This window comes from Notamacropus eugenii, chromosome 1 (genome assembly GCF_028372415.1).
Source record: "Notamacropus eugenii isolate mMacEug1 chromosome 1, mMacEug1.pri_v2, whole genome shotgun sequence".
Taxonomy (NCBI): Eukaryota; Metazoa; Chordata; class Mammalia; order Diprotodontia; family Macropodidae; genus Notamacropus; species Notamacropus eugenii.
This window is the reverse complement of record NC_092872.1, coordinates 712,404,215-712,548,393: the sequence shown is the minus strand read 5'-3', so window position 1 is coordinate 712,548,393 and position 144,179 is coordinate 712,404,215. Positions and strand designations below refer to the sequence as shown.

General features: G+C 40.4%; 5 protein-coding genes and 1 pseudogene across 6 annotated transcripts; 5 read left to right on the top strand and 1 right to left on the bottom strand.

Annotated features, from left to right (window-relative positions):
• The first annotated feature begins 14,370 nt into the window (after positions 1 to 14,370).
• LOC140521470 (carbohydrate sulfotransferase 4-like) lies at positions 14,371 to 18,389 on the top strand. Its single transcript, XM_072636518.1, has 2 exons — positions 14,371 to 14,443; positions 17,177 to 18,389. The coding sequence occupies exons 1-2, from the start codon at positions 14,440 to 14,442 to the stop codon at positions 18,343 to 18,345; spliced, it is 1,173 nt and encodes a 390-aa protein (XP_072492619.1). The 5' UTR covers positions 14,371 to 14,439; the 3' UTR covers positions 18,346 to 18,389.
• A 22,149-nt stretch (positions 18,390 to 40,538) lies between these two features.
• On the top strand, positions 40,539 to 41,700 carry LOC140528468 (carbohydrate sulfotransferase 4-like). The gene has a single exon (XM_072646330.1). It carries the CDS (start codon positions 40,555 to 40,557, stop codon positions 41,698 to 41,700), a length of 1,146 nt encoding a protein of 381 aa, XP_072502431.1. The 5' UTR covers positions 40,539 to 40,554.
• A 26,913-nt stretch (positions 41,701 to 68,613) lies between these two features.
• On the bottom strand, positions 68,614 to 89,873 carry LOC140521468 (lysine--tRNA ligase-like). Its single transcript, XM_072636514.1, has 15 exons — positions 89,458 to 89,873; positions 87,919 to 88,068; positions 84,578 to 84,701; positions 81,994 to 82,159; positions 81,021 to 81,114; positions 80,470 to 80,656; positions 80,183 to 80,308; positions 79,577 to 79,696; positions 74,500 to 74,662; positions 74,209 to 74,382; positions 73,945 to 74,030; positions 73,609 to 73,694; positions 70,892 to 71,018; positions 69,581 to 69,724; positions 68,614 to 68,981 (listed from the first exon to the last, which is right to left on the bottom strand). The coding sequence occupies exons 2-15, from the start codon at positions 88,047 to 88,049 to the stop codon at positions 68,883 to 68,885; spliced, it is 1,827 nt and encodes a 608-aa protein (XP_072492615.1). The 5' UTR covers positions 88,050 to 88,068; positions 89,458 to 89,873; the 3' UTR covers positions 68,614 to 68,882.
• On the top strand, positions 76,056 to 78,410 carry LOC140529959 (pre-mRNA-processing factor 17 pseudogene; annotated as a pseudogene).
• Positions 89,874 to 89,882: 9 nt separating the features above from the next.
• On the top strand, positions 89,883 to 96,581 carry TERF2IP (TERF2 interacting protein). Of its 2 annotated transcripts, XM_072636517.1 has the most exons (4): positions 89,883 to 90,957; positions 92,833 to 92,957; positions 94,185 to 94,364; positions 96,244 to 96,581. In XM_072636517.1, the coding sequence occupies exons 1-4, from the start codon at positions 90,348 to 90,350 to the stop codon at positions 96,349 to 96,351; spliced, it is 1,023 nt and encodes a 340-aa protein (XP_072492618.1). In that variant the 5' UTR covers positions 89,883 to 90,347; the 3' UTR covers positions 96,352 to 96,581. The 2 variants fall into 2 exon arrangements, with proteins under 2 accessions (XP_072492618.1, XP_072492617.1); XM_072636516.1 differs by lacking the exon at positions 96,244 to 96,581 and having other exon boundaries at positions 94,185 to 95,480.
• A 24,853-nt stretch (positions 96,582 to 121,434) lies between these two features.
• Positions 121,435 to 134,440, top strand: LOC140521467 (carbohydrate sulfotransferase 4-like). Its single transcript, XM_072636513.1, has 2 exons — positions 121,435 to 121,539; positions 129,980 to 134,440. Exon 2 carries the CDS (start codon positions 130,003 to 130,005, stop codon positions 131,149 to 131,151), a length of 1,149 nt encoding a protein of 382 aa, XP_072492614.1. The 5' UTR covers positions 121,435 to 121,539; positions 129,980 to 130,002; the 3' UTR covers positions 131,152 to 134,440.
• Positions 134,441 to 144,179: the final 9,739 nt, after the last annotated feature.

The window sequence follows — 144,179 nt, the reverse complement described above, 5'->3', positions numbered from 1 at the left end:
TATATATGGGTTTCCCAGTCAGTTCCTACTTGAGTTTAACACCATTGTTATATATGATACACATTCAACAGAAACAAATTTAAGACTATATTTAATAACAGTTGGTAATTATTGTTACAGTTAGTTGGGAGGCTGATACTTAAACATTATCAGAACATAGAGGAGTTTTCATCCTGGCATCCCAAGGCAGTCCCCTTTCATAGGAACAGATAGAGACTCAAAAGAAGAAGGTAAATCAATGAATTGTCCATTTAGAAGTTTCATCTCATACAGCAGTCTGGGGAGGAACATCATCTGATGCAGTTTTCTCATCTGGATGCTCATTTAAGCCGTCTTCAGCACAGTATCTCAACATCTTCTTCCCTTTGTCTTCCCGTAGAAATTCGCTTTCTTCATATCCATTCTCCAACAAAAATGACCTTGGTACAATTTTAGATTATGATTCCTAAACCTTATACCCTTATCCTTACAAAATCAAAGTCAGAACCTTGGCCAATTGTCATGTTTAAGAAGACAAGAATAATATTAAGTAAGTATGCTAACTTCACAAGCTCTTGACCTAATTGTTTACATATTATTACTAAGGATTAAAGGACCCTGTCCTATAAAGGAATATATATATATATATATGAAATAGTTGGGCTAAAATCCCGAGCCTCATAGCTTAATATTAGTTTTACATCTTAACCTCAGATGTTCCCTTACCAACCTATTATTTAATAGATCTGGTATTAAGCTTTTGATTATAGGAATTTGCCATTAAGAGTAGGGACATAGCAAGGAAACAGCATTTCAAAACTTCCTGTCAATTCCAGGCAGCAGTTGTGTAGATTGTCAGGGGGCACTTAGCCAGGCTTAAGTATTCCAGGTTGTCAGTGGGGGAATTGAGTTCAGGAGAATCCTACCTCAGAAGGAAAATTTGTTCTCCCAACTTTCACCCTCTTGCAGTTCATGTTTGCACAGAGTATTTGCACATCACAGCTCAGACAGCCTTTCTTGGTATCCACACCTCAAGTTAAACCCAGAAGAGCAGTCAGTCAACAGTCCCATAAAATCTCAAAATAGCAAGCTCCAATAATCAGTTTCAGATAGGACTGTAATTTCACTTTGGCTGAGGAACACCTTTAAAGGGAGCCGTAAGGAGCCTGCATATGCCTTTCTATACTTGTTTTAGTTCCTGATTAAATAACACCATAAAATCAAATTGACCATCATAAGTTATTGCCCTAAGAGACTTGCATCTGTTCACCAAGCTTCTCTACCCTTTTATAACCATGCTCAGACTAAAAGAATGTGATACACATATGGTAAGTTCAGACATTAACTTCAACTTATGTTTAGGTCATGGAATGAATTAAAATCAAAACAGAAACATTTAACTTTTTCATCAATGCAAAAGTATTACCATAGGTTACCTGCCTCTAAGAAACTTACACTGAAATGCTTTTCCTCAAACTGAAGATGTCTCTGATTTAGTCTCAGTAATTAATTCAGTCAACTGTGCTAATACCCAGTTGCTCTTACATCATCTTGAAACATGGAAGGATCTTATTCCATACAGATACGTCTTTATTACAGTTAACTTTAAATCCCAACCTTAGTCTATGGGACATTGATTCAACATTGCATTTGTACTTTTGTTTCATAAACTTCTTTTCCTTTGTCTAATTATTCCCATCATTGAGAAAGAATGTTCTGTTCCAGGGATTTTACCTTTCAAAAGATTATACAAGAATACCAATTTACCCAGTTATTTGATTGAAAACAGCAAGATTCCACATGCTTGCATTGTGCTCACATCTTAAACTACCTTCTTTGATTACAGAAACATGCCATACAGATGAAAAGCAAGGACCTAATTGGGTAACATCTCCACCTTATAGCCAGATTCAGGAATAGTCAGGTAGGAAAACCTTTCTTTTTCAGAGAAACCCAATGGGGAAACTGAGCCAGAAGGCTCCCATCCCAGGCAGAGGCCAGGACTGTCCCCTGAGGCAAACTTCTACCTGTAACAGTCACATTTTCTCTGAGTAGCAGAACACAATTTATTATGGTACCAGAAGCTTTTACTCTAGTGGCAAATTTCACTAATCAAAACTTTTACCAGGGCTTACATCTTAAAATTTAAATTTCTCCTAAAAGCCAATCACTCAAAATCAATTTTGTTAGCTCCAAAAGCCAGGTTTGGAGGCCAACTGATTTCTGACCCAGCTGCTGCCTCAGTAAGAATTCCTAAATTTCCTATCACTGGAGCCCAGGGTGGGGACTGTGGGGCTGTCGCCCTTCGTTTCCATACACAATTAACAATTTCAGGTTTTAGCATTAAAACAGTATCCTCAAATTACTTAATTAATTATCTTACAACTTGACACACATGGGCTATATTAAAATGAGATTTTGGACAGTAACCTAGGTCACTTGATCCTGACCAAAGAGACATCAATTTCCCTATCACTCAACAATGAGAAAGAGTCAACATTTTCCCAGACCTGCCTAGGCAGCTCTATGAGTTAAGATCAGATCTTAAGAAGTCCTTCTGTAATAATGACTGGACTTTGAAAGGAAAGGTATGATGGTGAATGAGGAGACCACTGTTTATCTTAAAATGCCATCAGAGCCTCCTGGAGCCATAAAATTCCTTGTCTCCCTTTGACCTTATCCTTATCCTTTGACCCCCATAAAATGTCTATATCAGCATAATTCACTTCAGTATCAAGTTATTCTAACAAATTAGCTTACAATTTTGTAGACCTTCTAAAATCATACAAAAGATTTTGCAAAACATTTCTTCATACAAAAAATATATCCCTCTTAAAAACAATTTACAATTTCCTTGAACCTAATTGACAAAAATTACAAGAAAAGATGTAAAACCAAGATCTTTGCATAATTACCCAATTTCCTTTCACAAACATAACTAAAACTTCCTTCTTAATAGTAGAAATAAACTTTTTTAACATATTTAATCTATCCTTAGATGAAACAGGCTTAAAAATCACATCCATCTATTACACACACACACACACACACACACACACACACACACACTTTTTTTCTTAGTAGGAATTCTACAAAACAGAAGCACAGAATTCATAATGGCTTCTTTACCATTCATCATTAATTTAACAATGTAGTTCCTAATATCACAATATTAGATAAGAGAAATTGCTTTTTCAACGGTATAGCTTATTATATATTTAAAACTTGAAGCAACCCATTATCATTTTAGGTGAATGCGTTTCATTTATCTCATCACCAAAATGTGGAAACTATCACTCTAAACCACTGTCTACATTTTCATAATAGCCAATATTTCAAATGGAAAACCTACCATTATATAGCAAACATCAGCATTATCAGTGCTTATTTATAACCAAATATAAATTTCAAATTATTAAATTTCTATCACATCCCTTTTTAAAGTTCAATTCGAATGACCTTTCTTCTGTTTCTTTAAAAAGTTTAAAAGTTTTAAATTGTTAGCTTAAAATGTGCTAAGTTAATATTCTAACTGTAGCCTTTGGCCAGGACAAAAAAGATCGAAAGAATTGGAACCAAAGCACCTCTGGAACTTAATAATTAATTGAATACTAATAATTATAAATCTCAGTAATCAATATCTTTACCACAATCAGTACCCATTTTTAAATTTTATAAAACTTTCTATAACTTTGTCTGTTGGTTTTCCAATCAGACTATAAGTTTTCGCTTTTTATCCTCTGATCTTGCAGTCTTTCCCCAAATCTCTTGAAGATGGGGGAAGCGAGTGGCTAAGAGCACGTGGTCCTGAGGGCACATGGGCTCACTGCTCTCCCACCCAAATTTTTCTTCCAAATCTTCCATCTCTTTCCCAACCTCCATTCAAACCACCTCCATTCTTAAATGCCTAACAATTTACATATCAAGAGAGCCGCATTTTTGTAAGTCGAATACTACGGATACTTAAAAGGAAACATTATCCGTAATTTCACACATTCCCTGGAAGAAATTTAGTGACCATTCCCAGCTCTGAAGAACCTTTTCCTCTATTTCCTTAAAGTGTTGAAATCCTGTCTCCTTTTTGAGGCATATCAGATAAAGAGCTTTCCTAAGTATTCCAGCTTCCCATTCCATCCTCTTGGGAATTTCAGGCTGTATATACCAGGGAATGCATATAAAGTTTTACAAAGAGTTTGAAATCACACCTGTTCTCCTCAGGTTAGCTTAAAATATGCCAATATTCTAAGACTAGGTGGTACTGCTAACCTATGCTGACTGGCAGGAGCCTCCATAGTTTTCAAAGACGATGATTAAATAATTGATTGCCTCCTTTTTTGTCCTCCTTGTCTAGTCTTTTAGAATCTGGAGAGAGTTAATGCTTAATAATTTACAAATCAATGTTATATGATTTCTCCCATTTATTTTAGTTCGTCTATGCAGCATGACTATAGTGAAAATGTATTCAATAGGAATGTATGTGTAGATCCCATATATGTATGCCGTCTTGGGGAGAGAGCGGGGTGATGGGGAGTAGGTAGGGGGGAAAAAAACCCTAAGTTTTATGGTAGTAATTGTAGAACATTAAAAATTAAAAAGAAAAAAAAGAAAAAATGTAAAAATAGACAACAAATCAATGAAAAAAATGTACAAATCAAGAGTTGTATTTCTCTCACACCCTTCACAAACAGCTTTTGTAATGTTAATATGCTAAATAATGTTAACGTGTAAACAAATCACAGAAATTCTAAAGTGAATCACATTTAAGGCTATAATAAATAGAAAAGCCCTGAGTGAAGTGTCTTAAAAGACTGAAAAACCCTTATTATCATTTTTTTTTGAAATTCTAAACACATTGTCTGGTATCGGATATATTGACTTAATTTGAACAAATTTTCAAAAGTACAAATTTTAGCTTTGAGATCTCATCAAACCTGAATTCAAAACTCAGCTTTTCACTCTAGGCTGCCTGCCTGAGATTTTTCTTTTACTTGCTAATTCCCATTACAGAAAAACCTGTCCTTTAGGTGAGGCAGAAAATAGTCAAATACAGATTGGCCTGCCCCTCCCCTATCTGATGAAAAAGATTTTCCCTCCTTTATCTTTCTTTTCACATTCAAAAACTTGGCCAGAGTTTGGAGTGCAGAGATTTTTTTTTTTAAAACAACTTTTAAAAAGTTTTCAAACTGTCTATTACCTTCTCCCCTTCCCTCCCCTTTCCTCTCCTCTCCTTCCACAAAATCTTAAACCTACTGAACTCAGAAGCTCATACATTGGACAGCACTAGGCCCCTGTCTGAGGGCTCCCTTTAGGACCCTCTGGACTTAAGAGTGATTATCAATAGCAACTGTAGCGGTTTCCCTCCCAGCCAGAAGTCCTAATTTTTCTTTGCTTCATTAAAGGGGCCATCCCCTAGCTACTTCTTAAACAGGCCTATTCACTGAATGGGCATTACCTTACCCTAAGTGAGTACCTGAATAGGTACTTGACCCCTTTAGGCCAAGGTCTCCCAGTGCATCCTGGGTCATCTCCAGTCATCCTGATGAAATCTGGTCACTGGATTCAGATGGCTCTGGAGAAGTGAGGCTGGTGACCTGCACAGCCCTCCCTCACTCAAAGCAAAGTCAAGTGCAAGCCATGTCATCATTTCTCTGATGGCATGCGTGGTCTTCTTCAGCAAGGAAGGATAAACACAACAAGGGATCAATGCTAGGCAACATTTTAAAGGAACATAAGCTTCTCTTTGACGACGTTCTACCTCTCTTTCTGGTCTTCTAACTCCTGGGGCTCCCCTTTTCTTCCTTCCCAGTATCTGGTGCCTGAAATGTAATGTTCCACCCAAGTGTGTTCTTTGGGCAATATTCCAAGTTTACTTCCCATCTCTCTCCACATAGCAGATTTCTGTTAGCTCTTAGGAAGGCAGTTTAATTAAATTTATTCACATTAAACGGAGCTGTTTGCAACAGATGTTGTGGAGCGTTGAATCCTGCAGTATTTGCATTTTAAAAGAGAATGTTTGCTGGCTCACATTCTAAATAGAAGAACTCTTAGCAGTAGTTGGAAAGTATGATGAGGGTGGGGAAAACTTTCTTGGTAACCTTGAAGTCATACCCTTCTGAAGTACTATGTCACAGGACCATAGATTTAAAGCTAGAAGGGATCTTGGAGTTCTTCTGATCCAAACTCATCATCTTAAATATTGGGAAACTGAGGCAGAGAGATTCAATTAAGATCAAAGTCATAAGTGGCAGAGCTAGGATATAAACCCAGTTCTTCTGATTCTAAATCCAGTGTCATTTGGGAATAAGCATTTCTATAGCACCTACTGGGGACAGCTAGGTGATGCGGTGCCTAGAGTCAGGAAGACTCATCTTCCCTAGTTGAAACCTGACAGTTATGTACTAGCTGTGTAGTCCTGGTCAAGTCACTTAACTCTGTTTGCCTCAGTTTCCTCTTCTGTAAAATGAACTGGAGAAGGAAATGGCAAACCCATCCAGGATCTCTGCCAAGAAAACCCCAAATATGGTCCCAAAGAGGTGGACAGGACTGGAACCAGAGAACAATAATACCCACTCCATGCTACATACGCTGTGCTAAGCAGTTTTCAAATATTATCTCATTTGATCCTCACAAGAACCCTGCATGGTAAGTGCTAGGGTTATCCCTCTTTTACAGTTGAGGAAACTGAGGCGAAAAGAACTTAAATGACTTGTCCAGGACTAGATTGAACTTAGATCTTCCTTAGTCAAGGGGCAGCACTCTTATCTACCGCTTATCTACTGCATACCACCTAGCTGCCTTAGCAGGAGAATTGGAATATAAAGAATTTCAAGGGGAAAAAAGGTATTTCCCAATGGATGTCCCAAAGGTATATCAAATTCAACATGTCCAAAACAGGACTCATTATCTTTCCCCAAAAGCCTACCTATTTTCCTAACATCTCTAGTTCTACAGAGGACACCACTATCCCTCCAGTACTTAGATTGGAAACCTTACAGTCCTTACAATCCTCCTCTGCTCCACTCCAGTGAGTTTTATTGTTTTCCTCTTAAGATGTCTGTCACAAGGGTCTCCTTTCCATTCATAGAAGTACCACTCTGCTAGGTCCTCGTTCTCTCTCACCTGGACCAAGGAAAAGAGTCTCCTTGATCTCCCTGCTTATAGTTCCTCCATTGGTCTAATGTCTTTTCCTTCTCTAATCCATCTTCTCTATAGCTGCCCTGGTGATATTCTTAAAGCACAAGTCTGAGCAAACTCTCTGTGTTCCAGTGGGTCCCTGTTCTCTTAAGGATAAACTACAAACTCCTCTATTTGGAATTCAAAGCCTTAGTTGGCCTGTCTTTCCATGCTAACTGTTCCTCTTCATGCATTGGATGGTCTAGCCAAACAACCCTAGTCTTGGTCACTCATGCCTGCAATAACTCTATCTGCCTTCTAGAATATCTTTCTGTTGTTATTCAGTCTGATTCTTCTTGACCATTTGGGGTTTTCTTGGCAGAGATCCTGGAGTGGTTTGCTATTTCCTGCTCCAGCTCACTGGATAGATGAGGAAATGAGACAAGCTCCCTTCAGAGCTTCCATGCCTTCTACATGAAGGCTCCTCTGATACTCTTCCCCAATATACTATTTTCCTTTCTTCCTGTATTACTTTTACACACCCACAACTCACATATTATATTTAATATGTGTGAGTTGTCTTCCCCAACAGAATGCCAACTCTTTGAGGTCTTTTTTTGTCTTTGTGTCTTCAATGCCCAGCACATAGTAGGTATTCAATGAATTTTGATTGCTTCTAGCTACTGCTTCTAAATCTGTCCTCTTCAGTCAAACACAGCGAGTCTGATTGTGCCAAATGAACACTCCATCCCCGCTGGGTCTTCTCCTCTCTAAATATCTGAAATTCTTTCAAGCAATCATCATATGGCATAGACTCAAGTTTCTCACCATCCTGGTTACCTTCCCCTGTATGTTCCTCAACTTACTGATATCCTTCCTAAAACGTGAGTGTGCGCTGGCTAGGTGATACTGCCCTCAGCTGAAGTTCTGGATTCTAGCTATCTTAGCCCTGCTTCTATTCTGGGGCAGCCCCAGGAGATCAGCAGAACACTCTCCTGGGCCTGAAGAGCTTGGACAGGTCACAGAGAATCATAGCTTTGGAACAAGAAAGGGGCTTAGAGGGCACCTTGTTGAAGTCCCTCATTTGACAGGTGAGGAAACTGAGGACCAGAGTAGACAAGGGATTATCTGATGCTAATAAAAGCTTTGCTCATATGTGTGTAGTCTGCAGTCTTATTTCTTAGCATGTCTGCTGACAACTGGAAAAAGAGTTTAGAGACCATTCACTGTGAGCAAGAAAACACACCCTCTCCTCATTTCATTTCCTAGCCTCATATTCCCCCCTCATGTGCTTCTCTTGTTAGTCTGCAGTAACTCACCGTATACTTTTTTTCTCTCCCTCTGCAAGCCAGATCTTAGATCAGGCCAGCTCAGGCTGCCTCCCATTACAGAGAGAGGAAGATATAGCCAGGGAAGGAGGAACTCATCCCCACAAGTATCAAAAGTAGTACAATAGTGCTATGTACACGATTATTGATGAATAATACGTAAACTACATTCCGGGAAAGGCTGTATTTCAGGTAATAGGTGAGTGATACTAATAATGTCCAAGGAAGGCAATTGCACATCCCTGAAAGAAGCAAGGTATGTGTTTGCATTCCAGGCAGCACACAGGAGTGAATGTCAAGGGAAACTGTGGTCTACCCTTTGGGGAAATCTTAAGAGTAGCTCCTGAAAGTCTATTTCAGGACTTCCACTCAGGCACCTAGGCTCAGGAGAAGAAACACAAAGCAGAATAGGTGACTCGAGGTCTCAGGACCCAACTGTAACTCCACCAGAAGACCATCTGCTCTTTAAATCCCAGAGAGAACTCCACCTTGCTCTCCCAAAGGGGAGAACACTAGATCTAACCATTTCTTTTCCTTAAAAAATGAATAATATATTGTAAGAACATATTGAAAAGTGCTATAAATAAGGTGATGTGGGCTAAGATAAACTCTTAATCTTTCTATCTTTTAGTTTTGTATCCCCTTTGTCTAGACTAATACCTTGAACATATTAAACATTTCTATAAATTGTATAAGGTATTATACACCTTACACATAGTAGGTGCTTACTAGACAAATAAAGGGAGGAATATTTTAGTGCAGGTGAATCTGAGAGATATCAAAGACCTAGCTTAGAGGATACCTATAGGTTAGTATATGTTCACTATCTTTTCCTCCATTGATAATAATGTTCTCTCCACCCATCCCCTGCCTCCAACTGACTGGGCGTCAGGCAGAGCCCCTGCACATGCTCAGATGACTAGACCTCCATTGGCCATCACTTTCCCTCCCTTCAAATTACAAAACTTATTAAGCACCTACTATGTTCCAGGAACTATGCTAAGCATGGGGAATACAAAAAGAGGGTAAAAGAGAGTGTCTAACCTCAAGGAGGTCACTGTCTAATGGGAGACAACATGCAAAAAATATATATACAAAGCAAGCAACGTGGAGGGTAAATAGGAAATAATTGAAAAATGGACAGATGTAAACAATATGAAAAGATATGGCAAAGTGTATGGCATGATTATATAGTGAGGTCAGAATAAGAACAGTATATATATTTATTCAAATACTTTAGAACAATAACAAAAAATAAGTTATACAAAAAGATTTGGAAGAGGATACCATAAATAGATCATTAATGTTCTTGTGTCATAATTTGGATTATTACTATTATTTTCTTAATTAAAATGTAAATAGTTTGAATTCATAGGTTTTGCATTTTTGTACCACATTCAATTTATTTGTTGAGGGGAGGAGGGAGAGAAGGAACGCATTTATATAGTGCTATGTGCCTGGCACTGTTCTAAGCACTTTACAAATATTATCTAATTTGCTCTTCACAACAACCCTGGGAGATGGTTGCATTTATTTCCGTTTCATAAATAAGGAAACAGAAGCAGATATAGGTCACACAGCTGGGCAGTACCTGAGACTGGACTGGAACTCAAGTCTTCCTGACTCTAGGTCTGGTGCTCTATCCCTTGCACAACTGAGATTATTTAGTTTTTATTCATTTTTTAAGGAAAAGAAATGGTTAGAGCTAGTGTTCTCCCCTTTGGGAGAGCAAGGTGGAGCTCTCTCTGGGATTTAGAGAGCAGGTGGTCTTCTGGTGGAGTTACAGTTGGGTCCCGAGACCTCGAGTCATCTATTCTGCTTTGTGTTTCTTCTCCTGAGCCTAGGTGCCTGAGTGGAAGTCCTGAAATAGACGTTTAGGATGCTTCTTTCAGAGGTCCTGGGTCTCCTTAATCTGTGCCAGCTTCACACAGGAGGTACATCTCATGTAATAGAGGCCTGGCTAGGTGTTTCCATGGTTTCATGTTATAGGGATCAGATTTCTGGGAGAGTATAACAGTAGTTATAAGACAGGGCTTTACGTTTAAGTCTTTGTCAGCGCTCGCTTGTCTTTTGTATTTTAAGCAACTTTTCCCCCGTGGAGAATAAATAGCTCTCCTATATGTGGCAGGCTGAGTACTTGGGGAAACTGTAGAGTTGAGACAAAACTAAGCTTTAAATGATTTTCTCCTGGGCCCCTGAACTTAGTACAGTACTTGACACATAGTAGGTACTCAATTAATGTTTATTGACCGACTAGACTGGGTTCTGAATGTTGAGAGAGAAGAGACCTGGCTGTATGTGTTCCTTTATTCCATAGGAGATAGCTAGTGAAGAGATAGTATCTAAAGCTCTGGGAAGCTATTATCTATGGGAATTCTTTTTAATCTTAGCGCCTTTCCTCTTAGATGGTCTCAAATTTATTTATCTTTATTCTGAATTTAAGAAATAAAACAAGCAGTTCCATAACAAAATAGAATAGAAAAAAGATTACACATGAAAGTGCAAATCTATTATGCACAGCTTGCTTTTTCTTTTAAATATATAATAAGGTTATCATGTACATTTCTTTTTTTCTCTCCCTCCCCTCTCCCCATAGATGGCTACCATTAGACACAACTATGTATATGTATGTAAAACCATCCAATACATACTTCTATTCATTAGTTCTTTCTCTGGATGTAGATAGCATATACTTGGTTAGCCATTCCCCAATTAACGGGCATCCCCTCAGTTTTCAGTGTGTTGCCACCACAGAGAGCTGCTATAAATATTTTAGGACACAGACTCTTTTCCTTTTCCCCTAATCATCTTGGGAAACAAACCTCATAGTGGTATTGCTGGATTCCAATGAGTTAGTGTTCTAATCTGTCAACGTTCCCTCCATCATTTGTCTTTCCCCTTCAGTCATTTTAGCCGATCTGATGGATGTAAAATCATATCTCAAGGAAGTTTTAATTTGCATTTCTCTAATCAATAATCACTTAGAGCATCTTTTTACATGACTATAAATTGTTTTGATTTCTTCATTCAAAAACTTCCTGTTCATATCCTTTGGCCATTCATATTCTTATAGATTTGACAAAGTTCTTTATATAGTGGAGATATGAGACCTTTATCTGAGAAACTAAATTTTCCCTGTGATTTTCTGCTTTCCTTCTGATCTTGGCTGTATTAGTTTTATTTGTACAGAAACTTTTTAATTTAATGGAATCAAAACTGTCCACTTTATGTCCTACCGTGTTCTCTCTCTTGTTTTTTGATAAACTTCACCAATTCATAAGCCTGATAAATAATATGTTCCACGTTCTTCAAATTTTCTTGCAATATCTCCCTTTATAGCTAAGTCAAAAAAAATTTTTTTTTTTTTACCAAATAATGAATTTTTATTGCAAAAACTAAAATCTTTACACTTGTCAAACACAATGTTACTGTAGTTCATTTGCTGGTGTAAATTGTATGTCTACTGTGTTCCACCAAAATACCTTTCTATTTCTTAGCCAATACTAGATAGTTTTGATAATTACAATAGTTTGATAAAAACATAACAAAGTTTAAGATCTGGTCTTGCTAAGCCTCCTTACTTTACTTTTTTTTCACTATTTCCTTTGATACTCTTGACCTTTTGTTTTTCCAAATGAATTGTCATTTCTAAAATTCAGTAAAATAATTTTTGGTAGTTTATTTGGGATGGTATTGAATATATAGATTAATTTAGGTAAAACTGTTATTTTGTTATATTTGTCCTACTTACTCATGAAAAACTAATATTTCTCCATTTATTTAAATCTGATTTTATTTGGATAGAAAGTTTTTTTAAAAAAAATAATTTTGCTCGTATACTGCCTGGGTTTATTTTGGCAGGTGTACTCCCAGATATTTTATACTGTCTAAGTGATTTTAAATGGGGCATCTGTTACCATCTCTTCTTGCAGAATGTTGTTGGTGATACATATGGGAGTGCTAATGATTTATGTGCCTTGACTTCATATATCCTGCTACTTTGCTAAAATTATTAACTGTTTCCACTAACTTTTTAGTTGAATCTCTAGAATTTTTCAAGTATATCGTCATAAAGATAGCTTTAGTAACTCATTACCTATTCTGATCCTCTCTGTTTTTTTTTTTTCTTGTCTTACTGGTATTGCTAGGGTTTCCAGTACACTACTGAATAACACTGGTGACAGGGGGCATCTTCGTTTCACTGCTGATCTTACTTCTAGCTTGTCCCCGTCAAATCACAAATATTGCTTGCTGATGGTTTTAGATAAATGCTTTTTATCAACTTAAGGAAAAATCCATTTATACATATACTTCCAAGTGTATTTTTTAATAGAAATGAGTGTTGTACTTTTTCAAAAGCTTTTTCTGCATTATATGATTTTGTTACTATTACTGATACAAGCAGTTATAGTAATAGTTTTCCTTTTGTTAAACCACCCTGCATTCTTGGTATAAAACCCACTTGGTCACTTTAACATATTGCCATAATCTCCTATTTAGAATTTTATTAGGATTTTTGCTTCCATATTCATTAATGAAATTGGTCGATAGTTTTCTTTTTCAGTTTTTTACTCTTCCTGGCTTAGGTATCAGCATATGTTTATTTCATAAAAGGAACTTGGTAGGATCCCTTTTTTGCCTATTTTTCCAAATAAATTATTTAATATTGGAATGAGTCGTGCTTTAAAGGTTTCATAGAAGTCACTTGTAAATCCATCTGGTCCAGGGACTTTTTTCTTAAGAGACTCATTTATGGCCTGTTCAATTTATTTTTTTAAAATAGGTATATTTAGATATTCTATTTCCTCTTCTGCTAGTCTAGGCAGTTTATATTGTTGTAAATATTCTTACATTATGCTTAAATTGTTAAATTTCTTGGCATACAATTGGGCAAAATAATTTCTAGTAATTGCTTTGATTTCTTCTGTGTAAGTAGTTATGTTAATCCTTTTCATTTTTAGTGCTAGTGATTTGGTTTTCTTTTCTCTTTTTTGATCATATTAACCAATGGTTTATGGGTTTTTTTAAATTAAAAATCAACCTCTAGTTTTATTAATTCAATGGTTTTCTTATGTTCAGTTTTATTAATCTCATCTTTAATTTTTAGGATTTCCAATTTGTTTAACTGGGGATTTTTAATATTCTTTTTATAGTTTTTTAAGTTGCATACTTAGCTCACTGGTTTCTTTTTCTAATTTATTGATGTAAGCGTTTAGAGATATAAATTTCCCCTAATTACTGCTTTTGCTGCATCCCATAGGTTTTGATATGTTTTTAAATTATTATCATTGTCTTTAATGCAGTTATTTAGGGTTATTGTTTCTATGATTGGTTCTTTAGCTGACTCATTCTTTAGGATTAAGTTGTTTAGTCTCCAATTAGTTTTTATTCTGTGTTCTAGGGTTTCTTATTAAATATAATTTTTGTTGCATTGGGATCTGAAAAGGATACATTTAATAATTCCATTTTTCCACTCTAAAATGTTTATGCCCTAATATATGGTCAATCTTTGTGAAGTTGTGTTCTTTCTATTCCTATTTTGTTCTCTCCAGATATCTATCATATGTAGCAGATCTATTCACTTCTTTGACTTCTTCCTTATTTATTTTTTGGTTAGATTTATCTGGTTCTAAGAGGGAGAGAACTGAAGTCTCTCACTATCATAGTACTGCTGTCTGTTTCCACCTGTAATTCATTTAACTTTTCTTTAAAAAATTTAGATGCTATGGTATTTGGTGCATATAGGCTTAGTATTAATATTATTTCATTGCTGATGGTATTTTTTTTATCATAACATACTTTTCCTGTTTATCTTTTTAAATTAAATCTGGTTTAGCTTAACTTTGTCTGAGAATGTGACTGCTACTCCTGCTTTTTCTACATCAGCTGAAGCATAAGAAATTCTACTCCTGCCCTTTATTTTAACTCTTTGTGTATCTCTCATTTTTAGATGTGTTGTTTCTAAACAACATACTGTGGAATTCTGATTTTTAATCGATTCTGCCGTCCATTCTGTTTTATGGGTGAGTCCATCCCATTCACATTCAAAGTTATCATTATTAGTTATGCATTTCCCTATATTCTATTTCTTCACTATTGTCCTTCTCAGCCTCTCTTTTTACCGTATCCCTCCTCACATGTCTAGTTTACTTCTAACACTACCTCTCTAATCCATACCTTTTAAAAGAATCCCTCCCTTATCTTCTCCCCTCACCCTCTTCTTTCTTGATAAATTTAGAAGATTTTTATTCACATACATACATATATATGTATATATATATATATATATATATATATATATATATATATATATATATATATACATATATATATATTTTTCCTCCCCTCATTAAGCCAGGTCTGATGAGAGCGTCCTCCCCCAGCCTGTGTCTTTGTATCACTTCTTGCTTTCATGCCTCATCTGTATGAGATAATTGCTCCTTTTTACTTTTTCCTACCCAGTTTTATTTTTTAGAATCACCTCATCATACTCATCGCAGCCCCAACCTTTCTTTCAAACACTCAGATAATGATGACTACCTTAAGAATACGGATAACATTTTTATATGTAAGAAGTAAACATGTTGTTTCACCTTACAGAGTCCCTTATCACCGGTCTTTAATGTTTACCTTATATTTATCTTGGACTTTATATGTCAAATTTTCCTTTGAGTTCTGGTCTTTTTGTCACAAATGCCTGAAAGTCTTTGAGTTTGTTAAATGTCCATTTTTTTTCCAGTCAAGATTATACTCAGCTTTGCTGAGTAAGCTATTTTTGGTTGTGATGCCAGTTCTCTTGCCCTTCAAAATATAATGTTTATTATTGTTAGTGTAGAAGCAGCTAGGTTTTCTGTAATCTTGACTATAGCTTCTCAGTATTTAAATTTTTTCTTGTTGCTTGTCATATTTTCTCCTTAACCTGGAAGCTTTGAAACTTAACTATGATACATATTCCTGTTAAGTTTTCAGTCTGGGCTCACTTTCAGGTGGGGAGCAGTGGATTTCTTTTCTATTTCTATTTTACCTTCTTGTTTGAGAACTTCAGAGCAAGTTTTCTAAATAATTTCTTATAAAATTGTATGAAAGTTCTTTTTTTAGTCATAATTTACAGACAGTTCATTAATTCTTATATTGTCTCTCTTTGATCTGTTCCCCAGATCAGATCCCAGATCAGTTTTTCTCATGAGATGTTTCACATTCTCTTCTATTTTTTCATTCTTTTGATTTTGTTTTGGTATTTTGTGGTATCTTGTAACATCATTTGCTTCCCCTTGCCCCATTCTAGGTTTTCAAGGAGTTATTTTCTTCCTTAGGGTCTCTCTTTTTCCAATTGGTTGATTCCCTTTTCTCAATCGTCTTGATTTTCTTGAGTTGTTCTCTTCCCCTCCGCTCCCAATTTTCCCTCAATCTCTCTTATTTGACTTTTTAAGTGCTTTTAAAGTTCTTCCAGGGAGTCTTTTTGGGCTTGTGACTGTTTGATGCTTCTCTCTGGGGTAGGAATGGTTTTGTTTTTTTTTTATTTCACTATTTTACTCTGAATATGAACTCAGATCTTTTCTATCCCCATAGTAGATGTCTACATTTGGGTTCTTTCTCCTCTGCTTATTCATTGTAATCAGGTTCTAGTCGTGAGGTGAAGGTAATGGTCCCCCAGAACTCAGGTTCTTCTTACTGTTATTTTCTGAACTCTGTCTCAGGCAGTTCTCTCTACTCCTGAGGGATGGCTGGGGTCCCCAACCATGCTGTCTCACAAATGCTTTTGCTCCCTCTGGCCCCTTCAAACTTTAGCTCTTCTCTGTGCCCTGAAATGGAAACCAAGGAATCCACTTTCTTGTAGGTGCCCACAGCCAGCAGGATAACCCCTACCCATGCTACCACCATACTGACTGGGAGTATGCTAGCTCCTTCTCATCCATAGACACAGTCTGGGACTCTGTCTGGTCTGCACAGCTCATGCCTGGCATCCTGAGCCAGTGGAACATCCTTCCCCTACTCAGCTATTCGGTCTCCACACTGTGAGGTGAAAGTTCCTGTGGCTGAGCTTCAGTGGAGTTGTTTGTACTTCACTCAGACCAAACCTCCACCCTGGAGGTCGAGTCTTTCCTGAGGGCCTCTCAAGCTGTCTTAGGAGGACATGTGTCTTACCCTGACTTTGTTTATCTTTGGCACTCTACATTCACTTTGACATGTTGTTCTGTCTTGTTTATGGAGGAAATGTGGTGAGCCTGGAACTTTTCTGACCTACTCCACCATCTTCCCAGAATCCTCTCCCTATTCCCAGTTGATCCTGTGCTATCTTGTTTGTACATATTGGGTAGCATGTCATCTGCCCCATGAGACTCTGTACTCCTTGAGAGCTGAGATTTTTTGTTTTCTTCATTTCTTTGTATCTCTAGCATTTTGCACAGTGCCTGGCACATAGTAGCTACTTTTAAAACACTAGTGTATTGACTTATAGCTATGATTAAGACTGTGAGTGGAAAATGGGGTTAGGATTCACTTCTCTGTATGAGTTTAAGTGATGAGGTCAAAGGGACTGAGCCCTGGGACTTCTTCACATCTCCTAGGAGGTAGGAGGTGACTGGGGAAGGGAAGTGGTAGTGAGGTGGAATTGTGTTTAACCATTGTTGGGCCAAGTGAATCATGGCAAAGTAGCAGTTGGTAGCAGGTGGTTTAGGGATGGTTGGCTAGAAGGGAGATGTGGCAGCACATGGATGGCCAGCAGTCTCATGCTGTCTATTTTTTGTCCCCAACAGGCTACCAACTTGCTTCCTTCACAATGTTTTGGGTTAACAAAGCAAGACTGTCAGTCCTCCTAGTGCTGCCATCTCTAGCTTTCCTGTTTTGGCAGCAGTTTTACATCCCTCATCAATGCCCTAGTCAACCAGAAAAGTCAAGCCCTGTGCATGTGTTGATCCTGTCCTCTTGGCGCTCAGGATCTTCCTTTGTGGGCCAGCTCTTCAGCCAGCATCCAGACGTCTTTTACCTGATGGAGCCAGCCTGGCACGTGTGGACAACTCTCTCCTCTGGTAGTGCTGGGCAGTTGCAGATGGCTGTGAGAGACCTGATTCGTTCAGTTTTCCTCTGTGACATGACTGTCTTTGATGCCTACATGGCCCAGGGCCCAAGGAAACAGTCCAGCCTCTTCATGTGGGACACTAGCAGGGCACTGTGTTCTCCACCTGCATGTCATCTCTTTAACAGGAAGGCCATCATCCGTTCAGCTGACTGTAAGATCCTATGTGGCAAGCAGCCCTTCAACATGATAGAAGAAGCCTGTAAGTCCTACAGTCATGTGGTACTCAAGGAGGTGCGCTTCTTCAACCTGAAGACCCTCCAGCCACTTCTGACTGACCCCTCCCTCAACCTACACATCATCCACCTTGTCCGAGACCCCCGGGCTGTGTTCCGATCTCGGCAAAACACAAAAGGGAACCTGAAGTATGACAACCATATTGTCATGGGGAGCCAAAGGAATAAAATGAAGGATGTGGACCAGCCTTACTACTTGATGAAAGCTATCTGCCAAAGCCAACAGGAGATCTACAATGCAGCACAGTTGTTACCAGTCTCCCTAAGAGACCGCTACCTCCTAATACGTTATGAGGACTTGGTGCAGGACCCACTGACCCAAACCTCCAAATTGTATGAATTTGTAGGGTTACACTTCCTGCCTCAGCTCCAAATCTGGGTGCATAACATCACACGGGGCAAGGGCATGGGAGGGCATGCCTTTGATACAAACTCTAGGAATGCCCAACGTGTTGCCCAGGCCTGGCGTTGGTCCTTACCACATGACCAGGTAGTCCAATTACAGAAAATTTGTAAAGATGCCATGAAAGTGATGGGCTACCTTCCTGTATTTTCTGAGAAAGACCAGAGAAGTTTATCAATGAAACTTCTATCCACTCTTGAGATCCCCTAAAGTTGGCAACCAGATGAATTGAGTGATGGTCTGGTTTTGTACAATGGCCATGGTCAGCTGAATGCTTTTGGGTCTAATTATGTTTCTCTGTGGGTATACATGTGAACATGCTGTTGGATGTGACTGCAAAGATCACTGTCCTTCCTGGCTCTGTGATTTGACACTGGCTATCCCCCCCCCCACCTTGTGTGGAATACTCCCCTCTTCACCTCTGCCTCTGAGCATCCCTGAGGCTCTTCACAATATGTCAAGCATCACTTTCTGAGGGAGGTCCCTCCTGATACTGCAAGCAATTAGTACCTTCCCCTCTAAGGACACCTTGTATCTGCTTTGCAGGTATATAGAGTATATAGGTGTGTGTGTGTGTGTGTGTGTGTGTGTGTGTGTGTGTGTGTGTGTGTGTGTGTGTGTGTGTGTGTGTATGTATCCCAGCTTTCTCACAGATGAGTTTCAGTATCTACAGCAAGAGTATATTCCCTGCTCAGAGTCTTAGGGGGGCCTCCTGAAAAATTGGGGTGATTCCCTAATGCCATCAACTCAATAACTCCCATAGTACATTTTTTCCCATCCATTATATGCACCAAGATTATGAGATGAAAATCGTTTTAGTCAGCCAGCTTCAAGAAGTTTTCACTATTGCTGTTTAGTCATATCCAATCTATAAGGCCCCATTTGGAGTTTTCTTAGCAATGATATTTACAAAGGTGAAACAGTAGGAATAATTGGTCAAGTCTGTGAGCTACTGTTGCCTCCCCTTAACCCCCCCATATATTTAGAGGGCAGGGGAAAGTGGGCTCAGGCTTAGAAAGCATATGTGACCAAGGGGTGACAAGGCTCCTGATTGCTGGAGGTCCTTTGCCCACATTTGTGCAGTGTTCAAGAAGTTCCCCTTAGGCATAGTGAAGTCCTTTGCTGGGCTCCTTGTGGGGCCATAAATCTCTCTCCATTCTGTCCTTGGCTTCCAGGGCAGACATTCCTATCCACTGATTCAGGGATTGAGCTGGGCCCCAGTGGGTGGCCAAACTGCTCCCAGTCCTTCTAGCTTGCCTACAAAGGCCCCCCTGCAGTCAAAGTATTGTGGTGCAGAGGAGATCTAGGCCAAGGCTAAAGCCTGAGCCTCTTTTTTCCTTTTCCTGCCTCCACCTTGGTTCTTCCTCAGAGACTCTGCTGAAATGCCAGGCTTGCTACCATTTCTCCAATAACTCTGCTTCTCAACTAGTGTGATAATTTACAGAGAATCACCAGGGCATGGCCAACTTTGCCCACACTGTCTGAATGGGATTCTGATGCAAGGTCACTGCAGTTCCCAGAGCTTTTAGTCCTTAGTCTGAAACCTATGACTGAAAATGATTGATTGGACATTTTGTTGGATGACTAGAACCTAAGCAGAGGTTGGGCTCTCTGCCTCACTGCATCAGTGTCCATTCTGATTTATTCTCTGGCTTCTCTGTGTCTCAGGGACATTTTAGATTCCTAGAAACATCTGGCAACAAAATATGAAGATTACATTATACTCTCTATGGCTAGACAGGCATTGGGAGGGGAAGCCTGGAAAGAGCTATCTTTTTCTTGGATTTTCCTTCATCCTGGTTCTTCTGCTCAGAGATGCCTGAAAAAACCAAAGACTCTTCAGTCTCTCCCTTCTGTGGCTCAACTCAAAGGTGCACAGAAATGCCATGCTTGCTCTAACCTCCCAAACCTAGACTCTCACATACTCTCTCACTTCTGAGATGTCTTCCTCCCTTTATAATAGTAAATAAATTTAAAAAAAAAAGCTACTATTTATGTAGTGTCTAGTATTGTGCCAGGCAGTGTGCCAAGGGCTTTGCAATTTCTGTCTAGTTTGACACAACCACTGTAGGAGTTAGATGCTATTATTATCCTCACCTTGCAGATAAGGAAACTGAGGCAAACACAGCTCATGAGTGTCTGAGGCCTCTTTTGAAGTCTCTTCCTGACTGCAGACCCAGCATTCCATCCTTTCTGGCACCCAGCTGCCCCAACAATTTAAACATACTGCTTTGGGCCATGTTGCTGTCCCACACAGGATGACTTTGACTGATTCAAGGAAGTATGTGGGAGCTATTCAAACTCAAGTTCTGGGTGTCTGCTTCAATCCAAAGATTTCAGAGCTGAAATGGGGAGATTTTAACCCCACCTTTACATATCTAATGTAAAAACATTTCCCATAATAAGCTTGCAAAGAATTCCCATTCTAAATTTTAGTATTTCTTGCTCAACATTGAGCTTAGCATCCCATTGAAGGAGCTGGTTACTGGAAATGTGGTTCTGTGAATGTAGTAGTAACAGTTATTCACAAGCTCAGGTAGGCTCTGTGTCATGGCCATCTCAGGGGAGATTCTGGAATTTGGAATTTAGAAATGAAGCAAAGATGGGTATGCAACTCATGCTTTCATACTTGGACTGACTGATATACCTCTTCTCATCTCAACTCGTGATGGAAAGTTACAGAAACAATTTTCTACTTGTCCTGTTTTTCTGAAAGAGCCTGGGAATAGATTTAAACGTAGGCAGAGGATGATTCAGTTCTAGACAAAAGGATTGGTTATCTACTCAGGACTTGTATTCTATGATGCAATAATTTTCTTTTTCTGGGAAAGTGGATCTATTTTTTGGAAAGAAAAAGTCTTTATCTGCAATGTCATTGTAACCCAGTGTGTATAGCCGTCCTAGGAAGTTGCTTTTTGGTTTGGTGATGAAAATTGCTGGACAAAAAAATATTTTGGTGCACTCATGTGTTATTATGTCCTTCAAGAATGAGGGACAGACAGCAACCTATGTAAAGTCTATTTCACTAGAAATAAACATGTTATAAGTTTAGAATGTTGGACTGATGAAATATCTTGTGTATTGTATTAATCTACCATCTAATTTTAATTTAAAACTAACCATACTTAATTATAAAATCATTACTGTTGTCAAACTTCTTTCAAAGACAAGTCAGTTAAGTAGTATTTATTACTTGAAAGGAAGGAAATAAACATTTATCAAATGCTTATTAAGTGCCAGGCAGTATGCTAATCATCTTATAAATCTTATCTCATTTAACCCTCACTACAACCCTGAAAGATAGGTGTTATTATTGAAGGGGTAAGGGATCTGGACCACCCCTGACCCCTCAACACCTTAGACTTTCTCAGGAACCCAGCCCTAGAACCTAGATCCTAGCCTGAGACATCTGGCTTATTCCAGTATAATTCTTGATCTCCTCTTTCTCTATTTTATTTATGTAAGCATTCAGAGATATAAAACTTCCCCTAATAACTGCTTTTGCAGTATCCCATAAGTTTTGGCATGTTGTCTCACTATTGTCATTCTCTCGAATGAAATTGTTGATTGTTTCTATGATTTCTTCTTTAACCCAACCCTTCTTTAGAATTAGATTATTTAGTTTCCAATTGATTTTTGGTTTCTCTTTCCATGGCCTTTTATTACATGTAATTTTTAATGCATTATGATCTGAAAAGGATGCATTGATTATCTCTACCTTTCTGCACTGGATTGTGAGATTTTTATGTCCTAGTACATGGTCAATTTTTGTAAATGTTCCATGTACCGCTGAGAAAAAAGTATATTCCTTTCTATTCCCATTTAATTTTCTCCAAAGATCTATCATATCTACCTTATCCAGAGTTTTATTTACCTCCTTAACCTCCTTCTTGTTTATTTTGAGGTTGGATTTATCGAGTTCAGAGAGGGGGAGGTTGAGGTCCCCCACTAGTATAGTTTTGCTATCAATTTCTTCCTTCAACTCCCCCAACCTCTCCTCTAAGAATCTGGATGCTATACCACTTGGAGCATACATGTTTAGTAATGATATTGCTTCATTGTCTATGGTGCCTTTTAGCAGGATATAGTTTCCATCCCTATCCCTTTTGATTAGATCTATTTCTGCTTTTGCTTTGTCTGAGATTAGGATTGCTACTCCTGCCTTTCTTACATGAGCTGAAGCACAATATATTCTGCTCCATCCTTTGATCTTTATCCTATGTGTATCCACCCGTTTCAAATGTGTTTCTTGTAAGCAGCATATTGTTGGATTATGGCTTTTAATCCATTCTGCTATCCGTCTCTGTTTTATGGGAGAGTTCATTCCATTCACATTCACAGTTATGATTACAACCTGTGTATTTCCCTCCATCCTCTTTCCCACCATTTGTGCTTTTAGCTCTCCCGTCTCCCTTCCCCTCCTCAATAGTATTCACTTTTCTCCCCCTCCTCCTGCAGCCTTCCCCTCCTTCTTTTAGCCCCCCTCCCTTTTAGTCCCCTTTACTCTTATTGCTTCTTTCCTCCCTTTTAGCCTCCCTCCCCTTTCTTCCCCCTTCCCCTCCTACTACCTATAGAGCTAGTTAGGCTTATCTACTTAAGATTATTGTTCCCTCCTTTGAACAAATCAGATGAGAGTACCTCTCAAACAATGCTCATCTCCCTCCCCTCCTTCCCTCTACTATAGTTTTGTACTTCTTCCTGTGATATAATTTGCCATTTTCTGCTTCCCCCTTTCCACACCTCCTATTACATTCCCTTCTCATACTTAAATCATATTTTTGACATGACATCATTTACTTTATGCCCGTTCCTTCTACATATATCCCTTTTATCATAATAGCTGCACAGTTCTCAAGATTAACAGGTATCATCTTCCCTTATAGGGAGGTAAACAGTTTGCCCTAATTGAGTAGCAAGTTTTTGTTTTTGTTTTTTCCCCTCTGTTTACCTTTTTATGATTCTCTGGAGACCTGCATTTGAAGATCAAATTGTCTATTGAGTTCTGGTGTTTTGGTCAGGAAGCTCTGGAAATCCCTTATTTTGTTGAATGACTTTCTCCTTGCCTGAAATGTTATGCTGAACTTTGCTGGGTAGTTGATCCTTGGTTGAAGTCCCAACTCCTTTGCCTTACGGAATATTGGGTTCCAGTTCTTTCGATCTTTTAATGTAGAAGCTGCAAGGTCCTGTGTGATCCTGACTGTGTGTCCTTGATATTTGAATTGTTTCTTTCTGGCTGCTTGTAGTATTTTCTCCTTCACTTGATAGCTCTGGAATTTGGCACCTATATTTCTTGGGGTTTTGAGTTTGGGATCCCTTTCGGGAGGGGAACGGTGGATTCTTTCGATGACTATTTTGCCCTCTGAGTCTAGTATTTCTGGACAGTTTTCCTTGATGATTTCCTGGAAGATATTGTCCAGACTCTTTTCTTCATCATGGGTTTCTGGCAGGCCAATAATTCTTAGATTTTCTCTCCTGGATCTATTTTCCAGGTCAGTTGTTTTTCCAATTAAATATTTTACATTTTCTTCTATCTTTTCATTCTTTAGATTTTGTTTGACTGATTCTTGTTGCCTCATTGAGTCATTAGTTTCTACTTGCCCAATTCTAATCTTCATCATAGTGTTTTCTTCAGTTAGCTTTTCCATCTCCTTTTCCATCTGACCAATTTTTCCCTTTAAGGAGCTATTTTCTCCATTTAATTTTTGTACTTCTTTTTCCATTCGACCAATTTTCCCAGTTAGGTTTTGGGTTTCCTTTTCCATCTGATCAATTTTCCCAATTAGGTTTTGGGTTTCCTTTTCCATTTGATTAGCTCTTCCTTTTAGGGAATTATTCTCTCCATTTAATTTTTGAACTTCCTTTTCCATTTCTTCAATTTTCTTTTTCAGGGTGATGTTCTCATCAGTGAATTCTTTTTTTATAGTTTTAAAATCATTGGCCAGTTTTTCTTTTATATCCTTCTTCAGACGTTCCAGGTAATCTAGTTGTGCTTGCGAGAAATTCATAGTCCCATCTGAGGTTTCAGATGGAAGTACAGTCTCAGCTCTAACCTCTTTGGTGTTTGTGTTTTGGTCCTTATCCCCATAGAAAGATTCTATGGTTTTTTCACTTTTCGTCTGCTTTTTCCGATTCATGATGTTGGCTGAGTGTTGTAGCTTTTGGTTCTTTCAGTCAGAAGGTACAGATCTTTAAGTTGAGCTGATGTGTCTCCAGTATAATTCTTACTACAGCCCTTTCATAGTGGCCAGACTCAGCCCAACCCTTCATTTTCAGTAACTTCCCACACAGTCCCTGAATTTTCCCATACATTTCAATCACAAGTGTCTCCCCCAAGGTATCACGTCTAACCCAGCCCACCAGGAGTACTTAATTAGTCTACTTGACACTCATTAATCAATCGCATCCAGACCCCCTTTCTCTGTTACCCCAGGATCATCCCAGGCTATTCCCAACTCCTTAATCTCATTCCATACCTTCTCACAATCTTTTCCCCTATTAAAAACATCAGTCTTGTCCCTGTCAAATATGTAGAGTCTAGGAGTATGACCAGCTTGTTTTGGTGTCATAAATAAAGCTCACTACTTGGACTGGAAGTCTTGAGTGGTCAAATTCTTTCAAGGCAGACCTATGCCTCTCCCTTGCATTTTGGGTTTCCCAGCACCCCTAGATCACATTATCCCCATTTTACAATTGAGGAAACTGACGCAGACAGATTAATGTCACTTGCCCAGGGTGACCCAGCTCGTAAGTATCTGAGACCAGATTTAAACTCAGAAAGATGAGATTTCCTGAGTCTCTCTCTACTGTGGCACTTTGATGCTTCCATATATTAAGTCCTTCCATATATTAAATACAGCAGGTATTGTGGTATTTTGTCCTCTTCAAGATCGAAGGACAGACAGCAACCTGTGTAAGTAGAAAAGGAGCTGCCCAGTGGGGACCAAATTCAAAGTTCTAGTTGTCCTCCCTCCCTCCCTCCCTCCCTTCTTCCCTTCCTTCATTCCTTCCTCCCTTCATTCCTTCCTTTTCTGTCTCTCTCTTTCTTTCTCTCTCTCCATATAGGGTATCATACCCTTAATTGTGGGTTCTCTGCACAATGGGAATGTAAATTTTAAATCTATGAAACTTTTTTGTTTTGTTTTTTTTCCTCTTAAGCCCAAATTACTCTGGCTTTCATTGATTGGCCAACGATAGGCCCCCAGCCAAGCCCTACTTGGTCATTCTTTGGGCCCTCATTGGCTCAGATTGAATGTAAATAACAAGTGGTTCTGTTTTGTCCAGAAACCTTAATCATCTTCCTCTCCCAGATCTATGTATGTTTTTAAAGAGGGCATTTTTTACCTCATTTCTTATGGCCTCAGTTAAACTGAGATCTGTTAAAAACCTGCTTGAAAAGGTCAAGATTCCCTACCGTATCCTGGGCTGTCTCTAGTCATCCTGATCTATAACTGGCCACTGGACCGAGATGGCTGAGGAGAAGAAAGTGAGGTCAATGACTTAGCACAGCACTCCTTCACTTAAATCCAATTTTCTTGTAAGTCAAGGCATCACCTCTTTAATAACATGATCCTCTTTGAGAATGAAGGACAAACAGCTGCACGCTAGTTCTGGGGATAAAAGTAAAGGCAAAAAGCATGCTCCCTTCCCTCGAGGCATCCACATTCTAATGTGGGAGATAACATATAAATATAGTACACATAAAATAGAGATAGAGATAGAAGGTAATGTCAGAGGGGAGACAGTAGAGGGAAAGTTGGGGGGTGGAGGCTGACTGGAAAAGGCCTTCTGCAGAAGGCAGGATTTGATGGAGTCCAGAAGGAAACCATGGAAAGCTCAAGTTGAAGATGAACATTCCAGGCAGGGAGGGACAGCCAGGGCAAAGGCAGAATCTAGAGAGGGCAGTGTAATCATCAAGGAACAGCAAAAAAGCCAGTGTAGCTTGACCTTTGAGTGACTAGAGCAGTGTTAGAATGGAAAGGTAGGCAGGGGCCACATTGAGACGGGTTTAAATGCCATACAAAGGACTTTATATTTGATTCATAGGGTAACAGGGAAACGCTAGAGTTGAGTAAGTATGTATGTGAGTTTGGGGGAAGATGACATAATCAAGCCTGCATTTTATGAAAATCACTGGCAGGCAAATGGAGGATGGATTGGGATGGGGAGAGATCTGAGGTTGGGACATCAACTAGCAGGCTGCTGCATTAGTCTAAGAAAGAGAAGATGAGGACCTCTACTAGAATAGCGGCTGCGTGAGTAGAGAGAAAGGGCCAAAGGAGGGAAGTTATGAAGGTAGAAATGATGACATGTGACCGAAAGAGAGATATATGGGGGAAGAGGTAGGAGTTGAGGATGAGGTTACCAGCCTGGCTGACTAGGAGGATAGTGATGTAAAGTAAGAGGGAAATTCAGAACAGAGGAAAGTTTTGTTTTGAACATGTTGAGTTAAAAATGCCTACAGGACATCCAGTTCAAGATGTACAAATGGCAGCTGGTGACATGGGACTTGGGCTCCTAAGAGAGCCTAGGAATGGATAGAGATCTAGTAGTCACCAAATATCATGGAGATCATAATGGAACACATGGGAACTGACGAGATTACCCAGTAAAATAGTATAGGAGTGACCAACACAGAGCCTAGGGCGGCAGGAACGCTCAAGGTAAATGGAAGATCCAGCAGAGGAGACTGAGGGGAGATTAGCTAGATCAGTTAGCCAATATGAATTTGTTAAGCACTTACTACGCATGAGCCAGCCACTGCTAATCACTGTATATAAATCAAAGGAAAAATAAAGCCAGTCCTCACTCTCCAGGGTTTACGTTATAATGATGGAAGACAACATGTAAAAAAAGAGTTGAAAAGGGGTTAGAGGTTACCTAGAAGTAGACCTCTGTGAAGGGAGATGAATTGGGAATACCACCTGGAAAGGAATGGGAACAAGGAGGGGTGGAAACAGAAGACAACAGTATCCCTTTGAGCCAAGATGATGCAGGAAAGCCAGAATTTGCCTGAGTTCTCCCCAGTAAACCTTGAAGAAAAATCCTGTGAAGGAAGATCAGAGTGCTGCCTAGAAAGGAATTTGAACAAGTAGAGATAGAAAGATAGAAGAAAAATGTCCCCAAAACCTAGAGAGGAGAGTACACAGGAGATTGTGGTAATCAACAGATGAATGAATAGAGAGAGAAGACTTTTACTAAATGTTTATTCCCATGGGCCAGGTGCTGTACTAAGTGCTAAGGTAGGAGAATGACTCCTAGAGAGCAGCTAGAAAGGGGAATGCAGGCGGGGAGAGATTGGCGAGGGCAGAGAAGACCTGAGCGTGAGTGGAGCCAATAAATGAAGTGAGCATGGCTGGGAGCCTTCTGGGAACTGTGGTTTATATGAAGAAATTGATGAACAGGTGCGGAGCTCCAGGGAAGAGCGTTCTCCATCATGGCAAGGCAAATTATGAGGAGTTGGATGTAATCTAGAGAAGTCAGGGTGCAGAGGATTGCATCAAGACAGTGGAGGATTGAGAAGAGTCTGTTGGATTTGGTAATTATTTGCCCAAGGTCACAACCACCAATATGCCTTCTGATTTTCTTGTTTTTGGCTGCTATACGGTGCCAATGTTTGACTACCACTATGTATTCATGCTGTCCTTTTCTTGTTTTTTTTTTTCAGGGGCCAGGTATTTATTTTCTCCCTCTCTTATCTAGACCATGAGGTGGCTTAGACTTAGAGGCAGAGTGCTGGAAGAACTGAGACACTTATTAGCTGTGTGACCCTGGGCAAGTCACTTTACACGTTTGCTTCAGTTTCCTCATCTGTAGAATGGGGATAATAATAGTACCAGATAGGTGAATGTCTAAAATTCTCTCCTTCTTCATCTCTGCCTCCTACTTTCCTTGACTTTCTAAAAGTCTTAGCTAAATTTCCAGCTCCTAAAAGAAACCTTCCCCAGCCCTCCCTAAAACAGCTAATTAACATGAATAGAGAGCATGCTAGCCCAGTACTTTACAATTATTAACCCATTTGATCCTCAAAATGACCCTGGGAGGTACGTGCTATAATTATCCCCATTTTAGAGAAGAGAAACTGAGGCAGGGTTGTTGAAAGGATCAAATGAGATAAGGTTTGTAAAGTGCTTAGCATAGTGCCTGGCACCTAAGTAGACCCTTCATAAAAGCTTGTTTCCTTCTTCCAGATTGCAGACCTCTCTTGGGTTACAGAAGTCCTCATTCTCTACCAAACCCCTAGCAGCTGTCACTTAATGTCTGTTTGCAGCTGAGGCTTTAGCTAAGGCTTGAACAAAGTTAAGGAAGTTAGGAGGTAGAGATAGAGAGAGAGAATTCCAGGCATGAGCAGACAGGCAGTGAAAACAGCCAGAAGGGAGGGGCGTGCCTCTGGATAATAGTGAGAAAATAAGGATCAACCAGGAGGCCAGTGCCTCTGGATAGCAGAGTCCTTGGAAGGAGCCTGAAAAGGTAGAAAGAGACCAGATTCTGAAGGGCTTTGAGAAGCCAAATAGAGGATTTTATATTTGATCCCACAGAAAGCCTTTGGACTTTGTTGAATAGAGAAGTAAAAAGATCTCTTTGCCTGCTGGGTCTGGGAGTGTACTGCAAGGTGAAAGTTCAATAACTTCAGTAATATTAGAGTTCAATAAAGTTCAACAATTAGAAGTTGCTTTCTGGGATTGACTGCTTTTTCTGGTTAAATTCGCCAGAATTCAGCTTGACTCCAACTTCTTATGAAGTGTTTTAAAGAGCCATGAGGAACTTCGCTTGCTCCGCTGTTTCTGGTCTAAGGTTCATGACAGGAACTGAGGGATAGCAGGAGCAGTTGGTATTTGGAATAGTTCAAAAGAATGGAGATCATTTCTTCAATGTAAACAATTATGTGACTGACTATATACTAAAACATCTTTAAACAGTTCTCATGAATGATCATCACTAGTTCAGAAAAATGAGTGGGAGGATGAATTGATAATTAATGTATGAAACTACGAAATGGACGCAGGCACCCCAATTCTGTGGGTACAGGAGGGGAAAGACCACAAAGTGATGGCAAGGGAAGTAAGGTAGCAATCACACTTTAATAAGGCACAGAGGGTGTCGAGAGGAGCAGACATAGAAAATATAGAGCTAAGTTGTAAAAGGGGCAGATGGCGTGAGGATGGCGATGGGATGGTGGAGAAAGGCAGGCAGCCTGTGGGAGGGCAGGGGCAGGGCAGCACTCACATAAGTGGATTACATTGGAAACTCATGGCAGCATGGACCTTATGGGAATGAACAGTACTGGGGAGGAGGGAGGGAGGCAGGCAGGAGTTTAAAGTCTCATTTTTATTGGGTTCTTGGGGGAACAGACTAACTCTCCTCTCTGCCACCTTGGGGTTAGTTCATTAACATAACCAAATCACTTCAGAATTGTCAGTAAAACTTGAAAGTAACAGCCACATCATCTTGAAACGATCAACACCTTTTGGGGATTTGCTCGTCTTTCCTCTGGAGGTCTGGAATTTGTCTGAATTACAAATGATAGGACCAAGAACCCTCACACCAGCATCAAAGGTGGCTTCCCCCGTCTCAGCATCTACTACCAGGATGTGAATTTTGGTTACCATAGGATACAACTTGTAAATTATTCTCAGCTCTTTGAGTTGGTTTGTATGTGGCTTCTAAGTTCCCTTTGCAATCTTACCTCCTGCTATTACCCCTTTATATTGGCTACTTACAAACTTACTATACTGAGTAGAAGGGCTTGGGGTGGTCAGGTCAAGATACACCTTTAACAGAGGCCAGAGGTATGAACCTACCAGCAATGTAGTTGGGACTTTGCCCCATGTACTGACATCTTGCTCTGTCCTTTCCTGTTAGCTTCATGCCTGGAAAGAGATCTCCAAAGTTCTCACACCTCTCCCTGACCCCACGGCTGTGTCCTACCACTGGTCACCTATCCCCCTCTGTAATTTAGGGAGGGGTCAGAGGTTGGTTATATAATGGAGACTGGAACTAGATTCTTTGGTTCTTGGGCTGCCCCCTTTCCCAGCTCTGCCACCACGGACTTCTGCATATATCTTCTGCATAATACTGTGCCCTAGGGAGGAAAAAGGGAGGCTGGTGACCTTGCACAGCCCTCCCTCCCTTAAATCCAATTCAGCAAGTCGCAGCTATATCATCCAGACAAACACCAACTGCGGTGTCCCACCCTCCCCCACCCCCAATTAGTCACTTGCATTAGAATTCATAATTATGTCCTTGATTGTTATTTAATCTAATGCCGGGCACAAACACATACACAATCCAAAGATAATAGAGAGTTAAAAAATCTCGGCTATTTGGACTTGTAATTTTGTGTGTGAATATTAATGCTTAAAAAAACTGGATTGTTGGTTTTATAAAGAACTCTTAGCAAGGTAGTTCCTTCTACCAAAGCAAATAGACAATGCCTCTCCAACTTCTATAGCTTTAGGAAATCCTCAGAGGGGAATGAGATGTTTGGTGGGATTAGAATCCAAGTCCACCTAATTCTGAAACCAGCCCGCTATCATGCCAAACTTTTTCTTTCTAATAATTAGAATGCTTATATTTGTGGCTTTTTGTGGGGGGAGGAGGAAAGGGGACGAGGTTTCTGATTCATTCATTGTTATAGGGAACTTCCGGTCCATTCAGGACTTCGAATGTTCCAGAGTTAATCTTAAGAAATTTACCTGAAAGTGGTAACAGAGTGCACAGAGTACTGGCACTGGAGTCAGGAGAGTCTCATTTCAAATCTGCCCTCATACAGTAGCTGTGTGATGACGGGCAACTTACTTAAACCCAACTGAAGAAAGAGAGAGAAGAAGCAAAAGGAAGAAAGCAGAAGAAGGAGATGAAGGAGAAAAGGAAGGAGGGGGAGTAGAAGGAAGCAAAATTTGCCAGAGGCACCAAGAGAACTGTACCTCGGAGGAGCAGGACTTGAATACAGTCTTTCTGACTCCAAGGCTGACTTTCTACCCACTATATTACTTTCTAATACTTCCATATTTACCTCTTTTATTTAAGGTTCTGGTATATTGAGAAAGTGATGGAGAAAATGTTAATAAAGAAGGTTAAACTTAGAAGTGTGTTGTCTGTAACTCCCCCTCCCCCCAACGTTACACATTTACCAGCACACCCCTCTGCTTGTGACCTTGGGCAAGACACTTGACCTCTTAGCTCTGGATCATTTTGTAAACTTTAAAGTGCTTTATAAATGCTGAGATTCTCATCACCACAGGGTTATAAACTCCTTCAGGGCAGGGACTGTCTTTTGCCTCTTATCCCTAGCCCTTTGCACATTTCCTGGCATAGTAGGTACTTAATAGATGTTTATTGATGGATTGAATTCGGTAGACCTGATGACATCAACCAACAACTGCAGAAAAGAGAGAAAAGATAACGTGTTTTTTTCTACCCCTTCCCCAAACACACCCCATTACGCTTCCTTCCCAGGGAGCTTAATTTCCTTCCCTCCAGTAGGAGGGTGGAAGCTCAGCTCCCTATGTGCAAAGGACAGGAGATTTTTAACCTACCTTCGTTCCCCTCCTTGGGCAACAGTGATTGCATACTCCAAAGAATGGGAGCCCAGCTTTCACCTTGTCTTCTCTTCAGGAAAGATCTCAGGGAGATCCAGACTTTCTCTTCTCAGTGGAGGATGGGGCATCCTAATGGTCTTTGATGGGTCTGGGGCTTTTCTGCCCATATTTCCACTCTTCTCACCCATTCCTGAGGCAGTCAGCAAGCTCCTGCCCCAGGAGGAGTCCACATTCCAGTCATGCTGCTTTCTCCTCCTCTGCTCCTCCCTGCCCAGTAGGAGAGAAGCTTCCATGCTGGAAACATCCCCAGGGCTCCAGTCACTCTTCTCACATCGCTTGGTCTGTGATTCTCAGAGCTGTCCCTAGCACCGCTCCCTGAACGGCACTGCCATCCCTCCCACACTAGTCTTGGAAGGTGGGGTCATTTCTTGGCTGCAAGAAGATACTAAAACTGCTCCCAGAAAAGAGGCTTACTCAGAACAGTTATGCAAAATGTAGTGGGAGACTGGAAGCTGGAGGAGATCCCAAAGCAACGGAAAAAGGCTGCCAGGACTGCCAAGCAGAGGAAGGAGCCAGAGAGGGGAAGAGGGTAAGAACACAGCTCCTCTGTGTGCATCTCCTGCAGTCCTCCTGGGCAGTTAAAGCTCCCCTTGTGTCTAGTGGCAGAGAGTGGGGCGTGGGGCAGGCTGATTGAGTTTAGGAAGCTATTTCTAAACTTAACAAGAAGAGATCTGGGGATCATAGAGTAATAGCATTTGAAAGTTGGCAGGGATCCTATAGAGATGAGGAAACTGAGACCAGGAGAAAGGAAGAGGCTTGGCCAAAGTCAGAGTGGGAGAAATTGTCAGGGTCTCCTCTGGAGCCCACCCTGGGCCTCAGTTTCCTTTTCAGTAAAATGTGAACTCTAAGATCTTTTGTAGCTCCTTAGGTGCTATGATTCCAAGTTCTAAGGGTTTTCATTGCCTTAATGTATCATTTGCAAATTGAAGATAATTTTTAAATTTGTAAAAACAGAGATATGTGGATAGACAGTTAGCCGTGGAGGGGGGAATACAGATACCTTTGCCTACAAGGGGTAGGGAAGATGCCAAACTGTGTCGATAGATGGAGTTACCTGGACAAGAGTTTTCTAGTCCAATGAAGTTACATGTGTCATTTTGCCAACAGAATAATCTAAGGCTTATCTGTCTTGGAGGGTCATTTGTAAGAATCAGATAACCTTCCATGCCATATGTCAGGGTTTGCTGTCTGGGCTTCCCTTGATGAGATACTTGTCATAGTGATTCTGTCCCCTCTATGGCGATAAACATCTTTGCTTCCTTCTCATAGTCATTCTCTTAGTGTTACCATCCTTTGCCCTTATTTCTAGCTAAAGACACTTCTCAGTGAATTTCTGGTTTGGATGGTAATCCCAAGGGAAAGTCTGGGAGTTGTGGTAATAACTGGCTAACGTTGTACCGTGGGTCCAAGAGGTAGGGTTGATTATGAATTATGGCAGCGATTTCTCTTGCAGCATTTAGTTTGGATCTCAAAGATCTATTCAAGTTAGAATAAAAGAAGCCCATATGAGAGCTGGAAGCGAAGTGCCAGAGATGTGACTAAAGGGACTACAGGTAGACTCAAACCCCGCCCACCTCAATTACAAACTGAGTGTTACTGGTCAAGTCCCTTGACCTCTTTCACCTAGGCTGCTTGGTAGTGCAGCACTTGAGTCAGGAAGACCTGAATTCCAATCCTTCCTTAGACACTTACCAGCTGTGTGACCCTCAACCAGTCCCTTCACCTCCTCAGCCTGAGTTTTCTGTAAAATGGGGTAATAATAATAGCTCTCCACCTCGCTGAACTATTGTTAGGATGGCTATTACTGTTAGCCTCAGTTTCCTCATCTGCAAAATGGAGAAAATAGTATGTGGAGCATTTACCTCACAGGGTTGTGGTGAGGCCATCGTGAGATAATGGATGGAAAGCTGGTTGCAAAACAAAGCCAGTTACAAGCCTTATGAGAGCTGTCACTCTTCACCATAGATGTCTCTTGGGAAGCTTAGGGATGGCAAAGATGGGGAGATGTTGGGAAGGAAGGGCTATGGGGTCACCCAGAGTTGTTTTCCTTCTCATTCTTTATGGGAATTACATAGGTTGTTTCATCTAAAAGCCAAGTGTTCTAAAATGAGCTAGTAATGGGCTGGCTCACCAGTGATTGTTTTTCTGGGAGGGGTCCAACTCTATGACCAAGGGCACACATTTGTCAGTCTAGGCTAGTTAGAATTAAGCACATAGTCTGATAGCGAGGGTTTTCTTGGCTGTAAAGCTTACCCACTCTTACGGCAGCTGAACAAACCTCCACAGGGGAGAGTTTAGAAGAGGTTACGCACTAGTTTCTTGGTGGCTCTGGCTTCCTTCTGTATGGTCTTATAGGAACTCTGCCTTGTCCAATCTCCAGCTTTCAGATCCAGTCAGAGATCATTTCACAGGATTGTAGATTTAAAAGGGACCTTAGAAACAACTGAGTTCCAGTCAGCGCATTTTGAGGCAGTGCAGAGGATAGAGCACTGGGTGGGGCTTCAGGAAGACCTGAGCTCAAATCTGACCTCAGACACTTACCCAGGTGTGTGAACCTGGGAAACTCACTTAATCCCCTAAACTATAAAATGGGGATAATAACAGAACCTATCACCTAGGTTTGCTCAAATGAGGAAATTTTCTAAAAGCACTTAGTATAATACCTGGCAGTAGGAGTTAAATAAATTTTTATTCCCTTTAGATTACAGATGAGGAAACTGAGGCCTGGGTCCATTAAGTCAAGGGTTACACAAGCAGTAAAAAACAGAGCCAGGATGTGAACCTGCTTGCTCTGATTTCAAATCCAGCTTTCTTTCCACTGAACTATATTGTCTCACTGTTGGATCATGGTAACAAAGCTTGCCTTTAAATTCTAAAAAATGCATTATCCCAATAATCTTCACTTTGTCTTTGTCATTTTCCGTCTGAAGGAGGGATAAAATGACAAGATGTGGGGTAAGGGAGATGTGTTTGAGAACATACAATAATTTTTAAAGGAAGGCTCATTGGGTTAGAAACTGGGAAAGGGTCAGAAGGAGTATATGGGGAAAAGATTGTAATGTAAGAATAAATGCAACCATAAAATTTTCTTGATTTTTCTTTTAAAATAATTGGTGGCAATTATATTAGGTTCCTTTATACAATTAGGCAATAGATATTAGATTCCCTTAATCACCTTAGGCTGCTATTTAAATTGTAAAAGAGTATTTGCTCTAGCTCATTAATGATTTGACCCATGAACTCTCATAGTATTGTCTACACTGTACTATGTTACTTTGAGATTTATTTAGTTATTGGTGGATAAATCCTATTTTGATGCCCCTGGAAAGTGTAGAAGTGACAAGAGTTCTTTTTAAAGATTTTTATTTATTTTTTTATTCTAAACTTAAATGCCAGATAAAATGAGCCTTTCTATATGCCAAACAGGAGAGGAAAAAATAGATTACATATAAAACTGCAGATCTCTATCACATACAGTTTATTTTTACTTTTAAATATATCCCCTTTCATTCCTCCCTTGCCTTCTTTCTCTGTCCAGGCTGTCTCAGAACCCATCCACAACAGCTGGACATTAAGAACTCCACTATTGGGCCCCTTTTTCCCTTCCCCTTTTACCAGGACTGCTTGGCTGCTCATAAGGTATGAATGAACTTAAGTGAAATGGAAATCAATTCCTTCTGATGAGATGGAGAATCACCAGGGGTGGCCATATGTCTTGCCACTGCCAGAATCTTACCATCAACTAGTTTTTCAGTTGATTCTCTAGGGTTTTCTAAGTGTCCCATCATCTTATCTGTAAAGAGTAACAGTTTTGTTTTCTCATTGCCTGTTTTTATTTCTTCATTTTTTTTCTCCTCTTATTGCTATAGCCTGCATTTTTAATACAATATTCAATGCTATTGGTGACAATGGACATCCTTGTTTCAACTGTGACCATATTGGGAAGCTTCTGGTTTATTCTCATTGCAGATAACAGTTGTTCTTATTTTTAGGGAGATGCTACTTATAATTTAAAGAATGGTTCCATTTATTCCTATGCTTTCTAGTGTTTTTAATAGAATTTTGTCAAAAGCTTTTTCTGTTACCTATTGCTGTAATCATATAATTTTTGTTATTTTTTGCTATTGATATGGTCAGTTATAATACTGAATACTGAACTAATACTGAACCAGTCCTGCATTGCTGGTATAAATCCCGCCTGGTCGTAGTGCACAGTCTTTGAAATAGATTGCTATAATCTCCTTGCTAATATTTTATTTAAATTTTTTCCCTCAATATTCAAGTAAAGTTGGCCTATCATATTCTTTCTCTGTTTTTATTCTTGGTTTAAGTATCAAAACCATATTTGTGTTATAAAAGGAATTTGTAGGACTCCTTTGCCTATTTTTCAAATAGTTCATATAGTATTGGAATTAATTGTTCCTTAAATGTGTTATGTTTGAAAATTAAGGCAAACTGAGAGACAATGGTCTGAGCATCATCAATTTATTAGTTAGGCTAGCCATAACCAATAAATTGAGACAATGGCCTATCTTAATGACCAAAGATTATGAGGTAGGCTTTACTAGCCTTCATATAGTTTTAGGAAGTACAGGAGAGCCAAGAACAGAGTTGGGTAAGTGGGGAAAATAATGCAATTGGTTACAGGACTTTCCAGTATCATGGGGTGAGGACAGCATGATTGGTTACATTGAGAAGAGTGAGCTAGCATGCACATGGAGCTAGTAATCACCCATCTATATCTAGAGAAATGTTTGATTGACTTGTGGCACCCATCTGCATATTGCAGACCTTGTTAATGCATCTGAGTTAGCAGACTATTTGACCTCTAGAAAGGTTTGTTTGGGAGATAAGGTTTTCTTACACGAGAACATTGTATATTCAAGGACAATGTATCCTTAGAGCTAGCTTCTGGACTTAAAAATGACAGCAGATGTTTTGATATTTTCCCAGAAGCTGAAGGTATGGTAGATAACAGTTTTTCCCATTAATTTTAAACTAACTCAATACAGCACAAAATTTCAGATACATGGAATGGATTGTAAAAAACTGAAAACAAATAAATTAATTAAAAAAAGAAAATGATGTGATTAATAATTCTGCTTTTCTGCATTTGTTCGTGAGGTTTTTATACCTCACGTAATGGTAAATATATGGTCAGTTTTTGTGAAGGTGCCATGTACAGCTGAGGAAAAGGCATACTCCTTTCTATTCCTATTCAGTTTTCTCCAGAGGTCTGTCACATCTGACTTCTTTTAGAAGTCTGTTCATTTGAAGATTAGCTAGTCTTCTAGTGGAATTTCAGTTGGGTGCTTAGACCTCTAGTCACCTTTTCTCCTTCATGTTTCTTCTACTGAGCCTAAGATGCCTGAGTGGAAATCCTGAAATAGACTTTTCAGAAATTATTTGAGAGTTCCTGGGTCCCCTTAATCAGTGCCAGCTACACATAGGAAGTACATCTTAAATATTAGAGGCCTGGCCGGGTGAGTGTTGCCATGTTTTGATTCTATAGGGATCAAATTTCTGGGAGAATATAATAGTTGTTGTAAGACAGGGCTTCATGTTGAAGTCTTTGTCAATACTCACTTATCTTTTGTATTTTAAAGCATTTCTCCCCATGGAGAATAAATAGCTCTTCTATACACTCAGCAGGCTGAGAATCTTTTTCCTTCTCTCCTTGGGGAAACTGTAGACTTGAGACAAAGCTAAGTTTTAAATGTGTTTCTTGTAAACAACATATTGTGGGATTCTGATTTTTAATCTGTTTGGTTTAATCCTTTTCTGTTTTATGGGTGAGTTCATCCCATTCACATTCAAAGTTATAATTACTATTTATGTATTTCCCTTCATCCTATTTCCTCCCTACTGTCCTTCTCAGCCTGTTTTTACCCTATCCCTTCTCACACATCTAGTTTACTTCTAACCACTATCTCCCTAAGCCACAGCTTTTAAAAGAATCTCTTCCTTATTCTCTCCCCTCATTCTCTTATTTCTTTATAAATTTAGATTTTTATTCTCATATATATGCATATATGTATGCATGTGTATGTATATTACACATATGTATATATTATATATGAAATAGAATATAATTTCTCTCTTTAACCTAAGTCTGATGAGAGTAAGGTTCCATCCCTCCTTCTATTTCCTTTGTATCCTTCCTTTCATGCCTCATCTGTGTGAGATAATTACTCCTTTTCACCTTTTCCTACCCAATTTTTTTTTACAATCATTTCATCATACTCAGCTCAGTCCCAACCTTTCTTTCAAACTATCCAAGTAATAATGACAGCCTTAAGAATACTGATAGCATTTTTTTGGACCTTATAGAGTCTCTTATAATTGGTCTTTAATGTTTATCTTGTATTCCTCCTGGATTTTATATATCCAATTTTCCATTGATTTCTGGTCTTTGTCACAAATGCCTGAAAATCTTTGAGTTTATTAAATGTCCATTTTTTTTCCATTCAGGATTAAACTCAACTTTACTGAGTAAGTTATTTTTGATTGTGATGCCAGTTCTCTTGCTCTTTAAAATACAATGTTCCAAGACCTACTTCTACCTAGTGTAGAAGCTGCTAGGTCTTTTATAATCTTAATTGTAGCTTCACAGTATTTTAATTGTTTTTTTCTTCTTGCTTGTAATATTTACTCCTTAACCTGAAAGCTTTGAAACTTGGCTATGATATTCCTGTAAGTTTTCAGCCTGGGATCTCTTTTAGGTCACGATGGGTAGATTTTTTCTATTTCTACTTTACCCTCTTGTTCTAGAACTTCAGAACAATTTTCCTTAATAATTTCTTATAATACTGCATCAAGAATCTTATTTTGATCATAACTTTCAGGTAGTCCAATAATTTTTTTTAAAAAAAATATTTATTTTTAATTTTCAACATTCACTTCTGTAAGTTTTAAATTTTTTCTACCTTCCTTCCCTTTCCCTCCCCAAGAAATCCTGCAATCTAATATAGACTTTACATTTACATTCCTGTTAAACACATTTTTGCATTAGTCATGTTGTATATAAGAATTATAATGAATGGGAGAAACTATGAGAAAGAAAAAATGAAACAAAACAAAAAAAGAAAATAGTTTAGTTCACTCTGCTTTCAGACTCCATAGTTCTTTCTCTAGATGTGGATGGCATTTTCCATCATGAGAAATAATTCTTATGTTGTCTCTCCTTGATCTGTTCTCCAGATCAGTTGTTTTTCTAATGAGATGATTCACATTCTCTTTTATTTTTTCTTTCTTTTAGTTATTATTTTCTAATATCTTGTAACATCATTTGCTTCCCCTTGCCCAATTCCAGTTTTCATGAAGGAATTTTCTTCCTTAAGTTCTTAGATCTCTTTTTCCAATTGGTTGACTCTCTTTTCATAATTTTCTTGCTTTTCTTAGATTGCTCTTATTTTTCTACCTTAATTTTACCCCAGTGCCTCTTATTTGATATTTAAAGTCCTTTTTACGTTCTCCCAAGAACTATTTTGGGGCTTGTGACCTTTTGATATTTCTCTATGGTGTAGGAGTGGCGTTTCTTTTTTTACTGCACTGTCTTCCTCTGAATATGAATACAGATCTTCTCTACCCCCATAGTTCTTCCTCTTTTGTTTACTCATGTTTAATTTTTATTTTGTTTTATTGTAGCATCTTATTACTGTAATCAGGTGTTCTAGTCCTGAGGTATGGGTAATGGTTCCCCAGGACTGAGGTCCTTCTTAGTGTTATTTTCTGAACTCTGTCTCAGGCAGTTCTCTCTACTCCTGAGGGATGGCTAAGGCCCCTAATCATGCTGTCTCACAAATGCTTTTGCTCCCTCTGGCCCCTTCAAACTTTAGCTCTTCTCTGTGCCCTGAAATGGAAACCAAGGAATCCACTTTCTTGCAGGTGCCCACAGCCAGCAGGATAACCCCTACCCATGCTACCACCATACTGACTGGGAGTATGCTAGCTCCTTCTCATCCATAGACACAGTCTGGGACTCTGTCTGGTCTGCACAGCTATGCCTGGCATCCTGGAACATCCTTCCCCTACTCAGCTATTCAGTCTCCACACTGTGAGGTGAAAGTTTCTGTGACTGAGCTTCAGTGGAGTTGTTTGTACTTCAGTCAGACCAAACCTCCACCCTGGAGGTCAAGTCTTTCCTGAGGGCCTCTCAGGCTGTCTTAGGAGGACATGAGTCTTACCCTGACTTTGTTTATCTTTGGCACTCTACATTCACTTTGACATGTTGTTCTGTCTTGTTTATGGAGGAAATGTGGTGAGCCTGGAACTTTTCTGACCTACTCCACCATCTTCCCAGAATCCTCTCCCTATTCCCAATTGATCCTGTGCTATCTTGTTTGTACATATTGGGTAGCATGTCATCTGCCCCATGAGGCTCTGTACTCCTTGAGAGCTGAGATTTTTTGTTTTTTTCATTTCTTTGTATCTCTAGCATTTTGCACAGTGCCTGGCACATAGTAGCTACTTTTAAAACACTAGTGTATTGACTTATAGCTATGATTAAGACTGTGAGTGGAAAATGGGGTTAGGATTCACTTCTCTGTATGAGTTTAAGTGATGAGGTCAAAGGGACTGAGCCCTGGGACTTCTTCACATCTCCTAGGAGGTAGGAGGTGACTGGGGAAGGGAAGTGGTAGTGAGGTGGAATTGTGTTTAACCATTGTTGGGCCAAGTGAATCATGGCAAAGTAGCAGTTGGTAGCAGGTGGTTTAGGGATGGTTGGCTAGAAGGGAGATGTGGCAGCACATGGATGGCCAGCAGTCTCATGCTGTCTATTTTTTTGTCCCCAACAGGCTACCAACTTGCTTCCTTCACAATGTTTTGGGTTAACAAAGCAAGACTGTCAGTCCTCCTAGTGCTGCCATCTCTAGCTTTCCTGTTTTGGCAGCAGTTTTACATCCCTCATCAATGCCCTAGTCAACCAGAAAAGTCAAGCCCTGTGCATGTGTTGATCCTGTCCTCTTGGCGCTCAGGATCTTCCTTTGTGGGCCAGCTCTTCAGCCAGCATCCAGACGTCTTTTACCTGATGGAGCCAGCCTGGCACGTGTGGACAACTCTCTCCTCTGGTAGTGCTGGGCAGTTGCAGATGGCTGTGAGAGACCTGATTCGTTCAGTTTTCCTCTGTGACATGACTGTCTTTGATGCCTACATGGCCCAGGGCCCAAGGAAACAGTCCAGCCTCTTCATGTGGGACACTAGCAGGGCACTGTGTTCCCCACCTGCATGCCATCTCTTTAACAGGGAGGCCATCATCCGTTCAGCTGACTGTAAGATTCTATGTGGCAAGCAGCCCTTCAACATGGTAGAAGAAGCCTGTAAGTCCTACAGTCATGTGGTACTCAAGGAGGTGCGCTTCTTCAACCTGAAGACCCTCCAGCCACTTCTGACTGACCCCTCCCTCAACCTACACATCATCCACCTTGTCCGAGACCCCCGGGCTGTGTTCCGATCTCGGCAAAACACAAAAGGGGACCTGAAGTATGACAACCATATTGTCATGGGAAACCAAGGGAATAAAATGAAGGATGTGGACCAGCCTTACTACTTGATGAAAGCTATCTGCCAAAGCCAACAGGAGATCTACAATGCAGCACAGTTGTTACCAGTCTCCCTAAGAGACCGCTACCTCCTAATACGTTATGAGGACTTGGTGCAGGACCCACTGACCCAAACCTCCAAATTGTATGAATTTGTAGGGTTACACTTCCTGCCTCAGCTCCAAATCTGGGTGCATAACATCACACGGGGCAAGGGCATGGGAGGGCATGCCTTTGATACAAACTCTAGGAATGCCCAACGTGTTGCCCAGGCCTGGCGTTGGTCCTTACCACATGACCAGGTAGTCCAATTACAGAAAATTTGTAAAGATGCCATGAAAGTGATGGGCTACCTTCCTGTATTTTCTGAGAAAGACCAGAGAAATTTATCAATGAAACTTTTATCCACTCTTGAGATCCCCTAAAGTTGGGCAACCAGATGAATTGAGTGATGGTCTGGTTTTGTACAATGGCTATGGTCAGCTGAATGCTTTCGGATCTAATTATGTTTCTCTGTGGGTATACATGTGAACATGCTGTTGGATGTGACTGCAAAGATCACTGTCCTTCCTGGCTCTGTGATTTGACACTGGCTCTCCCCCCCGCACCCGCCTTGTGTGGAATACTCCCCTCTTCACCTCTGCCTCTGAGCATCCCTGAGGCTCTTCACAATATGTCAAGCATCACTTTCTGAGGGAGGTCCTTCCTGATACTGCAAGCAGTTAGTACCTTCCCCTCTAAGGACACCTTGTATCTGCTTTGCAGGTATATAGAGTATATAGGGGTGTGTGTGTGTGTGTGTGTGTGTGTGTGTGTGTGTGTGTGTGTGTGTGTGTGTGTGTGTGTGTGTGTGTATGTATCCCAGCTTTCTCACAGATGAGTTTCAGTATCTACAGCAAGAGTATATTCCCTGCTCAGAGTTTTAGGGGGGGGGTCTCCTGAAAAATTGGGGTGATTCTCTAATGCGATCAACTCAATAATCCCCATAGTGTATTTTTTTCCCATCCATTATATGCACCAAGATTATGAGATGAAAATCGTTTTAGTCAGCCAGCTTCAAGAACTTTTCACTATTGCTGTTTAGTCATGTCCAGTCTACAAGGCCCCATTTGGGGTTTTCTTGGCAATGATATTTACAAACGTGAAACAGTAGGAATAATTGGTCAAGCCTGTGACCCACTGTTGCCTCCCCTTAACCACCCCCATATATTTAGAGGGCAGGGGAAAGTGGGCTCAGGCTTAGAAAGCATATGTGACCAAGGGGTGACAAGGCTAGATTGTCACCAGCTGGATTGCTGGAGGTCCTTTGCCCACATTTGTGGAGTGTTGAAGAAGTTCCCCTTAGGCATGGTGTAGTCCTTTGCTGGACTCCTTGTGGGGCCATAGATCTCTCTCCATTCTGTCCTTGGCTCCCAGGGCAGACATTCCTATCCACTGATTCAGGGATTGAACTGGGCCCCAATGGGTGGCCAACCTGCTCCCAGTCCTTCTAGCTTGCTTACAAAGGCCCCCCTGCAGTCACAGTATTGGGGTGCAGAGGAGATCTAGGCCAAGGCTAAAGCCTGAGCCTCTTTTTTCCTTTTCCTGCCTCCACCTTGGTTCTTCCTCAGAGACTCTGCTGAAATGCCAGGCTTGCTCCCATTTCTCCAATAACTCTGCTTCTCAACTAGTGTGATAATTTGCAGAGAATCACCAGGGCATGGCCAACTTTGCCCACACTATGTGAATGGGATTGTGATGCAAGGTCACTGCAGTACCCAGAGCTTTTAGTCCTTAGTCTGAAACCTATGACTGAAAATGATTGACTGGACATTTTGTTGGATGACTAGAACCTAAGCAGAGGTTGGGCTCTCTGCCTCACTGCATCAGTATCCATTTTGATTTATTCTCTGGTTTCTCTGTGTCTCAGGGACATTTTAGATTCCTAGAAACATCTGGCAACAAAATATGAAGATTACATTATACTCTCTATGGCTAGATGGGCATTAGGAGGGGAAGCCTGGGAAAGAGCTGTCTTTTTCTTGGATTTTCCTTCATCCTGGGTGTTCTGCTCTGAGGTGCCTGAAAAAACCAAAGACTCTTCAGTCTCTCCCTTCTGTGACTCAACTCAAAGGTGCACAGAAATGCCATGCTTGCTCTAACCTCCCAAACCTAGACTCTCACATACTCTCTTAGTTCTGAGATGTCTTCCTCCCTTTATAATAGTAAATAAATTTTTAAAAAAAGCTACTATTTATGTAGTGTCTAGTATTGTGCCATCCACTGTGCCAAGGGCTTTGCAATTTCTATCTAGTTTGACACAACCACTGTAGGAGTTAGGTGCTATTATTATCCTCACCTTGCAGATAAGGAAACTGAGGCAAACACAGCTCATGAGTGTCTGAGGCCTCTTTTGAAGTCTCTTCCTGACTGCAGACCCAGCATTCCATCCTTTCTGGCACCCAGCTGCCCCAACAATTTAAACATACTGCTTTGGGCCATGTTGCTGTCCCACACAGGATGACTTTGACTGATTCAAGGAAGTATGTGGGAGCTATTCACACTCAAGTTCTGGGTATCTGCTTCAATCCAAAGATTTCAGAGCTGAAATGGGGAGATTTTAACCCCACCTTTACATATCTAATGTAAAAACATTTCCCATAATAAGCTTGCAAAGAATTCCCATTCTAAATTTTAGTATTTCTTGCTCAACATTGAGCTTAGCATCCCATTGAAGGAGCTGGTTACTGGAAATGTGGTTCTGTGAATGTAGTAGTAACAGTTATTCACAAGCTCAGGTAGGCTCTGTGTCATGGCCATCTCAGGGGAGATTCTGGAATTTGGAATTTAGAAATGAAGCAAAGATGGGTATGCAACTCATGCTTTCATACTTGGACTGACTGATATACCTCTTCTCGTCTCAACTAGTGATGGAAAGTTATAGAAACAATTCTCTACGTATCCTGTTTTTCTGAAAGAGCCTGGGAATAGGTTTAAATGTAGGCAGAGGATGATTCAGTTCTAGACAAAAGGATTAGTTATCTGCTCAGGACTTGTATTTTATGATGCAATAATTTTTTTTCTTGGAAAATGTATCTAGTTTTACAAAGAAGCATCTTTTTCTGTAATGTAATTGTTATGTGGTGCATATATAGTTGTTATGCAAAGTTATGGCTGCTATTTGGTTCCATGATCAACATTTTGGGATTCCTTTTTTGAGGAAATTTTTTTTTTTTACTAAAAGTGTTATTCTTTGTGAAAATCATCCATGATAGGTATAGTTATAATGGCATGACTCTTCTAAAATATTTTTTGTAAAAATCTGTTCTTATATGTTTTTAATTTATCTTTCAGTAAACCTAAACATGCCAAGTGCTCAGAATGTTGCGGCTGATGAAATGCATTGTGTACTGTATTAATGTACCATCTAGTTTTAAAATAAAATAACCATACTGAACTAGAACATCATTATTGTATCAAACTACTTTCACAGGTATTTCAGTTAAGAGGCATTTATTACTAAAAACAAAGGAAATAGTAAACCTTTATCAAGCGCCTTTTCAGTGATAGGCATTGTGCTAAGCACTTTATAATCTTATTTCATTTATCCCTCACAACAACCCTGGGAGGTGAGTGTTATTATTATCCTCATTTTACAGTTGAGGAAACTGAGGCAAAGAGGATTAAGTGACTTGCCTAGGGTCACCAGCTAGTAAGTGAATGAGGCCAGATTTGAACTCAGGAAGATGAGTCTTTCTAATTCCAGACTTTGTGCTCTCTCCACTCTGTCACTTTGATACTTCCATATATGAAATGCTTACTGTACTGCAGATATTGTAATAAGGGCTGGGGATAAAAAGAAAAGCAAAAATGTGCTGCTCCCTTCCCTCAAGGCATCCACATTCTAATGTGGGAGATAACATACAAATAAATATGTGCCCATAAAATACAGAGTTAGAAAGTAATCTTAGAGGGGAGACAAAAGAGGGAAAGTGGAAGGAAACTGGACAAGGCAAGATTTGAGTAGAGTATAGAAGGAAACCAGGGAAGGCTTAAGGGGAGGTGAACATTCCAGGCAGAGGAGGGACAGCCAGGGGCAAAGGCAGGGTCTAGAGAAGGGAGTACAATCATTAAAGAACAGCAAATAAGCCAATGTAGCTTGATCTTTGAGTGAACAGGGCAGTGTTAGAATGGAAAGGTAGGAAGGGCCATATTGAGATGGGTTTAAATGCCATACAGAGGACTTTATATTTGATCTGTGGGGTAACAGGGAAACACTAGAGTTGAGGAATATGCCTGTGAGTTTGGGGGAAGGTGAAGTAATTAAACATATCAATAAGAAAACTAACAAATCATGATTATTTCAATCAATACAGAAAAAGCTTTTTGACAAAAAACAGTACCCATTCCTGTTAAAAACATTACAGAGCACAGGAATAAATGGAGCTTTCCTTAAAATGATAATTATCTAAAACTTCAAGTAAGCATTATAGGTAATGGAGATAAGCTAAAAACATTCCCAGTAGGATCAAGGGTAAAACAAGGATGCCGATTGTCACCACTATTATTCAATATTGTACTAGAAATATTAGCATTAGCAATAAGAAAAAGAAATTGAAGAAATTAGAATAGGTAATGAGAAAACAAAACCATCATTCTTTGCAGAGGATATATACTTAGAGAATCCTAGAAAATCAATTAAAAAACTACTTGAAACAATTAACAACTTTCGCCAAGTTGCAGGATAGAAAATGAACCCACATAAATCATTAGTATTTCTATATATTGCCTGTGAAACCCAACAGCATGAGATAGAAAGACAAATTTCATTTAAAATAACTGTAGACAATATTAATATTTGGGAGTCTACCTGCCAAGACAAGCCCAGGAACTGTATGAACATATTTACAAAACACTTCACAAAAATAAAGCTAGATCTCAGCAGTATATGACATGTGACATGGAAAAATGTCTATTGCTCATGGGTAGGCCAAGTTCATATGATAAAATGACAATTCTATCTAAATTAATTTACTTATTTAGTGCCATATCAATCAAACTACCAAAAATATTTTATAGAGCTGGAAAAAATAATAAAAATGCATCTGGAAAAACAAAAGGTCAAGAATAGCAAGGGAATTAGTGAAAAGAAATGCAAGGGAAGGAGGTCTCACTGTACCAGATCTAAAATTGTGTTGTAAAAGAGCAATGAACAACGGTACTGGCTAAGAAATAGAGTGGTGAATCCGTGGGATAGCTTAGGTACAGAAGACATAGTAGTCAATGACTATAGTCATCTACTCTTTGATAAGCCTAAAGACTCCAGCTTCTGGTATAACAACCCACCATTTGACAACAACTGCTTGGAAAATTGGAAAATAGTATGGCAGAAACTAGGTGTAGACTGACATCCTACACTATACTAAGATTAGGCTAAAATAGTACAATATTTAGATGCAAAGAGCGATACCATAAGCAAATTAGGGGAAAGCAAGGAATAATTTACTTGTCAGATCTATGGAGAAGAATTTATCATCAAACAAGAGACAGAGAACATTATGAAATACAAAATGGATCACTTTGATTACATTAAATGAAAAAGGGTTTGCACAAACAAAACCAATGCAAACAAGTTTAGAAGGGAAGCAGAAAGCTGGGAAACAATTTTTACAACCAGTTTCTCTGATAAAGTCCTCATTTCTAAAATATATAAAGAATGGAGTCAAATTTATAAGAATATAAGTCATTTCCGAATTGATAAATGGTCAAAGGATGTGAAGAGGCAATTTTCAGATGAAGAAATTAAAGTTATTTATAGTCATATGAAAAAATGCTCTAAATTGCTATTAATTTGAGAAATGCAAATTAAAACAACCCTGAGGTACGACCTCACACCTATCAGCTTAGTTAATATGTTAGAAAAGGAAAATGATAAATGTTGGAGATGTGGGAAAATTAAAACACTAATGCCTTGTTGGTGGAGTTTTAAACTGATACAACCATTCTGCATCCCAAAAAGATCATAAAAAAATGGAAAAGGACACTCATGTACAAAAATATTTATAGCAGCTATTTTTGTGGTGGCCAAAAATTGGAAATTGAGGGGATACCCATCAACTGGGGAACGGCTGAACAAGTTATGGCATATGAATGTAATGGAATACTGTTGTGCTATAAGAAATGATGTGCAAGCAGATTTCAGAAAAAACCTGGAAAGCCTTACATGAACTGATGCTGATTTCTTTGGGATACAGTTAGTAGTTGTATTGCTAGATCAAAGGGTATGCACAGTTTGGTTGCCCTTTGGGTATAGCTCCAAATTGTTCCCCAGAATGGTTGGATCAGTTTAGTCTAGAAACCTAGTCTGGTCAAAGATTTTAAAAGGAGAGAAAAAAGTTCACCAAAACCAATCAACACCATTGATCATATCTAACAGTATGGACTATACTGAACTTCCATAGCAACTCCCCCATTCCCTCACCAATTCTCTATCAAAGGGGAGGAAATACATTTTCTCTAGTTCCTTTCAGCCCAGCTTCAGTCATAATAATACAATTCTGTTTTCTTTTATTGTTCTATTTACATGTTAATAGTAATGGTGTATATTGTTTTCCTGGCTCTGCTTACTTCATTGTGCATCAGCTCACGTAAGTCTTTTTATGTTTCTCTGACTTCTCTGTATCTGTGGTAACTTAGGTGAAGAAATATTTCTCTACACCTCACATACCACAATTTGATTCATTGTCTAATGAATAGGTATATTTGCTTTCAGTGTTTGCTACCACAACAAAATGCTGCCATGACTATTTTATATACAACCTTTCTGTTTTAGATGTCTCCTTGGCATAATGTATAGCAATGGGATCTCTAGGTCAAAGGGTGTGGCCATTTTAGTTACTTTCAAAAAATAGCACAACTTGAAATTGGTTTCCAAATTGCTTGGACAGATTTTTAGACCCACCAATTATTAAGATATTAGAATATCTTTTTTCTTGCTGCCTATTGTACTTGAGTGATATTTTCATTTTGCTGGCGGTGATAGGGTTATTTTTGTCAAAGTGTTTGCTGTGAAGGGAAAGTTCAAGGTTATTTTGATTTGTATTTTCCTTACTCTTAGTGATTTGGAACAGGTTTTCATATGATTGTTAATAATTTGCAATTATTCTGAGAATGACTGATTTATATTCTTTGATCATTATTTAAGGGCATATAATAATATCTTATTATATTACTTACCATCCCTATACATCTTGGCTATTATTATAGATATTTGTTGCAAAAAACTCTTTCCCTATCAGTATTTTTTTTGTTAATCTCATTTGACAGTATTCCTCTCTAGTTGCATTGATTTTGTTTGTGCAAAAGTTTTTCAATTCATGTAATCAAAATTATTTTTTGTGACCCCTACTAAACCTTATCTTATAAATAACTTTCCTTAGACATAATTGTGAAAAGACTTGTTCTTATTCTACTTTTTGCACTTTGTCAAAATTTTTTTCTACATGTATTTATATAATCATGTGATTTGGAATTTTGTTTTTAAAATGATTATGTTAATTGCTTTCCTAATATGGAGCTTTTCTTGAATTGGTATAAATTCTATTTGATTATAGTGAATACTTTGTAGATATATATTTTTTCTATGTTTTTTTGGTTTTAGCCTATCATTTTCATTCAGTATGTGTCATTTTTAGATGTGCTTTTAATACACAAAAAGTTTTTGGGTTTTGTTTTTTTAGACACTATGCTATTCTCTTGCATTTAATTCTGTTGCTTAATCTATTCACATTCAAAGTCATGATTGCTAAGTTCATGTTTTGTGTTGATGTTACCTCCTTTTTCAACAACTTAATATTTTTGGTTTGTCTGTTTGATTTACTCTTCTGCACTAGATTAGATAATCACTGTGCACATCTATTGTCCTTTCAGAGCCTTAACTAGGAATTCTAGTGCCTGTGATAAATTCAGGGTAGAGGGGGCATGGTATTATGCAGAAGAAAGATTGGTCAGATTTAGCCAAGAAAGAGAGTAGCCCAGGCATCAGAGAGTCTCCATGGTATACCCAACCCCTCTGTAAGTTAAAGAGTTGTAACAGGTGATAGTGGAATGTTCATGGGAAGATGTGGGAAATATAAGGGTTGCTTTATATGTCATAGGGCTAGCAGGAAAGGGTGGAGTATCTCTTTTCTGTGTTTATCATTCCCTGATTTTAGGTGACAATGTGTCCTGAGATGGAATTATCCAGCTGGTAACCTTGTGAGTTCAGGAGATCCTAAGGTTCCATCAAAGTATATAACAGAGTTCACCAGGGGCAGGAGGAGTAGCTAGAGGAATTTGGATATGAACAAGTACCAACTTTGAGATGGATGTGCCTAAGCAGTGACCTTGTAGACATTTCAGAGTCTGATGAGATTGCAAGGGCAGCAGAAGTTGAGATTGGTGAGAAGTTGGGTCCAGTGGGTAAGCAAGAGGCTTGGTTCAGCTCAACAGTGACTGAGCCAGGCAAGGTTGGCCTTGCCCGGGAGTGAATGACCTACCCAGTAGCAACTTATAACTAAGGGGAACTTCAAGAAGACTCTAGGAAGGGACAAAAAGACTTCCAGGACAGGAGTTATAGAGATATCACTTTACACTATTATGCTCTAATGTAGACATGTGCCTCATTACAACTGAGTCTATTCTCCCCACAGACTGCAAAGGAAGAAGTGTACCCCTGCTGTTTTTTGGTACCTCCTGTTGTTTGTACCTGCTGTTGGTTTGGTAATGAGAATTATGGCATTGCCCTCTTGGTAAATCTCTTATTTAAATTTTTAAAATTTTTTTCCAATGACATGTAAAAACAATTTTTTAACCTTTGTTTTTTATAATTTTGAGTTTCACATTCTCTCCCACCTTCCCTTCTCTCCCCTATCATTAAAAAGGCAAACAATTTGATAAAAGTTATACATGTGCAGTCATGCAAAACATATTTCCATATTAAGTAATGCTGTGAAAGAAAACAGAGACCAAAAAACCCAAGAAACCAAGTATTTTCTAATCTGCATTCAGATTCCTTCACTTGTTTCTCTGGTGGTAGACAGCATTTTTCATCACTTTGTTGTTGTTGAGTCATTTTAGTCATGTCCAACTCTCCATGACCCCATTTCAAGTTTTCTTGGCAAAGATACCAGAGTGGTTTGCCATGCCTTCTTCAGTTCATTTTACAGATGAGGAAATGGGGTAAATGGGGTTAAATGACTCGTCCACACAGTCAGATTTGAATACTAGGCACTCTATTCATTGCACCATCCAACTGCCCCTATATCCCAACTCGTGTTGTTATTGTTTAGTTGTGTCTGACTCTACGTGATCCCATTTGGCAAAGAACTGGAAGCAAAACGGGTTAAGTGACCTGCCTGGGGTCACACAGCTAATCAGTGTCTGAGGCTGGATTTGAACTCATGAACACAGGCCTTCCTGATTCCAAACCTAGAAATCTATCCACTGCACCTGTTTTTCATCTTAAGTTCTTCAGAATTGTCTTGGATCTTCGTATTGCTGAGAATAGCCAAGACATTGACAGTTGATTGTTGTACAATATTGCTGTTACTGTGCATAATGTTTTCTTGATTCTGCGTAGTTCACTTTGCATCAGTTCATACAAGGTTTTTCTAAAAACATCCAGCTCATCATTTCTTATAGCACAACAGTATTCCATCATAGTCATATAACACAACTTATCTTAGCCATTGCCCAATTGATGGGCATCCTTTCACTTTCCAATTCTTTGCTACTACAATAAAAGCTGCTATAAATATTTTCGTATATATAGGTCTTTTTCCTCTTTTTTTTCTTATTCCCTTTGGGATACAGACCTAATAGCAAATACTACAATAGAATTTGCTGAGTCAAAAGGCATGCACAGTTTATAGCCCCTTGGACACAATTCCTAATTGCTCTCCAGAATGGTTGGATGAATTCACAGTTCTACCAACAATCCTTTAGCGTCCCAATTTTTCCATATCCCCTCTAGCATTTGTCATTTTCCTTTTTTATCATGTTAGCCAATCTGATAGGTGAGAGTTAGCATCTCAGAGTTGTTTCAGAATACACTTTAGTATCCATGGCCTGTTCAATTTCTTTTTCTAAAATAAAGTTATTTAGGTATTCCATTGCCTCTTTTGTTAATCTGGACAATTTATATTTTTGTAAATATTCATCCACTTCACTTAGATTGTCAGATTTATTGGCACATAATTTGGCAAAATAGCTCCTAATAATTGCTTTAATTTCTTCTTCATTTGGTGATGAATTCACCCTTTTCATTCTGGCAATTTGGTTTTCTTTTTTTTTTTTAATTTCACTTTTAACATTCATTTTCACAGAATTTTTGGACTCCAAATTTTCTCCCCCCTTGTCCCCTCCCCCCACCCCAAAACACTGAGCATTCTAATTGCCCCCATCTCCACTCCGCTCACTTCTCCATCATTCCTCTCTGCCCTTGTCTCCATCCTCTTCTCTGTCCTGTTGGGCCAAATAACTTTCTATACCCCTTTACCTGTATTTCTTATTTCCTAGTGGCAAGAACAGTACTTGACAGTTATTCCTAAAACTTTGAGTTGCAACTTCTTTTCCTCCCTCCCTCCCCTCCCCCTCCCTTTGGAAGGCAAGCAATTCAATATCGGCCAAATCTGTGTAGTTTTGCAAATGACTTCCATAATAGTCGTGTTATATAAGACTAACTATATGTCCCTCCATCCTATCCTGCTTCCAATTACTTCTATTCTCTCTTTTGATCCCGTCCCTCCCTGTGAGTGTCAACCTCAAATTGTACCCTCCTCCCCATGCCCTCCCTTCCATCGTCCCCCCCACCCTGCTTATCCCCTTGTCCCCCACCTTCCTGTATTGTAAGATAGGTTTTCATACCAAAATGAGTGTGCATTTTATTCCTTCCTTTAGTGGAATGTGATGAGAGTAAGCTTCATGTTTTTCTCTCACCTCCCCTCTTTTTCCCCAAACTAAAAAAAAATCTTTTGCTTGCCTCTTTTATGAGAGATAATTTGCCCCATTCAATTTCTCCCTTTCTCCTCCCAATATCTTTCTCTCTCACTGCTTGATTTCATTTTTTTTAAAGATATGATCCCATCCTCTTCAATTCACTCTGTGCACTCTGTCTCTATGTATGTGTGCATGTGTGCATGTGTGTGTGTGTAATCCCACCCAGTACCCAGATACTGAAATGTTTCAAGAGTTACAAATATTGTCTTTCCATGTAGGAATGTAAACAGTTCAACTTTAGTAAGTCCCTTATGACTTCTCTTTGCTGTTCACCTTTTCATGGTTCTCTTCATTCTTGTGTTTGAAAGTCACATTTTCTTTTCAGCTCTGGTCTTTTCATCAAGAATGCTTGAAAGTCCTCTATTTCATTGAAAGACCATTTTTTCCCCTGAAGTATTATACTCAGTTTTGCTGGGTAGGTGATTCTTGGTTTTAGTCCTAGTTCCTTTGACTTCTGGAATATCCTATTCCATGCCCTTCAATCCCTTAACGTAGAGGCTGCTAGATCTTGTGTTATCCTGATTGTATTTCCACAATACTTGAATTGTTTCTTTCTAGCTGCTTGCAATATTTTCTCCTTGACCTGGGAACTCTGGAATTTGGCCACAATGTTCCTAGGAGTTTCTCTTTTTGGATCTCTTTCAGGCGGTGTTCTGTGGATTCCTTGAATATTTATTTTGCCCTCTGGTTCTAGAATTTCAGGGCAGTTTTCCTTGATAATTTCATGGAAGATGATGTCTAGGCTCTTCTTTTGATCATGGCTTTCAGGTAGTCCCATAATTTTTAAATTGTCTCTCCTGAATCTATTTTCCAGGTCAGTTGTTTTTCCAATGAGATATTTCACATTATCTTCCATTTTCCCATTCTTCTGGCTTTGTTCTGTGATTTCTTGGTTTCTCATAAAGTCCTTAGCCTCCATCTGTGCCATTCTAATTTTGAAAGAACTATTTTCTTCAGTGAGCTTTTGAATCTCCTTTTCCATTTGGCTAATTCTGCTTTTGAAAGCATTCTTCTCCTCATTGGCTTTTTGAGCCTCTTTTGCCAATTGAGTTAGGCTAGTTTTCAAGGTGTTATTTTCTTCAACATTTTTTTGGGTCTCCTTTAGCAGGGAGCTGATCTGCTGTTCATGCTTTTACTTCATTTCTCTTATTTCTCTTCCCAGCTTTTCCTCCACCTCTCTAACTTGATTTTCAAAATTCTTTTTGAGCTCTTCCATGGCCTGAGCCCATTGGGTGGGCTGGGACACAGAAGCCTTGATTTCTGTGTCTTTGCCTGATGGTAACCATTGTTCTTCCTCATTAGAAAGGAAGGGAGGAAATGCCTGTTCACCAAGAAAGTAACCTTCTATAGTCTTATTTCTTTTCCCTTTTCTGGGCATTTTCCCAGCCAGTGATTGACCTCTGAATATTTTCCTCACACCTACCTCACCTCCTGATCCTCCCAGCCAGCGCTTGGGGTCTGAGATTCAAATGCTGCTTCCAACCTCAGGGCTTTGGGCGGGGGCAGGGCTGCTATTCAGTGTGAGATTAAGTTCAGATGCTCAGGTGGGGGCAGGGCCGCCTCTCAGGCTCAGTTCCCTCAGGGAGTTTATGCACAGACCTTCAACAATGGATCCAGGCTCCTGCCTGCTTGGGGAGCCCCAGTCTGCCGCCACCCCTCAGCTTCTACCTCCCGGGGGGGCCTGAGTTATGGGGGCACCCCACTCCCCCTTGACCCGTCAAAGAGACTCTCTCACCGACCCCTGTCACCTGTGGGTGGAGGGACCCGCGTGGCCGCTGGAGATCCCGTCCCTGAAGCCCGCTCGGATCTTTTCCTCTTGGTGCCGCGGCCACGGCAGGGCTGTACTCAGCTCCCAGTCCCGGCGCCCAGTCCGCAGCGCGAAGGACCTTTTGCGAGAGGTTTGCAGGTCTCTCCGGAACAGAAATCTCCCTCGCTCCAATGTTCTGTGGCCTCTGGGTGCAGAATTCGCCGTGAGTTACTTCTTTATAGTTGTTCTATGGGTTGTGGGTTCGGAGCTATGTGTATGTGCGTCTTTCTACTCCACCATCTTGGCTCCGCCCCCCAGGGATTCTAATCTATGTGTCCAGTTTGGGGGACTGGCTCCAGAAAGGGTGCGTACATTTAGAATTCACATATTTTTTGAAGTTTTCTTCTCTCTCAATATTCCTCTACTTCACTATCTTAGTATTCCAAAAGTTATCCTCCTTCTTACCTCTTCTACTTCTTTAGTGAGATTATCCATTATGCCATCAAAATTAAATATCCTGCTCAGTGTATTTTTAAAATTCTGCTTTGGAGAATTTTGATTTTATTTAAATCTTATCTAATTTTTCTTAACTAAGTTTTAATTGGTGTCATTTTTTTCACATTATCATAGTTTCTCCAGTATCCTACCCACAATCTCTCCCAGAGAGCCATTACATAATAGTATTTTTTAAGAGATAAAACAAAGGGAAAAAAAGAGGAAGCATCATCCCCACTAAGCGATACATTGAAAAAGTACAAGAACAAGTGCAATATGCAACACCTGTTGACTCACCTTCACAAAGGTGAGCATCTTGGGACCATCTTTTTAGGTTTTTATTTTTTTCAAAGCCACACCTTTAAAAAACTTTTTTTTGCAGTATTCACTTCTGATGTGTGTGTTGGTTGTTCTTTCCAGTTAGATTGTTGTAGTCATTACACATATTGTTTCTCTGGCTGTTTACTTTATTCTGCATCTGTTCATGTAGATCTTTTCATACTTCTCTGTATTCTTCAATTAATAAATTTTTTATAGCACAAGAATATTCTATTACATTCAGGTACCACAATTTATTAATTCCTCATTCAATGAGCATCTACTTTGTTTCCAATTCTTTGCTATCACAAAAAGTGCTGTAATAAATATTTTCTTCTTATCAATGGCTTCCTTGGGGTATAAGCCCAGTAATTTAATCTCTAGTTTAAAGGGTATGGAAAATTTAATCACTTTATTTACATAATTACAAACTGTTTTCCAAAGTGGTTGTTCACAGCTGCATCAACAATTCACCAGTGTGCCTATCATCCCACAATCTCTGCAACATTGATTCTTGTCATAGTTTGCGATTTTTGTCAATTTACAGAATGTGAGGAGAAACATCAGGGTTGTGTGCACTTACACTTCTCTAATTAGAGACTTGGAACATTCTTTTCTATGTTCATTAATAGTTTGCAATTCTTTTGAGACCTACTTGTTCACATCTTTTGACTACTTATCTGTTGGGGAAAGGCTACTTGTCACATACACAAATATATGTATGTACAGCCACCCCCCATATATAGCATATACAGAATCTGATAACTTTTTACGCATCTTGGACACCAAATTCTTAGTCAATTTGAGTACAAAGATTCCCCCTCTCCCCATTTAACCACTTCCTTTATTTTCAATGCATTAATTTGTCTTTGCATCTTTTCAGCTTCATATGATCAAAGTTATGTATTTTATCTTTTGTAAATGCCTCTATCCTTTTGATTAAGAATCTGTCTCTTGATCACAACCATGAGAAATATATGATCTGCTTCTCTTCTAATTTTCTTAGGTCATTTTAGACCTATTTAGAATGTATTGTAGAAAGAGCTGTACAGTATTAGCTTGTCTAATTTCTGCTAGACTGCTTTCCTTCTCCCAATTTTTATCAAATAGGGATTTTATTCCTGAAGAAATTTTTCATTTTCTCCAACAGTAGTTCATTGAGTTCCATTGTTTCTGATTCTCCTTTACTATGTTCCACTGATCTACCTCACTATTTTTTAATCAATACCAGATGGTTTTAATAATTGCTGCTTTATTAGACAATTTGAGGTCTGGAAATGATATTCCTCTTGTATCCCTACCTCTTTTCATAATGTCCTTTGATATTCAAGATCTTTTGTTTTTTCAAGTGAATTATTTTATCAAGTTTTGTAAGTTATTTTGATAATTTGACTGATCTAGAGCTTTAAAAGTGTAAATTAATTTTGGCAGTATTGTCATTTTTGTAATACTGGTATTGCCCAGCCATGAGCACTGATGGCTCCTCCAGTTAAGTTGTTCTTTATTTCTTTAAGGAGCGTTTTGTAACGGATTCTACACAGTTACTGGTGTACTTTGGTAGATGGATCCTCAGGTACTTTATGCATTTTGTCATTATTGGAATGGGATTTCTTTTTCTATTATTGCCTCTTGGATTTTGTTATACAGAAATGCAGTTGATTTATTTATTTAATTAATTTACTTATTTTTAGTTTTCAACATTCACTTCCATGTTTTAAATTTTCCCCCCTTCCGCCCCCTTTCTCCCCAAGATGGCATGCAATCTGATATGACTTTACACATACATTCCTATTAAACGTATTTTCACATTAGTCATGTTGTGTAGAAGAATTATAATGAATGGGAGAGACCATGAGAAACAAAACAAAACAAAAAAGAAAACAGCTTCACTCTGCGTTCTGACTCCACAGTTCTTTCTCTGGATGTGGATGGCATTTACCATCATGAGTCATTTGGAATTGTTTTAAGTCCTTGCATTGCTGGGAAGGGCTAAGTCTATCAAAATCAGTCATCACACGCTGTGGCTGTTTCTGTGAACAACGTTCTCCTGGTTCTGCTCACTTCACTCAGCATCAGTTCATGTAAGTCTTTCCAGGGTTTTCTGAAGTCTGACTGTTTGTCATTTCTAATAGCACAATAATATTCCATCACAATCATATACCACAACTTGTTCAGCCTCTCCCCAATTGATAGGCAGTTGCAGTTCTTGGCCACCACAAAAGGAGCTGCTATAAATATATTTGTAGGTCCTTTTCCCATTTTCATGATCTCTTTGGGACACACACCTAGAAGTGGTATTGCAGGGTCAAAGGGTATGCACATTTTTATAGCTCTTTGGCCATAGTTCCAAATTGCTCTCCAGAATGGTTGGATCAGCTCACAGCTCCGCCAACAGTGAATTAGTGTTCCACCTTTCCCACATCTTCTCCAACATTTGTCATTTTCCTGTTTTGTCATGTTAGCCAATCTGATAGGTGTGATGTGGTACCTCAAAGTTGTTTTGCTTTGCATCTCTCTAATGAATAGTGATTTAGAGCATTTTTTCATATGACTATAGATAGCTTTAATTTCTTCTTCTGAAAACTGCCTATTCATATCCTTTGACCATTTATCAATTGGGAATGACCTGTATTCTTGTAAATTTGACTCAGTTCTCTGTATATTTTAGAAATAAAGCATTTATCACAGACACTACTTGTAAAAATTCTTTCCCAGTTTTCTGCTTCCCTCCTAATCTTGGTCAATGCAGTTGATTTTTAAAGTTTTATTTTGTAGCCTGCCACTTTGCTGAAGCTATTATTTGAGTTACTATTTTGCTGATTCCCTAGGACTTTCTAAGCATTTCATCATATTGTCAGCAAATAGAGACAGTTTTATCTCCTTTACTTATACCTTTAATTTCTTTCATCTTATTGCTGTTGTTAAACATTTTCAGAATTAATAAACATTTATTAAGCATCTATTATGTACCAAGCGCTGTGCTAATTGCTGGGGACACAAAAGGGGGCAAAAGACCATCTCTGTCCACAAGCAGCTTACAATTTAGTGGAGGAGACAACATGCAAACAAACATCTACAAAGCCAACTATATGTGGCATAAATAGGAAATAATGAATAGTGGAAGGGTATTGGAATTAAGAGGGGTTGAGAAAGGCTTCCGATGAAAAATGGGATTTTAGTAGAATGCTAAAGGAAACCAAGAAAATCATTAGGTGGAGTTGAGGGAAAGCATTCCAGGTATGGGTGACAGCCAGGGAAAATGCCCAGAGTCAAGAGACAGAACAGCTAGGAGGCCAATGTCATAGGACTGAAGTGTACCTGGAGGGGAGCAAAAACACTAGTAAGTCAGGAGGGGGCTAGATTATGAAAGGCTTTGAGGCCAAATGGAATGTTTTGTATTTGATGCTGGAAGCACTGGGGAGCCACTACAGTTTATTGAGCAAGGGAATGACGTCAGACCTATGCGTTAGGATAATCATTTTAGGGGCTGAATGGAGGATGGAATGGGGAAAGATCTGAGGCAGGAAGACCCACCAGCTGCCTATAAAAGTAGTCCAGGTATGAAGTGATAAGAGCCTGAACCAGGATAGTTGCAGCATCAGAGAGAAGAGACCATATCTGAGAGATGTTACAGAAGTGAAATCAAGAGGCTGTGGGAAAAGCTTGGCTGATAGGTGGCATGGTACAGTGTTGAGTATGGAGTCAGGAAGACCTGAGTTCAAATTCAGCCTCAGACACTTAATGGTTGTGAGATTCTGGGCAAGTCACTCCACCTATTCACCTCAATTTCTTCGTCTACAAAATGGGGATAATAATAGTACTAAATTTCCAGTTGTTGTGATGTTCAAATGAAATAATTTTAAGGTATTTAGCACAGTGCCTGGCACACACTACGTTGGCTATTTGTATTACTGGGGGTGACAGTGTCAAGGATAACCAGAGGGACTAGGAGGATGGTATTGCCCTCTACAGTAACTGGGAAAGTTACTTACCTCAGACACTTGACACTCACTAGCTGTGTGAATTGCCTCATCCTGGGTCATCTCCAGTCATCCTGATGAATATCTGGTCACTGGATTCAGATGGCTCTGGAGGAGAAGTGAGGCTGGTGACCTGCACAGCCCTCCCTCACTCAAAACAAAGTCAAGTGCCAGTCATGTCATTATTTCTCTGATGGCATGGTCTTCTTCGGTAACGAAGGACGAACACACCAACTGGGAAAGTAGAAGTGTGGTAAGTTTGGTTATTTTATATTTCTGAAAGCTTTTCTTCTCTATTTCTTTTGTGTTCTTGGTTTTGTTAGCATATACCTCTGCATAGCAGGTTCTAATTATTATTCTTATTTTTTTCTAGCTTTATTGTGATTTCACCTTGCTCATTTGCTATTTTGATTTGATTTCTTTTCATCAGATTGGCTAACATGAATGTAATTTTTTTATCCCTTTTGTTTTGAAAGTTTGTTTTTCCTTTGGCTGACAACATGCTTGTACATGCCTACTTTTTTTTTTTTGGAATCACTTGATGCACAGTAAAATTTTTTCCAGTTCCCCATTTTGACTCTGTGCATGTCTTTGCTTTTAAAAAGCTTTTCTTGTACACAAGAGATTGTCGGCTTTTTAAAAAACTGAATACCACTTTCTGGTTTTATCGAATTGTTTAATCCATCACACTCATAGTTTTGAAAGTAAGGTTTTTCTTTTATTCAATTTGTCTCTAATATTTTTCCCTTTCCACCATATACAGAATATATGTTCAGTTATTTCAATCTTTTTAAAGGCAACCATATTCCCACTGGCTCTTGTCCCTTCATGCTTAAGTTCCTCCTTGTCCCCATCTCCTTTTTATTAGTCCTTTCCCTGGTTGTGGAATTTTGCTTATTTCCTTTTTCTTGCTTGCTTTTATCTAGTTATTCAATTTCTCCCCCTTGGTCAAGCAGAAGCCCTCATTCTCTTCACCTCTTCCAATTTGTTCATTGGTTTTAATTTTTTCCATTTTCTGCTCTTTTCTTTTCCTGGATAAATGGTCTAAGTGCCAAATCCCTACAAATAACATCCATTGTAAATGGACAAAATTCCTGACTCTTCTCCCATATCCACCACTGAAACAAGGTTTCCCCCATTTCTTAATCCCTCCTTTTTCCTCCTCATCCATTCTCCTGTAGGCTCTTTTCTTCCTGAAAGACTGGAGTAGTTCTTTGCCCTTCATTGTTAGCCTCTGATGATTAGGGTACATCTTCTTCCTCCGCTTTCTCTTTTTATGTGCTCTCCTATTTTGTAATTTAGTCTCTCCCCAAAACAAAACAAACATCAGTTTGCCTGTAGGTGAGGTATTCTAAGTTTTGGTTTATGATGTTTCAGGTTAGTTTCTCTACCACTTCTCTTTGACTTCTGTTTTCATGCTTGTCTCTTCATGTACATTTAGAAAGAAGTCCCTTAATCGTCACCGTTTTTATTTTGTTGTCATTTTTGGTTTCTGTATTTTTTCACCCTCCTATTTCTGTTGTGGAGCATTTTAAAAGCAAATAATCTCTTTAAGTTCTGTTTTCTTTGTAAGATTATTTCAAATGTCCACTTATTATTGAACATTCATCTCCTAATATTTATGATTAGGCTCAGGTTTGTAAGACAAGTCACTGTACCATCTAGCTGTCCTATGCTGAGGTTACAAACCTGGAAAAATAGTGGTGAAGCCCTGATAGCACTAGGGAAGTTTGGAAGAGAGGTTGCTTGAGGGCAAAATAGAATGATTTTGGTTTTAGACTTGCTAAGTTTGAGATGCCTTGAATCTTGATGGCTGGGTGTTCTCAAGAAGCTTGGCCCTAGGCCCCTGCTGTTTAACCTGAAGAGAGCATGTTTGGGCTCCTTTTCCCTCAGGCACAGGGAGTCCTCTAGCAGTCTCTGTGCTGCCTTATCTTCCACAGGCACATACTCCAGCTGTTCACCGTCATTCTCATGCCTCAGGAGCGTCAGTGGGGTGAGGGAGGGTGAACCACCAGACCATGAAGCAAAACTCTTGGTTTTGCTTGTGTTCCCTGCTCTGTGCTGAGTGATTTCAAAGGTGAGGACACTAAATGGAAGTCTTAAGTACTCAAGTTCTCCTCCAGGGCTGTGATGTGATATGATGGGATGTGCTGTGTCATCACGGTATCCTGTGATATTATATTTGTCTTTTACCTTTTACCTCTGCCTTCTTATCCTGTTGATTTAGCTTTGGTGTTCTACATACAATACATAATTTCTTTTTGTGAAGTTGTTAGGTTAGAGATGATTTACAAAAATGACTGCCATTTTCTCCTGTATGTTTACTTATAAGTTATTTCAAAACAACTGCTGCCACTGGATGGCAATGCAAGTTACTCTGAGTCCCAGCATCATCCATTATGCACTGTAATGACAGAAGAGCTCTTACTGTCATCCTATTCATTTGTTGATTGGTATATGATGAATGCCTGGTATTTTCATCTTATTACATAAATACACTATCTCCTCAATCAGATGGATGATTGAAGACAGAAAATATGCTTTGTACTCATTTGTGTGTATAGCAGTGACCCAAATACAAACATAGTAGGCATTCAACACATCTGATGATGAAAAGCAAAGAAGGTAGGAGCTGCTTACCAGATGCTGGTGCATTGCCCCAGTGAAGTGGAAAACAGACAAAGTGAAAAGGGAAAGAGAAGAATTTCTTCTCTTTCACAACAAAACGGGTTGGTTTCTTTCCAATTCAGGAAACCTGACACGAGGACTGTGATTGTTCAGGGGAAATGGAGCCGTATCTTAGACCCTCTCAGGTTTTTAAGATTCTTTACTTCATTGTTCTTATCTTACCAGGAACTGCAGGGTGGAGAAGGGAGAAGTGAAGGAGGGAATACGTTGGGCTGAGAATATGCTTCTGGGGCTGGCACGGTTTTAAATCAAAAGCTCACAGAATCTTTGGGCTGAAAGAATTTTGGAAATTATTCTGATCATGTCCCCTCCTGCCACTTATCCTTCAACTACCCAGAATCTGTACTGCCCTTCCACGTGGTGCCATACCTGGTCTGAAAGAGCAGTGCCTGTTCCCTGGACCCCCAACGTTCTGGAACAGAACCTGCAGGGCACCTGGAGTCTCCTCTTCGGTGAGGGATGACTGGAAGGTGGTGAGGATAGAGTCAGCTCTCCTGTTAATTTTGTCATCTTGGGACAAAGCTCTGGTGGCCCCAAGTTAGTGATGGCTTTGGTGAGGAGAGAGAGAAAATAAGCCAAAAGGCTGCAGCATTCATTCACCAAGATTGTGGTGCTACCAACAGTAGAGGGGCAGAGGGCAATTTCAGGATGCAATAGCTCAGTTCCACAAATGTTTACTAGTGTTTCTCTTGAATAAAACATTATCATAATAATGAAAAATAAGCCATTCATATAGTGCTTTCCAGGTTCCTGGGTGCTCACCTCACAATCATTCTATGAAGCACAAGGATTAATTTAACCTCGTTTTACAGATGAGGAAGCTGAAGTTCAGGAGATGAAATGCTTTACTGGCCCAGGATTACATTGGTAGTAAATATCAGGAATGTAGGGCCAGTACTGTATGATAATCAACAGTCTTCTAATTAGCTTCCAAACAAGAAGAGCTGGCTGAGATAGAACTGAGAGTCTACACACAAAACCCTTTTCTAGGTCTCTTTTCCATTATTCAACAAAACTGTCAGGATAATTGGATAGTTGTACCCTTCCCCCCCCAAAAAAGCTATTTATATTCTTACTTAGCATAGAAAACTCTTAACTGAGTAAATAATCTAAACATTTAAAAAAAATTTTTTTAATCATTAAGCTGGACACTCTATAGTCCCTAGGCAAGATGATGTCCACTAGAAGAGTTATGTTGACTATGGGCTCAGATACGGACTGGGTGTAATAAACTTATTTTACATTCCACATTGATGTTCTCTATGCAGATGATTCTCAGATCTATTTATTCAGCCCTAATGTCTCCCCTGACCTCTAGTCTCCTATCTCCAATGATCAGACATCTGCAAGTAGATGTCCCATACATGTCTGAAATTCAACAAACCCCAAATCATTCTCTTCCCCCCAAAACACTCACTCCTCTCCTCCCAGACACCCAAGCTGGATGCTACTCTTGGCTCCTCCCTCTTCCTCAGCCCTCATATCCAATCTGTTGCCAAGTCCTGCTGATTTCACTTTTGTGCCATCTCTCATGTTCACCCCTTTCTCCCCTCTGACCCTGCCACCACCCTGCTGCAGGTCCTAACTACATACCTGGACTTCAGGAATAGCCTTCTGGTTGGTCTTCCTGCCCCAAGTCTCTCCCAGGTCAGTTAGTTCTCCACTTGGCTACCAAAGTGATCTTCCTAAAGTACAGATCCGACCATGTCATACCCTAACTCCAGTTAGGGGCTGAAGTGGCTCCCTATTGCTTCTAGGATCAAATACAAAATTCTCTGGTTTTTAGAGCCCTTAATAACCTGGGTCCTCCCCACCTTTCTCATCTTCTTAACCTTTACTGTCCTTTACCTACTCTGTGACACCAATTTCAGCGGCTTCTTGATCACAACACTCCCACCTCCACACTGCATTTCCCCTGGCTGTTCCCCAAGCCTGGAATGCTTTCCCTCCTTGTCTCCACCTTCTGGCTTCCCTGGTTACCCTCTGACTCCCATGACCTCTTACTACAAGAAGCCTTTCCTGATCTCCCTTATTATTAGCGTCCTTCTCCTGGGATCACCTTAGATTTATGCTAAATCTACTGGGACAAAATTCTTGCATGTCCCCATTACACTGAGGGCAGGAACTATGCCTGCTTTTCTTTGTAACTCCAATGATTAAAGGCAATAGTGCCTACCACACAGCAGGTGTGCAACAAATTTTTATTGACTTGGTAGTCTGAGAAACTATCAAGAAAACTGATTAATTACAGGAGAGGAACAGAAATGAGTTAAAATTCAGATATTTGTTCTGAGTGACGGTAATATAAATCACAGAAATGACAATTTGAGGAGCCATCATCTGAGGATCTTAGAAGTATGGGTTGTGAGCCATGAGTTACGACAGTTATTTTGCCTTTTACCTTTACACTGACAGAGATCTGACTGAAGAACTCAGAATATTTTATCAAGGTTGTGCATTACAGACAGTACTTGGATGGACTGTCCCCTTCTTGGGCAGGCTTTTAGCTAATACCAGAACATCTTCCTGACAAAAACTACTTGTCATGTGTGAGTAGATGTCTCACAATGTAGTCTTTGACAGTGAACAGTCTGACATATAATGACTTCCTCTGTGACATAATTCTTTTGATATCTGCTTATGTTATAAGAAAGCAAACCAGAATGACACAAGTTTTGAGAGACAAGTGGAGTCACACTTCACTTTTTCACTAAAAAACCCAAAAAACTAGGCCATGAGGCCATATGGACTAAGAGACAGGACATATTCATCTGCTACATGGAGGAAGAGGTGATTTACAAAGGGATAAAAATAATCAGTTACAGCTGGGTTCAGGCACTCTTAGCCCTCCTGTGGTACAGTACAATTAAAGGCAAAACCAAGGAATAATTCTGAGGGACCAGGAATGAGGAATTAACGTCATGTTCCAAGAGAGCAGTGCTCTGGGAAGTTTTGATCAGATATGGCTGGGTTCAGAATCCCCAGGGAAAGGGGATAGAGAAAGAGCAAGGGTAAGGATATTGACCTTGGCACTGAAGAGAGCCTATGTTTTTGGACCTGACAGGCTTTCTATATCCTGGAGAGTTCTGGAGAACAAGCCAAGGCTCTTCTTCTTTCTGGCATTGCAATCAGCAGTCATCATCTTGTCTTCCAATTCTCCAGCAAGAGCATAAGTCTGAAAACCCTGAGAGAGGTGCAGGTCCTGTCTTCATGGCACTCAGGCTCCTCCCTCATGGGGCATCCAGACGTCTTCTACCTGATGGAGCCCTCCTGGCATGTGTGGCTGGCTTTCTCCAAGAGCAGCATCAGGCTGCAGGAGCATGTGCAGGACCTAGTCTGGTCCATCTTCCTCTGTGACATGACTGTCCTTCGTAGTTACTTGGCCTCTGGATCCAGAGGATAATCTGACCTTTTCATGTGGGAGATGAGTAGGGCCTTGTGCTCTCCCCACTGCCTGTGGTGCCTTCCTGCGTGGAGCCATCAATTCTGAGTCTGAATGTAGGCCTGCCTGCAGGAAGCAGCCCTTCAGTGGGGTGGAGAAGGCCTGTTGCTCCTACAATCCATGGTGCTCAAGGAGGTACACTTCTTCACCCTCATGGACCTCAACCCACTGCCGACTGACCCTGCTCTCAACCTGTACATTGTTCACCTGGTACGTGATCCCTGGGCTGTGTTCTGTTCCTGAGAATGCACATAAAGGTAAACTGATGTTGGATAATTGCATTTTACTAAGGCAGCAGTGGAGCAGGCTGAAGGCCAAAGGTTGGCCCTATTACATGATGAAGGTGATTTGCCAAAGCCAACAGGAGATCTATAAGGCCTCCCGGCAACTAGATGGCCCTTTGCATCCTCCTGATGTGCTATGAGGATCTGGTCTGGGAGCCCCTGGTCCATGTCTCCCAGCTATATAATTTCTCACGATTACCAGTCTTGCCTCAGCTCCATTCCTGGATTCAGTTTATTACTCATGGGCAGGGTTTGGGAAATGATTCCTTCTACCGAAATTCTAAAGATGGCCATAATGTTTCCCAGACTTGGTGCTGGTCACTACCCTACAGAAAGGTGACCCAGCTGCACACTATCTGTGATGACTTTGAATCTGAAGGGCTACTGGCCAGCTTTGTCTGAACAAGAGCTCAGGAATCTGTCACTGGATCTACTATCTTTCCCAGAGGCTGCCCAGCTGAGGAGCCCAAGGGCTAAGTGAAAGTCACAGATCACCACAGAGGGAAAAAACATCCTCTGTCCACATTCTGTCAAGTCAAGAAGTACTGTAAACAAAATGGGCCCTTCCACAAGAGGGGAACAGCATGGATATAGACAACTTCATTCACATGCACCAAGCATTTATTTGCTGAAACCTAATTGCTTTCTGTTTAAATTTTTTTTGCAAAAAATGAAAAAATAAACAAAATTCAGGTATGCCTCACTTTATGAACTAACATGCTCTTTAAAAAGTTGTTGATGAATCAATTCCATCTCAGGCTGTGTTCATACCCTACTTTACAATCTTTAGTTTCCTGTAACTTTCACCTTGGGATGCAGGAAGACAGAGGAGGATACAAGGGAATGCCCTGCTTCAAATTCCTCCAGTTCTCAATGGCTTGGGAGAGGGGAGACTGCTGAAAAGATAGTTTGGAACACTGGGCTCCATTGTGCCTCAGGTTATTAAGGCCAACGCAGGCTGGGGGGGCAGAAAAGAGGAGGCTTAGATGATAATAGGTAGCATTTGTAGAGCCCTTAAAGGTTTGCAAAGCACTTAACAAATGTCCTCTCCTTTGATCCTCCCCACAACCCTGGAAGGGAGATGCTCTTGGCAAAGTGAAGTGACTTATCCAGGGTCACACAGCTAGGAAGTGTCCATGGCCAGATTTAAAACTGGGTCTTCCTGACTCAGGTCCAATGCTCTATCCACTTGTGTAGAGCGTGATAAAGTTAGTCTGTAAAAGTGTTGTTGTAGAGCAATGGGAACCTAGTTATGATTAGGTAACAGAGGTCTGTAATGAATTCGTTCAGCAAGGTAGTGGCACTTTTTCTCCAGAAGGGTGCAATAGTACATTAGTAGCTTATGGTAAATGATGAAGGTAAGGGCTGATGTTTGCTAGGGCATGACTAACAATGGGACAAGAGAGTAAAAGATCCAAGGGTACCTTGCATCCAAGCTCACTGTCTGCTGACCAGGGGCAGAGGCTGATTGCTGGAGATCAGGAGCTGAGAGATGTGGCTGACTAGATATATCAGAGGCTGCTGAGAGCTGAGAGGAGGAAGCAGCAGGCTACAGAAAATTCCTGATGCTCTGTATTCTTGAGTTGGACCATTCTTTGGAAAATAGTTTAGATTTTGACCATTTAGTTATCTTGGATTGTACACATAAATATGTAAAGGAATAAGATTCCAATTGTGAGCCATAGTGACAACACAATCTGAGGGTACTAAGTCCCACTTTCCTTTTTTCACCCACCTTCTGCCCTCTCTGAACTCACAGAGAAACAAGAAGTAGCTGGGCTTCTATAGGCTAGGTCCTAGTGAGGAGCAGGAGATGCAGAATTCCTACTGGCCCAACACCTCTTACCAAATGTCCCCTCAACCTCGTAGTCTCTACTGTCTATCTTCATGCCTTGGTTCATTGATGGTCAGCCCTGCAAGGGGAGCGAAAGGCTCACTAGTCTACCAATGCCTTGGCTGACAGGGCCAGAAATTATGGGTCAAGAAGCCTTGGGCGGACTTCTTGAAGAGTTAGAATTTGAAGCAGAGAACCTTAGAGCTCAGCAGCCCCCTCAGCCTCTGGCCCTCAGTAGGGCAGACCTGTGTCCCAAAAGAGACAAGTTACACTTGTTTATGACAGCTAGTCTGGCCTTATAGACAAGAATATCAGTCAGGCCCAAATCGTGCCCTAGCATCCAGGAAAGCACCAGCAAAGCAGTTTTCTAGAGCTCTTTCAATTTCTAAAGTTCGTATACAGACAGGGTTTGAGACTGAGGTGCTTCCTAGTCAGGATTTTTAATGACACACAGGCTTGGCTTCCAGATTGCATAATCTAGTGTCCCCTATTTCATGCAACATTTACTGAAAGGTTTAGTTTTTTTTTTTTATCTTAAGCAAATTGACTTGGGGATGTTCTCCTCCTGTAAGGATTCCAGATTGTCTTTTTCCCTTGATTTCCATACATCTAGAGCTATATTCTTCATTCCAAAACCAGAACTTTCTTCTGTCTAGGTTATATCTGCCATACATGTATATTTAGTATATCCTTTACTCTAGAAAACACAAGTGTTTTCATAATCTCTTTTCACACAAAAGAAGAATTCGTTTTTGTATTGAAGGCTATATCCTTCTTACAAATCACAACAGCTAACATGTATATGGCATTTTGAAGTCTGCAAAGCATTTAAACCATATTATCATGTACGATCCTCACAACTCTGAGGTCGATGCTATTACTACCTCCTTTTACATAGGGGGAAATTAAGAATCAGAGAGGACAGGTGGCTTGCCTGGGATACCACAGTCAGTGAGTGTCAAAAGGAAAATTTAAATCAGGGTCTTTCTGATTCCAAGGTCAGTGATCTACCTGTTAAGCCACATCCCCAACTATTTCACATCTCAGCCTTTTCAGATGGCATGTTTTTCTTCTGCGAGGCCTCTGCCTCGCCCCAGCACCCAGCACACAGCACAAAACAGACGCTCAAGAACTCTTTGTTGAAATGCACTGAACTGGAATTGATGGATGGATGGATGGATGCTTGGGGGCAATCGCACCATTTCTCATCCAAGGACCTTGAGGTTAGTTTAGATTACAGTTACTTACCTGATGCTGCCCCATTGTAAGGGGCAGACTGGGCACCCACACCCAGGCTCCAAATACCCTCATTTCTCTACCATGCACATCTCCTGTTGGATGTTCTCCACTTTCTTGAATCTTGAAAAGGCAGTGTTTCACTCCCAATTGTGGCCCTTTATAGAAAAAGGACCACGTTCCAATCCCTGCCAGCACTGGGTCTTACACTCTCTGAGAGAGCAGCTGTGCCTATTAAAGCATTGATTTTCCTGGAACAGAGGCATTCCAAGGTTACGGGGAAATGAAGTACAGCAGCAAAAAGACAGATAGGATTTATTGGGGTTCAAGATACAGAAAGCTGTTCTCAAAAGAGTGCCTCCTCAAACTGCACAGAGGGACCTGGCAGCTTCTGCTGGAAGAAAAGTCTGCTTCATTCTTATCCTTGTAGCCCCTTGCACCCAGCACGATGCCTACTACATCCTACACACTTAATACACACTAGATGAGTGGACTGTATACAGTTCCTTCTGGCCCTGAATTTTCTTTCCAACATAGAAAAGATGGTCAAGTCATATGGGTCACATTCTAGCTGTCGGTGATAATCGATGGTCCTTTTGGTAAACCAGTGTTTGCTGGATTCTCCTTCTTGTTTTCTGGTTTCATGGCAGGAAAGAGAAGAACCTCCTAGAGGGGAGAAATGTGTACTGTGCTTAGCAAGTTGTGTGTAAACTCTTCTCCTGCCACCATCCCAACTTAACATCTTCTCCTCCTAAACAGTATCAGGCACTACAGGACTTTCCAGGGAGGTACCCAGAGGATACACCTTTGCAGAAAACAGAAATTACCCAGTTTCCTTTTGCCTCTGTTAGCTCTAGAGCAGGGGTAAGGAACCTGTGTCTTCGAGCCCACATGTGGTCCTCTAGGTCCTCAAGTGTGGCCCTTTGACTGAATCCAAATTTCACAGAACAAGTCCCCTTAATGAAAGGATTTGTTCTGTAAAACTCAGTCAAAAGTCCACACCCAAGGACACATGTGGCCTTGAGGGTGCAGGTTCCCAAACTCTGTTGTAGGATGTGAGCACTATTCCAGATCAGAAATTTTTACAAAATAGATGGAAAGGACAGACTCTTTTTCTTGTATTAATTCTGCTTTTTTTAAAACTAAGGAAGTAGAGAACTTAGATTTCTTAAGCCTCAAGTTAGGGGGAAAAAACTCCACAAAAAATGTGCCCTTTTCAGAACATAAGCTCTCTAGCATGAGGTGGGGAGAGTTGGTTATTTAACCTTAATGCTATGGGAGTCTGTAAGAAGCATAGTGAGTCTGTCGATGCCCATCCCCCAGCCAGCTGTTGGAGGGAGCCCATATTCCAGGGCAGTGCAGAAACTGTCATCCATAATCATGGCTTCATCATCACCTGCAGCTTTGGCCTAGATGAGACAAAGAAAGGGTGAACTTATCAATGCTGAGCTGCATATACATTTTTTTAAAATTGAATTTTTTTTTTTTTGGCAAGGCAATCAAGGTTAAGTGACTTGCTCAGGGTGTAAGAAGAAGCAAAGAGAGATTTGTGTTGTTTTCTTTCTGGAGTTCAGTTTTCCAGGCTCGTTGAAAACATCTGAAAGATTGATCTCTTTTGAACCCTGATAATTCACAGCTATGCTGAGTCATGTAAGTTTCATGCCTACTGAATCTGAGCCAATCAGGGGCCAAGTCTTTGTTATATATCCTGGGAAACTGGCATTTTGCTTTGGGAGTTCACTTATGAGAAGGACATTTTGATTCCCTGGACAGGACTCTAAGTAGCCATTTATCAGGATCCCCCAACCCCCAAACTACTCAGAGGTTTTTGCTCTCCCATCTGATGTGGATGCAGGTGCTTGTATTACTTTGTTCAGACAGTAAGAGCCCTGTCTGTTCAATCTTTGTGCTAATTTCTCTGCTTGTATTTTCTCCACATTCAGGGTGTTAACCTTCTCCCTGAAACAGTGAATGACTTACACATGTTTAATTTAAGAAGGATTGTTAACCCCTTTGGAGCTGTCTTTCCTTTATAAAGCAGATCAAAGAACCCATGCTAGCAGGCTATCCTGGGTGTGCTAGGGTGCTTACTAATCTAATACACAGGGTCACACGGCTAGTAAGTATCAAGTGTCTGAGGCTGGATTTGAACTCAGGGCTGGTGCTCTATCCACTGTGTGTTTTAGTACCCTTCTGCACAAAGTAATGTGCCTGGGAGGAGGGTACAATTCCAGGGAATTACCAATAATTAGACTGTATTATGGAACGTTTTCCTATAATTTCTAGACATGTGTAGAAGAAATCCATTTCTGGATAAACATACATTTCACTAAGCCTACAATGTAAAGATTGAGCAGGACTTCTTCCAGAAACCCCCATGCTGCCTCCACCCTTCCTAATGGTCTGTCTGTCAAAGTCTTTATTTTCATGTGTTTTGCCTTAGAATAGACCCAGCTATTTGTTTAGATTCTTACTGAATTACAAGGGGAAGTAGGCAATACTCTGAAATGTGTCAGGGCCTAGATTCTGTAGAAGTAACTGAGCAGGTTCTGTTGCTCATCCTCTTTCACCCCTACCTTGGCCTGCTCTTCAAACAGCTGGCGCTGCCGCACAGGGTCATTCAGCTCCGTATAGGCGTTGCATATTTCATTCTTCATCACGAAGAGCTCAAAGCGCTCGGTAAGGCCATTCTTGGAGCGATGCCTGCACAATGGAAACCAAAGGACAGTGCTGGGCTTAGAGATGAGACTTCCTGATGGCCAGACAACTGGATCTAGTCCAACTCTTTCATTTTACAAATGAGGAAAATGAGACCACACAAGTGACTTGCACACACAGGTCACAATCAATGGCCTCTTTTCCACTGCCTCATGAAGGGGTCCAATACAGAACGGGGGACTGAAGTTTCAAGTCCATCAGTTAACAGGTATAACTGCTCAACTTCAGGTGATATGGAGGCCTTGCTAGTCACAAAGCAAAGTGTAAATGCACAGAGGGATGTGGCATCAAACCCTGTAGGAAACCTACAACAAAGAATGCAGAGATGTGGCATATTTCAGACCTCAGCCTCTATGCATTGTGGACAGCAAAGGTGCTGTCATAGATGCTTGTGGCACTCTGGGGAAGACTATGGTGTGTGCTCTCTCTCAGAGTCATGCTTTTAAATGCACAAAATGAAATGCTAAGATTGCAAAGGAAATCAGTTTTATTGACATATGGTTAAAAACAAGTTTATGAACCTTAGGTTTAAGAACCTTTGCTCTTACCTCTGGGAGCAATAGGTGGCTTGTTCTGAGGGGGGACTCTCAAATTATTTCAGATCCTGAGCCTTAATGCACCTCAGGCACTCAGTGTGTGTATGGTATTGGATGCTGGGGGCTGCTTCTGGGGCCTCATTACAAACTTAGGTCATCTAATCCCACCTGGGGCCCCACTGTTGTATGACAATTCTTTCCTTCTTACCTGAATAACTCTCATACTCTACACAAGCGGCCATTCCAAACCTCTTCTCCACAGAGGCTTTTTAGACTAACTCCCACTAACCCCTCTCAGCAGGCCTTGTCTCCTACATTAGGGAGAAAATCTAGCCCTAGGCAACCTCATGTTCTCCACTTCACACTTCAAAACCCTTCTTTTCTTTGCTTCAGTTTCTAATAAAGAGGCAGGCATTGTCCTTGACCAGTGTCTTTCTGATCTGACTCCTCCCTAACTCCCTAGGAGCCTGCTCCTCCATCATTCTCTCCTCATCTTCAATCTCTCCTGATCCTTCGGTTCCTTCCCTGACTCCTACCTCTTCCCCAGGTCCTCTGCATAATTAAAAATTCTCCTTTCCCACCTAATACCTCTTTTTTCCTTTCACAAGCAAATCCCACGTTAAAGGTCTCGTGATGGTCACAGTGCAGCAGCAGTGTGCTGATGCCCAGTGCCAAGGACTATGGTGGCAAGGACTTTCTCTCAGGGTCTTTGGCACCTGTGGGAATAGCTACCAAGCAGTCTCTTCCCAGATATTTCCCAGAATGATGGCTGAGGGCTCTGGGCTGGAAGCACTGCTATGCCCAAAGCACTTAGGGTCAGGATCCTGGGCTGTCTCCATTGGAGTTGGAGAGGATGGGGGGGGCCAAGGTGGTGGTGATGGTAGTTTAACTTCTGTGGGCCAGGCAGTTTCTTATCTCTCCCGTCGTGGGGGTTAGCTGTTTTGGCTGGCTTCCCTGCCTGCTGTGTGGAAGTTGTCTGGCAGTCAAATAGGGACAACTGGCCCTTTCTCTAGTTGTCTCCCCTGATGACGGTCATTTCCACTCAGGCCCCAGCAGAAAAACAAATCTGTATCTGGGTCACCCACTAAGGTCTACAGCTTGGTCAAAAAGACAGGAAGTCGGTAAGCCCTATCATCCCAGGGGCCTTTGGGCAGGTCCATATGGGAGGCAGGTGAGCTAAGCCAGACAGGGGCTGCTCTTCTGTAAGAGGACTAAGTACCGAGAGAAGGAAGGAAGCTGCTGGTCATATAGAGCTTCCAGCCCAGTGTGGCTGCCACCACCTTGGAACAGACCTTCTAACGGCCTCTCTACTTCTCATCTCACTATTTCTAGTCCATCTTTTGTATAGGCTGCCAAATGCATGGTCCTCAGGCACAGATCTGACCATGTCACATATCTTTCACTAAAAATCTTAAATGGATTCCTGTTGCCTCTAGGGCAAAATACAAAATCCTCCACTTGGCATTTAAAGTGTTCCAAAATCTGGCTCCTGCACACCTTTCTGGTCTTATTTCCTATGACTCTCCTCCATTCACATAGGCCCTGTTTCAAACAGTCCTCGTGGCTCCCATGCTGAAAACATCTTCCCTCTCCTCAGCCTTCTCTGTGGCTGCCTCCTGTTTAACTCCACCACGGAGCCAGCACTCCCCATGTCATTCCAAGCAGAGCTTATGTGCTATCTCCTATATGGGGCTTCAGCTGACCCCCCAGTTATTCACATGCTTCTCTTCATGAAATTCCTTTGTATTTACACATTTGTGCACATGTGGTGTCATACAGGGTTGTTGTGAGGATCAGATGAGGGGACACTGGTTAAGGATTTAGCACAGTCCCTAGCATGGAGTAATCCTTCCCTCTAACCCCATATCCTCCTCACAGAATGGTAAAGTCCTGAAAGGCAGAGGGTCTTCGTTGTTTTTTTGTCTCTGCATCCCCTATTCCTAGCAGGGGCCTGGTACACAGTAAGCACTTAGAACGTTTGTTGACCTGAATTTATTAATGATCTACTCCTCTCCTGGACAGCCATGCTGTTATCTTACCACTTGGCCAATGGGCTCATTATCTGTGGGTGGTCACAGATGAAGGTGGGGTTGATGCAGGTCACTTCCAGGAACTCACCTACAAGCTGAACAACAAAGGACACACTGCTAGAGAACAAGTTTGAGTAATGTTTTCCTAGTCCCAATCCTAAATCCCCACTCAAACAATATGCTTCTGAATATCTGGCTCATACTTTTCCCATCTGTCTAACTAGAGTCCTCTGAAGATGTCTGAGCTGGATTCTCCTCACTGTGGGCTGCTATTTTCACAAGGAACAGAAGGAGCCATCCATCTTAGGATGAGAGGGACAGGACCCCAAGGTCATGATCACTTACCTTGTCAAGAAGCCTTGCTGTAGTTCGGGGAGGGGGACACTCCACACTTCTCTCCACACAGATGTCATCCAGAATCTTACGAGTTTCTGTTATCCAAACACACAAAATTAGGGGAGAGCTCCCAAGTGCCTGGGGGAGGAACTGTGTAAAGGACTACAGCAGAACTACAAGGCTTTACAAACCTTAAAGCATTATGTAAAAGTGAGTTATAAGCAATGACAGTTTCTGATGCAATGGCTAAGGTCAAGGGAGAATTATCTTTACCTTCTGTTTCAAAATCACTGGTCTCAGGAAGCTTCATGCCCAGAGCTTTCTCAAGCTCTTCCACCATGCTGATTTTGCGGAAGGGTGGGGTGAAGTCAATATCATAGGCCTGGCCCTCTGGGCCATCTGGGTGATAGGTGACCTTGTAACTTCCTGTAATGTTCTTCACCATTCCTGAGAGAGAAAGCTGCTCCTTAAAGAGGATCTACCAAGATCCCACATGGTCCTTCCCTCTGATATGGTGCATTAAGGCCCAGAGAGCACATGTCAAAGGCATGGTGGAGAGGTTACCTGAAATCATCTTCTCGGTGATCTCCATGAGATCATGGTAATCTGCAAATGCCATGTAGAACTCACAGGTTGTGAATTCAGGATTGTGAGTCAAATCAATTCCTTCGTTCCTGAACTGACGTCCAATTTCATAAACCCGGTCAATGCCACCAACCACCAGCATCTAAATACAGAGAAAACAAGTCATGCATAGCAAGGGTTGGTTAAGTAAAAATGTAAGAAATGTAAAAATTCTGTCGGGGAATTTTCAATAGAAGAAACAAATTATCAATGACCATATGAAAAAGCATTCAAAGTATATAATTGTTTAAAAAATGTAAATTAAAACAACTCTGAGTGACTATCTTATATCTTTCAAGTTGGAGAAAATAATAAAAGATGATAACCCACAGTGCTTGTGCGGTTATGAGGAATAACCATGTATGCTTATACAATTTTGGTGGAAGTGATATAAAATGATACAATTAAGTTACAAAAATATTTATACCTATTCATCCAGTTATCCCACTAGTGGAATTATACCCCAGGAGGCTAGTAACAGGACCTATACGTACAAAATATTTTGCTATTTGTGACAGAAACAAATATGGAAGAAAAAACCAAAATCAAAATGATGTGCCCTATTGTTTGCCACAGACCTGACTCTTCCCTCTTCCTTAATCCCCATATCTCATTAGCTGCCAAGTCTTGTCAGTTTAACTTCTGATATAGCCTTCCTATCTACCCATTTCTGTCTGATTACACAGCCATCACACTAGTTTGGGCCCTCTTCACCTCTTGATGTATGAATGCAATGGAATGTTGCTATGTAGCTGCACCATATAAAATGACAATGATGAAGAATTATTTTTTAAAATGGCAAGACTTATGTGAAAAGACGCAGAGTGGAAAAGAAAGGAAGAACCAAAAATTTCATACAAAAATTATGTAAAGAAAGACAATAACAGCGAGTGAGACAGAAATTCACAAGAGGAAACAGCACCATTTTATTGGTATTGTGTTAAAGTCAACAGACATCCTTAAACAACAACGGGCAATTCACAATTTATGGCTAGGTTTACGATCACTTTTTGTTTTCTTCTTTTCTTTTTTCTTTAAAACTACTAAAGAAAACTACTGAGTTTTTATATTTTCTTTTTTCTTTAAATATCTGAAATCTTACTTTCAATGGAAGCTGAAACAAACCTATTTTTCAATAATTATTAAAAATCTTCCTTGCACAAGCCCACAGTTGCTTCCAAATCTCAGGATAACTAAGTTTTTTACAGACCAGGATCATAGTTTATAGATACAGAGAAGTCTCTGCACTTCAGAGCACAGTCAATACTTACTGACTGATATGTACCATCCTTCTCCCTAAACATGCATGACAGTTTGAATATGTTACCTAAGATGATGAAATACACAGGTATACACAGATCCTCCACACAAAATTCTAAAATAAGCTCTAACGTAAGGAAAAAGATATAGCAGCAAACATATACTAGCTCATTTGGTGTCCCATGTAGACTTGACAGGAGGAAAAACTAAGCTGTCAAGAAAAAGAAGCAACAGTCATGTTGGCTGCTATTGCTGCCCTGGCAGCTTCCTACAGCCTGGGCTCGGGGTCCGAGTCCAATTCTGACAATGAGACCGGCCGCTGTTCCCTACCCACCACCGACTCCCTCATCCATCTGACGAAGAAGCCTTCGGCCTATCTCCCTCTGGTGGGGACCGTGGATGTGGCTCTGGAGGCGGTGGTTAAGGAAGATGTAGAGACTGAATGGGTAGAGAGAGAAGAATCAGGAAGGCCAGTTTGTGGAGGCTATTGTGCTCGGCCATGGCGATGTGGCGATGAGGACTTGAATCAAGGCAGTGTCTATGTAAGCAAATGTGTGTGGTGATGTAGAAATAGAATAGATGTTAATTTTCGAAACTGGGGGCAAGGGAGAAAGGCTGAGGATGACTGTTGTGAACCTGGTCATGATGGTGCCATCAGCAGAAATAGGTAGATGATGCTGAGAGGTGGATTTAAAAAGACATATGAGTCCCACTTTGGACAGGCTGAGTTTAAGATGAATTTGCAACCTTCATATGGACATGTCAAATCATCGTCTGGATGATGTGGGACTTAAGACAGAGATTCATAAGACTAATGGTGCAGTTGTAGAATTTGTGTCCTTCAAGATAATGATTAAATCACTGAGAGCTAATAAAGAGAGAGCCTCCAGGAGAAGCGGTGTAGTCAGCAGTGTATATATTGTAGAAATTTCAAAGAGAATGAGTACTGAGTAAAGGTTGCTGAATTTAGCAATGAAGAGATGATTGGTAAATCTTAGAGAGTTTCAGTCAAATGGTAGGATCAGAAGTCAGATTGCAAGAGGTTGAGAAGGAAGTCCAATATAATCCTTCCTATGAGACCATGTTTGCTCCTGAGTTCGGACCAGGAAATCCCTTTAGGACTCAACAGATGGCTGCCCCTAGGAATATGCTTCCTGGATTTGCTGAACCAACTCATATCAATGACTTCATGTTTGAATAACAGAGGTGAACTTTTGCAACCTATGGCTATGCATTGGACCCCTCATTAGATAATCACCAAGTTTCTACCAAATATATTGGTTTTGTAGAAGAAGCTGAGAAAAATCAAAGTTTAACTGGTTTGAAACTGGAGAAAAAAACAGAAAAGAGAAAAAAGTTCAAAGAAAATGATACATCAAATATTGATGGTTTCTTAGGACCTTGGGCAAAATATGTAGGTGAAAAAGAAGTGGCTAAACCTTCAGAAGAACAGAAAGAATTAGATGAAATCACAGCCACGAGGCAAAAGAAAGGCAAACGTGAGGGAGACAAACCTGGGGAAGAAAAGACCATTTTATGTGTCAAAGAAATGTATGACTATCAGAACAGGTCTTATCTTCATGTTCCTCAAGATGTGTTAATCTCCATTCTACGGTATCACCTGAGAAATGTTATCTTCCCAAAAAACAGATCCATATTTGGTGTGGACATACAGAGGGTGTCAGTGCCGTCAGGCTGTTTCCTCTTTCTGGCCATCTGTTGCTGGGACTGCAAAATTAAGTTATGGGAAGTTTATGGAGATCGGTGCAGTTTGCGAACATCTGTTGGTCACAATAAGGCTGTGAGGGATATCTGCTTTAATGGTGTAGGACTTCTGTTCCTCAGTGTAGCGTATGACAGGTGTATTAAGCTCTGAGACACTGAGACAGGTCAGTGTATATCAAGATTTACAAACCAGAAAGTACTTTATTGTGTCAAGTTCAATACTGATGAAGACAAACAGAATCTTTTTGTGACTGGAATGTCAGATAAAAAGATTGTACAATGGGACATCAGAAGTGAGGAGATTGTGCAAGAATATGATAGGCATTTGGGAACTGTCAACACCATGGTGTTTGTGGATGAGAATAGGTGGTTTGTGAGCACTTCTGATGACAAGAGTCTACATGTTTGGGAATAGGACATTCCTGTAGATTTCAAATACATAGCAGAACCCAGTATGCATTCAATGCCTGCAGTGACAGTCTCTGAATGGGAAGTGGCTGGCATGTCAGTCCATGGACAATCAGATTTTAATTTTCAGAGCACAAAACTGATTCAGATTGAATAAGAAAAACATGTTTAAAGAGAACATGGTGGCAGGCTATGCTTGTCAGGTGGACTTTTCCCCAGATATGAGCTATGTGATACCAGGAGATGGAAATGGAAAATTAAACATTTGGAACTGGAAGACTATAAAACTCTACAGATGATTTAAAGTTCATGATAAAGTATGCATAGGTGCTATGTGGCACCCACATGAAACATCCAAGGTTATAACTTGTGGCTGGGTTGGTCTTAATAAATTATGGATTAACCCTCAAACTTCCCTAGGGTCTTTTGGATTTGACGACATATTCAACTGTATTTGATTATTAAATGTGTTGAGTGACAAAAAAAGAAAAAAGAAAAAGAAGCAACAAGCAGATCTTAAGGAAAAATCCTAAAAGGAGATATACTCTTTCCTCCTTCCTCTGGACATCACTTTCTTGTCCTCACTCTCATTGTCTATTCAATCAATAAAACAACAAGAATTTATTAGATGCCTCCTCTGTGGCAGGTGCTGTACGAGGTGCAAAACTTAACAGGCCCAGTCATTAAGGGACATATGTTCCGCCAGGAAAAATGCCATGAATACATTTAAATACAAACTATCTACCAAGTAATTGGGGTGGAGGGGGAAGGCAAGAGGAGCTGAAGCAATCAAGGGGAAGGCAGCAGCAGTCAGAGAGCCAGGAGGCAGGTAAGAAGGAGCAGGGGATTCTAGGCTTATGCAAAGGCAAGAGATGGAATGTGAACACTAGCTAGTCAGCTGATCTAGAACTGAAGAATGGGTGAAGGGGAATCATGTGTAATGAGCCTGGAAAGAGGCTGGAGCCAGAAGGTGAAAGATTTTAAATGCCCTAAGAAGAGGTTTTCTTTTATCCTAGGGCAATAAGGAGCCACTAGAGTTTTCTGAATGGGGGAGTGACGTGGTCAGACATTTATTTAAGTAACACCACTTGGGAAGTGCATGGAAGATGGATTAGAAAGAAGAGGCTTGAGGCAGAGAAATCGATGAGAAGGCCAGGAAGTCCCAGGCCGGGTCGGGGCTGTGTAAGTAGAGAGAGGTGCAGAGACATGAGGGAGATCTGGAGGAAGAACTGATAAGACCTGACAACTGACAGGATTCTGGGGTGAGGGAGGATGAAGAGTTGAGGATATCTTTAAAGTCACAAACCTGTGGGCCTGGAAGGATGGTGAAACCCTCAACAGAATGGAGACTTAGGAAGAGGGGTGGGCATAGGATGGAAGAGAATGAGTCCTATCTTAGACATGTTCAGCTGAGATGGATAAGATGGACAAGACATATCCATTTCCGATGTCCATGAGGCAGTCAGTGATTCGAGATTAAGCTCAGAAGACAGGAGCAATGGCAGTGCAGCTCCGGGAGCTACATGCAAGGCTCCAAGCCACTCTGGTCAAGCTGATTTCTGCACCATATTGCCCATGACTGGGCGGCCCTTTCACCAAGGTAAAGAGCCTATGGTTTTCTGACCTTGTGATAGAGCTCTGGGGCAATTCTCATGAACAAGTTCATGTCCAGCTCCTTGTGGTAGGTGACAAAGGGTTTGGCCACTGCTCCGCCGGGGATGAAGTTCATCATAGGGGTTTCAATCTGGAAGGAGAAAGAGAAACTTGACCACAGCACAAAGGAGAGCAAAGGCACGGGACTTCTGTTGTTCACTCTAAGCTTATCATTTCCTGTGTTAGAAAACAAGCTTCAGGGCCTACGTAGAAGTATTCTTCATAAAAGTTTGGCTCTTACTTCCTACTAAAGGGCTAAAAATGCCACCAGCCTTGCAGCCTAGAACTGCCCAGTCCATGAAAGTCAGGCCAGACCCTTTAGCATGTCTACCAGTCACCTCCTCAAGCCAGCATGCCTGCTCCTTGTGTGAATGCCACCCTGGAAAGTCAGGTCCTGTGCTAGTACTTGGGGAATTATGGAAACATGGGGGAATGAGGACAGTGACAGAGAAGGGACTACCTTCAGCTGGAATTGGAGGTTACTGACATACAGCAATCCCCAGGAAGGAATAGGGAATATGGGGAAAGCACACATTAGGAATGTCTGAATAAATGTTACAAAAGACTCCTTCCTCACCTCCAGGAAGCCCAGCTCATCAAGAAAGCTCCTTATGTAGGTAATTATTTTGGAGCGGGTGATGAACTTCTGTCTCACAAAGTCATTCAGGATCAAGTCTAAGTATCGTTGACGATAACGTGTTTCCTTTAAGAAACAAACACAGTAGTTAGCAAGCCAGCACATCCTGAAACAAAATGCAGATGTGAGACCACAGGCCTAAGAACAGGAATGCCTAGAGGTCGTAAAAGAACAAAATAAGCCCTAAAAAGGGCTGGATTCAGAGGGAGGAGGCACCAGGAGCTCACCTTGTCTTTGAGGCCAAAATGAAGGTGAGGCAACATATGAAGACACGGTGACAGGAGTGTAATCTCATGGGGAATGATGCTCAGCTCTCCCCTCTTAGTCTTCCCTGGATTCCCCTGAACCCCAATAATGTCTCCCCGTCGAAGTTTGTTATTTATATGAAAAAATTCTTCTTCTGATTTATAATTCCTGAGGGGAAGGGACAATCAATTCAGTACACACTAGCCCAAGTTCAAGATGATCATGTTCTCACCCTGGCCACTCACTAAAATCCTAAGCAATGTAAGGTTGCCCCTTGCAGCATCTTTTGCAAAGCTCTTTATAAAACTTAAATGCTATAGAAATGCTAGCCATTGTTATTATTACAAACTAACCAAGGGCAGGATTTTTCCCTTTATTGTTTACTGATCTCTCCATCCACACATCCAATAAATTCTAGTCACTGAATGACCTGAGCTCTGCTCACCTTACCAGTTTTAGAGAACAGGATTACGAAAATCAGACCAAGAACATCTCTAAACCTTCCACATGCTGGGCTGGTAGCTGGATGTACCTGGAGGTGGCCTTGACCTGCAGCTTGACTCCCTCTCCTCGAATATCATAAAAGAGAAGCTTTTTCCCTGCAGACCGTTTTGCATGGACACGACCTGTAAGTAGCAAAAGCCCTGCTGTCTCACTACTGCCTTCCCTGGGACCTTAATGCCAAATGCTTCCCTCCCTTTGCAGAGCAAGGCACAGAGGGGAACATTTTCCCCATCTGAGGTTTCAGAGAAACATTCTCCCTCATGCTCAGGAGAACATCAGTGGCCCTTACCTAGAAGCAGGGACCTCAGTCAGAGGCCACACCAACTGATCAATTCCACTTCTCCTAAACCTAAAGCTGTGAAGGAGATGCACTGGTCTTAAGGGTACAGAAGACCACTATCTAATGAGAGTAATTCCTCAAACAGGGTGCATATATTATTCAATGGGCATTCTGCAGATGATGCTGCTTTCCCTGAATCTAGATCTCTCTTTCATAGATTTTTTTTCACTTCCCCTCTTACCATCATCTGATACCTTAGGATTAGCTTATATTCCTCTACGAAGAGGAAGAGGAGAGATGTTCCTAGCAGACTGATTTCTTCCTTTTCCCAAATCAGACTTCAGACTGTAAGGGACTCTATAAGGGAAGGACATTCTCTACTGTGTCCATTATACTGGGTCACAGAAGACTTTATAATGGGAAGGAGGCAATCAGCCTTTATATGGAGCCTATTACATGCCAGGCTGTGTGCTAAATGCTTTTACAAATATCATCTCATTTGATAGTGAGGCAGGTACTATTGTCATCCCCATTTTATAGTTGAGGAAACTGAGGCAAGCAGAGGACTTGCCCAGGGTCACACTGCTAGTAAGTATCTGAGGCTGGATTTGAACTCAGGTCTTCCTGACTCCAGGCCCAGCAGTGTGTGCACTCTGAGACCAGCTGCCTCCATAATGGGAGTTTAGCGCATGCTATGACCTGACAGGAGAGGATTACCTACCTGCCACTCTCAAGGTGACATCAGTCAGGTGGTCGCCTGGTTGTAAATGATTATATTGCCTGATGAAGTGGGTGAGTGAGGTGTCCACATGGAACTTGTGTGGGTAGGGGTTGTCTCCACTGACCTTGAGCTGCTCGATTGCCTGGCTGCGGATCTTGTAATATTGCTGCAATAAAACATATCCAAGGTAGAAGATGAAATGTTATCTATGGGTAACAGAACATGAAAGGGGGTGATATGGTATAAGACTGGAAAGGTCTGTGGGAGCCAGGGTTCAAAGGGCTTTTGCCAGACTGAGGATTTTTATTTTATTCCAGAGGCAAGAGAGCTCCCAAAAAGATCTGAATAAAGGGGGCAACATGTACACTGCTGTTGGGAAAAAATGTGAATTGCTCCATTGGCATCAGAAACCTCTCACAGTCAGGTTGCACCCCTCTTTCCAGGCAGCAGCCCACTCCTCCTCCCCTGCTCACACACCTGACCTTCCAGGCAGCCTGGACCACTGAAGGCCTTCTGCCTCCAGCCTCTCCACCTTTGCAGAGACCATATTCTCTCCCCTCTCTTCTCTGCCTCATGGAACCCTGAGCTCCCCTCAAGCCTCCTCTAAAATGCCACCTCTTTCTAAAGGCCTTCCCCTGATTCCCTTAATGTTACTGCTCTGAGCCCCTGCAAAGTACATAAACATGTCATACTTACTCATGATTTACTCCTCTGTGAACACATTATAGCTTCCCAGCAGACAGAGGGCTCCTTGAAAACACAGACTGTCTTGCTTTTGAATCTCTATCCCCAGGGACCAGCACATAATAAATGCTTGTGGAATGACTGTTTTAGGAATAGTGTGGCAGATGGGATGATGGATTGGCTCAAGAAGAAACAGGATGACCAATCAAGCCTTCACAACACCGCAGGTGAAAGGTGATAAAGGCCTGAACTAAGGACAAAAACTGTTCTCACTGAAGGGACCCAGCTCGGAGTTCAATGTGTTCAATCAGGTTCATATTGGAAATGATCGATCAATTACTCAAGCTTCTACTACATCCTGGGAATGGGGAAGCAGCCCGGGCCCTCGAGGAGGGCCTCACGGGCTCTCTTTGCTCCCTCAACCACTTCTCCGAGGCTGATTCATGGGCCCATCAAAGAGGATATATATGTTTCAAAAGTACTTTTTTTAAAGTTTGGGATTCCAAATTCTATTCTTCCCGCAATTCAATATAGGTTATACATGTGCACTCATGTCCAACGAGTCTGTGTTAGTCATTTTATACAAGAAGACTGGAAAGAAAGGAAAAAAGGACGAAAGAAAGAAAGAAGGAAGGAAGGAAGGAAGGAGGAAGAAGGAAGGAAAAAATTCAGACAACATCAGTTCTTTCTCTGAAGGTGGACAGCATGCTTCATCTGAGTCCTCTGAGACTGTCTTGGATCACTGCTTTGCTGCCAATAGCTAAATCATTCATAGTTCATCATACAATATTGCTGTGACTGTATACAGTGTTTTCCTGATCTCGCTCACTTCACTTGGCATCATTTCACAGAAGCCTCTCCAGATTTTTCTGAAATCATCCCGCTTGTCATTTTGCATAGGCACAATAATGCTTTATCATAATCACATACCACAACTTGTTCAGCCATTTCCCAACTCACGAGACATCCCCTCACTTTCCAATTCTTAGTCACCAGAAAAAGAGCTGCTATAAATATTTTGTACAAAAATTTCCTTTTCTGTCTTTTTAAAAAATCTCTTTGGGATACAGACCTCCATAGTGGTATTGCTGCATCAAAGGTTATGCACAGTTTTTGGGAATAGTTCCAAATTGTTCCAAAGAATCCATTATTAAGACCAGCAATTCTCAACTTTCTTCTCCAATAGATTGCTTTGGGCATCCTTTCAGATTTGAGGGTCACTGTTTCAATTCTAAAACACATACAGCCTCACCCTGCTGTTCAGCTTTTGTTTTTCCCTTTCTTAACCTTCTACTCTCTCTCCTCCATGTACACTGTCAGTCACTTTCATTTTCTTGCCTTGAGATCTTCTACCAAATATGTCAGAAGATTTACAAGTCACTGGCTCCCACTCTGAAAAATTCATGTGTCTTGGTTTATTTGTAGATCTTGTTTCTCAACGTACAGAATGAGAGAAAAACTGTCAACGTTGGAGAAAATTCATCATTTTAGAGGGAAACAGTTAAGTTTATTCACATGAAGCTCACTCAGTTTGTGTGAATTAACAGAAATACTCTGGAACATCATTTTTGTTGGTTAATTTCTATAGGACACACACACACACTTGACCCCTTCTTTCCGATAAATAAATGATATTATCATTGTTCGCATTTTATTTTAGCACAGTGCTTGACACACACTACTTGATAAATGTTCATTCATTCAATTAATCAGTAGGCTTAAAAATATCTGAAGGGACCAGTGGCAAGTCAAAACTCTTACTGTGCTTATTTCTTTGAGTCACTCTCCCTTAGGAGATCCAAAGAATGGTATTCTACCTTCTACTCTGACTTGTATGGCTGAGTGGAGTCAGAGAGGTGGCCAGCTCTAACACTGGCGAGCTGGGATACAGGACACTCACATGTGGATCTAGGCTCTCCTCATCAGCGGGCACAGCATGGTCAACAGGGTGACTGGTGGCAGGGGCTTGAATCAGCTGCTTCTCACTGAGCCCCTTCTCATCTTTCAAATGTCTCTTCAGCTCACTGTGTAAAGGGGATAACAAAATTCACTGTGGCAGCTGCCCGGGAGAAGCAGCACTGACCATACCCCTTAGCGCACTGTTACACCTCTACTTCCCAAGGCACTCTGACCCTGACCACACCCCTTAGCGCACTGTTACACACCTACTTCCCAAGGCACTCTGACCCTGACCATACCCCTTAGCGCACTGTTACACCTCTACTTCCCAAGGCACTCTGACCCTGACCATACCCCTTAACGCACTGTTACACCTCTACTTCCCAAGGCACTCTGACCCTGACCATACCCCTTAACGCACTGTTACACCTCTACTTCCCAAGGCACTCTGACCCTGACCATACCCCTTAACGCACTGTTACACCTCTACTTCCCAAGGCACTCTGACCCTGACCATACCCCTTAGCGTACTGTTACACGTCTACTTCCCAAGGCACTCTGACCCTGACCATACCCCTTAACGCACTGTTACACCTCTACTTCCCAAGGCACTCTGACCCTGACCACACCCCTTAGCGTACTGTTACACGTCTACTTCCCAAGGCACTCTGACCCTGACCATACCCCTTAGTGCACTGTTACACCTCTACTTCCCAAGGCACTCTGACCCTGACCATACCCCTTAGCGCACTGTTACACCTCTACTTCCCAAGGCACTCTGACCCTAGCGGTTTTACATCAGAAAAGACATCATTTACCAATGCAGTCACTTCATCACAGAGAGCAGAGACCAAACAAGCAGTGGGTTAAAAAGAAAGGTTAGGAAAAGACGAGAAACTACTGAGTGCTCGGTGCCTAGCTAAAACCTACCAGGAAAGCAAGGTAAGTGACAGTCTAGGGCTGAGTCTGAGATCCAAAAACATTAAAAAAAAAATTTATTTCTCTACTGATCAGTTGTAAGTAAGGTGGATTTTAGAGTAAGCATGATGGATTTCAGGGTGAGTAAAGTGGATTTTTGTTATTTTTAGTTTCCCAGGATCCACAGCCATAACACTCTTTTTTCCCAGACATCATATATGAGTTCACATAATTATGGTTCAAAACATCTCTGCCTCGCTTGCACAGCATTATATAATGATAAGTAATATAAACATCTGTGCTTAAATTGTAAATATCTATTGCGATTGTGCAGTGAGATACAGGGAGGAGGTGACGTAGACTTGTGAGACTATTGCTGGCAGCATGCCTTCTTTGTCTGTTGCCCTATCAAGCAGGTGGGCACTGGTCAGTGAATGGGGAACCCTTAGGTTTGAACGCACAAGCTAGAATGCTGTGTGTGCCTTGATCAGCCCCCATCAAGTCTGGGGAAAATCTGTGTGTGCCTCGACTGGCCCCCATTAAGGCTGTGGGTATTTCGATTGATCCCCTCGAGAGAAGAGGGGTAGCTGCCCCCTCTTCTCACCAGCCCCTGCAAAAAGGGTGATTAGGGAATGCTGTAGGGGCTGGTGCTCCCATTATCAGCAACCCTTGTGAGAAAACTAGAGTAGAATACAGTAAGATTGTTAACCCTTTCAAAGCTGTCTTAGTGTCTTTCCTGTCTGACTAGATCAAGAGTAAACCTGTGCTAACAGCCCTCCTATGTATTAGTGTTTATCTGTCTTAGAACAGTCCTCAAATATTTTCAAGTCAACATTGCCTTTGTAGGGCCTTTATCTCTGTATTCCCAGAAAGGAATTTCTATCCACTAAGAGAAATTGGTTGGACAAGAAATTGGTTGAACAAGACAATTTCTAAACAGGGTATTACCCTAAGTTCCATACTGTAGGCAGGGGATAGGGTAGAATTCATCTTCCTTTCAAAATCACAGAGAATGAGGTCCTCATTTAGAGGATAATTTTAGCCTTTAACTATGGTGAAACACATTAATTCATGCTTGGATTGTGAAAACTTCAGCGCCCAATGATTGAGTCTATATGCATCATATCACACTGACCTAATCTACCAGAGAACATTTACTTAGGGGTGTGAGACATATCCCTTTTAAGTGAAGGAGCCTAACTCATAGAATCACAGAATGTTAAAGCTAGAAGTAACATCAGAAATAGTCTAGCATAATCCCTTCATTTTAGACATAGGTCAAGAAGTGACTTGCCTGAGGATGCATCACCAATAACTACATAGCAAAGAAAGTTCCTGATTTCAGATTTTCTGAGTGCTCCGATTCTGTTGAGGTCTTGGGGTTCTAGGAACTCTGAAAGTCAAGGGCAAACAATGCAGGTCCTGTCTCAAATGAATCTGATCCAAGCCTTCTTTCCATCAGAGACAAGATTTATTAAAACATCAGTAGGGGTAGGGGAGATTTTAACGTTCCCAGCTATGAACCAGACTCCTAAGGAATCTGAGCATTTGTGATGCTCATATTGACAAGTGGGCCAGACTGAATCTGAGCACTTTAATGGAGGCAAAAATGGAAGACTATGAGAGGACCTAGATGTGATCCAGGAGTGACCAAGGAGTCTGGAAACAGAGGAGGGATCTAGACAGAATTAAGGGTGGGAAAGGGCCTGGCAATCCAAAGGTAACCATGAAGGACTGGGCTAGGTTAGAGGTTGGGCATGGGGCCACAGTGAAAGGGCAGTTAAAAAGATTATACTGAATCCTTTGGTATGGTGAATGCCAAGGCCATGTGGGAGAGTTCAGGGAAAGTTCAGGAAGGGGAGGGTTTCCAGGGCCTATACCCTGTTGCTTCCATATCCATGTTTCTTCCAATTAATTACTGGCTATACCACATTAACAATTTTCTCTAAACCAGTTGTGGAGTTCTATGATACTCCATGTTAGATAACTGCAACTTGGGAATTTACTACTTTTCCACAGGTAATGAAGAAAATTTAATTTTTTTTCTGGACATTTCTCTTTAAAACCACAATAAGATTCTCGCAAAGAATTCCTTAATGGTTTGGTAAAAGGATTAGAGACAAAATGTCTAAGAAGTTCCTAAAGTAGTTGCTCAGGAAAGAAAAAGCCACAATCACTGCAAGCAATAATTACTTCAGGGCCACCCCCAAAACAAAACCTTGTGTTTCCCAAGCAGCTAATTTGGGGCCTGGGAGGAAAGCAAGTCTGAATTCCTTAAGCAGTAGATGAGAACTAGCTCCTGGTATTGCTAACAAGACCTCTTTTTTCTACTGCCATGGGCCTAGACAGCTTAGACCTGCTTGAATCAGGAAGGAACAGGAGTTGTGCTCACGTGACAACAGAGAAGGCAACGACCACACCAACCTCCTTTTATCAGAAAGGGCACCGTCCTTGTGAAGTGGGGTGACAGGTAGAGGATGATGTAGCCGAAGTTCCCTCCGACTCCACTTTGTCCAGCAGGCTTGGAGCAAAGGCCCCCGAATAAGCTTCAACATGACTAATGGTTACCGCCACCTAAAGGCAAATACAGACAAGCTGGATCAGAGCAGGCACCCAGTCAACGCATACACAAAAACTCCCTTTCTGGTCTGAGGATTATCTCGTTGCTCCTCATACCACAGCAATTCTGTAACTGGCAAAATTTTCAGTCCTAGACTTTTGAGGGAGGCCCATTTGTGGCCAAGTTTTAATCAAGTTCAATAACAAATTGAAGATAAGAAAATTTTGGAAACTGTCTTCCTCCAACACACTGCACGGAAAAACCCACTTGGGATATGAGAGTAGTTCATGAAGCTTCATTAGTGCCATGTTCTCTCCTGATCTGAAATCTCTGGGAGAGAGGAAGGAGAAGATAACTTCACTATAATTTCACTCCATGGATCACAGCCAAGGCTAAAACCATGTCTTAGAAATCTACCAACTTCTCTCGCAGGAGAAAGGTGGAAAAGAAAATTTAAGAAAATAACTAAGAATGGTTTGGATTAACACGACTTATATGGAATAGGAAGCTCTAATAGAGAGAAGCAACAAAGCTCAGGGTCTAGGTTTGCCCAGGAGCCAAATGAGCAGGAATCTTTTTGATGTTCTGGACCATATCCGATACACAGCTGGTACTTGCTGAATATTATATAAGGGAGGTCAGAGAGGTTTTGAGAAACAGATGAAAATTATGTTGTAAACAGACTAATATTCAATCCGGAGATTCTGAGATCGAGCAAGAATATGAGAATAAATCAGAGGAGGTCAGATCTAGTTAAAATACTTCATTTTACATATAAGTAAACTAAAGTCAAGGTGAAACAACCAGGTTAAGATCACACGGTTAGTTAAACAGCAGAGTCTGATGAGATGAACTGAGACTCAACCCTATGTTTTCTGACCTCAAAGTCAGTGTACGTTCTACTCTGACATTTTGAGACTACATCCACTCATTTTACAAAACCTCTAATCAAGCTATCTGGATACATTCCTCTTCCCCAGGGCATCTGACAATATCTAAAGGTTAAATTCTAAATTTTTTTGCCACCAGATAAATATGAAACACTCCAGCGAAAGGAAGATTAAAGTCATTACTGATGGGTGAAAGGCAGGCCGTCTTTACGGTTCGGAAACGTCAGTCTGAGTGAAGGGAGGAGCCGGCCCGAGTTATGAGTGGCTGGGCATTCTAACCTCACTCGCGGTTCTTTCCTGAGGCTGTCTGGACAAAAATGGAATTTATCCTGCTGTCAGCAGTCTACCGAGAATAACCTCAACATTTCCTTTAAGGGAAATCCCGGCTGGATGCTCGAGAGAGCAACGGTCCCATCTACCAAGGTTCAAACCCCTACTCGGAGGAGTCTGGGACTCGCCTGGGTCTCCTCTAAAGTTTGTAAACTATTCCATAATCAAAAGAAAGAATCTCACTTTTCCCAAGTTCTTTTCTCCCCTCCCACCATAAGGCGAATGAACACAGGTAGCTCAGGCAGAGACCAGCTTTTAGGAGGGGTTGTCTCCGGCAGCGGAACCCCTACAGCGAATTCCAGCCAGACAGCTGAGCCCGGTGCATCACGGGATTTGTAGTTTTCGGAGGCGAAAGGCGCCTTCTTCGAAACTGGATGACCCCAAGTCTGGGCGTTTCCAAGTCCCAGTGCCTATGGATCTCACGGGCCTTAACGTTTTCTTCAGCGGTGCTTACTCCCTAAATTCGTTCTCAGTTTTTTTCCTTTGCAATCTTCAGTTACCACCGCTCCTCACACCGCCATCACCTTTCCCCGAGAGCCCGACGGGAAAGGAAGAGGGAGGAGGTCATCGGAGAGTCACTTCCGGGTCACTCCCATCAAGCCCGCCTCACTTCCGGGTGGAGGTTTTCAGGCCGAGCCTGGTAGCTGTGGCACTCGGTGGACTCCCCTGTCTTTTGAGGCCAGCCGGACCACGTCAAGAGGCTGCTCGGCGCGTCAGCTTGTCGCTCGGTGCCTCAGCTTCCCTTTGCTGCCCATCCTGAGGGGACGAGGCTGTTTGCTGGGGGGTAGGGCCGTGCATGGTTTGGGCGAGCTGCTTCCTCGTGCCCCACAGTGAGCAGGCACGCACACAAACAGCTTCCTTAGAAGGATTAAGGAGCCGGTCAGCGCATGCGCACACGGGACTGGGGAAACTGATGAACCTCTTGATCTCTCAAGAGCGCGAGGTGCTGGGGTCAAAGGGTGAGCGCAGGTGCATAAAGGGTCCTTCCAGCCTCCCGTGGGGGGCTAGGCCTCGAGCCAATCACGCGTTCTTGCGCCAGCACCTCCACCTCTTCAAGAAAGACCCAGCGGGGCATGGCCGAGGGCCTCGAGATGGGCAAGGACCCCCACGACCCGACCCACTCGCGGACGCTGTTCGTGCGCGAGGACGGCAGCTCGATCTCGTTCTACGTGCGGCCGGGCCCCGCCAAGCGGCGGCTGTCCACGCTGATCCTGCACGGCGGGGGCACCGTGTGCCGGGTGCAGGAGTCCGAGGCCGTGCTGCTGGCCCAGCCCGGGGAGGCTCAGGCCGAGGCCTCGGGGGACTTCATCTCCACGCAGTACATCACCGACTGCGTGGAGCAGAATGAGAGGCTGGACTTGGAGGGCTACCGCCTGGGCCGCAGGGAGCCCGGGAGCCCCGGGGCCGCCAGGGAGCCCGAGGCCGCCTACACGGAGCACGACGATGTGGCCATCGTCCGCTACGTGAAGGACAACGCCCGCTCCCCCAGCGCGCTGGCGGGCACCACCCTGTGGAAGGCCCTGGAGAAGGCGGCCCTCACCCCACATCCCTGGCAGTCCATGAAGGACCGCTATCTGAAGCACCTGAAGGGGCTGGAGCAGAAGTACCTGGAAGGGGAGGAGCCGGCCAGCCCCGCTCAGAAGCCCAAGAGAAAAGCCGAAGGACCTGAACCTGCGGACGGTGGTAATGACCGCTTTGACCGGCCAGTGTCGGCCGTGGGCAGCAGGGCTGACAGATGGAGCCTGGCAGGAAGCTTCCTGATTGTGTCCCCAGCCCACCAAGGAGCCACGTTTTGGGCCACCTTAAGACACTTTTGTCTTGGCATCTGGGGAAGTGTTTTGGTCTTTGGTTGCATGGAAGCCAGGTTTTCCCAAGCCACTTCGGTTCCTTTGCACTAGAAGGTTTCCTTTCGCACGACCCAACTGAGCAGTCGTCCCTTAAGTAATCACTGTGTGTGAGGTTGCACTCAGGCTGCAAAGGGTGAAAGGAATCCCCCCTTGAGCATGAGATAGGCTTAGACACAAATAAGTATGACTCCAGATAGGCCAAAATGTAGTTGAAGGGAGCTTTGGATGTGGAATCTAAAGACCGGGACTTGAGTCCTGCTGTGCCTCAGGCTAGCCAGACAGCCAGCTTTGTCCACTTGTCTTCTAGGTAATCTTCCCCCTTAAGACTCCCATTTGACTTCAAGCCCTAAAGGGCTTCTTAAGCAACCCCTCTGCCCAAAGGAAGCCACAGCACGAGTCGAGTCCCAAGTATTTTTTAGTATTTGAACCTGGTTTATGTCTTGATTTAGTTTAGTGCCTTAGAATTAAGTGCTTAGCCATTAGCTCTGGGGTTTCTGGAGGGGCTGCCCTTTTGACCACATCCCCCAGATGTCCCTGGATCCTCATTCCACCAGGGGACAGGCTGGGAAAGACTGTGCAGGGAAAAGGATGTGAATGGGAAGCAAGAGGTCAAGTTGTGGAGGCTGAAAATTAAAATTCTCAATCTGTGTGTTTATCTGTGTGACTTGAGGTAGAGTGGAAAGAGCACTGGTTTTGGAATGGGCAGATTCCTGTGCTGTGTGTGACATTGGCTAAGACACTTAGCCCCTCTGAGCCATCATATCCTGAGGAGAAAAACACCAATAAGTGAGCCTGTTTTCCTTACTTGAGAGGCTTGTGAGGATCAGAGGAGGTAGTGTGTGTGTGAAAGGGCTTTTTAAGTGGTAGGGCTCAAAGAAACTCTGTGATTGTACTGTTTTAGCTCATCACCCACATCACCCAAGGCAGGTGGTAATGAGCACTAGCTCTGGAGGTTAAATTCCCCATAAAAGATCAAAAGATCCCCAAACCAATCTTCTCTTATCTTCTCTTTCCTCCTTTTTCAACAGAAGGCCTGTGGTGAACGCCTAAGGGGGAACCTGTATCTTCAAGACCTAAAAGGCCACTTGGGCAATCACTATTCCCAAAGGAAGCCACCAAACTCTAGGGAGGTCAAAGCAAAGGCATAAACGCACATCTCTGGTTTCTGACCTCACTATCAAGTATATTTAGATCCTCATTGCTTGATGATGATAACATAACACTTTCCCAATAACTTAGAAGGATTTTACACTTTTTACATTTATGTTTTTTAAAAAGAATATCCAGTATGCCTGTATTTCTGAATAGTTTAAGGAAGGATTTGGGGTCCCTTGATCTTGGAAAAACCTTGATTTTAAAACCAAATGAAAAGCTTTGAAAATGATTAGTTTATTTGAGAAAGTTGACATTTAGGAACTTATTTCTAGCCTTTTACTTAAATAGAAGAATGTGTTTGTTTTGTATTTCAGAGTCCAGGAATACTGGTGTCACTGTAGGCTATTGTTTTTTGGAAGTGAGTGTAGAGGTTCTTACTCTTACATGTCTTTGCTTCCTCAGGTATCAGGTGAATCAAAAGATGTATCCCTGGCATCCATCCTTGGATCAAAACACAAGGGGTGGAAAATGTATTCTCTCTTTGGCCAAAAACAGCTAATACTTGATGGTCACATTGTTGGGGTATGTTTTTGGTTTTTTTTTTTGTCTTTTATAGAACCTCAGAAGAAAAAAACCCCTGATCTGCCTGAGGAAAATAGTACAGAGGAACAAGTACAGGAGAATGAAACAACAAAGGAAGATGTTGTGTATCCTGAAAACAAGGACATGGAGGACAGTGAGGTTTGTCAAAAATGTTTTCTTAAATACTGTATTCTACCTCCCCATCCATCACCTTTGATCTACTGCTCAGCCCAAACCAGAGATGTAGACACAGACACATGAGTGGTTCAGAGCATAATTGAAGCTAAGTATCCCCAAGAAAGTCCTGGGCAGAAAATGGAATTGCTCTAGTTAAGGAGGGAGATTAATATGGTAGTAAGTTGTTCGTTTATTAAATACATTTCCTTTGGACATTAGTCCCAAACTCACTTTTTACTCATTGCTTTATTTAAATCGGGGTTCATGTTTTTAGAAAAGCACATATAATGGTTCTCAGGAATGTAATCTTTAGTTCTAAACAGTAAGGAAGAAAATATGTCAACTCTTTTCTTTTTATCTTTTTTATAGCTTTGTGTCTCTATGTTCTCTGTCATGTCCAGTACAATTTCTAACATGTATTGACATTCCAAATTGAATGAAAGTATGTGGAAAGATGTGAGAACTGGAAAGTGCAGCAGATCAGGGATGGGGATTGAAAACCTGAGGTTTCATTGGCATAGGGATCTCTGCCTACATAAATTATCACTTTTTTGAGTACTGCCTTGACTACTTAGACATTTGGTGATATGCCCAGATCACATGGCCGACATGCAATAGGTGGGGCTTGAACCCAGGTCTGCCTTGTCTTTGAGGTTAGTTCTGTATCCATAATCCCACACTGAAGATTAATCGTTAAAATGATCCGTGGTAGTCTGTTTTTGAGACATAACAAGGAAAACATTATAAATATGTTGAAGTTAACTTAAAAAAATAATAAACTCCTTAGGTCTATAGGAACTAGCTGCTTCTTGCCAGCCAGTGCATTTGACTGTAGTTTATATTTTCACTGTAGAAGCCTTTAAGACTCCTCCAACTATGTAGTTTTTGTTGATTTTTGGATAGGAATATGCTCAATTATAGTCCTATTAGACTTTAAATTGAAGTGGCAATGCACTTCACAATATTGAACTGGAATTAGGAGAATTGGTTTTTTTCTGATTCTGTTGGTAGCTAGTGACCTAGAGTACAAGTCACTTTGCTACTGTGGGCCTCTTTTCTTCATCTGTAAATTCAGAGAACTGCAGTAGGTCATCTCTAACATTCCTTCAGTCATAAAAATCCTTACTGCTTGGGGTCCTAATTATTTTTCTCCTTTGGTTGTTTTAGATAATTTGAAGTACCTCAGTTTTCTGATTTCATTACCTTTAGGTTCATGATCAGACCCCTGACACTGAATTGATTAAAAATGGAGAGCTGACCAGTCCTGGAAAAAATAACTCCGATTTGAAAGAGGCTCCAGAGGACAGTGAGGTTGTTGAAGACTCTGCTGTACTGGAAATACAGCCTGAAGCAGAGGAAGGCAGTTCTAACCCTTCTCTTTCACCTGAGGTGGGAGCTGCCATCAAAGTCATCAAACATTTAATGGAGGAGTTTAGTGTGGATCTGGCAACAGTCACCCAAGCTTTCTTGAAAAACAGTGGGGAACTAGAAGCCACTTGTTCCTTTTTGCAGACAGGCCAGCGATCTGATGGATATCCAATCTGGACTCGACAGGATGATGTAGATTTGCAGAAAGATGATGAGAATATCAGAAGTAAATTGATAAAAAAATTTGGTGCTAAGAATGTTGCGAGGAGGATTGAATTCAGAAGGAATTAGGGCAAGATATCAGGGAAAAAAGGCCAGACCCTAGGGTTCATAGAATGAGCAATTGTCAGAGATAGGGGAGTGGAAAAGACTGATACTTGATTACTAACTAGTACTGTTGCTGCTCTGTTAGACAGCATTTGTCAACAAATGTGACCATGTAATAAAATTTAAAAGCAGACCAATTTGGAAAATAGGGTAACAGCTGATAGTCATGTAGTGCTTCAGGGTCCAAAAAGGACTTTTCATCCATTCCCTCTGAATGATCTTCACATTAGTCATGTGAGATGGGGCCTATAAAGGTTGTTATCATCATAGATGAAATTGAAGATCATTCCCTTCCATTCACCAATACTCAGAATTAGATGTTGGAGGTGGGATTTCAGCCACGTGGCTCCCACATCCAGCTCTCTTCCTGATGTATTGTTCTGTCTTCCAGGAATTGTTTATATACCTGTTAGTATAAAGGCTTAAATCAGAGAATTCCAGTTCATTTTAACCTTTAATCTCTGCTCTTCTGGCACTTAGCTAGTTCTGTTTCAGTAATGGGATAAAATAAAAATTTGTTTTACATAAAAAAATTAACAATAGCGAACCTCTAAACTGTTAGAATGTGTAGGATTCTATATTTGATTTGTAGGATCCTAGATTTTGAGCTGAAAGGGACTTCAGAGTCCATCAATTCCAGTCCCTTCATTTTATAGAAGAGGAAACCAAGGCACAGAGGTTAGGTGAGTTAATTTGGCTCCCACACCTATTCATTGTCTGAGAAAAGATTGGAATCTAGGTCTTCCTAAGTCCCAGGTCTGGGGCATTATCCATTATGTTGTGATATATGCCCTGAAAAAAAAAAAATAATGGACTACAGGGGGAGGGAAAAACCAACTCCTCCACCAAACTGATCTCTACTGCTGTTGTTAGATGTAGGACTTGAGAAACCTCAGGGGATCTTGGATCTCAAAGGCCATCTGTTTCAGTGCTTTCATTCTGCAGATGAGAAACAGGCCTAGTGAGATCAAGAAGTAAGGTCATATAGGTTCAATAAATGTCAGGTGGGATATGAACTCAGGTTCTTTGACACCAGAGGCAGTGTTCCTTCCATTGTACCACACTGTCCTTTGGCAAAAAGCAGCATAAATTGGTTGAGCCTGTGAAAATCTAACAATATTAAGAGCCATTTATAGGGCCTTATAAGACTGCTTGGTTTTTATAGGGTTCAGTGAAGTGATAGAGACTGTGAGTTTTTGACTTTTTTTTGTGGCATGAACCCCTTTGGAAGTTTGGTGAAACCTTTGAAGCATTTCTCAGAATAATGTTTTTAAATAATTGAAAGAAATGCTAAACTTCAGTTAGAGGTTAGTGAAAATAAGGGTATAATTTTTTTCCCCATCCAAGTTCACGGATCCCTGAAATCAGTCCATGGACCCCACCTTAAAAAACACTTGATAAAGACTTACCTAACTCATCTATCTTGCTAATCACCTAAGAAAATAGCAGTGATGTTTGATTCCCTGACTACTTTGAAAATAACCCACTGCGCTGTGACTTTAACCATTTTTGAAAGCATTTTTAGAGTAATATGAAAAAAATAGCCAAAACATCCATACTCTTTTACCCATAGATTCCATTGCTAGGAGTATGCTTCAAGTCCAGTCAAATAGCATTAAGTGCCTACTATGTGCCAGGCCTTATGCTAAGCTCTGGAGGTACAAAGAACGGCAAAGGATAGTCCTTGCTCCCAAGGAGCTGATGGTGAAGAAGATAAAGGCACAGTATACCCCCAGATGTGTGGCAGCAGGTTTTGTACCAGCAAGGAGCAAGAAAGTGACGTGCCCTTCACTGGAGGAATGATGAAACAAGCTGTAATTCATAAACAGTGAAATATTACTGTGTTGTGAGAAATGAGTGTAGAGGAATGTACTGATACAAAAGACTGATGCCAAGAGAAAAAAGCAAAAATAGGAAATTAATATACATAGTGACCACAGTAATATAACCTGAAAGATCAGCGACACCAAAACCGCTGAAACTGAACTCACTTCAAAATTAGAATGACCAAGCTTGGCCTAAAAAAAAAGATAGTCAAGAAGTTGTCTTCCCCCCTTCTTTGCAGAGGTGAGGGACTATGGATGTGGACCACTGTACAAAAAAGTCAGACTTTGTTATGTTGCTAGGTGTGCTCTTCTGTTTTTCCTCCTCTCATTCTGTTATAAGGGATGCCTGCGTACACTGAGAAATGTGATATATAAACAAAAGAGAAATAAAAATTTATTTAAAAAATTTCTCATCCTTCTTGCCTTTCTCTGTAGGGACCATGATTCTTGTTTGTATCTTGCTCTGACAACATGTTTATGACCCTTGACTGTCTTCTTGCCCTGCTCAATCCTACTTCCTATCTATCCCCGTAATTAGAAGATATCATCTTACTAAAAAAGAGAATTCAGGACCTTAATTGAATTTCCCTTGTTATTGATTACTTACAGATTCATGCTGAAGATCACTTGAGACTTAAAAATCATAGACAGAATTTTAATTTCATGCTTTGACCTCTTCCTTTATTTGAAATAAATTTTGGACCTCATTCTCATATTCACATAATTCATTCTATGGATTTTAATTCACACAGGTACAAAAACCTTGTCCCAAAGGAGGTTTTAATGGCAGATTTTTGTTAAAGCCTTATACCTTGATATCATTCTGAGGCTGATCAGGTGGCTTGGTGGTGTGAGAGGATGGTGAGTCAATTATAGTTCCTCTGGGTACAGCAAAGACAAGAGTTACAGGTTTTAGGATGCCAGCTGAATATTGAGACACCACAAAGAGATGGCACCCTCAAGTAGCCAGACCATAAATGCAAGCAACAATCTGGTTTTATAGAGGCATAATATTCTTCTCTTTTTGGTGGCATTTCCAGATGATGAGTCCCTGGGTACCAGATTATTTGATGACTGAGTATTAAATGTTTTGGTCAGTTAAACTTGTTATTTCTGGAGAGACTGCCACTTAAAATATCCTGGGGAGATAGTTTTTTTTCCGTTAAGTATGTTCTGAGCTCATTTTATAAGAATATAAGTTTTCTACCAACAGTTTCAATTTATCAGTTTCTTCTTTTTGTCAACTTATAGATTCTTGCATGATTACTTTGCCAGTTCAGATTGAGAAGATTAGCCAAGGCTCTCCATATCTTCTGTTATCTGCTGTACAATCACTGGTTTATTCAGTACCCTCAGAAACCAGGTAGAACCTGTTACACTGGGAAGCAGTAATGTTCAATCGTATTTCCTGGTTTCCCAAGTCATAGGATTATCATTCAAGTATTTATTAAGCACCATGGCCTTCTAGGCACCACACTAGACATTGAATATAAAATTCAGGAGACAAAAGAGCTTACGTTCTGTTATGGGGATGCCATAGTTTTACAGATAGGTCAGCAGAAGACATGTACAAAATGAATGAAGACTGATGGAGGGGTGTCATTAACAACTTGAGGATCAGTCCAGTCAGTCACACATTGGGTGCACCTACTACGTGCTAGACACTGAATAGTGCTGGGAGTACAAAAAGAGACAAAAGACAGCCTCAGCCCTCAAGGAGCTCAATCTGATGAGGAAAGACAACAAGCAAATATGTACAAACAAGTTATATGTAGCATAAATTTGAAAATTAATAGAAGGCTCTAGAATTAATATGGGTTGGGAAAGGCTTCCTGTAGAAGGTGGAATCAGGAAAGGTTGCAAGAGATAGCATTTGAGTTGAACCTTGAAGGGAATATGGGTTCTTAAGAGGTGAATGTGAGGAAGAACTTTCTAGGCATGGAACATGTGCAAAGGCTTTATAAAGGTAGGATGCACATGGGACATAGCACATACTCTGGCTACAGCAGAATGTGTGAGGGGAAGCAACGTGTAAACCATCTAGAAATACAGGCTAAAATGAAATTGTGGAATGCCAAAACTTTAGTTTGTACTTTATCCTAAAGATAATGGGGAATCATTGAAGCTTCTTGTGCAGAGAAGTGATATGGGTAGACTTGAGTTTCAGAATACCAAATTTGCAACTGTTTGGAGGATGGTTGGAGAGGAGATGGATCAGATACAAAAAAGACAATCAGGAGGCTCTTACGGTGGTCAAGGTAAGAGGCAATGAGGGCCTAGACTAGAGTGGAAAGAAAGGGACGAGTGCGGAAAATATGGAGCAGTCTAAATGGATAAAAATTTGGCAGGTGACTGGATGTGTGGGGTGAAGAGTGGAGGATGATGCTGAGATTGTGAACCTGAGTAACTGAAGTGAGGGTCATGTTCATAGCATACATTGTCGATTGGTTAGTGTTTGTTCTTCATTCTCAAAGAGGACCAAAATGACATCACTTTTGTCGAAGTTAAGGTACAGTGTGTCTGACTGGCTGATCAGAACAATATGAATATGGAAGGTTCTACCACAGGTCAAGCACAATTAGTCCACTCGGACTTTTGGAGGGGAGATGTCTGTAAATTTGCATATCTCTTGTTTCTTTTGAGCTACTACAATTGAGCTACTACAATTATGCTTTGTTCATAGAGCACAGTGTCTTCTGCCATGCTGGGCAGTCCTTTTGACAGCATCTCCCATGTCACACAGTCCATTCCAAAGTTCTTCAGAGAGACCTTGAGTGTGTCCTTGTATTGCTTCTGACCACCATGTGAGTGCTTGCCTTGTGTGAGTTCTCTGTAAGTGTCTTACGCAAGCATACATTTGCCTTTTGAACAATATGGCCAACCCATTAGAGTTGTGCTCTCAGCAGTAGTTTGAACGTTTGGCAGTTTAGCTTGAGAAAGATAATTAGCATAAATATGGGAATTAGGAAGAAGAATTAGGAATTAGGGACAATGATGAGTTCCATTTTAGACATGCCAAATTTGAGGTGCCTACAGGACATTCAGATGGAGATATCCAACAAGCAGTTGGAGACGCAGGATTGGAGCTCAGGGCAAAGATGAGGGCTGGATGTGTACATTTGGAAGTTATCTACCTAGGAGGTGATATTTGAATCAATGGGAGCTGATGAGATCATCAAGAGAGAGTGCATTGAAAGAAAATAAGAGGACCCTATACAGAGCCCTAGATTACATACTTTGACTCCATATAGATGACTAACCTGCAAAGAAATAAGATTGATAGGAAAAGAACCACAACAGAATAATGTCACAAAAACCCAGACAAGAGAGGTTATTCAGAATTAAGGTTTATCATTTGCCTTTATTTTCCTATAAATTGATACTGAATAGAATTATCTTTGGTTTTTTGGTTTGTTTTTTTTTTTTAAGGCAGAGGTCAGTAAGTACTGGCATATGTACTGGAGTATAGCATGCTCATTCTAGGTTATTTTTGTTTGTGACCATCATATAGTAAGGAACAGCTAGGTGGCTCCATGGATAGAGCACCAGGCTTGGAGTCAGGAGGATCTGAGTTCAAATTTGATCTCAGAGACTTACTAACTGTGTGACTCTGGGCAAGTCACTTAACCCCTATTTGCCTCAGTTCCTCATCTGTAAAATGGGGACATACTGGAGAAGGAAATAGCAAATCACTCCAGCATCTTTGCCAAGAAAACTTCATGGTTGACACCTATGGGGTCATGTAGAGTCAGACACAACCGAACAACAAATCTTATGGTATGTGTCTTCCAGCCTGCCATCCAGACCATGCACCTTTGTTAGGGAATTGTGGGAGAAGACACAGAAGGGAAGGACTGCTAAATGCTAAGCTCTTGATATATACACCACAGGCTTGGTATGCATCTTAACAACTTACCTTTTCTCCTTGACATAGGAAAAGGTTCCCAAGCTAACCCAGCTTTCTCTGATATAGCCCTTCTAAGATTACAACCTCTGTCGGTACTGGCAGATCACTATCAAAATAGTACTATTACTGCTTGGTGTTTTTCCTGACCCATAGGTTTAGCATGCACACCTGAAGCATCTAAGTGGTACGAGTAGATAAAGCCTAGATATGGAGACTGGAAGACCTGAGTTGAAATCTACTTTCAGACCTTTGTGTAGTCCTGGAAAATCATTTGAACTCTGCTTACTTCAGTTCCCTTATCTGTAAAAGTAAAACAGTAATAGTACCTACCTCTCAGGGTTGTTGTGAGGATGAACTGAGATAATGTTTGTAAAGCCCTTAGGAAACCTTAAAGCTGATACATAAATGCTAGCTAACTATACTTATAAAAGGAAAAGGTGATTTGTTTAATAGATCAACACTGCAGAGAGGTCAAAAGGTTGAGGGCTAGACAGGCTACTGGACTTAGCAATAAAAAGATCACTGGTGACCTTAAAGCAGTATTGGTCTAGATGAAAGGGGTTGAGAAATGAGTAGGAAATGATGAAGTGGAGGCAAACTATAGCTTGCTTTTGGTAGGAGTTTGGCTTTGAAAAGGAGGTGAAGTAGAAAGAATGATAGTTTGAATGGGTGGTGGGGTCAAGGCTTTTTTTTTTTTTTTAAGGTGGTGGAGATCTGGGCATGCCTGTAAGTAGCAGAGAAGGAATCAGTGCATAAAGAGAGGTTGAAGATCAAAGGAGTTGGCTTTTGGAAAAGAAAGAATAGGATCAAGTAGAGGGGCTGGTGTTGGCAAGGAGAAAGTCTGCTCTGAGAGTAGGGCAAAGAAAAAGATCAGGGATGCTGCTGCATTGATATGAAATATGGAATAGAATGCAGTCTGATTTTTGAAGAGGCAGAAGAACTAGAGACCAAATTACCAACATTTGTTGAAGAAAACAAGTGAGTTCCAGAAAAACATCTACTTCTGCTTCATTGACTACACTAAAGCCTTTGGCTGTGTGGATCATAACAAAATGTAGCAAGCCCTCAAAGAGATGGGAGTACCAGATCGTCTTACTTGGCTCCTGAGGAACCTGTACATGGGTCAAGAAGCAACAGTTAGAATTGAACATGGAACAACTGGTTGGTTTAAGATTAGGAAAGGAGCATGACAAGGCTGTATATTATCACCTTATTTATTTAATTTATATACAGAGTACATCATGCAAAATTCCAGGCTGGATGAATCAAAAGCCAGAATTAAAGTTACTGGGAGAAATACCAGCAATCCCAGATGTGCAAATGGTACCACTATGATGACAGAAAGTGCAAAGGGATTAAGAAGTTTTTTGATGAGGGTGAAAGAGGAGAGTGTAAAAGCTGGCTTGAAACTTAACATTAAAAACACTAAGTGGAAGGCTTGGAATATGATATTCTGGAGGGTAAAAGAGCCAGGATTATAGGATTAGGGAATTGTGGGAGAGGACACAGAAGAGAATGACTATGAAATGCTAAGAAATATCTACTCAGCAAAATTGAGTATAATCCTTCAGGAGGGAAATGGATATTCAAGGAGATAGAGGACTTTCAAATATTCTTGAAGAAAAGACCAGAGCTGAATAGAAAATTTGACTTTCAAAAACAAGACTTAAGTGAAGCACAAGTCAACACTACAATGGAGGAAGAGTTGGTATGCTGTTTCTTTTGCCTACAAATAATTGTGCATTCACTATAGCCTCTAAGGCAGAGATGTCACAGAGTATGGATCAGTTCTCTGCTGCTTGTACTAATTTTGGTCTGATAATTAACACCAAGCAAACAGAGATTCTTCATCAGCCAGTACCACACCATCTATATGTGGAATCATTGGTTATAGCAAATGGAGAAATTTTTTATACTGCAAATAAATTCACTAACCTTGGCAGTATACTTTCCAGGGATATACACATAGATGATGAAGTTGGCACATGCATTGTCAGAGTTAGCTCAGCATTTGGGAGCCTCTGAAGAAAAGTGTGGGAGAGAAGAGGCATTAGGTTGCCTACCAAACTGAAGGTCTACAGAGCCATTGTGTTGACCTCATTGTTACAATGCCTGTGAAACCTGGACAGTATACTAGCAACATGCCAAAAAACTGAACTTCCATTTGAATTGTCTTAGGAAGATTCTGAAGGTACTGGATACTGAAGTCCTTCTTGAGCTGAACTTCCAAGCATTCAAACTCTGCTGCAGAGAGCACAACTTTAGTGGGGTTGACCACAAAGGTTTTTTTTTCATTTTTATTTTTTTATTTTATTTTTTATTATGAAACTTGTTTTTATTTTACACTAATAACAGTTGAATCAAGTTGAGTTTATGAACTGGGTGTCTACATTATACAGGGCTAAAGTTGTGAATCAAATGTTCAGATGAAATGGTTGTCGCTTGTTTTGGTTTTGAGTTTCATAAGAAAAGAATTTGCTACTTTTAGTCTCCCTACTGCATTTTCCTTACACATCTTCATTGTGGTCCTCATAAACATTGGACATGTTTGCATTAACTGAGAGCAATCATATGAGGTGCCTGCGTGTAGTGAACTTAGGGCTATTTAAGATCCCATTTCACTGTACAGACAAAACAAATGTTTCTGCTGCAAATTAAGACATTGCATTCTTAAAATGTCCAGTGCTGCCAAAGACCTAAGTAAGAAGAGAAAATTGAAAGACCATTTATGTAGGGATCAACTAAAGAAGTCATACAACTTTGACACAAAAGTCAGGAAGTCTTCAAGCTTGAGCTCTAGAAGACAAATCAAAGAAGAAGAAGTGGAAGAAGAAAAAGGAGTGTATAAAAGTGACAACTTTTTTTAAAAAAATAGAATGTAGCCCAGAAAGAAAGTTTAAACAACATCCACGCATCTCTTACAAGTCTTTGTTTTGAAATCATGTTTGACATCCATTGAACTCCACAAGGTAGGTTCCCCTGTAGTCGGGAACCCCCAGTCTTAGTTAAGCAGGTGCTTGTCATTTCTCATATTTACACACAATTATATTTTACACACACACACACACACACACACACACATACACACACATCTTGAAAGCAGATCCATTGCTTGTTTTTATTCGTGTATTTGGTAGATGACATCATTGGTGGTGTCCACATAATGTTTAACAGTGTGCCATCTTGTATGTAAAATGTTCCTGGACCTCTGGTGTATCATGTTTCTGGGCCTCTAGTCTCAAAATACCATATATCCCTGAGTCCTATCATTTAATAGCCTAAATTAGAATGAATATCTTTGTCATTTTTAGACCCATGCCTATTTTAGTTGATTATAAAGTAATTTTGGATCTGTGGTAAAATCTAAATGCTTTATCTGCCAAAACAAAAACAAACCTGCAAACAGGTTTCTATTGGAGTTGTTTCTGTATTGACAAAGCCAGCCAAACTACAAGCCATCGTTTGCTTGTTTAAGTTCAGGTTGCTTTGGCGTGCCATGTGGAGATCATTTTTCATTTCTATGTTTTCCTCATTTGAGCTCATTTCTCATTCATGTTTTTGACTCATTTGTTTCCATCAGCAAATGCCCAGTACACCAGGGTTTGTGGGATACAATCCATACAGTCATCTGGCCTACAACAACTGCAGGCTACGGGGGGCACCTGGGCACCAACAGCCAGGTCACGATAGGAGAATTAACTATTACAGCATCCAGCAGACACCTTTTGACTCAGGGATACCACTTCTAGGTCTAGACCCCAAAGAGATCCTTTTCTGTGTCATGGGCCCCTTTGGCAGTCTGGTGAAGCCCTCTCAGCATAATGCCCCTCAAAGGGTTCAGAAGTTTCATAATGCCATCACATTCATTTCCTCCAATGGTAAGGCTCACAATCCATCCTGATCTTCTCCTTCTGTGCAACCCTGTAGACCTTTCACAAAACATATACCCAATTTGCTGGGATCCTTTCTCTAGACTTGTTAATAATGCCTGACCACAAAATTTTGAATGCCAAATGACTATTTTGTGGATAGCTCACATGGAGGTCAGAAGAAGCAATACAAAGACATTCTCAAGGTCTCTCTAAAGAACTTTGGTGTTGACCGTAAGATATGGAAGACACTGGTATTGGACTGCCCAGCATGGCATGCCCACATCAAAGAAGGCACTGTTCTTCAAGAGCAAAGCAGAATTGTAGTAGCTCAAAAGAAATGTAAGATGCATATATTTAGAGACATCTCCACCCCCAAATGTTCATACAGATTATATGTGCCTAACCTGTTGTAGGGCCTTCCAAGCTCATTTTGGTCTGATCATCCACAGTCAAACACACTACACTGACCACGCCATCATGTCATTTTGGTGCTCTTTGAGCGCAAAGGATAACAACAGATCACTGGATGTAGTGTGTGTGTGTGTGTGTGTGTGTGTGTGTGTGTGTGTGTGTGTGTATTTTCATTAGTGAGACTGTTGAGTTAGTTATGACCAATCTTAGGACTCTTGTAATATATTATCAGGTTACTTTCTAGAAAAATTATGCCTATTTTCATTTGAGTCCCAAATGAGTATTCATTATGGATGACATGTAATAGAAAAAAGTCTCAGATGCCCTTCTGGTGAAATGAAGTTTTCCCTTGTCTTCCAAAAGATACTGAATCTGAAATACAATGAGGTATGTCAAAAAATTATTTAGGATCTTATTTTCGTTCAGAAACTGGCAATGCTTGGGAACCTTGTACATACATAAAGGAGCATACTTTAAGATGGTGTGAGCAGGCAAGTTCTACATCAACCAAATCTTCTAGTTAAGATGCCTCGGTAAGTAATCAAAGACCTGTTGGGTCTATAATGGGAGTCTCCAAGAAAAATAATTTCATAGTCATGATGTCAGCTTCACATAAGCAAGGAAGTGGTTATTAAAAGCTCAAAGTCTTATGCCATGTTAAAAAGCTTGACTAATTTGGGTCTTACTCTTGTCTGTAATAAAAATTGGTTATCAGGAAGTAGATTTATTAAGATGACAGCTCTAATTCCTCTCTACATGCTTATCCTTGTACAACAAAAAGGAAATGTCATCCTCTTCAAAGATAATACCTATCTTACAAATTACCACACTAAGGACTTCCTTTTTTATTGCAAGCTTTCATATGGCTGAAAGAGCAGAAATCTATTTGCCACAGGGGTAGAGTAGGTAAATATTTTAAACTATGGTTATACTTCAGTCTTTTAGGTATCAGTGTGGTCACTTGCTCCACCAACAAAGATCACAACCACTCTGAAATTTGAATGGTCTCCAGGAGCTACTATGGCCAAAACATCTAATACTCTGAAGCCAAGCCTGCTGTTGAAACTCTCTGAACCTGGGCTGTTTCCTAGCCTGTCCCTGGGCCCCAGATCAGCCTTGGGGTGGGGGTCCCTAAACTAGAACTGTGGCCAGGTTAGAAAGTGATGTTTTGAGCCTGCCCAATTCTTCCTCCACTCTCTTTTCCTTCATCTGTCCAGCCACTTTTTATGGGTCAAAGGGAGGTTTGTTTGGTGTCGTTGAAGCCTCGTTGTCTCCCCACAAGTATGAAATCTGACACTGCTATCAATTCTTTTCCCATTATTTGCCAGGAAGTGATGGGACCAGTTACCATGATGTTAGTTTTTTGTCATTCCTTCTTTGAATCAGTTCTGATGAGAGTAAGGTTCACTCACTTCCCCTCCCCTCCTCCCTCTTCCCCTTCACTCTAAAAGCTTTTTTCTTGCTTCTTTTATGTGAGATAATTTATGCCATTCTATCTCCCCCTTTCTTTTTCTCCCAGTACATTCCTCTCTCACCCTTAATTTTATTTTTTAGATATCATTTCTTCATATTCAACTCACACCTGTGACCTCCCTAATAATGAGAAAGGTCTTATGAGTTACAAACATCATCTCCCCTTACTAAGTCCCTTATAATTTCCCTTTGCTGTTTACCTTTTTGTGTTTCTTTTGAGTCTCATATTTGAAAGTAAAATTTTCTATTCAGCTCTGATTTTTTCATCAAAAATACTTGAAAGTCCTCTATCTCATTGAATATCCATTTTCCCCTGAAGAATTATACTCATTTTGCTGGGTTGTTGTTGTGTTTGTTCTTCGTTCTTGAAGAGGACCAATTTTTCTGGGTAGGTGATTCTTGGTTGTCATCCTGGCTCTTTTGCCCTCCAGAATATCATATTTCAAGTCTTCCACTTAGTATTTTTAATGTTAAGTTTCAAGCCAGCTTTTATATTCTCCTCTTTCACCCTCATCAAAAAGCTTTTTAATCCCTTTATGCTTTCTGTCATCATAGTGGTACCATCTGCACATTTGGGATTGTTGGTATTTCTCCCAGTAACCTTAATTCTGGCTTTTGATTTATACAGCCTGGAATTTTGCATGATGTACTCTGTATGTAAATTAAATAAGGTGATAATATACAGCCTTGTCATGCTCCTTTTCTAATCTTAAACCAACCAGTTGTTCCATGTTCAGTTCTAACTGTTGCTTCTTGACCCACATACAGGTTCCTCAGGAGCCAAGTAAGATGATCTGGTACTCCCATCTCTTTGAGGGCTTGCTACATTTTGTTATGATCCACACAGCCAAAGGCTTTAGTGTAGTCAATGAAGCAGAAGTAGATGTTTTTCTGGAGCTCACTTGTTTTCTCTAACAAATGTTGATAATTTGGTCTCTAGTCTCCTCCTCTTTGAAAACCAGCTTGCATTTCTGGTATTTTTTGGTTCACGTATTGCAGAAGGTTGGCTTGCAGAATCTTAAGCATAACATTACTGGCATGGGAGATGAATATAATTTTCAGGAATCTGAATATTCCTTGGTATTGCCCTTCTTCAGGATTGGGGTATAAATTGATCTTTTCCAGTCCAGTAGCCAAATTTGCTGGTATATTGAGTACAACATCTTAACAGCGTCATCTTTTAGGATTTTAAATAGCTCATCTGGAATCCATTACCTCTACTAGTCTTATTGTTAGCAGTATTTCCTAAGGCCCGCTTGACTTCATTCTCTAGAGTGTCTAGCTCTGGACTAGTAACCATACCAGCTTTCTCTTTTTCTTCACATCCTTTTGCCTTCCTTCAACCTAGGGCAATAGGTGGTACTTGATTGGGGCAGGGAAAGTGAAGTTCTCCACAGCTTATCTTTGGTGAGGAAAGTGTCAGTCTTAGACAAAATTTCAAAGTAAGTCAAGTTTCTTTTTGACATCCTTTCATCTTCTTTTCTGGTCTCTTAATTCCAGAGTCTACTTCTTCTCCCCCCAAATACCTAGCACTTGCCAAAAAAAAAAAAAAAAGTCATCCAAGAACTCTCTCCTCCCAAAGCATAGCCAACTAGCCAACCCAAATTTGGCTCCAAGCCTCCCAAAGAGACAGACTGTGTAGCTTGCAAGGCTCTGGGTCCAGAGGCATTAAGAATGGAGGGCTTCCCTGAGAAAGCCAGATAATGGGGACCATGGAAGTTTTAAGGAGCAGCAGAACAGCAAAAGTGATCAACCTGGGACACCCCAAGCCAAGATCCCTACCACTGTGGCCTTAGATTCTAGACAGGGCCCTGAAGATCTTGCATGGTGAACCTCAAAGAGCCAGGGAGGCCTAGGAGGCAAAGATCACCATAGGAATTCAGAGGATCCAGGGAGAGACCAAGAGCCAACTATCTGATCAAAAGATACAATAGGGAGTGGAGCCTGGTCCTGGTAAAATGCCCCAATTTAGGAACTAATATTAGAAAAATTATTGCAAATCTGGCAATTCCCTCTGCTTTTCACTGTCCCACCTTCCCCCCCATCAAAGGAAGGAATGAGTAAATTCATAAAAACTGCAGATACTCAGAGGAAAAAATGGATTTTCCACAAGGACTACAAGAATACCTGTGTAACAGTGGTCTGCTGAAGATACGGACTCTTTTAGTTTGCTAATGTGGGATCATCCAATGGAAGAAGCTTAGGAAGTTGTTTCTAGTAGAATCATGAGGACTGGAGCATGAGTGGACATTCTTCATCTGTTCCCATTTGGCCTGTTGTAGAGGATGGGACTTTTTCCATTGGCTGTAGTCTTGTCTGAGGGATCAAGGTTACTCCTTTATTAACAACTTCCTGTGAGAGAACCATGCTGTTAAGGGGAAGTCTTTGAGAGCATATCCCTCTTTATCCCTTACAGAAACAAGCCTGATTCTTTGACTTGAATTGGAAGGAATAGAGTATTTGAATTTAGGAATTTCAAAGGTAGGGAGCATGAGCCATGAATATCCAGGAGTGGAGGAATCTGGCCCAGAGCCCACATGGATGAAACACTAGTGGTGGGACTAGGTGGTAATTACAAAAGCAGCAGCAACTTTGGGAAGTCTCAAGCCAGCAATGGTAAGGGGACCTGGCAAATGGTCAGAAAGAGATTACAGGGTACCCCATACTAACACTGGATGTTGGACCAGATGATGTTTGGCAGCTTCATTGCCTTCCCACTTCTGGGACATAGCTCAAGGGTGGAGAGGAGCACTTTTGGTTAAGAAGGGAGTGAAAGCCCTGAGATTCGGTATCACTTCCAGCCCCCAGGGATCAGTGACACTGAGGAACAGGATTGTTTCTGGTCCCATGGGAGGAGGAAGCTTGAGAAGCAGTATCATTTGCAATCCCAAGTGATCGGGGCCTTTCTGAGGTAGGATGAGAGCACAGACCAAGAGGGCAGTGACCATACTTCTCCCCAGAATCCAAACCACCTTGGAAGAACTGAAAACTTCCAAATCCCTAGAACTAGCTCTGAAAACAGAAAAAGTCTGAAGCTTAAGACAGTGCCCCTCCCCTTCCCCAAGCCAGGAACAAAGCACAACATTAACACAAAGTTCCAAATTAAGAAATAATAGGGTGGAAAAATGAGCAAACAACAACAGAAGAACCTGACCACTATGGTCAGCTACTGTGGTGAAAGGTAAGATCAAGACATAAACATAGAAAAAAACAATGAAGTTAAACAGCTATAAGCAAAGCCACAAAGAAAAAAATGTGATTTGGACACAAACCCAATGAGAATTCCAGGAAAAGACAAAAAAATTTAAAAACCAAATAAAAGTGGCAAATGAAAAATTAAGTAAAGAAATGAAAACAAAAGAAGAAAACTGTGGGGAAAGAAAGTTAACAGCTTGGTAAAAAAAAAAAAGAGGCACAAAACTACTAAAGAAAATAATGTTAAAAAGTGAATTGGTCAAATGAAAAAAGAAGTAGAGAAATTCACTGAACAAAATAATACTTTAAAAATTAGAATTGGGCAAGTGCAAGATAATGACTCCATGAGAAATTAAGAAATAATAAAACAAAGCCAAAAAATGGAAAAAATGGAGGAAAACGGGAAGTATCAGAAAAATAGATCAAGGAGAGATTTTAAAATTATTGAACTGCTTGAAAGCCATGATCAAAAAAAGAACCTAGACATTGTATTTCAAGAAATTATCAAGGAAAACTGCCCTGACATCTTAGAATCTGAGAGTAAAATAAAAATTCAAAGAATCCACCCCTGAAGGAGTTCCCAAAATGGAAACTCTCAGGAATATTATCTCAGAGTTCCCAGGTCAATGAGGAAATACTTCAAGTAGCCAGAAAGAAATAATTAAAAATATTGTGGAACCATCATCAGGATCACACAAGAGTTAGCAGCTATAACATTAAAGGAATCGAGGACTTGGAAGATGCTATTTCAAAAGGCAAAAGAGCTGAGATTACAACCAAAAGTCACCTACCTGGAAAAACAGAGTATAATCTTCAAGGGGAAAATGGATATTGAATGAAACAGAGAACTTTCAAACTTTCCTGATGAAAAGACCAGAGCTGAATAGAAAATTTGCCGTTTATGCACAAGACTAAAGAAAAACATAGAAAAGGTAACATGAAGGAGTAATCATAAGGGTTTCAATGAAGTTAAACTTTATATTCCTATATGGGAAGATGATACATGTTACTACTATTAAGAACTTTATCATCATTAAGGTAGTTGAAAGGAGCCTACATAGTTGAAAGGAGAGGGCATGGATGTGAGTCAATTATGTTGGAATGGTTTCCAAAAAATAAAATAATGAAGGGGATTGAAAGAGGGCTGCAGTGGGAGAAGTGGAGAAAGAGAGGTAGAACAGGGAAACTTTTCTCACATTGAAGAGATGCCCAAGGAAGTGGAGGGGGAAAGAGAAGGGTGGGGGCCAATGTTTCAATCTTGCTCTCGTTGGACTTGATGTTTCAAATAGGGAAGAATATTTATACACACTCAGTTGTATATAGAAATGTAACAAATCCAATAAGGAAATAGAAGGGGAAGGAGACAAGAGAAAAGGGAAGGTGCTACAGGGGAAGGCAGATTAAAGGAGGCAGTGGTTAGAAGCAGAATACATTTTTGAGGAGGGACAGGATAAAAAGGGAGTTGAAGAAACAGAAGAAAATGGGATGAAGGGAAATACACAGTAATCATAACTGCTCACGTGAATGAGACGAACTTTCCTATAAAAACAAGCAGATAGAAACCAGAATCCAACAATTTGTGGTTTGTAAGAGACACACGAAACAAAAAGACACAGTTAAAATAAAGGGCTGGAGCAGAATCTAATATACTTCAGCTGAACTAAAAAAGGCAGGGGTAGCAATTATGATCTTAGACAAAGCAAAAGCAAAAACAGACCTAATTAAAAGGGAAACTACATTTTGATAAAAGTTACCACAGACAGTGAAGTAACATCAAAAATGTTTATCAAGTTTCTCTGATAAAAGCCTTATTTTTCAAATAACTATTGAGTATAGGATTGAGTTAAATTTCTAAAAATAAGAGGAAATGAGGTAAAATAGTACACTAAAGAATTGTTGGTCGAGTATGAACTGTTCTAACCACTCTGCAGAACAATTGGGAGCTAGACCCAAAGGGCTAGAAAACAGTTACCCAGTAATGCTACCACTAGCTCCATATCCCAAAGAGATTAAAGAAAAAGGAAAAGGATCTATATGTACAAAAATATTTATAGCAACTCTTTTTGTGGTGGCAAAGAATTGGAAATCGAGGGTACACTCATCAGTTGGGGAATGGCTGAAAAAATTGTAGTATATGATTGTGATAAAATACTATTGTGCTGTGAAAAATGATGAAGGAGGTGGTTTCAGAAAAAAAATGGCAAACCCACTATGGACTGATGCAAAGGGAATGAGAAGCACTCGAAGATCACTGTGCACAGTAATTGCAATGCTGTAATGATCACCCAGTGTGAAAGATTTTGTTACTGTGATCAGTACAATGATTCAAGACAATTCCAAAGCACTCATGATGAACTCATGCTCTCCTGAGGGCAAACTGAAGTGCAATTTTTTCTGGATTTTTCTTGCTTTTAAAAAATATGGCTAACATGGAAATTTGTTTTGCATGATTTCACATGTATAGGTGACGTATTGCTTGCTTTCTCAGGGGGTGGGTATGGGAGGAAGGAAGAGAATTTGTAATTCAAAATTTAAAAAGAAAAGATAGTTGAAAATATTTTTAAAAGAAAAATGTCATTGGGAAATATTTAACAAAATAAAATACAATAAAACACGGATAATATTAAAAATTAATTGAAAAGTAAATAATCTAATCCTAAAGAATGAGTGGGTCAGGAACAAATCACAGAAATGATCAATAATCTCATTAATGTGAATGACAACAGTGAGATAACATTTCAAAATCTGTGGATTGAAGCTAAAGTAGTACCTAGGGGGAAAACATACATACATACATATATATGAATTGAGCATGCAACTAGAAAAACTAGAAAAAGAACAAATTGAAAATCTCCAATTAAACACCAATAAGGAAATCCTGAAAATCAAAGGAGAGATTTTAAAAATTAAAAATTTTAAAAAATCATTGAAGTAATAATAAAACCAGGACATGGTTTTATGGGAAAAACCAAATAGAGAAACCATTTGTTAATGTTATTTTTTTTTAAAAAGGAAGAGAATCAAATTACTAATATCAAAAATGAAAATGGTGAATGCACTGCCAATGATGATGAAAGTAAAGCAATTCTTAGGTGTTATTTTGCCCAATTATATGCTAACACTATAAGTGAAATGGACAAATATTTCCAATAATATAAATTGGCCAGATTAACAGAAGAGGAAATAGAATACTTAAATAATCCTATCTTAAAAAAAAGAAATTGAACAAGTTATCAGTGAGTTCCCTAGGACCAGAAACAGAAGGATTTGCAAGTGAATTCTACCAAAGATTTAAGGAAAAATTAATCCCAATGCTATACAAACTATTTTTTAAAAAGCAAAAGAAGGAATTCTACTAAATTTCTTTTATGATACAAATATGGTGCTGATACCTAAACTAAGGAGAGCAAAAACAAAGAAAGTAAACCAATTTCCTTAATTCATATTGACACAAAAAAATCAAATAAAATACAAGCAGGGAGATTACAGCAATATATTGGAAAGATCACGTATGACTAGGCAGAATTTAAACCAAGAATGCAAGACTAGTTCAATATTGGAAAAACCATCAGCATAATTGACCATATCAATACCCAAACTAACAAAAATCAAAAAGCCTTTGACAAAATACAACACACATTCCTATTAAAAACACTAGAAAGCAAAGGAATCAAAAAGAAAGCAAAGGAATTTCTTAAAATAATAAGTAAAATCTATAAAACCAAGAGCAAGCATTATTTATAATAAGAATAACCTTGAAGCATTCCCAATAAGATCAGGAACGAAGCAAGAATGTTCATTATACAATAAGATAAGAAAAAGAAATTGAAGGATATTTGAAAGGATATTGAAAGATATTGAAAAATAGGCAATGAGCAAACAAAAATATCACTCTTTGCAGATGATATGATGGTATACTTAGAAAACTCAAGAGAATTGTCTAAAAAGTTAACTGAAGCAATTAACAACTTCCCCAAAGTTGCAGGATATAAAATAAATCCGCATAAATCATCAGCATATCTAAATATAACCAATAACACCCAGTAGGAAGAGAGAGAAATTCCATTTAAAATAAATGCAGACAATATAAAATTCTTGGGAGTCTACCTGCCAAGATAAATGCAGGGATTATATGAAAATAATTGCAAAACATTTTTCACACAAATAACGACAGATCTAAACAATTGTGGAAGTATTAATTGATTATGGGTAGACTGAATGTAATAAAAATGACAATTCTGCCTACGTTATTTATTTATTCAGTGCCATATCATTCAAACTACCAAATAATTCTTTTATAGAGCTAGAAAAAATAGTAACAAAAATTCATCTGGAAGAACAAAACGTGAAGAATATCAAGGAAATGAATGAAAAAAAATGTTGAGAAAGGTGGCCTAGCAGTTCCAGATTTCAAACTGTATTACAAAGTGGTAATTATCAAAGTAATCTGGTACTGGCTAAGAAACAGAGTGGTGGATCAATGGAATAGATTAGGTACACAATATACAGTAGTTAACATAGTAACCTACTGTTTGATAAACCCAAACATCTAAGCTTTTAGGATAAGAACTCAACATTTGACAAAAATTGTTGGAAAAACTGGAAAGCAATTTTGCAGAAAGTAGGCATAGACCAACATCTCACACTGTTTATCAAGATAAGGTCAAAATATATAGATTTAGATATAAAAGTTAATTTCATAATTAAATTAGAGGAATATAGAAAATGCAGAGATCAGATTCGTGCATAAGGAAAGACTGTATGATCAAACAAGAGACAGAGAGGGTTACAGGAAGTAAAACAGATTATTTTGATTACATAAAATTAAAAAGCTTTTGCACAAGCAAAACTAATGTAGCCAAAATTAGAAAGAAAACAGGAAACTGAAAGAAAAATTTACAGCAAGTTTCTATGATAATGACTTCATTTCTCAGCTACGTAGGGAACTGAGCCAAATTTATAGAAATAAGAACCATTCCCCAATTGATAGTCAAAGGATATGAACAGACAGTTTTTCAGAAGCTGTCACTAGTCACATGAAAAAGTGCTCTGAATCACTACTGATTAGAAAAATGCAAACAAAAACAACTCTGAGATAGTGTCTCATGCTTATCAGATTGGCTAACATGGAAAATGACAAATGCTAGAGGGGATGTAGAAAAATTGGGGACACTAATGCACTGTTAGTGGAACTGTGAACTAGTTCAACCCGTTCATGAGAATGATTTGGAACTACCCAAAAGGCTATAAATGTATGCATACTCTTTGACCCAGCAATACCACTACTAGGTCTGTATCCCAAAGACATTTTTTTAAAAGGGAGGGAAAGGACCTATTTATACATTAATATTTATAGTAGCTCTTTTCACAGTGGCAAAGAATTAGTGATTGAGGGGATGCCCATCAAATGGGGAATGACTGAACAAGTTGTGGTACATGATTGTGATGGAATATTATTGTACTATAGGAAATGATGAACAGAATAGTTTCAGAAAAACCTAGGAAGACTTGTATGAACTCATGCAAACTGAAGTGAGAAGAATCAGGAGAACACTGTACAGGAGAACACTGTACACAGTAACAGTAACATTGTAATGATGATCAATTGTGAAAGACTTAGCCACTCTGATCAAGACAATGATTTGAGTCAGTTCCAAAGGACACATGATGAACAATGCTATTCACTTCCCGAGAGAGAACTGATGAACTCTGAATGTAGAATAAAGCATAATATTTTAAACTTTATTTTTATTGTTTTCTTTTGTTTGTGTTTTCTTTTGCAATGTGGCTAATGATGATATGTTTTGCACGACTTCACATGCATAATTGATATCAAATTGCTTGCCTTCTCAAGAAGGGGGGAGGGTTAGGAGGGAGGGAGAAAATTAGGAACTTGATTGTTCAAAATGTTTTTACATGTAATTGGGAAATATATAACAAAATAAATAAAAATAATTTAAAAAAAAGAAATATATCAAACTCAACAGTGAAACAAGCCAGGAGAGGGAGAGAGGGATATTAAAATGGAGTCATTCCAGGGATAGAACACCTTCCAGCAAAACAAAATTCCTGAACTTGAATATAGTAGTAAAAGGGGCACTAGAGAGGAAAGAAAAGAACTAGAGTCTAATGAGGTACATTAGATTTTCTCTTAGATAGTGGATGGCTGAACAAATTGTACTAAATGAGGACAATGAACTATCATTGTACCTACTAGAAATGACAAAAGAGATGATTTCAGAGAACCCTGGATAGTAAGAACTATTGCAGAGTGAAATGAGAAGAAGCAGAAGAATAATTTATACAAGGACAGCAACAGCGCTTCAAAGTAAAACAACTTTTAAAGACTTAAGAGCTCTTATCAATGCAATAACCAGACACAGCTCCAGAAGACCTTTGATATAGCATGTTACCCACCTCCTAACAGAGCAGTCATGGACCAAGGTTCAGGGATATACATTTTTTGGTTATGGCCATTGTGTGGATTTTGTTGTTCTGGACTATGCTTATTTGTTTAAAGATGATTTTTCCCCTTTTTCTTAGTTTTTAATTAGGAGTTGGGGGAAGAGAGTTAGCAATAGTGATACAAAAAACAAAAAGAGGAGCATTGTAACTTTAAACATATACATACACACACACACATCAGAAACAACAGAAAGAAGTTCAGAAGGAAACACAAGGAGGACAATTTTGAAAGTTTTGAGGGGACCTGGGCAGCCACCTCATAATTTCCACCTGGCTACAGGACTCGTAGTCACTATCCATCCTACTCTTTCCCCCACTTTTCAGCTTTCTAAAAGAATGTGTTGTCTTTCTCCATTAGGTTATAAACTTCTTGAGGGTGGGGACTATCTTTTGCCTTTCTTTCTATTTCTAGCACTTAGCATGGTGCCTGGAACATAGTAGGTGCTTAATAAATATTTATTAATTAAGTAAAATTGAAGTATAAAATTTATTACTATTTTTCTAAGCAAGAGGTATGATGTGGTAGGCAGGCAGACAGTAAGCATTTATTAAGTGTTTACTACGTGATAGGAACCTTGCTAAATCCTGGGGATATAAATAGAAACAAAAAGGAAGATAGTTCTTGCCCTCAAGGAGGTTATATTCTATTGGAAGAAGAAAATACATATAAGGACACTGAAAAGAGAAGAAAGTATCTGCACAGGGTTATGGTGAAGTCTGGAGATTCAGAAGCAGAGTCGGGAGAAGAATGAAGTATGACCAGCCGGAGTTTGTCCCCAAAATCGAGACCCTCAGAAGCAAGGCACCAATGGGGAAAGGGGGCTAGCACAGCAAAGGGATGTTCCAGAGAGAGAAGGCTCCAGGTACTGAGGGAAGTTCTAGGGTGAAAAGGTAGATGAATCATCGTGGCAAGCCTGGAGATTCAGCAGCACAGACAGGAGGGAAATGAATAGCCAGCCCAGACCCATCTCCAAAATGGAATCCCTTGGAAGGAACTCACCAATGGGAGAAAGGGGCTGGCATGGTAGAGGGGTGCTCCAAGACCCCAGGTACTGTTTATGGTCAGGCTGACCTCCATCCACATCCAAGCTCCACCAGGATTTGGCACCTCCTGAGTCCCAGATCTCAAAGTAGTTGGAGGAGAAGACTGAGATTAGAAGTCTGAGCACCTGTGTTGTGGGTCAGGTCCTGTCCCCTTTCTAGTGTTCCTGTCCTTTATGGGTGTGGCTAAAGATAGGTTTCACCATTCTGTAGCACCAGGTGCATGGGTACCCTTGTGATAGAAACTGACAGGTTCTGGACTGAGGGCCCACTTAAATATAGATTTGGGGTCTTTGAAAGACTTTTATCTCTCTCTACAGAGCTCACCCACACCATGATCCTGATCCAAGCTTCTCTCCCAGCCAATCAACCTCCTTATCTATTCTATTCGTTTCCTGAGACTTGAGTTGTCTATGAATCACTGAGTGGGCATAGCCCCATGTTGTCTTTGCTTGACTAGTTTTAGCCCAGGGTGACACCAAAGCCCTTCTACTGGACCTTTTGCCTGAGTTATCATATACTCTGACCTTGCCCACATGGATCCCATTTAGACTAGCAGAGTACATACTCTTGTGAGCCAAGGATTTGAGGAGATAGGCTGTCAGCATAGATGATACCCATATTTTCAAACTAAAATTTTGTTCATGCACACTTGGTCTCCATAGTTTGATATTCCTGTGGCATGAACAGTTAACTTAAAAGCTGAGAGAATATTTGCCATGAGAAGGAAAACATACAGTCTCCTCAGCCAAGTTCTCTACCTCCTTTCCCCCCTGTGAGCTACTGTTAATACTTCATTATTCTTTTATTACTATATCCCTTTTTTCTCCTCCCAAGCCAGACCTTAGATCAGGAGAGTGGAAAGCCATTGGCCAACTCAAGCTTCCTTTCAATATACAGAGAGAAAGATGTAGCCAGGGGGAGGACCTGAGGAAGAATCCCTAGATCAGAAGAAAGGACAGGAAATGAGAACAATGGGGATTTGGGAAGGGTCCATCACCAAAACTAGGGCAATGCTGCTACTTGTAGGAGTACAAGAAATATTTGTATTTCCATACTCCCATTCCAATTGTTTCTGTCTTCCATTACACAGGAAATTTATTTTCTATCATTATTCATTTCTATCATTTTATCATTTCTATCATTCTATTATTTCTATCATTCTACCATTATTTTCTATCATTTTCTATCATTCATGTGTATAGTCTTGCTTTGCCACCTCTGTGATTTCACAATCCCCCCTACCTGGAACATTTTTTTTTTCCCCTAGACACCAAAACTTTCCATTTCTACCTTTCAAAAGTCTCTTTAACATCTTTTCCACAAGAATTTCTGAAACTAATCCTACCCAGTCCTAGGCCCTTGGAATCATTCCAACATTGTAGTTGTATTGGTTACAGAAATACATTTCATCCAGTAGGGAAACAGGAGAAAAAGGGTTTTCAGGGAAAGGATGGCTAAGAAGAGGGGCAGATTAAGGGAAGGGATTAGTTTGAGACAAAACAAACTCTTAAAGAGGGGATGGAAAACAATGAGAAGGATAAGTACAAAAGAATAAGATAGAGGAAAATCCATAGTTAACAATCATAACTATAAAAGGGAAAGAAATAAATACACCCATAAAATAGAAAAGAACAGCAGAATGGATTAGAAACCAGACTCCAACAAAACAAGAAACATACTTGAAACACAAAGTTATATACAGAGGTAAAATAAGGGACTAGAGAAAGATCCACTATACTTTCTTTGGCTGAAAGCAAATGCCAGGTGTAGCAATCATGACCTCAGACAAAGCAACAGCAAAAATAGACCTAATTAAAAGAGATAAACAGGGAAAGTGCATCTTGTTGAAAACTACTAAATACTAATATTAAGCATATATGTACCAAATGGCATAGCATCTAAATTCTTAAATGAATTACATGGAGAAATAGACAGTAAAACTATAATATTGGGGAATCTCAATTTACTCCTCTCAGACTTAGATAAATCTAATTACAAAATAAGCAAAAAAGAAGGATCTGAACATATATTCTATATGAAGCATACCTCTTTTTCAGCTGTGCATGACATCTTTACAAAAATTGGCCATATATTAGAGTATGAAAACCTCATAAACAAATGCAAAAAAAGCAGAACTATTAAATACATATTTAATGGATCACAATGCTATAAAATCATGTTCAATAAAGGGTCTTTGAAGCAAAGATTAAAATGTAATTACAAACTAACTCAATTCCAAAGAATGGATGGGTCAAAGAAAAATCATGAAAACAATAAAAAATTTGATTAAGATAATAACAACACTGAGGCAACATGCTAACATTTTGGAATTTAGAATCTGGAATTTACTTAAGAATAGATCGATGAATTAGGCATACAACTAAAAAAACTAGAGAAGCAACAAATTAACCCCCTCCACAATTAAACACCAAAACAGAAATGCTGAAAATCAAAGGAAAGATTAATACAATTGAAAGCAAAGCAAAAATATCAAATTAATAAATAAAACAAAAGTCTGGGGTTCTTTTTGGAAAAACAATAAAACTAGATATGTCATTAGCTAACTTGATTTTTAAAAAAGAAAAAAACCCAAATGCCAGTATTGAAAATTTAAAAGGTGAATTCACAACCAGCAAAGAAGAAATAAAATCAACAATCAGGAATTACTTTATTCAATCATATGCTAATAAAACTGACAATCTAAATGAAATGGATGAATATATACAAAAATATAAACTCTCCAGATTAACAGAACAGAAAATAGACTACTGAAATAACCCTATCTCCAAAAAAAAAAAAAAAAAAAAAAAAGAAATTGAACAAATGATAAATGAACTCACAAAGGGAAAAAAAAGAAAGAAAAGGCTGGGCCAGAAAAATTTATAGAAGAATGCTATCAAACATTTAAAGAACAATTTATTTCATTACTAAGTAAACTGTTTGAAAACAATAGGAAAGAAGAGGTCCTACCAAATTCCCTCTATGGCACAAATATAGTCTTGACACCTAAGCCAAGGAGAGTTAAAACAGAAAGAAATCCACAGACTAATATCCTTAATAAAGATTGATACTCAAATTTTAAATAAAATGTTAGCAGGGAGACCATAGCAACTTATCACAAAGATTACACAGTATGGCTATATTGGATTTATACCAGGAACGCAAGGTTGGTTCAATATTAGGAAAACTACAAACAGAATTGACCATTTTAATAACAAAATGATAAAAACAAACATATTTACAGCAATAGATGCAGAAAAGACTTTTCACAAGATACAGCACCCCTTCCTATTTCAAATACTGGTAAGCATAGGATTCACACAGTTTAGTACCTTTCAAAAAACAACATCAAAATTTTTAGAATTGTTTTCCTATTGTTTAACCATCATTGAATCTCTGGTATGAAGTTGATGTGTTTTCTAAAGTAAAGACTAGAGGAAGTTGACAAATCTTTGTCACAGGACATTAAAGTTACTGCTTATAACCTATTCTGAGGTAAGTTGTTTGGAAAAGGGTGAGTCAGAATCGATCTTTTCTTCCTCAGACCTTGAATGACGTTTGATTAGTATCTGTTTTCTACTCTTTTGCATTCTATAGTTATTTGTGTTTCAGTCTATCTTCCCTTTGAATTGTAAACTGAAAATCAGAACTAGGTAATCTATTCTAGGAGGTGTTTAACAAAGTTTTATTAGTTTGAAAGGGAGGGAAAGGGGAGTGTTTTCAGGCCTCTCCCATCCTTTAGGTGTCCTAACCCACGAGAATTACAGATTGAAAAAACAAATCAAGACAGCTGGGTGTGTGACTGCAGCTTCTAGTGATTTGTGATGAGGCTTAGGTAGCTATGCTGATTGATAGACAAGCTACTTCTTCACTGATAGACACCCAAGAAAAGGGCATCTAAGGTGAGCCCAGAGTTTGTTTCCCCAACTCCCAAGATTCATCTAGAAGCCACGTAAAGGGATAGATATGTGAAATACAATTCATTGACCCTGTGACATCAGCCAACTGCTGCAGGGAAGAGTAAGAAAAGATAATAAGATGCTCTGCTTCCTGCTGTACCAAGAGCAGTACATTTTTAACCAATTTCCTCCCCCTGCCCCAGAATATAGTGATTGTAGACTCCAAAAAGTGGGAGCCCAGCTTTCACCTTGTCTTCTCTTCTGGAAAGATCTCAGGGAGATCCAGGCTTTCTATAATCAGTGGAAGGTGGGGCATCCTAATGGTCCTTGGTAGGTCTGGGGCATTTCTGCCCATATTTCCACTCTTCTCACCCATTCCTGAGGCAGTCAACAAGCTCCTGCCCCAGGAGGAGTCCACATTCCAGTCACGCTGCTTCCTCCTTCTTTGCTCCTCCCTGCCCAGTAGGAGAGAAGCTTCCGTGCTGGAAACATCCCCAGGGCTCCAGTCACTCTTCTCACATCGCTTGGTCTGTGATTCTCAGAGCTGTCCCTAGCACCGCTCCCTGAACGGCACTGCCATCCCTCCCACACTAGTCTTGGAAGGTGGGGTCATTTCTTGGCTGCAAGAAGATACTAAAACTGCTCCCAGAAAAGAGGCTTACTCAGAACAGTTATGCAAAATGTAGTGGGAGACTGGAAGCTGGAGGAGATCCCAAAGCAACGGAAAAAGGCTGCCAGGACTGCCAAGCAGAGGAAGGAGCCAGAGAGGGGAAGAGGGTAAGAACACAGCTCCTCTGTGTGCATCTCCTGCAGGGCAGCCAGTTCTCCTGGGCAGTTAAAGCTCCCCTTGTGTCTAGTGGCAGGGAGCTGGGCGTGGGGCAGGCTGATTGAATTTAGGAAGCTATTTCTAAACTTAACAAGAAGAGATCTGGGGACCATAGAGTAATAGCATTTGAAAGCTGGCAGGGATGCTGTAGAGATGAGGAAACTGAGACCAGGAGAAAGGAAGAGGCTTGGCCAAAGTCAGAGTGGGAGAAATTGTCAGGGTCTACTCTTGGAGTTACCATGAGCCTCACTTTCCTTTTCTGTAAAATGTGAACTCTAAGATCCTAAAGTCCTGTGATTCTAAGTTCTAAGTCCTTGGGCTTCTTCATATGTCAATCACCAATTAAGAATAATTTTACATTTGTAAAACAGAATGGTATCTATCCTGTGAAAATGAAATGAGATGTGTCTAAAAGGGTCATACAAATGTCAGGGATTGCTCTATGGAGTTCCATAATGTAGGTGCTTCTCTCTTTTATAGGTTCCCAGGAACTGTCATAGTGACCCAAGTCTACAAAGATAAACATCTCTGTCCCTTCTCCCAATCACTGCAATAGTGTGATGATCAAATTCTAATATTTTACTTCTTCCTAACAAGGTTGCTTCCTTCTGTACCTCTCTTGCTGAATTTCTGGGTTTAATGGCAATCCCACTGGAAAATTCAGTAGTTCCGGCAATAATGTTAGCTGAAGTGACTCTGTGGGACCTGGGATCTAAAATTTTTAAGTTCATTCTAAGTTTCCTGTAGAATTTCCCATTCATTTTAAAATTCAATTTAATTTTAAATTCCATAGTCGTAACTAATTTTCATTTTCAAGGACCAACATGGGCTAGTGAAATTGATAAATAATAGCTAAACAAACCAAAATATAAAGAGCTATACAAATTCAAAAATGAAAAGTACATATTTTGTTGAGTTGTTTCAATTGTGTCCGACTTTCTGTGACCCCTTTTGGGGTTTTCTTGGCAAAGACATTAGAGTAGTTTGCCATTTCCTTCTCCACTTCATTCTACAGATGAGGAAACGGAGGCAAACAAGGATAAGTGACTTGTCTAGGGTCACACAGCTAGTACATGTCTCAGGCCAGATTTATACTCAGGAAGATGAGTCATCCTAAAGTATATATTACAATACTATAAAATACTGTACTGAAGCATTATGATATATAGATAGGACTCAGAGACAGGAAGGCCTGGGTTAAAATTCTGCCTCAAACACTTACTGACTAGCTATGTGACTCCAGACAAGTCACTTAATACCTCTTAGCCTCAGTTTCCCCATCTATAAAATGTGAACTAATAGCATCTACCTCACAGGGTAGAATGAAATATAATACAATGTGAAGGATTTTTCTAAAATCAATGTGCTATATAAATATCAGTGGACATCTCTTTTTTCTTCCCATAGGCGAAAAATAATCACTTCTGGCCTAGAAGATCAGGGAAGTGTTTTTGGAAGAAATAGACCTTAACAGTAGTTAAATGTTCCTTTTTGGGGATGGGAGAAGGAGGGATGATGGTAAGGAGAGCATCCCAGATATATGGAATGGTATAAACAAAGGGAAGGAAGTAGCAAAGTCTGTTCATATTCAGATAATGGCTAATAGTTGCATTTAAGAGAAGTCTTGAAAGAAAATGTTGGAAAGGTAGTTGAAGTCAAATTATGAAGCACCTTGAATTCCAGGCCAAGGTGTACAGCCTTCATTCAGTTAGCAAGGCGAGCCATTGCTAGTTATTTACCAGGTTAGGCTAGCTTGAATTAGAGGCATAGTCTGTGGTTCCATAGTAGAATTTCTCTTGTTATAAAGCTACCTGATTCATACAGAGATCCCACCATTACCTCTGACCTTGTGGGCACCCTGTTTAAAGCATCAGTCAGAAGTAATACTTCTAGGCAACAGCAGAGATTTTAGAAGAAGGTAAGTTAGAGTTTCCTAGGGACAGTTGTCTCTTTCTGTACATCATAGCAGCAACAGCACAACAAGTTGTTCACATCTTGTGTTATCTTACCTTATAGTTTCTTGTCCTTTATATGTTTATTTCACCAAAAGATCTGTTGGTCATTGGTTTGGGAGTTCCTTCAATGAAGAGAAACACCACCCATAACACACCTGTCCATCTTGTATAACTCCTGTCCAAGTCCTCCCTAATGCAGTAGATAGAGCTGCAGGACTGCAGTCAGGAAGACTCATCTTCCTGAGTTCATATCCAGCCTCAGACACACTTGCTAGCTATGTGACCCTGGGCAAGTCGCTTCACCCTGGTTGCCTTACTTGCCCCATTTGTAAAATGAGATGGAGAAGGAAGTAGCAAACTATACAAGTGTCTTTGCCATGAGAACCTCAAATGGGGTCACAAAGAATCAGACATAACTGAAATGACTCAACAGCAATTGATGTTTATTATCCAAAGGATAATAAATAATAATAAATAATCTGAACAGGATTATTTCTGTCCTTACATCTTTCAAGGAGTCCTTAATTATCTTAATAAATGGGTGAAAAACAACTCATCAATTTTAACACTTTGTGGGGCAGTGTTTTGTGTTCTCCCAACTCCCTTTTTTGGGGGGGTGTTGACAAATGAAAAGCACGAAGGGATCTTATATTCTCTGCATCTTTCAGCCAATTATGAGGCCTATTGTTGAGCAGTGTTTGCAAAAGTTTGCTAAAATCCCTTACTAAAAATCTTCATTTTGTGTTGTGGTCAATTCAAGTGTAGATGATCCTCATAAAGATTTTATTTAAATGAGAGAGGAGGCATTTAAGTTGCTAGTTATTAATGTTCTCTCAATCACATTTTCTGTGTATTAAGATTTTTTTTATCAAGCCCCCCCCCATCTTTTGTGTCTTTACCTCCTTCACAATATTGATCCCTCAGTACCCTTGCAATTGAATTTCCTCTAACATAGATCTCCTCTCTATATGTACTTGGTCTAATACAACCATTTCCCCATCTTTGTTCTCCTTGTTCTAACTTTCTCTTTTTTTAATCTTTGTCTCATCATTTGTCTCTTCCATAAGCACTCCAGATTTCTGTCTCTGACTTTAGGGTCCAAAGGTAGCAATTCCACTATCCTTGATGGAGAAATAGTGTTGGGCATTAAAAAAAATCTTTCGATTTCTCTTCTAGTGGTAGTTCATTTTCATTCTTGAACCCTTGGGATAATTGCTTCAATGCCCACCATGGCTAGTACCCAATAATTCTTTTTTGGAAGATGGTATTTGTGATGTAGATTATACCAAAACCTCACACCTCATAAAGCTGTTGGCTTCTCTCATTTTTCTCCTTAACCATACTCTCTCATATATTTTTCCCATCCTCACTTTTCCCCCAAATTTGCATTGAAGCCGCCATGGATCAGAATGGATATTGACTTGATTTGTGGGAAGGTGTAATGTCAAGCTTTTCATAGAATTTTTCTACTACTTTGTTCTAGCAACCAATGATGGTGCAGAAGCTACAGCTGTTTTCTTTTTGGAAGCACTTATCATCAATACTGCACTATGGGATGATCCAACGTATCTATATGGTGCAACTAGACAGTATGGTGGAAAGATGGGTCCAGAGTCAGAAAGACCTGAATTCAAATTTGGCCTCAGACACTTAGTAGTTGTGTCCCAGGGCAAGTCACTTAATCTCTGTTTACCTCAGTTTCCTCAACTGTAAAATGGGGATAATAATAGTATTTCCCTCCCAGGATTATCGTAAAGATCAAATAATATTTGTAAATGTGTCTGGCACATAATATGTACCATATAAATACTTATTCCCTTCTTTTTCCTTCCCCATAGTGCTTGGCACATAGTAGGTGTTTAACAAATGTTGTTGCCTTTAACGAAAATTGTAGATCCTTTTTTGATATAATGAAGTCATTATAAATTTTTTGTATCCTCTGCTAACTCTTAAGGTCCTTTTGGGTTGGGACTGTACACTTACCTGCATCCACTTCAGTAGCTAGCACATTATCTTGCATATAGTAGGTACTCAATAAATGTTTTCCAAGTTAAATTGACCCTGTAGTTTAGAGATATTAGATAGCTCCTTATTTAGTGGGACTGGTGAATGATATCTAGTGGTGCTTGCTGAGAATTCCACATTAATATCTCCTTTTCTACCTCCCAGATGCAAGGTACCTTGGGAATATTTGCTCAATAATATTAATTCCTATTACCATTTATACAGTAATGTCAACTTCATTAACAGAGTAATATGAATTTTAACTTGTGTAGAGCTTTAAGATTCACATAAAGACATTTTTTACATCAACCCCCTGAGGTCGGTGTTACACAAGTGTTATGTTCTCCGTTTCACACAGAAGATTTAAACCTCAGAGAGGTTAAAGGACTTCTCCACAAATCAATAACTGGTGTCATAAGTGAGATTTTAAACTCGGATCTCTAGACTCCTGGTCCACCATTGCCCCTTAACAGCCCCTCTCTCTCCTCAATCTGTAATTAGAAAGATATTCTTCAGGGTCAAAATTTGCTGACCTATCCAGAAAATGAGATAACCAACTGGTATGTACTAAGTCTCACTGAATGTAAGTAGAATATAGACTATAAACTTCCTTGTTTCTATGTTGACAAAGCACACTAGAGATTTGAAGACAGGGCCCATCTTTTCCCCTCTTAATAACTGTTATGATCTATTCCTTTTTTATTTATTATTACTGAGAGGAAGAATGTTACAATGTAATGTTTTAAATAGCTTTTACTCAGTAGCAGAGTAGAGGACATTGCGTGCAAATACAAGCAGAAAAGCAATTTAATGCACAACCTCTCAAAGGGTAGCAAGAAAGACACCAAATCTACAACTGTGAACTTCACTGTTTGGGATATTTCTTTTTCCTTATTTAAAAAAGGATGCTTTTCTTTTTCTTGGCTACAGTATAGTTTGATAGAAGCTATCGGCTTGGCAGAATATGGCAACATAAAGCTGCTTCCAATACTGTGAATGTAGATGGGTTTGAGGTAGGAAGGTGGCCATGGTTTTCCTCTTGTATAAAGCAATTTTTATTTTCAAAATATCTATACTGCAAATAGACCCCAACGCAAACCCTTCCAAAGAACAAATTTAGCTAACTTTGAATCTCCTCTGGGCCATGAGGGATTATCTTTTTCCTTGTATTTAGCACAGTTAATGCTTTATAAATGCCTATTTTCTTCCTTTCTTCCAAAAAAAGAATTGTTTCTCTAGTTCACACAGCACATGGCAGAAACCAAAGCACCTTCCTACCTTTCTGTATCAATTTGTGTTTCTAAAATCCAAGTAAAAATGTGGACTCTCTCTAAACATATGTAATAAGATGTGTGTGTGGTGGTGGTGGTGAAAGAACCTGTGTTCCATACATATATATATGAATGTATATATGTATATACATATATGTGTGTATTTATCTATCTATCTATCATCTATCTATCTATTACAAAGAACAAGGAACAAGATATACAGGTAGAAGTCTGAGTATAATGTTTTGGATGTCCAGAGATGATTTTTGCACCTCTTCCCCTTCTCCCCACAACTGCCTTATGGCTCCACTCAAAATCCCCCTAGCTTCCCAGGCCACCACTTCCTAGAAGTGCTATACTGTCTCATTTTTAGATTTGTGTCCCTGGTGCCTAGCACCATCCCTGGTATACAGCAGGAACTTAATAAATGCCTTTTCATTTATTTAATTCAATGGAGAACTGAATAGAGTAGAGAAGTAATTGTAGAGCAGTGGGAAAATATTTATTTCTGGCTTTTGTGAAAGACTATTTTCCTGACTTGGTGGTTTTTTAGACACTGACAATCTTTCTAAAGGCAGTCAGGTGGCACAGTGAATAGACTGCTGGGTCTGGAGTCAGGAAGACTCATCTTTCTGAGTTCAAATCTAGTCTCAGGTGCTTAATAGTGGTGTGATCCTGGGCAAGTCACTTAACCCTGTTTGCCTCAATTTCCTCATCTGTCAAATGAGCTGGAGAAGGAAATGCCAAATTGAAGTATCTCTGCCAAGAAAACCCCAAATGTGACTGTGTAGAGTCAGGTACAACTGAAATAACTGACCAATAGGAAAGTCTTTCTAATCTTTCCCTTCCATGCCCCTTCCTCAAACAGCTAGCTGAAGTCTCATGAACTAGGTATTAATTCAATCAGGAACAACCAGAAAGTAGCCTATCTTCCTCACTCCTTACCTCTCCTGCTCTTCCATTGCCGGCTCCTAAATACATCCCTACATTCCCTACACAACTGATTACTTTTATACACACAGACACACACACACACGTACATACTCACACACACACATGCATGCCCGTGCCTTATTCCCTGGTTATTTGACCACCTATGCCCTGTAGCCTTTCTCCTGGCAAGTGAACTAGTCTGAAGTCTTCATGGGAAGCCTCTGCTTAAAAGGTGGCTCCTGTCTACTTACACAGGTTCTTTTGTGGCCACATAGGCCACAGAACTTTTTTCCCTTGGGGCTGATGATGGATGACAGAGAGGCTTAGAGTGAAGCCTAGAACGACTCTCTTGGAACTTGGCTGTGAGAAGATCTCCTCCCATTGAACTTTCGTTGGGAACCAGCATGTTTCTCACAAGCCAGGGACAAGGAAGAGAGATCACTTATCAGTGGAACCTGGTCTTGCTCTGTTGGAGCTAGGGAGTCTGCCTATGGAAAGGAAGCAACCGGGAAGAAATCTTCAGGGTCAGATGTGGTAACTGAGATGAGTCCAAAAACAGTTAGGGAGAGAGTCTCAGGACAGGGAGAATCTGAAGCCAGGGAAAGTCTGTGAGCAAGAATGCCCATGAGTAGAAGCTGGAAAAGAGCAAGACTCAGGGCTAGGCTCTGGGAGGTTAAAGAGGATACTCTTGCTCTGTGGCACTTGTGAGTGAGACAGTCATCTCTGAAGATAATTGCAGATCCCAGTTACTGTCTTTCATAGGTTTATGGCAGTGGGTTATAGGTTAACCTCCTTCTCTCCTTCCTCCTCCATCCCTTCTAGTCCTGTGTCTTGATGGTCTCTGTCCTTTTACGTCCCCCTCCTATCTCCCTTAGGAAAGACTCTTGAATTTTAACAATTTCTTCTGGTCTAGGGTGAGCCCTCCTTATTCTGTCGTTACCAGTGACTTCACACCCTTGAAAAGATTCTCCATGACTTTCTGAACTGGGTTAGATGACAACTTGACCATTTCTGCAGGATGGGAGTGGACAGGGGACTTTCCAAAGGAAGCCTATGAAGAGACTAAACATACATCAGCCTTTTCAGGAGCCAGACCACAACCTCCCATGTCGTACCCAGTCAAATTCTCATGGCTGCCTCATTTTGTGTCCCTGAATTTCCCAGTTATTAGATTTTCCTTTGTCAACTGCTTCCTGTCTACTCTTTTTTTCGTATTGCTGGATTTCTGTTCCCTGACTTTACAGGGATAATTAGACAGTTTCATAAAAAGTTTTGACAGCATAAAAGAAATAAAAGCAGGCATAAATCTGAAAAAAGAAAAATATAAATAAGGCTATGAACAATGAAAAGATTCCTATGAAGTACTCACAAAGCATGGTCAACAGAATGAGAACAGCTTACTCACCACTACCACAATATTTTAACCAAGAGCAAGAAAGGAAATAGGTCTTTACTCATGCAGCAGGATTTGGAAAGAGACAAAAATATACGTACTGCTATTGCTCACACTTTGTGTTAATTTATATAATTCATATTTTTTTCTTCAAAAAAATGCAAACAAGCTGAATTTGAAAACTCTACTTTGAAATTTACACCTACAGCATCTCTAGTTTGATGATTGTTTTCAAAATTCTTAAAAACAAAGAATTGAAGGAAAAATTTGATTTAAAGACAGTAATCATCAAGAAATATCCTTTGGAATTCACAAGTTTCAGAACATTCCAAGAAGAATAATCTCTCTTTTAAAACTAGGCTTGTGGCAGGGAATTCTCTGGTTATGTTTTGGTATTTATGAAGATACCTTACTTCTTTTTGTTTTTTCACAATGTGATAGAAGTAGTAAGGAGATAAAATCTAAAATTATCTTATGACTGGTTAGGTTACAGGAATTACCAAAACATATATATATATATATTTACCATTCCAATTCATGGATCCCTGAAATCTGTCTCCTTAAAGCATTTGAGGCTATATGGACTTCAAGTTAAAAATTCCTGCTCTAAGCGATGAGATCAAAAGAACTGAGCCCCAGGATTTCTTCACATCTTGTAGGAGATAGGAGATGACTGGGGAAGAGGGGAGGTGGTGAAGTAGAACTGTGTTTAACCATTGTTGGACAGAGTGAGCCATTGGTAGCAGGTAGGATAGGGTTGGTTGTATAGAAAGGAGATGTGCCAGCACATGGATGCCGAGCAGTTTCATACAGTTCATTTTTCTTATCCCCACAGGCTGCCTACTTGCTTCACACACAATGTTCTGGATGAAAAAAGCAAGGCTGTTAATACTCCTGGTGCTCCAATCTTTAGTTTTCCTCTTCCTCCTCCAGCAGTTTTACAGCCCCAGTCAATGCCCTGGTCTAGTAGAAAAGTCAAGCCCTGTGCATGTGCTGATCTTGTCCTCTTGGCGCTCAGGCTCCTCCTTTGTGGGCCAGCTCTTCAGCCAGCATCCAGATGTCTTTTACTTGATGGAGCCAGCCTGGCACGTGTGGATGACCCTCTCCCCTGGTGGTGCTGGGCAGTTGCAGATGGCTGTGAGAGACCTGATTCGTTCAGTTTTCCTCTGTGACATGACTGTCTTTGATGCCTATATGGCCCAGGATCTGAGAAAACAGTCTAGCCTCTTCATGTGGGAGACTAGTAGGGCACTGTGTTCCCCACCTGCATGCCATCTCTTTAACAGGGAAGCCATCATCCATTCAGCTGACTGTAAGATTCTATGTGGCAAGCAGCCCTTCAACTTGGTAGAAGAAGCCTGTAAATCCTACAGTCATGTGGTGCTCAAGGAGGTGCGCTTCTTCAACCTGAAGACCCTCCAGCCATTGCTGACTGACCCCTCCCTCAACCTGCGCATTATCCACCTTGTCCGAGACCCTCGGGCTGTGTTCCGATCTCGGCAAAATACAAAAGATCAACTGATGCATGACAGCCATGTTGTCATGGGGAACCAATGGAATAGAATAAAAAATGAAGACCGGCCTTACTACGTGATGAAAGCTATCTGCCAAAGCCAACAGGAGATTTACAATGCAGCACAGTTGTTGCCAGTCTCCCTAAGAGACCGTTACCTGCTAATACGCTATGAGGACTTGGTGCAGGACCCACTGACCCAAACCTCCAAATTGTATGAATTTGCAGGGTTACCCTTCCTGCCTCAGCTCCAAATATGGGTGCATAACATCACACGGGGCAAGGGCATGGGAGGGCATGCCTTCCAAACAAACTCCAGGAATGCCCAAAATGTCTCCCAAGCCTGGCGTTGGTCCTTACCACATGACCAGGTAGTTCAGTTACAGAAAATCTGTAAAGATACCATGAACTTGATGGGCTACCTTCCTGTATTTTCTGAGAAAGACCAGAGAAATTTATCAGAGAAGCTTCTGTCTACTCTTGAGATCCTCTAAAGTTGGGCAACCAAATAAATTGAGTGATGGCCTGGTTTTGTACAATGGCTATGATTAGCTGAATACTTTTGGGTCTAAATATGTTTCTCAATGGGCATACTTGTGAGCATGCTGCTGTATGTGACTATATATGCTTAAATGAAGTTCCACATATATATTTATGTCCAAAATTAGCAAAAATAGCTAAGAAAGCCAAATAGAACCAAAAAATGGACCTGCCTTTCCTTTGTGTTTAATCTTTCCCCCCTCTTCTGTCCCTTCTCAGCTTTTATCTCATAGACTATGGATTAATCCCACAAGCCTGTCAGGCTGTACAGGAAGTCTAATGGGAAGGAAGAGAAACAAGGCTTAGCAAGGCAACCAAGACTAAGACATGCTATGGACATGAATGCAAACATTTATATCCCCATTGCTCAGTCTTCCAGGATATCTAGTCTTTTTTCTTGGATAAAAACACAAATTGGTGCTACATTTCTACCAGGGAGTTGAATAGCCATTACTTAGAGAGAGAAATGCCTTTAAAATAGGAGAAAGTTCTGATTTTCATGGGACCTGGCTTTCCTTTTTAGTTTTCTCCCAGATCAGGGGTATGTAGGTGAACAGATGCATCTGGTGCAGCTGAGATTTTCAAAGTAGGGCCTCCTATTTTATTGTGTTCCCTGGTCTGACTATCCCTTGTTATCTGATTATGACTAGAGATATGGTCTCTTGCTTTCTTCCCCTTCCTCTCTCAATGACTTACCTTTTTGACAGACTGATATTGCTCATGCTGGTTCCATGTTGTTACCTTATCTAAATATATCTACGCATATAGACCACTTCCAAGGATGAGACTGGGCACTCTATGGTTTATTAAATCTAAAATACTGGCTTCTTTCCCCTCTTGAGTCCTTGGTGGAGAATGAATTGGAGAGCTAGCCAATGATACTATACTGTGAGGGAGAATCAGACTTTCCTTGAAAGGATTTTGTGCTGATCTGACCCTTATGTCAGAGTGTTTTAGGGCTAAGAGTGTTTCTACTTGTCTCAGTCTGATCCTGAAGATAAACTCTGTCCCTGTCAGTGTTCTTGATGGCATCTTGGCAACAGCACCAGCCTCCTCTCTGCCCAGCAATAGAACGTCCCTTCAGAAAAATGTGAACACTTTTAAAATAGGTTATAATCATGTTTTATATCAGAAGCTTGCAAAAATCCATTTCTTAAATTTGACTCGATGTCTCATTCATCCAGCAATGGGCTGTGGTGATGGGAACAGTTGTAGCACATTGACATGCTGGCAGCTTCTTCAGAACATGCTTTGACTGGGTTATGTGTGGAGCTAAATGACTCTTTGTCCTGATGTCTTCATCTTGCTTCTTCTTGACAGAGAATTCCAAACCAAATCCAAGAGCAATGTTGTTTCTTCTTTCTTGCCCCTCCCACCTCTGACAAAGCCTCCTCATCTCATTTAACTCTGTCTAGAAGACTCTTTCCCTGTGGACAAGTCTAGTTATGATGATTCTGGGTGAAACAGAGAAAACACAGCACAAGCATAATCATTAAGATCTGCTTTCAAGTGTCTTCCAATGACCCCATTTGGTTATGAGTTCAACTCTTTTCTACCTCTCCTTTTTGCATTGAGAACCCCTTAATTTGCTTCTGGGGGTTACCCAAGATGTTTAGAGTTAAGATGGTGCAAGATGGTGGCCTTTCTAGATAGAATTCCTGGGATTCACATGTATCCCCTGAGGCTAAAGGAATCATTTTATTTAGATGGTGAACCCTACACCTTCATGGAAATCCTTCACAAAGTAGAGATTTTCCCTAGTCAAATCCTCCTTTCTCCTACAACCTCTCCCAACAGAAGGGAAAGTAAACACTCATAGTCATCTGGTTGTTGGGGGGTAAAGCCAAGGACTCTGGAGTTAGTGTCCAGAAACAAGGGCTGAGCTCAAGGTGGCAGTGCCAGCAGGGTGGAGGATGGCAATGAGTCGGAGCCTGGAGAGAAAACAAACTGCCCTTCCCTTGGAAATCTCTGCAGTTGCAAAAATTGTTCCAAAGGCAATAACTTCCTTAGGAACTGACAAGTCTCTATGATACTGGAGAAAATAAGGCTGGCTGTTCATTCTCTCTCTTTTCCTTTTTGCCTCATTTCAAAGTAAATACTCCATTGGAAACCAAGGCAGGAGATATTATGCCTGCAGAAAAGCTTCAAATTCTAACCGGAGCCCTTCCTGATAAGTATCTCAATCCCCTGTATATAAAACCAGTTGCTTCTCATCTGTCAGAGTCCTGTTGAGACATCTAGACATCCACTAGACATCCCCTTAAGGGATACTTTTTCATTTTTCCATGAGATTTCATGTCTAACTTTTTACAAATAATCATAAAATAAAAACAAAAAAGAAAAACTCAAATAAAAAATTATATGATCATGTGAACACTTTTAAAATAGAATGCAAACACATTTTATATCATAACCCTGCCAAAAATTCATTTCTTAAATTTTACCCAATGTCTTGCCTAGCATTGGATTTAGAAACCCATTCAGGTAACTGGTTTCTAGGATGGTGTGATGGGAATAGTTATGGAAGCTTTATACCAAAACCAAATGAGCTTACGCTCAAATGAAATTTGAGGTAAGCTTGTGGAATTTGAAATTCTACTCGTGCCTTTCTAATTGGACTAAGATAACTCTTTTTACCTTCAACCCCTACTGGAGAACTATGTAAATGTCTCCTTTTACGATTGCAAAAGACATAGCTGGAAAAATTGCAGCCACTTTTCTCTCCTTCTCCTATTCCTTTGAACAGAGCCTGAAGGGTTAGGTTTAAATGTGGGTGGAAGTTGACACGGATCTGTAGTTCCCAGATGTAAAAACAAATTAGGGCTTTGGGAATAAGCTATCTGATGTCTCGAGGTAATGATCAGTTATAGGACTAGTGATAGTTGTCTTTAAGGTGAGTATCTGCCCAGAGTCTGCCCTAAAAATATCCAACAAGTTTTTTGGAAAAATGGTTATGGTTTCCATAAGAATGCCTTTATCTGCAATTGTTACCCTGTGTCCATAGAGGTAACATATCATCATGGCTGCCCCTTGATTCCATGATGAGAATTACTAGACTGATTATTTCTTTTAGAAATTCTTATTAAACATTTTGATCTTTGTGAATATTTATTGAGATAGGCACAGGTTTGACTGCAGAATGTTATGATACAAAAACCTGTTATTATGTATTTGTAATATGTCTCAATATAATGCCTGTATGATATATTCATTTTCTCTCCAGTTGTAATAAAAGCTAACTTGATTAAATTATGCTATCAGTCCTGTATTAAACTCCTTTCACAGGTAAAATTCAAAATGAAATTGACTGACTTGTTCAAAATTAAAACTCTAAGAGTCTTTTGTTTGAGATCCTTACTGATATATGCCTTTAAACTCTACTGTTACAACACCAGTAACTCCACTATAAACTGTGTTTACGTGGTGGCTACTGGGCTTCCACTTCCTCTCCTTTCACTTTCCTTTTGATGCTCTGCAATCTAGCTTCCAACCTCTTTACTCCATTGAAACTGCTGTCACCAAAGTTACCATTAATCTCCTAATTGCCATGTCCAGGTGAGTGTCAACTGAGTTAATCGAATCATCCAGTTCCATTTGAAGTGAACACCAAGATGATGAGCCCTGATACCATTACTAGTTGAGAATGTGTCTCTGCTGAATCCACCAATCGCAGGCTTCAGAATAAGTGTGAAAAGGTCTTTCATCAAGTAGAGTGATATGACAAAAAAGCATCTTCTGATTGGGTGAGGATATTTGGTCATGCCCTGTGGGTTAGATGTCTGTAAAATATTAAGCTGTTTGAGACTCAAAAGATTCAAACAAGTGGAGAGAGAGAGAACAATCCAGATGAACCCATGAGAAGGAATTGTTTGGAAGTTGAGGAGGAGAGAAGAAGGAAAGCCCTAGAGCTTGGTCCCTTCCCCCTCCCCTTTCACTGGAGGAGAACCTCATTGATTTCCCATTTGGTATCCTAGCAGCATCACCAGATCAGCGGTTGTCAGGGTCAGCATCTGGAACCAAAAGATAACTGGATATAGATTCAGGGCTTTACCAAGGGTCCAGAGAAAAATCCAGAACACATTTAAGGGGTAACATCTTGGACACTCCAGCAAAAAAGACTCCCAAGAGCCAGGAATTTCCCCTCTGCCATATATGATGTCTAAGTTTGATCCCATTTTCCCCTGGACTCTATATGCACTTGTAGGAGAGCAGCATATCGCAAACTTTTGGGGGGTATGTTTCGTACCAACTTTTCTTACTGTCCCATCATAGTAAAATGCACTTTTCTAAAAACTATTTAAATCTGACTGAAATCAAATGATAATTAAGCTAGACAACCCCCAAACCCTCAGGGATACTCCTGGATCTCTGAGGGGAATATAGTAACTGTGCTTTAGGAAATCAATTTTTGAGCACAAGTGAGATTTGAGTGGTTGCTGCAGAATGCGCTAAGCCTTTTCTCCTCCTTCTTTGTCTCTATAGCATCTCTGTTGAACACCCTCTCCTTGATTCTCCCTCTTCTGTAGGTTTTTGTGTCAATACTCTTTCCTGGCTCTCTTCCTGTCTAGCTGCTCAGGCATAAGTCTCCTTTGCTAACTCATTACCCATACGCACAAACTGTGGGCATACTCCTAGATCCCATCCTGGGTCCTCATCTCTTTTTTCTCTACATCTTCTCATTAGGTGACCTCATCAACTCCTATGGGATCAATTATCATCTCTATGCAGATGATTTTGAGGTGAAATATCCAGTCCTATTGTGAACTCCAGTCCCTCATCCCCAACTACCTATTGGATATCTCAAAATGGATGTCCTATAGGCATTTGAAATTAAACTTGCTAAAACCAAAAGTCATTAGCATTCTACCCAAACCCATCTGTCTTCTAAACTTCCCTGTAACTATTAAGGACAACCACCATCTTTCTAGTCACTCAGGTTTAACTCTGTATCATCTTCCAGTCTTCACTCTCACCCCAAATGTCCAATCACTTGCTAAATCTTGTACTTTCTATTCCCATGGCATCTCTCATATAGGTCCTCTTCTCTCCACTCATGTAGCTGCTGCCCTTCAGGTTCTCATGACCTCTTGCCTGGATTTGTAATAGCCAATTGCTTGGTATACTTGTTTCCGGTCTCTTTTCCCCATTATAATCCATCCTTGACACAACTGCCAAAGTAATTTCCCCAAAGTCCAGATTTGATTCTCCTGATCAGTACACTCTAGTGGCTCCATCTTACCTCTGTAGATCAAAAATAAATTTCTATTTGACATTTAAATCTCTTCCCAACCTAGTCCCTTCCTACCTCTCCAGTCTCCTTACACATTATTCTCCACTCACTCTTTGTGTAGCTATATTGACCTTTTTGTTACATACAACTATCCATTTCCCTTCTTTTTTCCAGTGTACTGGATGTCCCCCTCACCCCAAGGCTGGAATTCACCCCCCCTTTTAATCTCCTCTTGTAATCTCTGGATTTCATTAAGACCCAACTCAAGCTTTTCAGTTGATAGTACTCTCTAAGATTGCATTGTGTCTGTTTTGTATGCTGTGTGTGTGTGTTCATGTTGTTGCCAGCACTAAGATGTAAGTGCCTTGAGGGCAGGGAATGTTTAATTTTTGTTTTTGTATCTCTAGCACCCATGTAGCACCTGGCACATAACAGATGATTAGCAAATGTCCATTAATTGATTTAAACTATGTTACTTTAATTTGCTATCATTTTATCTTGCAAAAACTTTTTTTAAAGAGGAACTCAACTTACTCCCCTTGCTACTTTCTCGTCTAAGGTTTATTACAAGCATCGATAGCAACAGTACTGGTTGGTTACTGGTTGTTGTCCATTCTTGAAAACGATCAAAATGATGTCACTATACTAGAGTCAAGTTTCAGTGTGTTTGACTGCGGGTGATCAGACCAATAGTGTTGAAGAGAGAGATGGGAAAGCTGGTTCAGATGTGAACGAATTCACTGAGACCTCTGTAGCCATTAGGAACTTTATTGATGCAAAAGCAATGGGTCTGAGACTTAGCAAGGAACTAAACAAAGGCAGTGATATAGGAAAAGGATCAGACTTATACACACAGCCTATAGGATGATGATGTAATTTTTAGGGTTTCTATTGGGGGTTAGAGATTTAGGGACAGAATGAGGAAGATGGATGACACAAGATAAGGGAGACAGGGGAACCTTTATGACTCAGGATGAGGGGAGACAAGGAATTTTATGGTCCAGGATAAGGAGGAAGTTTATGGTGTTTCAAGATAAGGGGGATAGACTTTAGGGTGCCTTCAGGTTAGAAAATAAACCAGGGCTTCACGAAGTACTAGAAAAGCAACCCTTAATATTAATTTTAACCCTTAGGGCATTGTTTCTATCCACATCAACAGGAGCCTGGAATGATGAGGTTTAGAGCTGGTAGAGCTGGTTCAAGTGTGAAAGAATTCACTAAGACCTTCTCTGTACCCTTGGGAACTTTATTAATGCAAAAGCAGTACAGGTATCCTAGCAAGAAAGCTAAATCAGACTCCAGTATTTGAAGGAGTTAGGCTTATATATACAGAGGTTTCAGAATGGCAAAGTAATTTTAGAGATTTTGTGGGGGTTAAAAGATTAGGGACAGAATGAGGAAGATGGATGACAGAATAGGAGACACAAAGCAAGGGAGACGGGAAATTTTATGTCTCAGGATGGGTGGAGACAAGGAATTTTATAGTCCAGGAAAAGGGGAAGTTTTATGGTATTTCAAGATAAGGGAGAGTCTTTAGGATGCCTTCAGTTTAGAGAATAAACTAGGGGCTTCACAAAGTACTTCACAAAGCAACTCTTACCCCTTAGGGCACTATTTGTATCCTCATCAGGAAGGTTTTAACCACAGATTGGGCAAAAATAGTTCAGGTGAGCATTTGGGGTGGATTCTCTAGATCTGCGCATCTTGCATTTCTTTTGAATTACTTCAATTCTGCTTTGCTCATAGAGCACAACACCTTCTCTTATGTGGATGATGGGGTTCAGACTCTGGGAGTCTCCTTGAGTTCCCCTTGAATCTTCCCACTTAATCTGGCCTTTCTTACTCAAATCTAATCTTTCCATTTGTTCTGGCAGTCTCAGGAAGCCCATGGGCTTTTTGTTATCACTGTGCTCAGGTCTCTGTTGCATTCCCCATCCTTGATCCCATCAAAACCCCATTCCCCAGGCTGCTGATCACTTCCAGCAAGATCCTCCCTAGATTCTATCTGGATTCACCCCAGGGTACCAGTCATCTCCATACTGCCCCTATCAAGACCATCCCTGGGACCCCAGACTATCTGGCGACCCCTGCTTCTGGCCTAGGCCCTCCATTGTCTGATATCTCCTGATTGCCTCCAGGTGTTTCCAACCCTTGACCAGTCACGCCAGTCCCATTGAGGTCCTCCTTGGACTTCTCAAGACCCTCCCTAAACCCCTCCTCCCATCACCCTAGACTACCAGACCACCCCCCAGATCCCTCCTACAGTCTTTTCTGTATTTAAATTCCATCTTGCCTCCATGAAGGCTCTCAGATTCAATCCAGCTCAGACTCTGTCTAGCTGAGATTCTATCTGGCCCGCTTGTTAATACAAGCGTCACAAATGCTTAGGCTCCTTAAGAGTCGACCCAGTATGGCGAATCTTTAATAAACTTTGTTTTTCTTTGGCTTTAAGAAGGCTTTTGTCGAATTCATTCAAGCAGGACCCGGCGTGTTGGAATTTTGGGGTCCCCAGCACCCCTAAACCTCATCAGTGGGCATGCCATCCCTGTGCAATATTTGGTACATGGAAAAGAGTTTATAAAGAACAAAGAACTTGTAACAAAAGTTAATTATTACTCTACAATAGTTCAATATATTTAAATAGTCAACTACCAATCTCATTAAACAAAAATGAACAAATGTTACTTTGTTTTTTATGGCTGTGAGTAGGTGTAGCCCCAGAACCGTAACTAGGGTGGGGCAGCTATAACTTTGGCTCAGGGTACTGATATCTGAGAGGGTCTACCAGCATAGTGCTTTATGCTAGCATCATCTGATGGGGTCCCACCTTTCTCCTGCAGCCCAAAGCTGAAATACCATCGCATATCTGCTTTCCCTCTCACTGTCATACCTTCTCTTGGACATTGGGGATCAAGGGTCCCCTCTGCCCTTTGGTCTTATGCCCAAGGCCCTACAGAATAGATGACAGAGGTGAACAAAGTTAATAAATCAGCTCAGTTGCCTACTCTGAAATGGAGGTGAGGAATAAATAACCCACAGATATTAGATTGTCCAGCATGTCTAGCTTTGGGCTGCCTTTGTCTGAAAGATGAACACACATATCTCATATTCTTCCAGGATGTTGCTAATGTTTGGCAATGACAGTCTGAGCCCTAATGTCTTTCCTTTTCTATGGAAAGTAATGCCAGAGTATATGCCATCCCCCTATGATGCCTCTTGTTGTATTCTCTTAGGTACATCTTATATCCTCTCTGCTCCACTAGGCAGTAAGCTGAAATTAATCCTCATGTAATTATTCATTCGTTCATTAAGTGTGTGTTCTAGATCAGGTACTATTGTGGAAACAGTATAGAAGGACCCAAATGAAAGTCTTTGCCCTCAAAGAGCTTATATTTTTTTGAAGTAACAACAGGAAGCCAGATAACTAACTTTTAAAATATAGAAATTAAGCACAAATATTGATATTAGAATTTAGAAATCCCGATTTCTGATGGGAAGGAAAGAAAGAAATAAGTATTTATTAAGAGGCTATTATGTGCCTTGCTAAGTGCTTAACATATATGTCATTGAATCTTCATGACAGCTCTGGGAGGTGGGAGCTAGTATCCTCATTTTATAGCTGAGGAAACCCAAGGCAGGCAGAAGTTAAGTGACTTGCCCAGGGTCACACAGCTCGTAAATATCTGAGGCTGGATTTGATCTCAGGTCTTTCTGACTCCAATACTTCACTTAGGTGAGGTCAAAAGGCCATTAGATTTGACAATGAATAGATCATTGGTAACTTTGAAAAGAGCAGTTTTAATTGAATGACAAGGTTGGAAGACAGATTGCAGAGCGTTAAAAAGAGGAGATCTGACCAACTTAATCTAGCCATGGGGGATGGTGGCCTGCACCCATCCATGTCATCTAGCTGTCCTGGCTTGTTGTCCAAGTTCAGCTTAGAGATCCTGGTTCCTCTATTGGAGATATAGGTGCCCCATTTTCACAGTCATGGGCTCAGACTTCCAGCTGGGCTGCTTTAAGAACAATTCTGTCTTTGTGTCTAGTCATCCTACAGTTGCTTCTATATGTCACTCCTATCTATACATATGTTGCTGAATGAAGGTGGAGAAAATCATGCAACTATTCTTGCTATAAAACCTACTGGTATATAACCTATATAACCTGCTATATATAATACTAGGCCCTCACTGCTTTGACACAATCCTCCTAAATCTCCCTTATCAATTCACTTCTTGTTGTTTGCCCATGACAAAAGGGAGGTGGTGCCATGACATACAAGTGAATTGGATTTAAGTGAGGCAGGGCTGTGCAAAGTCACCAGCTTTACTTCCTTCTCCAGAGCCATCTGGGTTCAGTGGCAAGATACCCTTTGGGATGACTAGGATGAGTGGAGGGTCTTAGCCTTTTTAAGGTCTTTAACAGATCTCAGCTTGACTGAGGCAATACCCATTCAGTGACTGAGGCTAGGTAAGAGATTCTCTGTCAATTCACTATCCCACTCTCCACAGTGGCTCTTCCAAAACTTTTCATCCCTCCTCAAACTTTGATGCCAGCTGAAAGATCCCTGAGGTGGCAGGGATTGCTTCTTAAGTATATCTGTAGAATTTTCAGTTAGTAGTCAATTAAATGGCTTTTGGTCTCCACACAGAACAAACCTCTAAGTCATCATTACTGAGAGAAAGCAGGCAGAAAATTTATGTACATACTTTGTAATGAGGGTGAGAATTGGGAGTGGGAGGGTGGGGTGCAGGCGAAGGTCCCTTTATCACATATTCTCAGGAGCAACCTTCCCAGGTTTCTCTATTTGCCTGGAAAGATAGCTAATCATGGCCTAAGGGTGACCCTAAGGGGTCACTCTGCTATTAAGCAGTAGGAAAAAGAACTAGTGGATAAAAACAGGTTGTCTGATAATCTGGGAGAGAAGGGTAGTGGGGATCCTCAAAGAGATCTGCTAGAAGTAAGAAAGATGGAGGTAACAGGAGGGGCCAGGGACTAAGGCACTTGACATAGAGAGGTTAGTGTTGGGAATAAGAAAGATCACCTCATCCTCTGAAATTGGAGCAAAAGAGGAGGGGGGAATGATGAGAAGCCAATATATGGGGTGAAAGCGACTGGCTCAAACAGCCAAATTCATTGTGCATTGTTCCAGAGAGGCCCAGGATAGACACAGGTGGGGAGAAGAGAACAGAAGCTTTTTTTCCTACAAGTGGGCAAATGTTGCCTTCTAATCTGGGTTAGTAATTCCAGGCAAACCGCAAGTGTCCTTGGGGGTTCTTACAGCTTACCTCTCTATCACTTATCTTCCTATCAGGTATATGGGGGAGATCATTTGGATTTGGGGACCTTTGGGCCACTATTTAAACCAGCAAATGACTTTTATGCTAAACCATTGGCCATATCAGAGAAATACAAGAAAACAATATGTAAAACAGATGAATGTGAAGCCAAATTGTAGTGTTGAGGAGAAAGTCTTGAGGCAAAGCTGGCTGACCGTGTATCTGATGGCAACAATGAAAGAATACACATGCTAATTGGGCCTCTCAGGTATTTCCTGGTCGGTCTGCCTTCTGTCAGGTCTGGCTTTGGGTACGCTGCTGCTCAACAGGAGGCTAAATGCCAATAGCTGCATGAAGAAATTCTCTAAACCACAAATAATTAGAGAAAACTCTGAAGGCATCAGGTAGGCAAAGTTGGCAGAAAAGTAAAATGACAAATGCTAGAGGGACTGTGGGAAAAGAGATATTAACGAGCTGTGGATGGAGATGTGAATTGGATTAACTATTCTGGGAAGCAATTCTCAACATATTAAACTGTGCATACCCTTTGACACTATACTCTCAAAGACATAAAAAAAATGTACAAAAATGTTTATAGCCTAGATCAGGGGTGGGGAACATGTAGCCTCAAGGTCATATGTGGCCTAGACTCTAGGTCTTTAGGTGTGGCCCTTTGACTGAATTCCACCTGAGGACCTAGAGGACCATATGTGGCCTAGAGGCTGAAGGTTTCCTACACTTGGCCTAGATCACTGGAAGGGCCTCCTCACTGATCTCCTTGCCTCAAACCTCGTCCCACTCCCAAGGCCTATTGATTTCACTTCTACAACATTTTTCAAATACATCCCTTTTCTCTTCTGACGCTGTCCCTGCTGTGTGACCCTGGGCAAGTCACTTGTTTGCCTCAGTTTCCTCATCTGGGATTCAAAAATAAGCAAAAGTCAGTCCCTGCCCTGAAAAAGCTCACAATCTAATGGAATTAGATGCAAATGAATATATAGAAACAAGCTATAGTTAGAATAAATAGAAAATCATTTACAGAGGGCAAGCACTAGAATTAAAAGGGGTTGGAGAAAGCTTCCTGTAGAAGGTGGGATTTTAGTTGGGTCTTAAAGGAAGCCAGGGAGTTCAGCAATCAGAGCAGAGGAGGGAGAGCATTCCAGGCACTGGGGACAGCCAGAGAAAATGCCCAGAGCTGAGAGATGAAGTGTCTAGTTTGTGCAACAGCCAGGAGGCCAGGTCACTGAATGGAAGAGTGTGTGGAGGAAAGTAAAATAGAAGACTGGAAAGATTAGCAGAGAGCTAGGTTATGAAGGGCTTTGAAGGTCAAATAGTGTTTTGTGTTTGAAATGATAGAATCTCTCCCTACTCCAATCCATCTTCCATTTGGCCACTAAAGTAATTTTCCTAAACCAGAGATTCTATCATGTCATTCCCCTACTCAGTAAGCTCCTTTGGTTCACTTTTGCTTCCAGGATCAAACACAAAACACTATTTGGCCTTCAAAAAAGACACTCCATCTCTCAGCTCTGAGTACATTGCTTGTTAGTGTCTGAGGTCAGACTTGAACTCATGAAGATAAGTAGCTTCCCCCAGACTAGAGGTTGTAATTCTCATTCTCATTTTCACTCCCCTGTCCTGAAGTCCTAAGTCTCACCTTTAGTCTTATATATAAACCCTGTAATTGTGACTCCCATCCTGAATAAACTTACTCTATAGAGGTTGATATTCTCACCCTTATTCTTATTGAAAGGTGACCTCTTATTCAAAGTTCTCGTGGGAACCATAGTTCTCATGTTGGATGCCTCTACCAAGTCCATTTCTGCTACTCCCCGCACTGGAGCAGGTAAGGCATATGGGCTTAAAGTTCACCAAATAGGTCTTGCTTCTCCTCCAACATGACATTCCAGTTCTCATTTCTTGACTAGGCACAAGCTGCCCCTTTGCTTCTGAAATGCACTTTCTCTTCACTTCTATGGAAATCAATAAGGGTGAAGTCTTCAGGCTGTTATACTAAAATCAATATGCCAAAAGATTGCTTTTAAAAGGAGAAAATAAAGAGGAGTTTACTCTGACTAAGAGTCAGGATTTCCAGTCAAGATGGCAATGAAGAAAAGCTCAAAGAGCACCAGGCTCTTCGCATGTCCCTTTTGTCTTCCTCGCTACCAAAAAAGAAATGCTTTAATATAAAGAAAAGAAAACCAGCTTTAAAATAACGCAAGAATGAAAAAATTAAAATCATGCCAGAAAATACAAAGTAAAGTGCTAATATGACTTTTAAAAATGCTGTAGAACAATAGAAAGAGCTAGAATGCCAAAAACAACCCAGATAGAAAAAAAGAAACATCAAATGACATATTTAAAGAAAGTAAGCAAGAATTAATTAGTCTTGGCAGAAACATTTAATTAGGCAGGAAGGAGTTATTGCTATTCCATACCCTCTACCCGTAAACACACTTCAACAAATAATGAA

Coding starts and splice junctions, on each gene's coding strand:
- LOC140528468 (XM_072646330.1), top strand. CDS start 40,555: ATGTTTTGGGTTAACAAAGCAAGACTGTCAGTCCTCCTAGTGCTGCCA.
- LOC140521468 (XM_072636514.1), bottom strand. CDS start 88,049: ATGTTGAAGCTTATTCGGGGGCCTTTGCTCCAAGCCTGCTGGACAAAG. Junction 74,031..74,208: donor CAGTGATTTTGAAACAGAAG/GTAAAGATAATT, acceptor TTTGGATAACAG/AAACTCGTAAGATTCTGGAT. Junction 69,725..70,891: donor TGTTTGAAGAGCAGGCCAAG/GTAGGGGTGAAA, acceptor TGTCTCATCTAG/GCCAAAGCTGCAGGTGATGA.
- TERF2IP (XM_072636516.1), top strand. CDS start 90,348: ATGGCCGAGGGCCTCGAGATGGGCAAGGACCCCCACGACCCGACCCAC. Junction 90,958..92,832: donor ACCTGAACCTGCGGACGGTG/GTAATGACCGCT, acceptor TGTCTTTTATAG/AACCTCAGAAGAAAAAAACC. Junction 92,958..94,184: donor AGGACATGGAGGACAGTGAG/GTTTGTCAAAAA, acceptor CATTACCTTTAG/GTTCATGATCAGACCCCTGA.
- LOC140521467 (XM_072636513.1), top strand. CDS start 130,003: ATGTTCTGGATGAAAAAAGCAAGGCTGTTAATACTCCTGGTGCTCCAA.